At 47.2% G+C, this 144179-nt stretch overlaps 1 protein-coding gene across 1 annotated transcript; it reads right to left on the bottom strand.

The window, feature by feature from the left end:
• Positions 1–25203: 25203 nt before the first annotated feature.
• Positions 25204–140643, bottom strand: SMYD5 (SMYD family member 5). The gene is made up of 13 exons (XM_085642770.1): positions 140490–140643; positions 129470–129578; positions 121331–121470; positions 119851–119972; positions 118298–118367; positions 91806–91910; positions 88129–88191; positions 86037–86107; positions 48490–48596; positions 43394–43450; positions 42952–43046; positions 38418–38488; positions 25204–29882 (listed from the first exon to the last, which is right to left on the bottom strand). The coding sequence occupies exons 1-13, from the start codon at positions 140577–140579 to the stop codon at positions 29738–29740; spliced, it is 1245 nt and encodes a 414-aa protein (XP_085498896.1). The 5' UTR covers positions 140580–140643; the 3' UTR covers positions 25204–29737.
• Between the last annotated feature and the right edge of the window lie 3536 nt (positions 140644–144179).

Raw genomic sequence — 144179 nt, 5'->3', positions numbered from 1 at the left:
AGGAGGCAAGCTCTCTCTCAAGCGCTAGGAGATCCTTCACAAGTTGAATAAAAGTAGCACAAAGTCCTTTCTCCTTCCTTTGGCAGGCAACCACTGCAGGCCAATCCCCCAGACAGCCCTCAGCTTAGGGATAGTCTCTTCCTCAGTTCCTCTCCTCAGCAAAGGTTTCTTCTTGTTTCCCAAAGTGATCAAAAGCTCTGGGGTCTGGGTCCCCTTTTTTATACACAGTTTCTCTTTGTTCTCTGAAGGCAGAGAGCCCTTTCCCTAGTCCAAACCAGTTCTGGTCAGTCCTGGAGCACTCTGTTTACATGACTCCTTCTTTCCTTTCACAGTGCAGGGCAGGGACATCAGACGTACCACAGGAGGTGAAGCCAGCATTGTGGAGGAAGGCACAGCCCTATTCAGGTGCCAGGTGCAACTCCTCCCACCTATCTGCATGCAGATCGCTCTATTCAGCCTTGTGCTGACTCACCCTGTCTCCTGGAATCCCCCAGCCCCTGTCACTCAAACTCCAGACAAGGAATACACAACCTAGCAGAGGCAGGCTTGGATGGTTAGACAAGAAAATACCTACTTTCTAAAAGTGGTATTTTCAAACACAGAATGTTAAAACCAACTTAACTCAAAGATGTATTTTATCATTCTGAGTTCAGGCATACTAAACTCGAATTTCCACCTAGTTCCCTGAGTCAGTTAGGATTATAAGATGTGATAATCAAACTGCCCATTCTGGCCTATGGGGAACAGATCGCATTGCAATAGTGAAAAACGAAAATGGCTGTAATTCACTACTAGGACATACCACACACACACCAGGGCATGTACTACCTTATACTTACAATGCACCCTGCCCTTGGGCCTACCATAGGGGTGTCTGATATGAAGAAAAGGTTTAGGGACTGGCAAGTGGGTGTACTTGCCCAGTCAACATGCCAGTACCAGACAGAACATAGGCTCTGTAATGGCAGACCTGAGACACACTTTTACAGGCTGCTTCTGTGGGTGGCACAACCAGTGCTGCAAGCACACCAGCAGCATTTGGTTTACAAGCCCTGGGCACACTCAGTGCACTGAGCTAGGGTCTGACAAGTAAATTAAATAAGCCAATCATGGAGTCACTAATCCATACATCAATTTACCATTTACCATAGGGAGCACTTGCACTGTGGCACTGATTAGCAGTGGCACAGTGCCCAAAGCATCTAAAACCAGCAAAAACACATGAGGCAACAGCAAAAAATGTAAGGGAGACCCACGCCAATGGTGCCAGGTCTAACAGGGAGGCACTACATTATCAAGATCTCGAAAGATTATGCCTTGACTCTGTGCAACTGTTTGATAACCATTACCATGCAGGATGGCTCCTGGGCACTTACCATTAAAAAGCAATGAGCAGCCATGTAGGGCAGAACAGAAACACAAGACCACTGTGAGCAACAATAAGGGCAGGGAAGTGCAGGAGCCGGGATTGCTGTGAGCAGCAGTGAAGCACTCACAAGAAGGGCATAGAGCAGAAGCTATCAGATACAAACACATACTTCTATCTTTCAGAGGCTGCCCCTTCCTGATGTGGAAGGAGACAGTATGCAGGGCAAACTCAGCAAGTCAGACTACACAACAAGCTAAGCTCTAAATGGCTGTCCCGTGAGTGATCCAAAATGTGACTGACACCCTATAAGCCAATGGCTGAAGGCGGCTGACACAGTCTGCCACTCTATGTATGCTGTACTATGGCTGAAAGTGTGAATGACACCCCAACACACCAATGGCAGAGACAGGTTGGTACAAAGCCCCTTTCTGTATTTAATATCATAACAAATACGATGTATTCATTATCAAAATTACAGCCTGGGGGCTGTCTGTAAATTACTGGAAGAATGACGTAGCTGTGGCCGGAATGGAATTCTAGGTGGTGCACAGAAAGGGAATCTATAGCAGATTCACGCTGGAAAACCAGCTACACGCTACAAGATTTATCCCACAGAATCACCGGTCTGCCCTCTATGCCACGCTGATATTCTCCACATGCTTTGGAGAGCCAGGATTGGTGGAATGTGGTGCTGTATTAGAGTGTTAAACAATCAGACTTTGGCAAGCAAGTCATATTGTTGACAAGGGGCGAGAGGGATTATCATATTGTGGTGTACGATCATAATTACAGGGATAAATCAATCAAGCAGGATTTATAAAGCATGGGTAGTCACCCGTGACGGTATCCAGGCGCTGAGGGTCTTGCTGCTTTAGGTGGGATCAGTTAAACAGCCAGGTCTTGAATGCCTTCTGGAATTCTAGGACAGAGGTGGAGGTCCGGAGGTGTAGGGGAGGTTGTTCAAGGATTTAGCCACGAGGTAAGAGAAGAAGCATCCTCCACTGTTCCTTTGGCGAATGCGGCTTGTGTGCATGAGAGAGAGGGAGGCGGAGAGCAGGTGTCTGGAGGGTTGGTGGAAGTTCAGGCGGTGTTTGATGTAGGCAGGTCCTTGGTTGTGCAGGGCTTTGTAGGTGTGGATCAGCATCTTGAATTGCCATCTTTTCAGTATGGGGAGCCAGTGGAGCCTCTTGAGGTGTGGGGTGATGTGGGACCATATGGGAAGGTTGAGGATGAGTCTGGCCGCTGAGTTCTGTATGGTTTGCATTCTCTTCAAGAGGAGAGGGGTGATTCCTGCATAAAGTGCGTTGCCGTAGTCCAGGTGGCTTGTGACTAGGGCTTGAGTGACGGTTCGTCTGGTGTTGATGGGGGTGACATTTGAAGATTTTCTGAAGCATGCGAAGAGTGAGGAAGCAGGTGGAAGATACTGCGTTGATCTGGGTTGTCATGTTGAGTTTGCTGTCCAGGATAATGCAGAGGTTGCAGGCACGGTCTGTCAATGGGGGGTGAGGGTCCTAGTTCTGAGGGCAACCAGGAGACGTTCCACTGGAAGAAGCAGTTTTTCGTAGATCAGTTCTTCTTGACAAGGCAATATTACACTGGATATGGAAAACAAGGTTGCAATGCCCCCCCCATCTTTGCGGCATCAAAGTAACACATATCAAGTCCATGCCTCCATGTGTACCCATAACATGTCGGAGAGGTTAGTCACTTAGTTCAGGGTCAGAGGCTTCCGCTGGAGGGGAGCATATTTGCCTCGGAATGCGTTCCATCTGCCCCACACATGAGTCCATTTACGGGGACAACCCCTGTGAATAAATGCATTTTTTCCCACTACCATTGCCCCATCTAAGTTTTGACACCAGTGACGGTGTAGAGGGGCAGTGGACACCCCCCAGTGTTGTGCAATATTTCGTTTCGCCAGAGTAATCCCCAGGGTTGCCCATGGTCGTGCTGCGTGATTAAGATCAGTAGGTTCCCATATATTAAGAAGGCACCTCCGGAGTTCTGGGAGAACTTCTACACTGCCAACCTTGGTGATAGTAGCCATGACTTGTCCCCAGTATCTTGTAATGATGGGACAGTCCCATAGCGTATGAAAAAAAACGTACCCAGTTGTCCACAACCCCTTAGGCATAAAGGTGTCTCGGCCCGCCTGATCTTGTGAATCATTTTCCTAGTATAGTATGCTCTATGTAGTATTTTCAGTTGCACAAGTTGCAGTCGGGATGGGATCGCTACCTCACGGGGGGATGCCAGGGCCTCCTGCCAGTCCTGATCGTCCATTTCTCCCACGTCTATTCTCCACTTCTCTCTCAGGGCGCGTGTAGGATCTTTCTGGTTATTCACCAGTTTACGGCACGGGAGGGAGATCGCCTTTTTGGTAAGGTGGTCCGTTAGGAGGCGATCTTCTAGTGGGGATGATTCGGGGAGATCGTCATCTTGGGGAATGGCTTTGGTGAGTGTGTGTTTGATTTGCAGGTATCGGAACTGTTCCGAATCAGTCATCTGGTATGTTGTGCGTAGATGAGCAAATGTCACCACTTCCCCCTTTTCAGTTCTTCTGTTTTGTCTGTGTTGAGTTTCAGGTAGTCGCTTTGCATCCGTCATCAACGCTAGTTATGCACCTGAGCCAATTGGCTCTCATGGTGGTTGGGTCTTCTGGGAGCGAGAGGATGAGCTGGGTGTCGCCTGCATAGGATATGATGTTTAATCTATGGGCTCCAACGATGTTGGCCAATGGGGTCATGTAGGTGTTGAACAGCGTGGGGCTGAAGTACGAGCTTTGAGGAACACCACAGATGATGTTCTTGGGCTCTGAGGTGAACGGTAGTAGACAGACTCTCAGGGTTCTTCCGCTGAGGAAGGATGTGATCCACTTGAGCGAGTCTCCTTGGAGTCCAATGCGAAAACATCTTTTGATCAGGGTGTGGTGGGATACGGTGTTGAATGCTGCAGAGAGGTTGAGGAGGATTAATGCTGCCATTTCTCCCGTGCGAGGAGGGTTCTGATGGTTTCTGATGTCATTGGGGGCGGCGATCAGGGTGGTTTGGTTGCTCTGGTTGGTGCAGAATCCGGATTGGGAGGTGTCGAGAAGATGGTAGTTCTCCAGGTGTTCTGCGAGTTGTTGGTTGATGGTTTGTTTCGAGGACTTTGGTGGGGGAGGGGAGCAAAGGGATGTGCCTTGCATGAGGTCATGATAATAAAGATTCTAACATCTGACTGATATTAAGATTTGGTGAGCAGTCAGCTTCACTTAAGACAGTAGTACCGGCTAGTATCTGCTTTGGCATCCTAAATTTAGGCAATCAGTGGAAAATATGCTTAAAGATATAAAATGTGATGGTAATGTTAGCAAGACTCCTTTATCACTTTCCCAACCTGCCAATCAGCCATACCCTGTAAACCAAAGAGTGCCAGAGGGTCGCCGTGACCAAACTACAGCTCCCCATCGACTGGAGAGGTCTGGGAGTACATATCTTAGAACAATACTTCTTGGTGGCGCAGCTTCAACAGCTCACCCACTGGATAGCAGGTCGCCATCTGGGGGAAGTGTGTGAGGGGAAACAGACAAGGCACCCTCAACATCGCCCAGGAGCTGCTACTTCTAAAAGTGGTCTTACACAAGACTCCTAATAACTTACTACACATTACTCACAGCTGCTATCTCAGGGATCTGTTGCGTGATGACGTATGCACTGGAGCTCCCATTGATATCCATGTGCACTTTCCATGTGTCAGGGGGCCCGAGGGGAAATGGAGCATTGGTAAAGTGCAGGAGTAAACTCCACCAGAGACCTGTTTAAAGACAGTGCTCTGATTCCATGTGACCTCCTGTCGAACAGACAGGCCTCTTGGCGGGGTATTTTCTGATGCACAAGCGACTGGTCGCGAAACCTGAATGCCTTTGGGAAATCAGTCTCTGAACCCGCCTATTTACTCATTATCCCAAGTCTTGTCTACAGTGATGTCAGACAGGAAACTAATTTCCTGGATTACTAAAGCCATACCTAACACGCCAGCAGACACACTTACCACAGTATGACAGAAATGGGAGCAGACCTAGGATGCCCCTTGACTGATCAGGAGTGGGATAAAGCACTAGCATATCCACACAGAGTGTTTTTCAATGCACGTTTTCAGTACATGCAACACAACATTCTGCATAGACCTTTACTAACACCAGCTAAGCTCCACAAGGTTTATCCCACAGGACTGCCCTAGATGCTGCGCTCCACAGGCGGATATCCTCCAGATGGTTTGGAGTTCGCTGATAGCACAAATAATTTGGGGCCAATGTATGAATGATCCTTGCCCTGATCATGGGCCGCCCAGACCTAAACAGCATGCAGGGTTGTCTTTTAGGACTTTATAAGCGCCAGAAGACCGGAGGAATGGTCACTCATTTCATTGCTATGGCCCTCCTGAATGCCAAACGTACAATTATGATGAAGTGGAAAGCTCCATCCCTGCTGGGGGCCGCACAGTGGCAAACACGGTTGCTCAATGGGGCACAGCAGACACTGTGTCGAGAGGAGGCCAGGGTCTCTGGGTCCCATTGCGACTATCTGGGCTAACCTGCTCCTCACCTTTCAAAGTGATGTTAGGGATAACACTGGACTAATGTGGTCTGTCCTCGCACCACATTCCATAGCCACCATTAAAAACTCACTAAGCTCCCCACACCATGCATTTTTGGCCCGTTCCAGCAAGAACTGCTGCCTTAACCCAAATGCTTCAATGAATGAGTGCATTGCCAGGGGACCCTGCTGCAACATTTTCACATAGCACATATTAAATGTTCAGGCTTGTTGCTGTGTTCACAACGTTTAACAGAATTAAGCTTTATTGTCATTATTTGCAAAACAAATCACATATGCAATGATGCGTATATGTTATCTGGCACAGTACAATGGTCATGCCCTGTGTTGGAAAATGGATTACTGGCTGAGGGGTGGGTGCAACCCTACTCAAGCAGCAACCACAATCTCTGTCAGGGTGAAACGCAGGCAAACCCCAATTTAACCCGTGTTTAACCCTCTGGTAGCTTGGCACAACAGCAGTCAGGCTTAAATTAGAGCCAATTTATGCAGAACTTCTAACAGTAAGAAAGTGAAAACCGAACACAAGAGAAATCCCACACCAATTTAGAAAAATATTTTAAAATGTTATAAATTGGGTACGCTGCCACTAACGATACTGGGGAAAGCTGCCCTATTTAAAATGATGGCCCTGCCTCGATTCGTGTATGTATTGGAAAACACGCTATGTCGCATACCGCCAGAATACTTCAGCGCAATTGAGGCGCAGGTAACTAGCCTTATGTGGGGTGGCAGACCGCTGCGAATAGCGCAGTCCAAATTAACTCGCGGCTGGTATGATGGAGGGATAGCGCTTCCAAATATCCAACTCAATTACTGGGCGGTGTAGCTAAAAGTAGTTAATCAATGGCTTCATGCTCCGCGGACAGACCCTGCATTTAAGGAAGATAGGGACATACTAGGTGAGAGAGGTGTGCTGTCACCCCTGTATGACGGTAAACTAGCTCCAGCGCTCATCGGTCCACTTAGACAGACCGTCGCCATCTGGCACGCGGCACAAGCCAAGCTAGGGTGGCACGGGGTCTTGACCCAACTCACACCTCTGTGGGACACGAAGCAGCTCGAAAGCTTAGAAGCAGCAAGGGCTTTGATAATTGGGACAATATCGGGATTTCCACGATTGGCGACATGTGGCACAAGGGTGAAATAATAACATTCGCGCGTCTTCAACAGCAATACGAGCTGGTGTCCTCCAAGTGGTTCCGATATACACAAATCAAGCATGCCTTGCTATCAAGACTAGCACCTGGCACGACAGTACCGGAGGCATCGCCCTTGGAGGACAGATTATTGACGGATTACATGCCAAAAAGGGCCACATCGCTTACATACCGCAAACTGGTAAGCAACCTACCGGACCCAACGGGTCCTCTCCGGGAGAAATGGTCCCGTGATGTAGGCGAATTTGATGAACCAGAACGGCGGGAGGCGCTGGCTTCGCCACGAGAGGCAGGTATACCCTCGAGGCTCCGGCTAATACAGCTCCGTATTCTGCACCGCTCCTACTACACCAGGCACACTCTGCACAGCATAGGTAGCACAACGCATCCGTTCTGTTTGCGCGGCTGCGGGGAGGTGGGAAATTTTTACCACACCATATGGGAATGCCCCGTAATCCAAGTGTACTGGAAGCAGGTGATGCGGACACTGTCGCAGTCGGGGGGAGTGTCACTGGTGCCGGAACCTAGACGCTGCCTGCTGAATATATGGGAACCGAACGACCTCACGCGTCAGGCACAAAGTTGGGCTACGCTAGGAATTAGGATAGCCAAGCGCAACATAGCCCAAAAATGGGGAATATGGGAATCGCCAAAGTTAACCGCCTGGGGAAACTACTTGGACGAGGCCATGCTAGCTGAAAGATCGGCCTTTATTAGGCGGGGTTGCCCTCGTAAATGGAGTAAAGTATGGGGGCATGGAATAAATTCAGAGGTGACATCTGTGACCCACCATCAGATCAAAATGGCGATGCCTCGGACTCAGACTGATGGGGGGAGACCTCGAAGTGCGTGCGCGGGGGGTGGATATTGACGATGTATAGTTCTGGGAAAATGCTTCCTGAGGGATTGTCTCCAATAGTTGATACTGTATTGTTCTATATTGTGGAAAACTGCATATCCAACTGTTGTTCTGTACTGCTGCTATTTAAAAAAAAAATACATAAATTGAAACCAAAACGAAGAAAATTCAATCAGTAGAACCGGCGTTATGCACTTTTAAAGTTTTGAATAAAACTAGCATCCAGAAGCACAACAGCGCCAACTGTGATTATGCCATTGCACCAGACCAGGACAAAGTCACAAGTTCAGGCCAACCGCTAAGGAGTGTGGGCTTGATACAGGGTCTTAGGCCCACTGAACGAAGTACCTTAAACCCTGGTTGTGGATCATTGCAAGATCCCACATTGAGGATGCTTTGCACAGCGGTGGCTAGAGAGGAGTTCTGAAGCTACGATGAGGAATCCTGCGTCATCGTCGAGGATGCGGTCGACGAGTGACTTTTGATGTGAAGTTCTGCGAAGATGCGTCGCACACAGGTGGTTCCAAAGAAGCGGCGGGGGGTGAGATGTGGAGTCTTGCTTCATTGACGAGGTTGCTGTCGATGAGGAGCTTGCGATGCGAAGGCTTGCGTCGAGGATGTATTGCGTAGCTGAAGTTCTGAGGAGTCTGTGGGCTATGACGAGAGACCTGGCATGAGGGATGCATCGCACTGCAGCAATTCCGAAGTGGAGCTGCTAGGATATGCATTGTGCTGCACCAGTTCAGGTTCAGTTTGGCACTCAATTTGCACCACCAGTGGCACTAGGGCAGTCAGGTACAGAGTGCAAGGGTCCAATGTTAGCCAATGGGGCTAAGTGGGTCTTTGGTCAGGGGCTGCTTAGGAGCAGGCAATCAGGTGTGGGAGCAAAGCTCCTAGGGTTAGGATCTGCACTGCAGGGGTCAACAATCGGCACAGGAGCTGCACCACCAGCGACATGGAGGTGGCTGGAGGCAGAGTGCCAAGACAACGTCTGGAGCCCTGTGGTTTGCAATAGAGATATCTGGTTTGATGAAAAGGTTGCAGGCTCGGGCAAGGAGGTTTCCTGAAGGCGACCACCGGCAGGAGAGGTAAGTTGGACTCGAGGGATGCCTGGACACCGTCGGTTGGGCCACCCAAGGCAGTAAGAAGACATTTGAAGGGGTGTCTTAAGGTGCCGGATCTTCTTGCTGCATGGGTCCTTCCTTCTACTTCACCCCATGCTGAGGTCTCCAGATCATTTCCAAGCAGACAAGGGATTGGTAGCTGTGGAGAGACCACTACCTGGTTCAGGCAAACAGAACCCCCACCCCCAATCTAATGTTAACATAGCCAGGGGTGGACTACAGTGTCATTATCAGCATTGGATACCGGGAAAGGTTTCCCAGTTAAGAATTGTATTGGGGAAACCAGCGACTCTCTCAGCATAGTTACACTGGCACATGTATCTCTCAAGGCTTCTACACTTGACCCATTGATCTTGGGGTGCTGCAGATACTTAAATGTGTGGGCCATACATCTAGGGCTGCCATATCTATCCCACCCATGGAGACTAGTGGAGCTTCTATGTGCACTCTGAGTTGCTCAGGACACACTATTGATCCCATCTGGAGATTTGCCATTCCAGGGTTAGCTGGAGTGAGACTATGGGTTTGCTTGTTGGGACAGGCAGGAACTACAGTTCGGTGTCCCTTCTTGTTACAGTGGAAACACCAGGCCTTAGCAGGATCAACGTTTTTCGCTTTATAACCACCAGTGGGCTGGGAAGAGTTCTTGGGCCCACACCCCTGAGCAGGATTTTGGGGGCCTTTAGAATACTCTTGGTTTTTATCTTTGGGCTTCTTGTCCTCTTTCCCCTGGGGAGGCTTTGTAACCCCTTTCTTTTTGTCACCCCTAGTGGTTGTCTTGGTCACACTTGTCTTGACCCAGTGGTCTGCCTTCTTTCCCCATTCTCGTGGAGAAATTGGACCTAGGTCTACCACATACGGATGAAACTTTTCTTTGATGCAGTTACTTAAAATGTGTTCCTTCATAAACAAACTATAAAGTCCCTCATAATCCTGCACTTTACTTCCAGTCAACCAGCCACCTAGTGTTTTTACTGAGCAGTCTACCAATTTCCCTCAGGACGGACTCTAGTCATTTCTGAGCCCCCTGAATTTAATTCTGTACTACAAAGTAGGGATTACAAATCAATTAATCAGGGTACCCTTCATGAGTTCATAAGACTCAGCTTCTGCCCCAGTAAAGGTCAGTAGTCTCTCTGTGTCTTTCTTTCTTTAGAGCTAGGAGCGAGCCTAGTCTCTAGTTCTAGTCATTGGGCCATCCTTGCTAAAAGGTGGTCCTCCTCAGTGAAGTTGTAATCACTGTCTAGTATAGAGTCAGCCCTACTTCTGTTGGATCTAGAGCCTGTGCTCACTGGTTTGGAGGGGTAGGGCACAAAGTTCCCATGCTCCCTCAGTAGTTGAGCTGGTTGGTTTAGGACCTCATCATCCTCACTACTTTCCCCATCTGCCTGGGGATCTTTTCCTTCAGTGGTGGTGTGGTCCCTTGCATTCCCTGCCAGAAACTCCAGGAGTTGTGATCTGGTAGGGTTTGACCCAGTGTTTTTTTTAGCTTTAAAGAGAAGCCTAAACTCTCTAACCTCTTGGCTGGAGTAAGGGGTGAGGTCAAGCTCCTCAGCCATCTTCTTTGGATAGGCAGTGAGGTGTTGGGTGCAGGGGAGTCTTTAAGCATAGGATCTTACCAGCTCTGGTTGTAGTCAGGTGGCCTTCGGGCTGTGGCTGCAGGGGTTGGTCTGGAGCTCGAGGTAGGTCAGAGGATCACCAGTTCCCAGGTCAGGATCACTAGGTAGACCTCTTCATAGTGTTGGGTGCAGAACCGCAGAGCCGCCTGGATCTGGGTTCTGTGTTGCAGGCTTGGTTGAGCAAATCCAGAGGTCACTGGCGACAGTCTTGCAGATGAGTGCAGGGCCTCTGGGTTCTGGGGGGGTTACTGACACACCGGGGTTTCGCTCTAGGCAGGTCGGAGTGGGGAGAGGCCTGTAGGGATGGGGCCAAAGCAGTTGGTGTCCTTTTCTTCCTGGGTCAGCACAGCTCCTCAGTCCTTCTTTCTTCCTCGAATCTGAGGCGGCAAGGTTCAGGGTCGCCCCTAAATACTACATTTAGGGGTGGTTACAAGGGAGTGCAGGTCTGGACCAATATGTCCCTTCCTTGCGGTGAGTACACCCCCTATTTTGCCACACTCCAGTGGGAGGAGGGTATGATCGTCTCTCTAATTGGATGGGTCCCTTCATCTTCAAGATGGAGGGGACTGAGATGTGTGCTTAACCTCGCCTCTCCCACTTGAGGGATGGGGTTGGCAAAGGAGAGCACATCTCTCCTCCTAACTTGGTTTCCCCGCTGATTCTCCCGCCCAAGTTGGGGGTCAGAACCGGTGGAAGCAAGGTGCTGGGGGCAGAAAAAGGCAGCGACCCAGCCCATCTTGGAGGAGGATGCATGACACCTCTGCCCAGGATGGGCTTTGTTTCTGGACCCAGAGAGCGAAGTCCCTTTACCCAGGGGTCCAGAACCTGTCTGGTGGCGGCACATGGCGAGCAGCCATTCAGGAACCACACCAGGGCTAGTCGTTTTCAAGGGAGGATCTCTAAGATGCTCTCTGAGTGCATTTTACATTAAATCCCACACTGGTAACAGTGTGGGTTTAATGTGCTGGGAAGTGTGCTACCAAACTTCCCAGGTTTCAGTAAAGCGATTATGGAGCTATGGAGTTCGTAATGACCAACTCCCAGACCATACACTCTTTATGGCTTTAAAGCACTTACAATGTTTTAGAATGGACTTAGGACACTGTATGAGTACAGGGCTCAAGACACTGTACCCTCACCTGTGGGCTAAGGCACCCTGCAAGAGGGGCGACTTACCTAGGCCCCAGGCAGTGTGTTGCAGGCATGGCACACAGTGATGCGTGCCATGTCGACTTCTCTTTTCTCTGTACTAAAACACGCAGCCTGCAATGGCAGTGTGTGGGTGTTAAAGTGCAGGCCCCCTAAGGGTGGCACACTAGGTTATACAGCCCTTAGAGGCCTTCCCTGATCACAGTGCCCTTAATACCCATGGTACCTTTTACCTGTCGCCAGAGATGTGCCAATTGTGGGTACAAAGGAACAGTTTTGGGAAAGAACACAGGCCCAAAGGTACCTGATTGGTGGGGACCCAGGGCACATCAAGTCAAAGTGCATCAAATGCCAGGCAAAAAGTAGGGGGTAACCATGCAAAAAGGGGCCCTTTTCTACACTCTGCGCCTGCAACCACTGATGCGATAAGCATTCCTGCAGCAGATGCATGTGTTATCTTGCATGGGATAGTATGGCGATGCTGGAGGCCATCATGCTGCCTAGGAGACATAGGACATTCTGGACGATGCCCTGTTGATTTGGCTGAAAATGGGGGAGCAATGCAGGGATGGACAGGACTCTTGCTGGACTTGTATAGGCTTTGCCGACCTCTGCATTGAGGATGGCTCTCAAATAGGGTTGCATTTGGAGAGGTTAGAGACGGGACTTTACAGCATTGATGGTAAAGACCAGTTCATGAAGATCTACTGTGGATTGAGTGTTCTGGGAAGAGGACGTGTCTACGGGGTGGTATATTGGTCGGTGTCATTATGAGCTCTAGGCAGTAACCATGTTGAATGATGTCTAACACCCACTGGTCCGAAGTGACATGTTGCCAAGCTGGGAAGAACATTTGAAGCTGTCCCTGGATAGGTGTTGTGTGGTCGGGGAGGAGTGGCAATTCATTGCTTGGTTGGGGCAGTTTATTGTGGGAACTACCTTTGCCTCTTTTAGTGGTACTGTTTCCATGGTTGGAACCTCAGAAGTAGCCTATTGTGGGGGTTTATTGGACAGGCTGACTCTGGAAGGATGTGGAGGCTTCGTTGGAGATGGTCTTGGAGGCTCCGCGATATGCTGAGCGCCGAAAGGACCCACGTGCGATAGGTGTCTGCAGGGCGCCCATGGCTTTTGCTGTCTATGTCTTTCTTGACTTTCTCGAGCATCTAGTCAACCAGACTGAAATAAATGTTTCCTGTCAAAGGGCAGGTTGAGAAGATGCTGCTGAGCGTCTCGCTTGAAGCTGTAGACACGGAGCCAGGTGCTTCGGAGGAGGAGATGAAGGAGGGAATTTAGCCCTCGAGCAGCCGTATCCGCAGCATACAGGGCACACCGGATTGTTGTACTGGAAATCAGTTTTCCTTCTGTGACCAACTCACGTCCTTTCTTACGGTGCTCCTCTGGGAGATATTGGAGGAGTTCCTTCATTTTCATCCCAGTAGGCCCAGTCATAGCTAGAGAGCAGACCAATGGAATTGACAATGCGCCATTGGTTGGCAGACTGTGCTGCAACACTTTTACCAGGCGCGTCAATCCTTTTGCTCTTTGGCAGAGGTGCATCACCGGTGCCCTGAGCATTTGCTCACTTATAAGCAGTATGAACCACTAAGGAATCTGGTGGGAGTTGGCCCCTAACAGATGGGATTTGAAGGGGAGGTTTTTTATTTCTTGTCAACCCAGTGGGTAATAATCCAGTCCTTGACCTTCTCCTTGCAGATGTCAGGAGCGGGCTTGAGCATTCCCTTGGGTAGATACTGCACTGAGCAACTGGCCGAAGACAGAGTTTCAAAGAGGAAATCCTCTTTGACAGGTGGCTCTTTATGCAGCAGCCCTACCTAGAACCTCATGCTATGAGGTGGTGATGATTAGCAGGGAGGGCGGGGCAGGGTAAAGGTCAGGATCCATACCCCCCCGTGTATCCACATCGCAAGAGTCCCAGAGATGTCCCCCATCTCCCATGTTCACCCATGTCGGACTGTGGTGACCTCTGTGGAGTGTAGGATAGTGGGTCAGGCACAGAAGGAGGTGGGGAAGGTGATGGTGGGGGTCTAGGTGGGCTGAAAGAGGGTGGTGGCAGTCCAGGTTCAGGAAGAGTACTGGTGGCTTTGTACTGCTTCTTCCGAAGCTTTGGTGGAGGAGGGGGGCTCCAGAGCTTCTTCAAAGGTGAGCTGCCTCTTAGGAGGCCAAGTACCCGGCACCGGAGGTTCTGTGAGGATTTGGCCTATCTGGGGTGAATAACTATCTGCCTCTGGCAAGCGTCAAGTTTGTCCTGGAGCTTCTGGACGACTGGTTTGAGGGCTGATTTTCCAGTTGGCACCGAAAGCCGACCTAGGTTTGGATGGCTTTGGATTCAGCAGCCAGGTCTGTGCTGAACCAAGAGCGGACAGCGCAGCCAAAGCTGGACATAGTGTCCTAAGTTGGCAGCCGATGCTGACCATGATCCACTGGCAGTGGCAGCCCAGAAGCCTGCCTCTGTGGGTCCAGAGTGGCTGCTCAGTGCTTCCATCCCACAAGGCGTGTTCAATGTCGAGGGGGACCGGGAGCTGTACTCACGACCTGAGGCAGCGGGAGGTCTTCAATCTCGAGGTTTGAGCCGGAACTCTCTATGGGCGAGAAAGCCTCCTTGTCGGTGGCTGAAGATTCAGGACGATGTTTCCCCTAGAGGCCCGGGGTGCTGAAGAGGTCTGAAGTATCATTGCCTCTACTGTGCAACATCTCGAGTCGACGGGCCCGACAGTCTCGAAGAGTCTTTTCAACCAGAAGTACTGGCACACATAGCAAGAGGCCTCGTTGTGTTCTGGCGAGAGGCAAAGGTTACAGACCTGGTGGTGGTTGAGTATTTTGTATTTTGAGTATTATGAGTATTTTGCACAACACAGAGGGCGATATTAAAAAGTCGTCTGTTCCATCACAAGCGAGGCATGATGCACAAGTTACTACTTGTATAACGATATATCTGTAAGAGACATTAGTTAGTAATAGATTCCTTACCGTAGAATATCCCCAGGCGTCAGACTGGATCCGGAACGGTTTGCTAGCAGTACCCCTGCGCATCGGTAGGTGGCGTCGTCGCTGGCGTCATTAGCGCCGAGATGACGTCACGGAGACTACTTAGGCGCCACCCATGTGCACTGACGTCAGTCCTGTACACGACTTTCCACGCCAGGAACGCAGAGGGTATGCAAGAAACTGACCACCGCTGCCATGAAACTAGGGCCCTGAACGGGGTGACCTTAACCCTAGAATCAGTCCGCTGAACGAGGAGGATGGGTGGGGCGGTAAGGAATCTATCACTAACTAATGTCTCTTACAGATATATCGTTACACAAGTAGTAACTTGTGCATCTGAAAGAGACACGTTAGTGATAGATTCCTTACCTTAGAATAGATAACCCAGCAATACCAACCCCGGTGGTGGGACTGCGAATAGATTACACCAGAAAGTCACGGAGAACAGAACGGCCAAAGAAGCCGTCTCTCTGGACTTGACTGTCAAGGCAGTAATGCTTGGTAAACGTGTGCAGCGAGGCCAACGTAGCTGCCTGACAAATGTCCTGCAAGGGAACGCCGCGTCCCAAGGCAGTAGTGGCTGCAGTTGCCCTGGTAGAATGGGCATGCAACCCCACAGGAGGCTCCTTCTTAGCCAAGGAGTAACAGGCTTTGATGCACAGAACGACCCACCAAGAGATGGTCCATTTGTGCACGGCCCAACCTTTTTTGGCGCCCACGTAGCCAACAAAGAGCTGGTCATCCACCCGGAACTGTCGTGTACGCGTCAGTGAGAACCAGAGCGCACGTTTTGGGTCCAGACGGTGGAGCCTCTCTTCCTCCCTCGAAGGATGCGGGGCAGAAAGAAGGTGGGCAATGTGATGGTCTGCCTGATGTGGAAGGGCATGACAACCTTTGGCAAAAAAGAAGGACGGGTCCTTAACACCTCCTTGTCCGGATGAATAGAAAGGAAAGGAGGTTTAGAAGAAAGAGCCTAGATCTCACTCACTCTTCTGGCAGAGGTGATAGTTACCAGGAAAGCCGTCTTGAGAGTGAGAAGACGCAAAGGACAGTTATGAAGGGGCTCAAAAGGAGCGCACATCAGAAAGGTCAAGACAAGATTCAAGTCCCATTGAGGTATTATGAAAGGCACGGGAGGAAACATGTGCGTAATGCCTTTGAGGAAACGGTTAACAACCGGGGACTTAAAAAGTTAAGGCTGATCTGGAAGCCGTAGAAAGGCGGAGATAGCCGAAAGATGACCTTTGAGAGTGCCCAGAGCAGAGCCCTGCTGGGCCAAGGATAGTAGGAACAGAAGGACCTCAGAAAGAGGGGCAGAAAGGGGATCCACAGCCTTAGCTGTGCACCATGCCACAAACTTATTCCACCTGCAGGCATATACCGTTTTAGTGGAGGGACAACTGGCTGGATCGAAAGCTGTCAACTGTCGCAGCTCAATCTCCACGCATGGAGGTGGGGGCTGGACAGGTTCGGGTGGAGGACCGTCCCCTGCTGCTGCAACAGAAGATCCTGCCGAAGAGGCAGACGGATCGGGGGATCGATCGCCATGCTGAGTAGCTCGGGATACCAGCATCTTCGTGCCCAATCCGGAGCCAGAAGGATGACTTGGGCCCGGTCGTGCCGAATCTTCTCCAGCACTCTGGACAGAAGTGGTATAGGCGGAAAGGCGTACAACAGACCGCAACTCCACTCACGACGAAAAGCGTCGCCGAGCGAGTGCCGCCTTGGAAATTCCAACGTGCAGAACTGATGACATTGCATGTTCTCTTCGGTGGCGAATAGATCTAACCGAGGCTCTCCCCACTGCAGAAAGAGATCTTGCGCCATGTCCGAGTGCAGACGCCATTCGTGATGCATCAAGCACCAGCGGCTGAGTTCGTCCGCCCTGACGCTCAGAGAACCTGCAAGTTGTTGAACCACCAAGGTAATGCCTTGATGTTCCAGCCATGTCCAGAGGCGCAGAGCCTCCTGACATAGGGTCCACGACCCCACCCTGTCCTGTTTGTTGCAATACCACATGGCTGTGGTGTTGTCTGTGAACACCTGCACCACACTTCCCCGGACAACAGGAAGGAATACCTTCAGTGCCTGAAGCTCCAAAAGGTTGATATGGAGCCGGGACTCCGCCAGAGACCAGAGTCCTCTGATCTCCGCCTCTCCCAAGTGGCCTCCCCATCCCAGGAGGGACGCATCTGTCACCACTGTGTGCTCCGGTTGGGGAAGGGAGAGGGATTTGCCATTGACCCAATCACGATTCTTGAGCCACCACTGCAATCGTCATGCAGTGCCCTCCTAGATCTGTACATGATTGGACAGGTAGCCCTGATGCTGCACCCACTGGAACTTCAGGTCCCACTGCAGAGCCCGCATATGCCATCTGGCATGTTGCACTAGCAGGATGCAGGAGGCCAGCAGGCCCAGGAGCCGGAGGGTCATACTGACTGAAACCCGGGATAGAGGCTGAAAGATCGGAATCATAGCCTGAATATCCCGGACTCGCTGCTCGGGAGGATAAACCCGAAACCGCGTTGAATCCAGAACCGCTCCGAAGAAGGGGAGCTTCTGAGAGGGACTCAGGTGCGACTTCAGCACGTTGATGGAGAACCCCAGCAAATGCAGGAGGTCGGCCGAAGTATGGAGGTGGAAAACTACTGCCTGGGGCGAACCCGCCTTCAACAACCAGTCGTCGAGGTAGTGGAAGACTGACACCCCTGACCGGCGCAGATGAGCTGCGACCACCGCCATCACTTTCATGAACACCCGAGGGGCGCTGGTAAGGCCGAAGGGGAGCACGGCAACTGAAAATGCCCCGGGCCAACCGTGAACCGCAGGTAACGTCAGTGGGCCGGCAGGACGGGGATGTGAAAATAAGCGTCCCGCAAATCCAACGCTACCATCCAGTCTCCAGGGTCGAGGGTCGAGGGCAGCCAAGACCTGAGCCAGCATTTTGAACTTCTCCTTCCGGAGGAAGCGGTTGACGTTCCGGAGGTCCAAGATGGGACGCAGACCCCCTTTGTCCTTCTTGGGGACCAGGAAGTAGTGGGAATAACAACCACTCCCTACTTCCGGCCCAGGAACGCACTCGATAGCCCCCTTGGCCAAGAGGGTCGTAACTTCCTGCTGGAGAGTTGCCAAGTGGTCCCCCCGACATGCGGTGGTACTGAGGTGGCATGGCTGGAGGGGTGGACTGAAAGGGAAGGGAGTAACCCTTGCGGGTGATCTGCAACACCCACTTGTCCGATGTGATAGCGTGCCAGTGGGGGAGGTGAAGGCAGATCCTGCCACCCACCGGCGTGGGTGCTCCACAAAGCTCGGACTAGGAAGGTTTGAACATAGAAGCAGTGGAGGCAGAGGTGGACTGACCCCCACGCTGATTCCCAGACCCGCCCCTACGGAAGCCACGGCCACGCAGAGGCTGGCTCTGCACAGGCTTGCTGAAGGAACGTGCCTGGACGCCCCTGCCTTGGCCACGAAAGGAATGAAAACCAGGAGTGGCTGGGCTCTTCGTGGAAAGACCTAAGGACTTGGCCGTAGCTAGCGAGTTCTTAAAACGCTCCAGCGCACTGTCGGCCTTATCGCCAAACAGATGGGTGCCATCAAAGGGCATGTCCATGAGTGAGCTTTGAACATCTGGTGAGAACCCGGTAGATCGCAACCAGGCGTGGCATCGAAGCGCCACAGTCGTAGAGATGGCTCTACCTAGTGAGTCCGCGATGTACAAACCACTCCGAATAGCGAACTTAGCCGCATCCTTACCCTCTGCAACAGCCTGAGACAGCACAGCTTGGGCCTCCTCAGGACACTGAGGCAACACCTGTGCAACAGCATCCCACACCGTGTGGGAATAGCGACCCAAGAGGCAAGCAGTGTTCACCGACCGCAGCCCTAAGCTGGCCGAAGAGAACAGCAGCTTGCCGAACTGCTCCAGCTTCTTAGAGTCCTTATAAGGCTGAGCCGTGGGAAAGGCACTCTTGGACGTCGAAGCTTGAATGACCAGGCTCTCACGTGTAGGATGAGTGGTCAGAAAGAAAGGGTCACCCGGCACAGGGCGATGACGCCTGGCGACATTCTTATCCACCGGGGCCCCCGTGGCAGGCCGCAACCAAGTGCCCAGTAAGGGCGTCGTTAAATAGCAGCAGGGGCTCCGACAAAGTGGATGCCGTCTGGAGCACCTCAGTGAGGAGATTAGTCTTTAGGGCCACCGTAGGGAGATCAAGGTGGAGGACCTCAGCGGCCCGACGAAGCATCATCGTATACGAAGCGCCCTACTCCATGGTGGGCGGAAGAGAGGCAAACCCCGGGTCAGAGGAGAGATCGAGGCCGCCGGCCTCCTCTAACTCGTCCACCCAGTCCTGCTCGGAGTCACACTGATGAGCAAGAGGGTCCCCGGACCTCTCCCAGTCATCCTCCACCTCCGCCGTATGTGGGACAGGCTGCGGAGGCAGGGCAGGGACCGGGGAAGGATCAAACGGCGCCGGACGGAGTGGAACCGGTGCAGTGTCCCAGTGCAGATCCCAGGTAGGGACAAAATTGTCCGAGAACCAGGGCAGGGGTGGAACCAATGGCACCCACTGAAGTGCCGGAGGTAGAGCCGAGGGCGACGCTGGGGCCGGAGCCAGCATCGCGGGACCTTAGGGCGCTGTGGCCGGAGCCAGTGGCGCAGGATGCTGTGGCGCCGGAGCCGCCGGTGGCACCGATGGCCCAACAGGATCCTCACACTGGGCCTGAGGGCGCACCGGCGGGAGCCCGAGGTCCAAACAGGCGGTCCAACTTGACAAGAAATTCTCTCACTTGAGTCGCCGACGGACCCGGGTAAGGTGGGTAGGCCGCGGGTCTCCCGGGCTCCGAAGGAGCCGCAGGGGCAGAACCCCTGTCCCCCTCGTCCACATCCGGGGACCAATGGGAGGGGGGGAGGCGGGGAGGGGGGTTGGGGAGTGGGGGGACACGTCGGAGAGCGACAACACTTCTTCGACTTCTTTTTGTGTCGACTCTTACCCGAAGAAGAGACTAAAGACTTGGAGCCCGAGGAATGATGGTGATGATGGCCCCGCGAGTGTTCCCTGGAGCGGCCCCTGGACCGGGAGCGGCGCGGGGACGAGTGCCGGACTTCAAACAGCTTCCGGTGCCACTCTCGCAGGGCCTTCTGGGCCATGGTCAAACAGTCCAAACAGGCCTGGGAGTCGTGGTCGCTCCCGAGGCAGTAGAGACAGACGTCGTGGGGGTCCGCCACCGACATGTTGCAACGGCAGGCCCACAAGACTTAAAATCAGGCATCCCTACGTGCACCAGAGTAGACAACTGACAGGAGACAAAAAGTCTCAAAAGGATAGTCAAAAAGTGACTGAGGTATGTGCTCTAACCGGATCTGCGCTAACTGGCGCGGAAAAAGGAAGAACTGACGTCAGCGCGCATGGGTGGCACCTAAGTAGTCTCCGTGACATCATCTCGCCGCATACTATGCCAGTGACAGACACGGAGCCGCACTACGCCACCTACCGACGCGCAGGGGTACTGCTGACGAAAAAAACTTTCCGGATCCAGTCTGACGCCTGGGGATATTCTAAGGTAAGGAATCTATCACTAACGTGTCTCTTTCAGGTGAGAGCGGACCTATGGAAGGGAAAAAGGCCCCAACGGACGAAGTTCCAGGGGGGGCCAAAGTCGACCAGGGAATGCCTGGACAAAACTGTAGGCGTTGACCCAAAACGAAGGGGAAAACCCGATTGAATACAATACAATAATGACTGAGGGAGAGGAGCCATAAAGACCAAAAGAACACTGCAACGGTGTCGATCCAGAGCACGGGAGTACGAACCAGACAGCGGAAAGAAAATAATCTAACAATGGAGCTGATGACCATGCGCATTATAAGCAAGACATGGAGCCACTCTACCGCTTGACTCGAAAATAATTCTTCTAAGAAAAACAACTTGCACACATCCGGGCCCAACACTAGATGGCACGAGTATGCACAGCATGTGTATCTATAGCTACACATGCCTCTACCTTTAAGGTAAGGATTACCCTTAGGAAGGAATATGCTACTTACCAGTATGCATCTGTTCTTGGCATGTAGAGCTGCAGATCTATACACTGTGCATAGATCGCCATCTGGTGTTGGGCCCGGATGTTTGCAGTTTGTTTTTCCTCTTGGAAAGTCTTTGGAAGTCACGAGGTCGGTGACTCCTCCTTTGGTTCGTATTGCGCATGGGCTTCGGCTCCATCCTCAGATTGTTTTTCACCAGCAGGGAAAGATGGTACGTAGTAGTAACAGCTATCTGCAGCTCTACATGCCAAGAACAGATGCATACTGGTAAGTAGCATATTCCGTTCGAGGCATATGAGCTGCAGATTATACAGTGTAGATGAGTACAGCCTGGCCCACACTAGCTTGTTGCTTGGTTTGCACATCTACACAGTAATGTTTTGTGAAAGTGTGCGGTGTTGTCCTTGGTAGCAAATCTGTATGCATTTTACAATCCACCTAGCTATCCCTGATTTAGAATGGAGACATTAGTTCTGAAAAGTTGTGTTCTTTGGATGTAGTAAAGTAAGGCCCTTTTAACATCCAGTGTGTGTAAAGCCCTTTCCGCAACGGTTTGAGGTTGTGAGAAAAAGACTGGTTGGGAGACAACCTTGCATTTGGAGAAAAGGTTCCTCTATAGTGAGTGCTTGTATTTCACTAACCCTTCTGAGGGAAGTGATGGCACTAGAATTTTCCATGTGAGAAATTGCAGCTCACATTTATGTAATGGTTTGAAAGGTGGTCCCATTAACCTTGTGAGAACTATATTCAAGTTCCGAAAGTGATAGGTGCTGCCTGTTCTGTAAATAAGCAGCAATTGCTGCGAGGTGAAACCGAATGGAAGTATATGCTAGGTTACACCTTTGTAGATGGAGCAAGTAACATATAATGTGCTGTATGGACACATTTAAAGGATTGATTGTGTTGTTGTGGCAGTACACAACAGATTGTTTTTTAGATGGAATTGAGAAATGACTTTGGGTAGAAATTTTGGGTTGGTGCGGAGTACAACCTTGTTCTGATGCATTTGGAGAAAAGGTTCCTCTATAGTGAGTGCTTGTATTTCACTAACCCTTCTGAGGGAAGTGATGGCCACTAGAAAAGCTGTTTTCCATGTGAGAAATTGCAGCTCACATTTATGTAATGGTTTGAAAGGTGGTCCCATTAACCTTGTGAGAACTATATTCAAGTTCCAGACAGGTGAAGGTGGTACCCTGGGTGGAATTACTCTTTTGAGGCCTTCCATAAAGGCCTTGATAGCAGGCACCCTGAAAAGTGATAGGTGCTGCCTGTTCTGTAAATAAGCAGCAATTGCTGCGAGGTGAAACCGAATGGAAGTATATGCTAGGTTACACCTTTGTAGATGGAGCAAGTAACATATAATGTGCTGTATGGACACATTTAAAGGATTGATTGTGTTGTTGTGGCAGTACACAACAAATCTTTTCCACTGCGCAGCATAGCATGCCCTTTGGTTCGTATTGCGCATGGGCTTCGGCTCCATCCTCAGATTGTTTTTTTCCGCCATCGGGCTCGGATGTAATACTTCGCGCTCCGGTTCCGAACTTTTTCAGTTCAACGATCGACGCAAAATCCTCGCTCATCGAGCTCCTTCAGATAATAAATCATCTTAATCACCTTCTCTTCGGCACTTCTTCGATTCCGGTCGTCGACGGCGGCCTTCGGGCCTATTCCGGCTCCGGCCTCGGCTGATGGAAAGAACTCCCTTCAAGAAGTGCCCTCGATGTGGGTCCAAATTCCCCCACACCGATCTTCATGAGGTGTGCAACCTCTGCCTCTCCCCTGAACACGAGGCCCGAGACTGTCCCGCCTGCAAGTCTTTTCGCTCTAAAAAGACTATTCGAGATCGACGGGCTAGACGCAACATGGCACACTCCTCGACCTCCGCTCCAGTCGACATCTTCGGAGATGACGTCGAAGCTCCGGGACAGCAGAACATCGAAGAAGAGGACGACGACCTCGTCAGTGCTTCCGAGGCAGACGACTCCGATGTGGAGGACATCACCCCGGCGCAGAGGGTCGCGAGTACCAATCTACCCACACCCACGCCGACACCCAAAAAGGCTTCGGTCACACCTTCGCCTTCGGGCCTAGGCAAGACCAAGGATACTGCTTCTCACATCCCACCTTCGGGACCAGTAAAGAAGCCTATTAAGCCTTCCGGCTGGCTCGGGCTCGAGCCAGCCGACCAGCGGTACCGAAAAACACCCTTCGGCACCGAAGAAAAAATCGGCCTCCATCTCCACACCGAACCCAGTACCAAAGCCTTCGGTGTCGAAACCTGCCCTTCCGGTGCCGACCAAACATCACAAGGCTCTCTGCACCGACACTCCCGTGCCGAAGCCTTCTTCGACACCGACCAAAAAATCGGAGGTCCCAGGGTACCACCTTCACCTGTCTGGAACTTGAATATAGTTCTCACAAGGTTAATGGGACCACCTTTCAAACCATTACATAAATGTGAGCTGCAATTTCTCACATGGAAAACAGCTTTTCTAGTGGCCATCACTTCCCTCAGAAGGGTTAGTGAAATACAAGCACTCACTATAGAGGAACCTTTTCTCCAAATGCATCAGAACAAGGTTGTACTCCGCACCAACCCAAAATTTCTACCCAAAGTCATTTCTCAATTCCATCTAAACCAGTCCGTAGAATTACCAGTCTTTTTCTCACAACCTCAAACCGTTGCGGAAAGGGCTTTACACACACTGGATGTTAAAAGGGCCTTACTTTACTACATCCAAAGAACACAACTTTTCAGAAAAACCAAACCGCTAATTGTCTCTTTCTCTCCACCACATAAAGGCAACCCTATTTCTAAATCAGGGATAGCTAGGTGGATTGTAAAATGCATACAGATTTGCTACCACAAAGCAAAACGAACGCTATCTGTTCCCCCTAAAGCCCACTCTACAAGGAAGATAAGGGCTTCTATGGCTTTTCTAGGAAATCTACCACTAGATGACATCTGCAAAGCAGCGACATGGTCAACACCGCACACTTTCACAAAACATTACTGTGTAGATGTGCGTACTAAAAACACTGTTCCAAACAACTGCAACGGATGCCGATGATCGCCGCTAGGGTTGGGTACTGCTATATAATCTATGCACAGTGTATAATCTGCAGCTCATATGCCTCGAACGTAATATGCTACTTACCAGTATGCATCTGTTCTTGGCATGTAGAGCTGCAGATCTATACACGCCCACCCGCCTCCCCGGCTACCTGTATCCGTTCCAGTTTATCTTATTTAGATACAACACACATGGGTTTCTTTACTGTTACTACTACGCACCATCTTTCCCTGCTGGTGAAAAACAATCTGAGGATGGAGCCGAAGCCCATGCGCAATACGAACCAAAGGAGGAGTCACCGACCTCGTGACTTCCAAAGACTTTCCAAGAGGAAAAACAAACTGCAAACATCCGGGCCCAACACCAGATGGCGATCTATGCACAGTGTATAATCTGCAGCTCATATGCCTCGAACAGGGATATATACTGTGGAAACGCAAAATGGGAGCAATTCCCCTGGAGTGCAATTTCAGATGCCATGCTTGTTGTCCTTCCCTTAGTCTAACTCTCCAACATGGCACAGAACTGCCTCATGCTTGTCTCTTGGTCTGCATTCCCGGTCTCTCACCGACTAACCCAGTATTTGATTGGAAGCGGTCTAAGAAGCCTGGGTAATGGTGGTGGTTCGCACCCCCCTATTCTGGTCTAGACACTCTAATGACATTTCTCATGAAAGGAACTGATGTGGCCACTCCCGTAGAGGTAAAAACAGATAACACTATCTCTGCTGACTGGGTGGAGAGTTATAGAACATGAAGCTATTGAGAAAATAGCTTTGCAGAGACACCCAAGGACATAGACTACATATACACATGTTTGGCTGAAAGGTCAATGACTCCCTGAGTCTGAAGAAGCACCATTGTGAGACAGTCTCATTATCTGATCCACATCACCCACACTTACTGTGTCAGATGACAGGTGAAGGAGCGCATAAAGCCTCATGCAGACTCTTTACTGGTAAAACACAAAATCACAAGCATGAGTCTACTATATTCCACAGCAGGCCCAAGAAACTGGTACACAATGTACAACCTGCTGCAAACTGCTTTTGGATTATTTCAACAACTCACAAAACACACTAGGTTACACAATATGGACGAAGCGGTGTGTCTGATCTACAACACGTAGTGATGCTGTCGACTGGCATTCAGTAACAGCAGGAAAGAAGAGTTGAAATAATGAAACAAATACCCACAAAATGTATTGGTTATTTATTATTGCTGGACTAAAGCACTTCAGCCATTCAGGACACACACTCAACATGGTCTTTCATAGTTGCAAAGTATTCGTTCAGAGTGTAAATGTTTCCTGCCTTTGATAATGGGGAGGAGTCAACCAGGCGAAAACCTCTTCCTGCCTCTGATGATGGGAGGAGTCACCAGACTGTAAACCACTTTCTGCCTTCATGATGGGGAAGGAGGGACAGAGAGTAAACCAATGTTTTCCTCTGAGGATGAGTGAGGATTCACCAGAGTGTAAACCACATCTCGCTTCTGATGATGGAAAAGAGAAACCATAGTGTATGGTTGGATGAGGCACCAGGATGTAAACCACCATTGTGGAAACTACTTTCTGCCTCTTAAGATGAAGGTGGGAAGTAGACACCAACTTTTTGTTTTCACTCTTTCAGTCCGTTGCAGTCTATTGTGGAATGAACATACTATACAGGCTTTTTTGCTGCCCAGGATCAGATGCACTTTTCTGACAAGTACCAACGAGACTGATACACGCATGCCAATTAATTCTTACCGGGCATTGATATTAGCTTCACTTAGAGGACTGAGTGGGGCAGCGCCATGGCTGCACCTTTTCTGACAGACGCTTTAAATCCATATTTTGAGGGTAAAAAGAGATCTCTGCATTTTCCTGGAGTCACCAAAGAAAATAGTTTGTTATGTAAACATTAATGCTATGTGCATTTAAATGTTACAAATTATTTCCATGTTGTTTATCTGCACTAGACGGTAAAGCTGCAATATGTACATTCTCCAACATAGAACACGCTATTTTAGATAAACAGAACAATAAAAGATATGCACTTCCTTTTCTATGTGGCCATTTCTCATCATTACCACTCTCTAAGTGGTAAAAGTGGTGAAAATGTGAGATATTTCTAAATAACAGGTTTAATGATCAAAATTGTGCTTGGTGCATCTCATATCATGGCTTGTATACTAACTGGATTAAAAGGTAGGTCAATTTCACATACTGTTTGGCACTAAAAAAAAAACTATAAACGGTTTGGTTCTGCGTCGCTTCAGTGGGGAGAATGGATATTCAGCACTAATGGATAGGCAGTGATCTACATGGAAGAGAGAATGAGGAAGCAAGATTGTTTCTGATTGACTGTGACACACTTGCTTATATTTTGCAATGATGGCAAGTGATAACCTGTTAGGTTACAGGGCTTCAAAGTCATCAGGGCAGTTCTCCTGCGCTATCAAGCTGAATAGTAATAAAATGGCGAATAAACAGAGGACTGATAGAAGCTTGCATAGGTCTATACTCGGATAGAAACATGTGCTCCTGGCATATCTTAGTCTATCGTCTACAACCAACATCAACCAAGGATATATGGGAGACGCAGGGATTCAACGAATGACTTCAGCTGACAAAGTAAAAGCAGCCTTAAGGACGGCCTCAGCAGATTGTACATCTTGTAATATCTTCTGGAATACCAAAGGGATTTCATGCACAGCATTTAAATTCACCGAGGTATCTGGACCACTGAAGTGGAAGTTAACTTCCTGAAACTTGGAACTGAGCAGGCCTGAAGAGCTATGATGAACTAGATCCACTGTGTCGCTATTGCAGCAGCAACTTTTTAAGCCTGGCTTAGGAGATTATGTCTACACTATTAACACCAAGTTACCAAGGAGCAGAATACCAGAGAATACTTATCATGTTAACTTGCAAACTAGTAGTCCTAAACCTCCTCTTCCATTGACTGGTTTCAGGCATGTAACATAATACTAAATCCCCAGGATTCCTACAAATGTGCTTAGCCTTATCCCTTTTTCCAGATCTTTTTATGGTGGGGGAGAGGATTCCAGCTGCTTCTCTGTCTTCCCTAGTATATAAACCTGACGGAAGAGTGGGAAGACATTTGCATCCTTCTGTATGATCTACTACTTCTAAGCAGAGGTTAATCAATGTGGGCATCCTTTTAAGAAATGAGGTTCACAACACAATGTCCACAAAATGTGAGGAGCCGAAGCAGTGCCTTGCAGAAAACATTGATGTGGATGTGTCAAAGCTCACCGTGGGTGGCGGGTGGGAGGAAGGACTCGTCATGGCAAAACAGTACTATCTATATGTGATACAATTTAAAAGCCAAAACACTTTCCTTTCCTGGATGTAAGGCAATCATTATTAACAGTCTATCAAACAGAGTAAAACTGTTTTATGCCATCAAGGTGCAAAAAATTAAATAAAGTCCTAATATCAATATTATGGATAATCCTCTATCTCTTGGATGGAGTAAGAAAAACAGAAGATTGATGTAATGGATAAATGCACTGCAGTCAAATATGAGGTTGAAATGAATGAACGGATGGAATGTCTATGTGGAAGATCACAGAGGGCTCTGCAACTGAGAGAGCCCGAACTTGACGGACTCTTCTTGCCTATGTGATGACTAATAGGTTCAACAGTTTAATACACAACTGGTGAATACTGACTGCAACAGCTGCCAACACAATAGTCACATGCCATACTGGATAGGGATTCTTGATGGGTGGAAATATAAGCAACAGCCCATTACATTGAGTCTGAACTGTTCATTAATCAACAGGAGAACTCTGGTACAGTTATAGGACTACTTAAAAAGAAGAACTGGGAAATAAAGGAATAAGCAAATGAGCATTGTGAGAAGACGGATTAAGGCACAAACTTATTTTCCTACCACTGCTGAATGTCAACAACCACGCCCATTGTCCCAATCCTGATTTATAGTGAACTTATTTCATCTGCTCACTTCAAATGCAGAGTTTTTTCTGAGAGGCCGAGATGTTTAATGATTATAGGTTCAGTCATCTGTTCTTACGGCTCATAAATTAGGGATTGCAGATCAATCCTTCTTAAAATAAGCTGCAGCTTTCATTTGTGTTAATCATGGGATCAGAGAAGTAACATATTCTGGATAAACTATGAACCACCTGGGTCCTCGTCACAGTGTCAGATATTGTGTCAGATTTTGGGCATTAACAGAGACAGAGACTTCCTTGACCACTGCAGGAAATATTTCGATCACCAAGTGACACCAAAGTTGTGGAGTCAGTGACATACTGTCTGTCTTGTAAAACACTGCCTTCTGTACATACTGGTACCTTCTTCCTCCTCAAGAAATGAGGAAGGCATTTCAGTTGGGACAAACTGCTGTGAGTTGGCAATTGTTTACATAGAAAAACTAGTCTCCTTGCAATCGAAGGACGTGAACTACCAAGGACCTATTGTAGACCCCCTTCCAAGACTGCAGGGCATCAGCAGCAGAATTCTGTGGCGGGTATCACTTGCACAACACATTATCCAACATCAATGCCATCCCTAAATATGCTCCCACAGACTGCATGATGTGGAATGTTTTTTCAAATCCTGCCAAAAGAGCTAAAGACGTTGAATACATTTAAAATGAAGGATTAATGCTTAACAGATATTCACACGGAGGCAATGGCGCACAAGCCAGTGCATCTTCCATTTCATCTATCAAAGAGGATATCTCACTTATTAGTTTGGTAGGGTGAAATCGATGGGAAAATATGCCATTACTGTGAATAGTTTATCTTTTAAGTGGCAAAGTCAACACCTGCATTAGTGACAAACTCCCTTAAGAACAGCCGTTACGGAAAAGACAACCAGAGCAGTGGAACACTGCTAGTAATGGCAAAAAAGAAGAACAAAGCAAAATGAGACTGTTATATTCAGCCCTGGAATTGCCACCAGTACTCTCAGTAAACAAAGTACATTTTATGGTATTGTAGGAGAAGGGAATGTCAGAGAGATGAAAGGCCAGGAAGCATTGCTTGATAAAGTCTGGAACATACACCGGTCACAAGGTTTACCCTCAAGACCATGAAGTCATCAAGTCCAAAGATTACAAAATACACTACCTGTGTTGCATCAGCATGCCAACCGCAAAATAAATACAAAGAATGCCAGCCGTGCTTCAGACTGTTAAGGGCACTAGTGGCAGAGGAGAAATGCACAGATTCTCCACCAACACACAGGTTACACAAGAGAGCTAATGATTATTTGAATATTTGCACGCATTCTCTTTAACTCAGTATACTGAAACGTCATGCCTACAATTAGCTACTATTCTCTTTGTCTTTTTTTTGTGTATTCTATTTTTGTCAGTGCTTGCTTTGCATTTTAAATCTACTTTTGGGAGGAAGGTTTATGCTGAGGTAGTGCCCAGGAATACTCTGAATACTCGTGCCACGTGTGTGCAAGACCTAAAAAGTGGCTCTGTGGCAATCGAGGCAGATGTTACCATCCTTGTTCAGACCAGGCTGACAAGATGGAGCTGCTACCTAACAACACAAGCACAGAGGAGTCCGGGACAAGCCCCTCCCCCCCCACTCCACAAGGGATATATAGGGCCAGGTGTTAAAGCCTGAATGCTTCTCCCTCTCCTCACTTGACCCCACTTAGAGATTGCCTGTGAGCTTGTAGGAGTCTCTCACAGCCGTGTTTTCAATGTTTCTAGGAGGCCCGTGTATATCCCAGAAATCAAACGTCAGTCATTTCATCTTCCAGCTCTGCATCATCTGTCTCTCCTTCGCCTTCTATTTCCTCTTCTTCTTCAGATGTCACACTGGTGTCATCGGCTTGATCAAGGCACTTTGGACAAGAGCAGACAAACAGGTAGTTCTCCCTTCAAAGAATAAAACACATTAATGAATCAGACAAATGAAATATGACACCGGCATGAAAATACATACAATATTGCAGATGTGTGACTACCTTCACACATACAAACACATCTAACTATGTTTATGTTGGTTAATTCATGGGAAAAGCTGTATATACTTGGCTAATAACTCTAGCTCTGTTCGACAAATTTCTATGAAACATTTCAGAAAATAGTGAAATCCGCTTAAAGAGGATTTTGGAAGGGTTTATGACTATTAGTCTTCGTTGAGTGGAAGTTTTACCCAAGAATGGAATGCGGACTAGATCGCCAACACAACAGGCCTGTATACATGTCTTCTGCCTGCCCCTCTGATTTGGTGTGAACCCATTGAGCCACTTTTAAAATAGCCCCAAAATTCTAACGTGAATACATAAAGAGCCCCATAGACAAGTAGGACCTAGGATGGTTGAATGAACCACAACATCAAGTCTGAACACAAAATCGGATTTGCCATGAAAAACGAAAAACAGAATATTTTTTTACTGTGTCAGTATTTTAATATATGTAGGTTAGGGCAGTAATTCTGGTGCCACATTTGGCAAAATAATAATTTTCTGAATCGCTTACGGCTTTGGCCCAGTTTCAAGAATGTGCAAGGATAGTGAGCCCTACCGCTACATTCCGGAAAGAAAAGGAAAGATTACAGAAACACAGGATATCAACAACGAAGACAGACTATCCTAGCAGAGACAACGAGGACACACTATTCCAGCAGATCGCCGAACGCTCAATTACCGGAGAAGAAAAAAAAAAAAAATCGGGAGCTCAGGACGGCAGGAGATGGACCCAGAAGCAGCGGCGCCCATCGCTCACTCACCGGAGCAGACCGAGACTCCCTTGGAGACAGCCACGATTTGAATAACAAAAGGAGCACCTGGCCCGCACCCGAAGAAGAGAGGGACGACTCCCCACTGGCCCGGGAGAGAGATCCGAGAGCCGACACTACGCCCAAGCGCAGGAGCGCCTTGCCCGCACCTGGAGCAGACTCGTCTGAGTGAGAGTCGAGAGAGCTGGGTCTCCCCCCCCCCCCCCCCCTGAGAGCCGGCACTATGCACAAGCGCAGAAGCGCCTTGCCCGCACCTGGAGCTGAGAAGGAAGACACCCTCCCCACTGACCCGTGAAAGAGCTGCGAAATCTTTACGCGACATCCCCCGCACATCAAGAGACAGTACATCGGACCTTCGCTGGATCGGCAACACAGGTCCTCAATCAGGTACCGTCCCTCCCTCCATCCCACCCCCCAGCCGCAAGCCTATTTGAAAACTCTGAAAGCTAAGCTTGTGCTCAATGCGCCCACTGGCTCCCCTGGCAGCAGAAACGTGGGTTTCGCGCTGGTCGTCTACTCGCGCACCCGGAGCAGTGTGCTTCTGCCACATTCAATCAGGCAAGCTACACACGCAATAATCTTGGCCATAAACGCTCTGATTTCGCCTGAGAAACGGTGACAAGGAATTGCCTTTTTAAACAAGCAGCTCCACGCTCGGCACTCACACATATAGACTCTTTTTGATATTGCTGTGGCTACCCATGAGAACTAAGCCCTCATGTTTGGCCCCCTAACTCAGTGGTGATCAGGGAGGATGCACTTCGATTGATCACTACAAGTCCCACCATTTTGTGCCTGAACAGATTAAATTCAAAATGGCAATCTTTATGAGCTAATTAAATGAAGGTCCACTCACCTCACCCCTCCACATGAACAAAGACAGAGGACTAACAGACACAGCACGCAACCAAACAGATTCAAAGGACTGAGCTCGATCTACCCCCTACAGAAAGAGGACTAGATCAAGGTAGTTTTAATGCATGGACAGAGGACTTTGCCTAGATAGTTTGGATGCATGGAAAGAGTGATGGGACTAATCACTCCTTCACTAGACAAGCAAGCGGCCATCTTGGAATGACTGATACATCAGGCAATCACCCCTGAGCATAATCACTGATCAGTCAGTCCCCAGAACCACTATTCCCTTAATGCAGTGATGTAATAAATACTGAGGCCTATTATTTCTCATACTCGCCAAATAGATCCCCTCCCACTTTAACTCGCTAACTATCGGACCTTCTCACCCCCCCCCCCTTGCAATCCGAACACACACTATGGAGCCCAAGGGCCAACACACCTACTCCATCAAATACCCTCCTACCCTCTCAAAAAAGGCGGCCAAAGGCTTCAAACATAACCTCCTAAAAGCACACCTACAAACTCCAATCTCTGACCCTTACTTCTCAAATATCACAGGACACATAACGAATGACATTATATTCTACACCAAAAGGAGAGCACAATGGCGGAAAGCCTTTCTTACCCTATTCTCAGCTGCATCCACTAAGAAAACTGCACACGGTATTACGCTATCTATTATTCCCTCTCTGTTCTACAAGGCAACTGCCACAATTACCATTTATCATAATGGGATCATCCTCATGCAGGCATCAGACCATAACCTTAATATACTGGACAATATCTTTCCAATCATCAAAGCGAAGGTTACAAGTCCCTATCCCACCTCTCCTAACCCTCTGAGTGTCTCCCTACTTGATACCCCCCTCTAGACATTCTCCCTCGGTATCCCATTGCACAAATACACCCACCACAGGTCCAACTGTCACCCCACTGAATAACATACATCTGCATTATACCTACTCCCCCCCCAGCTCCACCACTATTTCTACTACACCCACCTCGCCTCACACCCGTTTCACCTCATCCATAGCCTTCCCACACACACCCTTGCCCCCCCACTACCACTCCGCATCTCCACAACCACATCTTCGTCACCTCTTTGGATAGCTCACCCCTTCCCACCCTCCCCATTATCTCTATTCCAGATTTTACTCCAATCTCTCCGTACACAGCTACTGCCGTCAAGTCCGCAGTCCCACCCGCTCCCTGCAATACGAATCTCACCATCCTTCCTCTTACAGCCCACACCAATACACCCTCGCTCCACTCTCCCCCTTCCCAGTGACTTCCACTCCACAACAATGCCACACAGCGAATCAGATACCCCTAAAGCACTCTCCACCCCTTCCTTCCCCATGGGACCCCCCACTGAAAATCCCACACCCTTCGAACCAACACACGTCATACCCCGAGACACCACACAAGCTACAACACCTCCTCCCTTAACCACAGTCCAGGCCATCAACATGACAACCCCTACACCTGAACCCAGACTAGACGAGATACTACTATCCCTACAACAAATAAAAGATGACATACAAACTCTTCATGACCTGATCCGGCAACAACCCAAGCGAAACCCATTCAGCAGCCTTGCTCTAGCCCCTCGCTTCAGGTGCCCCCAAATGGAAAACAGTACCTTACCCCAATGCATCATCCCGGCCGAAAAGGGAAAAGAAAACCCTATCACCTAATGATCTTACTTCCCTACTTCACTCCTACGAACCTCCATCCCTACCATGTGGACCTGTGCACTTAAGAGAATACACACAAATGGACCTTAATCCAACCCATCCATCCCAATGCCTCAAGATTGACAAGACACACTCCCAGAGGTATTGATGAAAACAAACTCACAAGAGTACCCATCTCCCACAACCAGAACACCACCCCGACCAAGACCCAGATAAAATGTATCCTACTAAACTGTAGATCGGCAGCACGTCATGGCACTGATATAGCTGACCTCATTATAACCAATGAACCCGACCTTATAATTTTAACTGAAACTTGGCTAACAATCATCCAAGCCCATTTTAGACATACTAGTTCCCCCAAACTACTAAATCACAAGACTAGATAGACCCCGATAGGTGGTGGTATTGCCTGCATTCATAGGAACAACCTCTCTGTGAGCCGCTCAAACACCCCGGTGTTATCTTCCTGTGAATACCTCTGCCTACACATTACAAACAATAACAAGCCAATATGCTCACTACACTCTGTCTACCATCCTCCTGGTAACAACCTCACCTTCATCGAACACATGATGGATATTCTAGCGACAAATGTCGGACAACAGAATACACAGATCTTCCTGGGGGACTTCAACCACTACTGGAATTATCCTGACGACCCAGAGGTCAATAGCCTCAAAGTTTTCCTATCCGACCTCAACTTGTCCCAAATCTGTGACAGCCCCACCCATGTAAAAGGCTCAATCCTTGATCTAGTAATTTCCAATGCAGACTATCCAGCTAGAATCGATTCTGCCTTGCGATTGGTCTGACCATTACATTATCACTTTTCACATCAAGGAAGTAGTTAAACTACTCTCTGTCCAACCCACGAGAACGAAAATCTGGAAGAGGAACCTAGAAAACATAAATCCGGTTGACCTCGCATCCGCTAGTCACATCCTCACGCCCCCACCGGATGGATCAAAGGATGTACAGGATATGACCAATCACTACTTCCACTCTATGAACAAGGTACTTGACACCTTAACCCCCCTACAATTAAAAAGTCACCACAAAGAACTCAAACCCCATGTATGATGGTAGACTAAATGAAGACAGAAGATCATTGAGAGCAATTGAAAGACAATGGAGAGCCGCCCCATCCACAGCCCACCTCAAATTACTAAGAAGCACCAGAAATGCCTACTACAGAAGGATTAGACGCTCAAAAGCTGATTTCATGTGTGTACAACTAGACCAAGCGAAGAATCGCCCCCAAAAATTGTTCGAAATAATCAAAACTCAGTCTAAGGGTGTCCCCCACTCCCCCAAGCCAATCCGGATACACTCCCCAATTGTGAGGATCTTGCCTCCTTTTTCACAACAAAGACTGATATATTAAAGACAGACCTACTTAACGATCTATTATCCCTTACTGATACACACACAATCTCCTCACGGACCACACCAGGGACCCCGCTTAACTGCTCCACAATACTCGGCCTCAAAAACAATGCCTCCTGGACTACCTTCAACCTCTACAGCAAAGAAACTATCCTAAACACGCTCACTACTCTGAATCCTTCCAATCATTTCACAGACCCCCTGCCAGCATCCCACTTAAAGACCTTCATGCCACTGCCCCTATGGACTAGGATCATAAATTCCTCTCATATGCAAGGAACCATCCCTGACATCCTCAAAGCTGGTCAGGTATCTCCCATCCTTAAGAAAGTATCAGCGGACCCATCAGACCTGAATAACTATCACCCAATAGCCAACATCTCAACCCTGGCCAAACTACTCGAAAAGTGTGTCCACATGCAGCTTAGTAATCACATAGACCACTTCAACCTGCTCGACCAATTCCAATCAGGCTTTCGATCAGGGCACAGTACCGAATCAGCCATGACCAACATAATTGATGACGCATTACAAATACTGGATCAAAACAAAGCCTGCTTGCTAATCCTACTTGACCTTTCTTCATCCTTCGATACAGTCAAACACGACAACCTACTTGACCTCCTGAAGCATAGAATGGGGCTATCTGGAACAGTGTTAAACTGGTTCACTCCCTTCCTCCAAAACAGAACACAAAGATTCAATATCAACCAATCTTTATCCAACCCCACCCCAGTCACTTTGGGAGTACCCCAGGGTTCTTCCCTCTCCCCAACACTCTTCAATCTGTTTATGGAACCACTCACAGAGCTTCTCAACTTCGTAAATATCCAATATCACATGTACGCAGACAACACAGAACTCTACATTAAGGTCCAATCTCTTGAAGACATCAAGTCCCTTACCTCAACGCTCCAAAAAACACAGACCTGGCTAGCTAAGAACCATTTAAAACTAAACACACTAAAAACAGAATTCCTCTTAATCGCTCCCCCCAACCAAACAACTATCATCCGCGAGTGGATGAAGCACCTAACTGCACTCGACGGTCAACCTCTCCTCATTGATTCCGCTAAATCTCTAGGAATAACCCTGGATAATAAGCTAAACATGCAGAAGCATATCAGCGCTGCAACAAAAGGAGCAAATTTTCAGATAAACACACTGAGAAAATTGAAACCCTTCATACCCGCAAATGACTTCAAACAGGCAGTTCAAACTCTAGTAATTCCCAGAGTTGACTATGGGAGTGTCGCTCTCTGTGGTCTTCCCAAATCAACGACCGCTCCTCTCAGAACCTCAATCAATACAGCTGCCAGACTCGTTACAGGCACCAAAAGAAACGGTCACATTTCCCCTGACCTTCATGCCCTCAACTGGCTACCTTTTCAGGCCAGAATCTAGTTAAAAATCGCCTGTATGGCACATAAGGCATTACATCACAAAACCCTGAGGTACCTAGCAGAGAAACTAGTACTATCAGGTGGTAACAGGTCTACCAGGAGTTCCAACAACCTTCGACTTAAACCACAATGTATCTTCTCAGGAATGGCCCCCAGTATATGGAACGCCTTACCCCCAGAAACGAGACTCAATCCATCTGCGATTTTTTTAAAAAAAGAAGTGAAATCAATTCTCATGTCCAAATTCACTTGAACTCATCCTATACACTCCTGTAGTTATGTGCTAATCTATAACTGTTACCAGTACTGTATTCACACAATTCATTGCATTTATATGTATATGCCTGTTTCCTATATTTGCTCTGTAAAGCGCTCCGATACCCGCAAGAATCTTGTTCGCGCTATACAAAACCGTCAAAATAAATAAAAATAAATAAAATATAAAATAGTCAAAAGGCAACCTTATCGGGATGGCCGGATATGAACTGGATCTTGGATGGGGTTGGTGGTTTCCTGAAATTACATTTTCCAAATTCCCCTGTAGAAATGTGTGTCAGGAGTACTAACAATTTGAACCAAAGGAAATGTGTTGAGGGTAGTGATGGCATGGACGCTTTGCACAGGGCATTGCTAAAGGCCATGGCTTGTAGGCTGTGAGTGCAGGCTCAAATGGCATTGATCAGAGTGGATTAAAGAAGACCTCTTCCTGTGGTCAGATGGTACTGTTGGAAGAGGCTTTGAGAATGGCCTTGCTCTGTGCCCAGAAGGGCCTGTAGACATGGATACTTGGCACACGGTTTTGCTAAAAGCCATGGCCTGTAGGGTGTGACTGCATGCTCAAATGGTACAGAGGACAGGGTACTGATCGGAGTTGATTGAAGAATACCCATGTCTGTGCTCAGCTGAGACTGTTGGAAGAGTTTCTGAGAATGGTCTTGCTCTGTGCTCACGAGGGACCGGGATCACTGTGCCACTGGAATCAAGCTATCCTGGCTATTGAATTGAGGGCTGAATGCCCGGAACCGGTCCTAGGATGCTTGTTTCCGGTCCAGGGAGGACCTGGCTTGGCAGTTCGGGCTGGACTGTTCCCATGAGACACAGGGTCAAGACTGATTTGCATATGGCCAGACTAAACTGGGGGGGCATGGTGAGCAAAAGAATGATGGAATTAACCCAGATCTCTTGACTGGGGGTTAATGTTTGGATTTGTTCAGCATTCCGTCCATCAATTGTGTGTCTTTTGCAATTGTGTGTCTTTTGCTTTCTCACCGTAGATATGCATACCAGGCACAGGGCATTTTTGAAGGCCATAACAAAGTAAACTGAAGAAGCCCCTCCTCCCCGTTAAGCTGATACTGTTAAGAGAGCTTCCTGAGACTAGCCTTGCTCTGTGCTTGTGGCTCTTTGTATCAGCACGGTATGAGCCCTTGGAGATAAACACATTCTGCTAATTTTTAGGTAGTCTCCCCTATATCAAATATAGCAGAGTTGTGGTAAGTCTTGCTGTCATACTTTTGAGGTTTGTAGTGCCTTTGCTTTTCCTAGTCTCTGCTCCATTTTTGTCTCCCATCACTAGGGTCTAGCTTATTCCGACTCAGTTATGTCTTCAGCCGTATCAGTAAGTGCCATGCTCATACAGACGGCACAAGCAAGTCAAAAATACATTCTTCTCTGGTGCAGAAGCACAACCTATAAGAACTAGTTACTTTTGATTATGTTCTTTCTGACAGATATAGATCAGTCTGTAGATTCCTATCAACTCCACCAACTGGCTGAATACCAAAGAAAAGACTGTTTGCTTCTGTGCTCTAGCAAACCAAACCCTCTAGCTGCACACAAAGAACAACATTCATACATACAAAGACTGCTCCCTCTCACTGCACATCCACACTCCGAGAAGCGAGCCACAAGTGCACAGCTGTAACAGCACACTCACATACAGTGCTTGGACTGAAAGTGCACACCCCCGCCACCCCATCACCGTTCCCCTTCATGCCTGAGCTCTTTTTAAGACTGAACTTGGGCTGTGTTGCACGAGTGCAAAGTGATCTATTTTTGCTGCCACTCATCAGTACTACTAATGTGAATTGCCCACCCATAAACAGCATTTCCTTCCTTCACCCACATTAAAGCACAGCTACGATTAGGTGCTCCCAATTTCCTCTAAAGCCAGCAGCTCCTTACCACGTGCCTGGAGTTGTGCAGTGGCAGAAGTGTCAAACCACATAAAAGCTGTAACTGCGCAACGTTGCTCTCCAAGGACATGTTATCAGGCTGAAACTTTTTCATACTGATTCTTAAAACCCCTGTTGCCTTCGCTCACCTGAGTGTCTTGTGCCGGCTGTGCCTGCTCCGGTCCCTCTGACAGCAGTCTAAGTAGCTAATGCAGATTTCCTGAAAGATGACATCAGACATTAACAGTAGAGTGGAGGTTTTTAGTTTTGAAAAAAGCGATCAACATTGCACAAACTACATGTCAATGTACAAACTACGACATCCATACCAGATGTTAATGTGTACTGCGTTTATGGTGCATGCTGGATGTCAAACTACAAGCTAGAATCAAGAAGCAAGGTAGACATTCAGATGCAAGGTAGAAGCTAGGGTGCAACCAGACATCAGGGTGTATGCTGAACATCAGGATGCACGCTAAACCTCTGGGTGCACGCCAAACATGAAGATGAAAGGACAACGTGGTGGGGGAAGGTAAACATTGGCTGCAGAATACATAGTTAAAGCTCTTTAACAAAGATATTTATATTTGAGAATCTGTAAAGTACTGTTGCTTCTGTAAGCACCAAATGCATAGAACAGTCTTGTAAAAGAGATGTAATGCAAAAGCTCTGCAAAAGGTGGAGATTTCACGATTGAGTGCCCTATAGACCGTAGGAGAGCTTGGATGCCATGACTGATGCACACTCACACAACAACAAAAAATATATTTAAAAAAGCCTCTGCACATATAAAAAGAAGGTACTAACTACATACTCTTCATATGACAACTACATATAAAGAGATTCACCAGCATGGGCAAAGTAGTCTCTTTAGGCAGAGGGATGAGTTGGATACACCAGTGAATATAAACATATTGTAAACTCATTGTTCTACCTTGTCTTATCAAACATACACAATATCGGCAAAACGAAACATAGCACAGGCATGGGGGGCCTCCACGCCGCCCAAACTGAAGAAGTGGAAGGAGGACATGGACTGGTGCATGATGAGGGAGAAAACGGTCTATGTTGCTCGGGGGTGCCCAAAAAAATGGATTGAAATATTGACTAAATGGAATGTGTACCGGGGAGGACTGTGTGAGCCCCCGGAGGTCCCCACGCCCGAAGACCACTGTATGATATAAATAACGTGACATGGACGGAGGGAGACTCCGGGAAAAGCCAAGGAAATGTGTGCTAGCCTCCTAACCCTGTGTAATGGTATCTAATTTGAAGCAGAATTATGTAAGCATGACAAAGTTGTTTAATTTCAATAAACAGAAGTTTAAAAAAAAAAACATACACAATATCGAATGGAGGATAAAATGCCAATAAATGTATAAAATTGCTAGAACAAGTTCAAATTTTAATCTTCGTTTAATCTTCAAAGCTTTAATTTCTTCCGTAAAATCATATCTGTCACGATAACGGTCACATTAACGGCCAACACGTGTTCCTTGGGCTGCATGCCATTTCTCAAGGCACAGTGTCTTATTAATTGATTTTCTCTGCAGAAATAAGTATTTAATTTGTGGTCCCTTAATGTGAGTGGATTATTGTGGATTTTACCCATTGCAATGGCTTGTCACTATTTTTCATACTTCTCTCTTGTTTTTAAAGGGCACCTTTGAACACGGATTCTTCACTGAGTCATGTCGGGGGACATGGGTGTAACATTATTAGATCTCACAGTGACACGTCTGCTGAGTGCGGTCAAGGGAAGAAACTGAACTACTGTATAACATGTTGACTTGTTGCTGTGTGAACACAGTAAACTTCTAAAGAAAAACACTTATCACATTACTGAAACACATTGGTGCGACCCCACACTAGTTGTCTAATTGCAGAACAACTTGGCTCAACACATCATTCTACTCCGGGATCTGCGGCAACCAAGTCAATTACAAGATGGCAAAGACTAGCTTCAAGCGCTGCTTCTGGAGCTCCCGCACTCTAGTCTTTTTTGTCCCTACTCCAGTAGTGTTTAGCAAATGAAGTTCCTTATGCCCTGGAGTGTTATTGGTTTCTCCAGAGAGCTACTTTAGCACTTAGGCCATCAAGAGGGTTTATAGAGGTACCGGCTCACCATCGACCTCTGCTGTGGCATTAGGGACACAATGGGTGATGGCATTTTGTTTGCATCTTGGCAAATAAGAATTTTCATTCTAAAGCTGGTCTTTGAACTGGTAAAGCTACATTGCTTTTCTTTTTCTCTCACTAGTATAAGAAATACTTTACACATGTGCAACAAGCCACAATGTTTTAGTTGTCCTAAGCCTTAGCTTGCTGACAAATTGTGCTGTAATCTTTTTGAGTCTTGGGCAAGGACAACACTGCTTTATATCCTTCTGAGGTCAGGATACTGAATTCTAATAAAGAGGGTAATAGTAAGGATGCAAGCTTCCACAGCTTTGAATCTTCCCTTGTCTCTTGTAATTCTGCCGCCTTGAACTGGGAATGTTATCCTACGTCTCATTATCTTCGTTCTAATGGGGAGAGAGAAATGCAGGGCAGCTTTTCAGGACATGTGGTCGTGTGACATTCTAATGGGGGAAGGGGAGTAAAATAGGATGACACCTTTTTCAGTGCACGCGGTTGTCACTGTGTGTCATTGTGATTACAACAATTGTTACTTCTGGGCCATACCCATCGGTTTGATGACAACACATTTCTAAATTATTTTGCACTGTGGATTGGGGCGAAAAGAGACACTATTTTTTATTTTTGCAGTTTTTTTTATATATTGTGCGAACTCGACCTGAAGGTATTGGTGCGCTTTACATGAGCACCAGTTGCATTACAGACGGACATGTTCATTTTTGGTAGGCACAGAAAGATTACGCGATTTGCCCAGAATCAGAGGATGTTGAGCCGACGCGGACACTCAAACCTGGTTTCCCAGCTCCAAAGTCAGCAGCCGTAAGGCCACATCATCGCAAAAATGGTCAACTGTACTCTTTTCACGTCGCCACGTGTCTTACAATGGCCTCCCTGTTTACATAATGATTTTAATGTGGATAGACTTGCACTCACACATTTGTATTCTGTGAGATGAGGTATCTAAACACACACAATTTTGGAAGAAAATACCTCCTTAGTCTAGTTTTCAAGTCACTACCATGCATTTCAACTTCAAGCTCACCTTTTCATCAATGTTACATAACTCCCATACACCTGGCTGCTGCCAGCCTGTGATCCAGGGATGCCACTTTCCCTACACTGGTCCTTGGAGACCCCTCACTGTGCAATGCTTTAAAGTATGCCAGCTTATTATGATCACTGTGTGACCTTCCTATTCAGGGCTAAATCTGAACCTAAGGGACTTTTAAAGTGGATGGCTACCAGGAGACTGGTTAAACCCTATCCTCCAAGGCGCTTGCAGCATGAGGAGTTGGGATTTATTAAACTGCCTTTAAAGTGGCATTATACAGCACTCCTCAAACTGCTTCCTTAAAATGTTCAGCTATCACCATTAGGATGTCTTGCATACACACAGGGTCTTGTAGGCAATATACAAGATGCAAATCAGATGCAAGTAGAGTCCAGGACAAATTTGTGTTGAGATTTCCATTGTAGCCCCTCTTTTCATTAAAAACTGTAACTACAAAATAACCTGTGGATGCAGAAGTATAAGACAGTTTATACTTGTTTAACAGCAGGCTCCAGGTTCGAAAACATTACAGGATGCTTAGAAGGCAACTGAATGGTGGAAAACAATCACTTAACTGACTTTGGCTGTCAATTACGCAAACTGAATAATTCACCATTTTTTGTCTTTAGACTTATTTCTTATCTTAAAACACAAGTTTACGCTTCTGCAATTCCAAACAGTAAAAGTGTTTGATGAGATTACTTTGAATTTATCAGTTTTGCCCGAAGCTCAAATGCTTTGAATGTAAAAGGTTTGAACATGCCCTTTTGTACTAAAAGTACTTTAATGTGAATTCTTTTTTTAATAAACTAAAAATAAACTCTAATCTTCATGCAGTCTTTTATGTTTCTTGCTCATTCTACTCTTCCCAATGAGTCCCCTTCTCTTTATGTCCATTTTCATCTTCTTGTGCAATAGAAACAGTGGTAGCGCTGCCTCTATCACACGTTTGCACCTCATGCCCACCCCTGCTCCTTTCAGTACTTTTCTCTTATTGTTCCAGCTTCATCTCCCGTTTGCCCCGTCTCCCTTCTGGTGCTTCCTTGTTCTATCTCCTTTTTATTTCCCGAACCTATTTCCATTTTGATTAACTTCCACACCAATTGCAATCTCAAACCATTTATTTAGACCTAAATAGAATTCTAACCAAATGATAGAAACTAGTCACTGGGCTCCCCCTTGGTTCTGGGGTATATATTTTCACTTACTCAGCAAATCTGGAATGGATTCCCTCCTAAATGCCCTAAGGTCCAGTTTACACTTAATACACTTCCGAAGCTAACTGAACTCAATAGATTATTTTTGGTAATACCTCTTAGAAACTTTATCAACCACCTGTCTGGAGTGGTATTTGTTTGTCATATATTTTCCATTTATTTATTAAAGGGAGTCACTGCTCTATTACTCTTCATACTGCCCTGCATAAATGCATACACAACATACAAATAAAAGCATGGAAATATGTGCAGCCCCATTGCAAAGTACAAACTCACCTCCCCTTTCTGTATGTCATCCAGAGCAGTGAGGTGCAAGAGAAAGTTATTGTCCGGGAATGACGTCTCTGCGTTGGGGATACAGCTGTGGTTACCTGTGTTTGGGGGGACAAAACACCCCTTTAAAAGTTAATCTGCGAGTTCAAGACGACATCTTCCCATTTTCAAAGTGAGCAGGACATGACTAGGCACTTAGCTAGGAACTGTAGGGAGTCCGGCACTACAGGAAGGTGCCGGAGTATGGATCCCATTTAATGTGGTGGCCTTGGTTGGGACGGATTCCTATCAGGGCACCTGAGCCCCTCTAGGTGCAGAGCCTGAGAAGGAGACACTTGTGGTGCACCAGGACAGCCCCAGGCTTGGTTTGCACTCTAGCCGCAAGACCATAACCTCATCATACACCAAGAACTGGGGAAAGAACAGATGTGTCCTTAATACTTACAGCAACTCTGCAGCATGTAAAGGCCAGAACCCTCGCAGTTCAGAAATTCGCCTGTCACTGCAACAGAAACAAAGGCATATTTAGACACTGCTCCTTTATTACTTGGTGAGAACCAAAACAATATTATTACAAAAAGAAAATATTTTCAACAAAATGACATTTGAATTTGAATTTAAAATCATTTATTAAGCGCACTTTTACCATGCGGTTTCATGGCGCTTTGTGTGATGCAGTGGTCGTCAGCAGCGGAAGGCTAGGCAGTGTAAGCTCGCACGAATAGGAAGGTTTTAAGGTCCTTCCGAAACTGCACATAGGAGAGGGATGTGCGAAGGGCAGCAGGGAGGGAATTCCAAAAAGCTGGAGCAAGAACAGCGAACTTCGCTCCACCAGACTTCTGTTTCTTGAAGCGGGGGGTGGCCAAGAGAGCCATATGGGTGGAGCGGAGTTCTCGGCAAGGGAGATAGGGCTTAATAGCGGAGCATATGTACTCAGGGGCGGTGCCCGACCTAGCCTGAAAGGTGAGGCAGCCAAGTTTAAAGAGGGCGCGCTCTCTCACCGGAAGCCAGTGCAGTGCTTTAAGCAGTGGAGTGGCCCGATGATATCTAGGTAGGCCGTGAATCAGGCGGGCAGCCTGATTCTGTATCAACTGTAAGCGGTGAATCGCATAAGCAGGAGCCCCATTGTAGATAATGTTGCCATAGTCAATGCGCGATAGTACCATGGCCAACACAATGATCTTTAAAGCAGAAAAAGACAAGAAACGAGAAACTTTCCTGATTATCCTGAGGGAAAAAAAGCAAGAGGAAACCACTGAGCCAACTTGTGAGTGGACAGAAAGTTGTGAGTTCAGGAGAATCCCAAGAGTTTTGACTTTAGGTACGGGAAGAGGGGGGACACCAAGTGACAGAGGCCAACAGGAAGGAGACCACGGACTGCAACCACCTCCGGTCAAGACCAACTCGGTCTTGTCCGGGTTGAGTTTGAGGTGGTTGCAGTTCATCCAATCCTGAATAAATGTCATAACTGTCTGGACGTTAAGAACAGATGAGGGAGAATGGGAAAGGTTGAAAATTAGCTGGAGGTCATCGGCGTAATTAAACACCGTGACCTCCAGCTTTTGTTACGAAAAAATGAGGGGGTGAATGTATAAATTAAATAAGAGAGGGGAGAGTGATGAGCCCTGAGGAACCCCGCACTCCACCTTACAGGGGGCCGCGGTGAAATCGGCCAAGTGGACCGCTTGAGCCCTCCCTGCTAGGAAGGATTCAATCCATGAGAAGGCCAAGCCTTCTATGCCCGCCGCCCTGACACGGCTAAGGAGGATGGAGTGGTCCACCGTGTCAAAGGCGGCGGACAGGTCCAATAGGATCAGGGCTTGCGGAAGGTTGACGTCAATACCCTCACGCAGCTCGTCCATTACCGAGATCACCACCTTCTCCGTGGAGTGCAGGGGGCGAAAGCCAGCTTGACAAGGGGAGAGGCAATGATTAGTCTCTACATGGGTGCTTAAGGTAGTCGTGACGTGGGTTTCAAGGACTTTTTCTAGATAAGGCAGAAGGGAGATGGGGCGGTAGTTGGAAGGGGAGGACGAATCGGCGTCAGGTTTTTTAATGATGGGTATGACAACCGCTGATTTGTGTGGACTGGGGACAATTCCTTTCCTTAGCGAATCATTGAGAAGAGTCAAAGGTGGGGTGGGGCAAGCTAGGTAGATTTCCCTAAGAATATGGGCTGGGGCAAAATCCAGGGGGGAGCCCGATTTAACCCGATGAAGCAGCGGGGGAAGTGTGTCATTGGTTAACAGTGGAATGAAATTTAGTTTAGAGACCGTGGGGGGCGGGGAGGGATTGACAAATGAAGGGGGAGGCGGGGAGATGTTAAATTTGATTTTGGCAACTTTGTCAATAAAATACTCATTGAGCGAGTCACAGAGGGACTTAGAGGGGGGAATAATAGCCGTAGCTCTGCTGGATAATGCCAGTTCATGGACCGTGGAAAAGATTTCCTTCGAGTGGGACTCTGCTGCCATTATCCTGCTCGTATAGAACTCGGTTTTGGCCTCAAGAATGCCCTTTTTATAGATTTTTAGGACAGACAGATAGGTTGTCTTTAACGCAGGACTATAGGTTCTTCTCCAAGCTCGCTCGGCTCTCCTTGCAGCTTATTTCTTTACTTTTAGGTCTGGAGTAAACCATCGATTGGCTGCATGGGCCCGCTTGACTGTAAGCCGCCTCAGGGGGGGGGACATCAAGCAAAAAGCCGGTCAGCATCAAACTGAAGTGATTTGTGTAAATTATCTCCAGCGATGCATCCAAAATGTTCAATGCTCAACGTTCTGCGACATGCTGACTGACCCAATACATGTCTTTTTACAACATGCTGATCCCACGGCCCAAGCAATATATTCCAACACGCCATTTAGGGATTCAAGAAACCAAATGATTGCTAAACTTATCCGCATCACCCGATACCCTCAGAAGGTTCATTCAAACACTGTATGCAAATTCTCTTGTTAAAAAAAAAAAAGGCACTCATGAAATACAGAAGAACATATACTACAGGGATCTCACGCCCCTTCGCCATGTCATCAGGATAGTAATGGGATTTAGAACCATTCAGTATGATTTTTTTTTATCGCAAATGCATTTTAGAAGGCCCAAAAATCATAAGGAAATCTGGGACTATGTCTACACACACTAGCCTACATTACTGCTACATCTTGTGCATAGGACTGGATAGGAGGGAAATGTGATTAGCTTTCCAACACAGTGAAGTGGAAGCCATCATCGTTATGCTTGTAGATGGAGTAAAATAAAGGATCTCCACGCCTGGGATGGTCCTTTCCAGTTGTTGTTCTGAGAAACTTTAGAAGAGTCATGGAAAGCAGGAAGGGCTATGTGCTACACCAGTGTCCTCAGGGGAGACCCTCGCACTGCACGAAATCGCAAAGCCAGAGCTCACGGATACACTCCTCGAGAACACCACACTCCAACAACATATTGTGGTTCTCTCAAACACCAGTATTAAAATGTTTCCCATAGATCCATCAAACTAAATCAGAATCTTTTTAGGTAGATGTCACAATCTCGGCCAGGGCAGATTCAGCTGGTTCGGACAAGATAAGTGTTAAGTAATTCTTTTTTCAATGTGCTGGACTGCCTCAGTTCTGCCTGAACTAAAATGACCACAGCATGGGTTGGAGTCTGTCGAACTCCTGAATGGACACTGACTTGGAGATTCAGAATGGACTTCACATCTCGGACCTTTTTAACTAGTTAAGTGTGAGTGAAAGATTCTCACCTTACAAAAAATTTTTTTTAAAAGGGTTACATGATTGTACAGAGAAGTGTGCTTTTCCTAGAAAACTTATAGCAGGGCGAGTAGCAGTGAACCTTTCACTGTGGCCTAGGTACCTTGTATGCCTGTGCGACCTGTTTTACAGAGGGTGGGAAGAAAGGTGAAATTACATGGAAGATGTCATAGTCAACCAAGGCTCAAGGCTCGTTCAACTATAGAGGTGGGAGGTTGTGGCATGGGACACTCGAGTGATGCATCTAAAGCCCAGACATTGGCTGTAAATCAACCCTGTAAACAAAGCTCATGACTGTACAATGAAAGCCATCAGTATTAGGACCAGGGGAACTCGAGCTTACTTTAACTATATAATTCTCCTGTTCCTACAGACAAATAACCAAGGCCACGTCCAGTTTTTCAAACCTATGAGTACTCTTTTCCAGGTTGTGCCCACTGTTGGCAGCTCTTGAGACTTAAACTACTGTCTACTTTGTATAACAGCATGCTTACAAATAACAGCGTAGCAGGAGATAAAGGTGCAATGACCAGCTTACAATAGGTGGTTGGTGAGAAAATTCTATCACACTGAACGCATTACTCCTTTCATAGAAAAGCAACAGAAAAACATTGCTCCCATCAAAAGAAAGTCTCAAAAGGAGCAATGTTTTCACTAAAAAATGTACATGAAGGATTATAAATCCAATAAACAACAGTTCTTGCCATTTCAACCCATTGGTCTTACAAAAATCATGCAGATTGCTTTGCTACGTATTACAGCAGTAGTTTGGGACTTTATCCTGTTTTTGGGTGCACTGTATACCTTACAAACATGTTAAATCAAAGCAAAAAGACCAGCTAATGGCTTCCAGTGGTTTCATTTTGTCATGTTAAAATAGGTGTGTTATATACAACTGTTCAGTCAGTGAAATATCATGTAAACAGAGCTTTCAGTCTTCAGATAATGGATTCTTGAGATGATGGTTAACAACCATGCAACACAACTACCTGGGCTACAAATATGAGATCTTTGTGTTTAACACAATTAGGCACTCGGAAGAGACGAAGCTGTACTCATAGCCACAGACTAGCTGCATAATACCAACCTCCCTTGGAAAACAAAAAAAGTAATACCGATTACAAATATATAGTGAACTAAAGACACTCAAGTAGATCCACCAGACACGCGGACGGACAGGGACATTGTTGCATGCCCATGGGACTGCCCTAGGTTGCGGCCATACTGGATACATGTGGGCCAATGTATTTCAGAGGTCACAGAAGCGAGCCATTTTGGGATATGGTTCAGCATTGGTTCAGCTGATGGTCGCTACGCGAGACAGTGCACGGCACTGGGGGGCCAGGTGAGGTACAGAACTTGGAACTCTTGATAAATGGAATGGTCTGGCATTTGCTAGTTGAATGCTCAGTGTACAAGGCCCATGGGTGCCAAGGAAATTCGTCAAAGTATGGGGCCAGTGGAGAGAATTTCTGAATATAGCTTGATGTCTTGGAAGAAATGTGGGAGTCCGAGAGATCAACGCAATGGTGAGATCCTGTCCTAAAGATCTGATATGAACAGGCAGGTTGCAGCAGAGGACCCACAAGTGGGGATGAGTTTGAGTAGCTCTGGGGTGTCTCGGCATAAGCCTGGCATAGGAATACTGATAATACGAACTGGCTTGTGCAGGACGGAAATGTGTTAAAATGTTAAAGGACATTATGGAGGTTTCTACTAAACATGCTGTAAACGTACACTAAAAAAGAATTCTATAAATCCACCAAACATATCATCGTCGGCTTACCTTTCTCAATGTCTTTATAGAGCTGGTCAATGAAGGAGTCCAGCTGTTCCCTCTCTGGCGCCTGCAGATCAAGGGCATCGCAGCCATGCACCCACTGACTCAAGGAGCTGCAGAGAAATCAAAAGAAGCATTGACAGGTTATGAAATAAAGACCTATGTAACGTTCAGTCCTCCTACGTGATATTGCTGTATTTAAGTGAGGAGTGTGGATATTGAATCAGGAAACAAAAAACCTTTAACTTCACAACAACATGAATAATACTTTGGGGGCAAGTTACAGAGGTAAAGAATAAGTTACTTACCTTTGCTGACAATGTGTCAGATAGAGACTATCAAGCCGTAGATTCCTTACTTTAGAATATTCCCCAGACATCAGGCTGGATCTGGAAATGTTTCGAGCAGTACCCCTGCGCGCTGGTACATGGCATTGTTTGGCTCCACGACGGTGTTGCCCGTGCCTGAATTAACGTGGGTGGTGCCTATATAGGGGCCATCAGAGGGATCTGATGTCAGTTTCTTATCACTATTTTCCATGCCAGAAGTGCAGAGCCACAAAGGATGCAGACACACTGGTGTGCATTTCTAAGGCACTCAGAAGGGCGACTCTAAAATTCAAATCAATTCACAGAGTGGGGAGGATGAGAGGGGCAGTAAAAAATATGTGCTTAGACAGAGTCTTTACTAGATATGGCATTACCAAACGTAATCAACTGGTTCATGTGATAGAGACTTCTAGTCGCAGATACCTTACCTTCGAATAGATACTCAAGCAATACCTCCCAGGAAGTGGGACTGAGAAATAGATTAGACCATAACGTCCTGCAGAACCGAACCGGCAAAATGCACATCACAATGGACCTGGGCATCCAGACAGTAATGTTTTCTGAACGTATGCAAGGACACCCCCAACTTGATGCCAAACAGACGTCCAAGACAAGCACTCTGCGTCCTGACGCAGTTGTTGCAACCTTGGCTCTGGTGGAATGAGCACGCAAATCCTCAGGGACTTTCTTTTCCCCCCCAATACGTACCAGCTCTTAATGCAGAGCATTATCCATCATGAGATGGTCTGTTTCTGCACAGCACTTCCTATCTTTGCCCGGACATACCTTACGAAGTGTTGGTCGTCCACTTGGAACTCTTGCAATCAAGGTAGAGCAACAACACTCTTTAAGGGTCCAGGCGGTGGAATCCCTCCTCTTCTTCAAAAGGATGAGGCAGAGCAAAAAAGGTAGGCAAGGTGATATTTTGGACTACAAGAAGGAGTCACAACCTTCAGGAGGAAGCATTGGTTCTTAGAACTGGTTTGTCTGGGTGAAATTCTGTATCAGCCCGGTACACAGATAGTGCCTGCAATTTGCTGACCCTCCTGCCCGATGTTATGGCCACTAGAAAAGTCTTCATGTAAACAAACACGGTGGTCAGTTGTATAGCGGCTCTGACAAAGATATAAGGCCCAACTCCATTTTAAGTAGGCCGCGACTTAATTTTCTGTATTTCTGAAGAATCATCAACATGTCTGCCTTTTACGCAGATGTGGTCTGTCCTTATCTTTCCAAGAACTGTGAAAGTGTCAAGTCAATTAGATATAAAGACATTAACAAAACACCTGATGCGACATCAGTCTGGGACAAGTACATTGTTATCTCAATTTCAAGGTCAAACAAAGAACAATAGACAAAATAGCATAGTCTGAGTTGTTGAACTTTGAACTTGTATGTTTAAAGGAATGCATCTTAGACTAGCATCTTGAAGCTTATTGGTTAAATCAAACACCACTACGGTGAAATTGCAAATTCCATCTCAGATAAGATACAGTACACAATTGCCACTTGACCACCTGTCAGGAGAGGTCCTTCACCTCAGATCATCGAGAGCAAGATACTGCCAGACCAGAAGACGATCCTACCTGCCAGAGATGCTGCTGCTGTATTGCACTTTCTACTGAAATCGGATACCGAGCCTGGGAGGAGTGGATGCTTAACGCGTGTTAGCCCTTCACAGGGAACACGGTCTCCTTGAATCCCGATAATTATGGCATACAGGTATGCAGTGTTCATTTTTATTTCATTGTTCACAACGTGCATTTGTGCTGTTTTAATCGTATTCTGTGTGGTTATTTTAGATGTGTTGCACATCAGGGTGCACCTGTTGAAATAAATGAGCTTTTTAGTTAAAGTGCCCTTTTCGTAGCTCATCCTGCATGTGTTTGAGATTGAAGAGAATGAAAAAGGTTGGTTCCTGATAACCACGGTGCCCCTAGATCCCCGTTTAGGGACTGTTAGTAACCTACAAGCATTGACGCCACTTTAACTCTGTAATGGGTGGGGTACTCCAGGACTACAAAAACCTGTCTCTCACATTCAAGCGTGGTGTACTGAACTACGTTTAATCGTGTCACCCATGGGATTGAAAGCAAACCTTGTAGAGCTGAGCCAGAGACTCAGTTTATGCAACAGCTCGAAAGGGGTGAGCATAGGCAAGGTCAGGACCAGGTTGAGATCCCATTGGGGCACGATGAATGGCCTGGGAGGGAACATATGCTGAAGTCCTTTGAGGAGCCTAGTCACAACCGGAGACCTCAACAAAGAAGGCTGTTTGCTGAAATGGCAGACAGGTAACCTTTAACAGTGTCCAGAGAAGAGCCCAGTTGGGACGAAGAACAATCAAACAATAGAACTAGGGATAAGGGAGAAGAAAGAGGGTCACTATCCTGGGATGCACACCATGCCACGAACTTGTCCCAATAGAGAGCTTATACCATCTTGGTGAAAGGACGCATATCTGCCAGAATAACATCACAGACTTCAGGAGGGAGGAAGAAGGCTGTCAACTGTCGCCACTCAAACTCCCAAGCATGAAGGCGGAGCTTGTGCAGGTGTGGGTGCAGTACCCTGCCCTGTTGCAACAAAAGATCCACCCAAAGGGACAGCTTGACTGGAGGACCGATGCTCATTCTCAGGAGTTCTGGATACCAGACTCTCCATGCCCAATCCAAAGCCACAAGAAAGTCTTGGGCCCGGTCATTCTTGAGAACTCTGGGCAGGTGTGGTATCGGCAGAAAGGATCCAGGAGCCCAGAGCGCCATTCGAGACGAAAAGCATCTCAGAGCGAGAGCCTCCTTGGAAAAACTACTGCGCTGAACTGCTGACATTGCATGTTCTCTGCGGTGGTAAACAGATCTCACCAAGATTCTCCCAACTCTTGAAATAAACCTTGGACCACCTCCAGATGGAAACGCAGTGTGTGATCCTCTAGGCATCGACGGCTGAGTTTGTCTGCCCTTGCGTTCTGAGAGCCCACCAGGTGTTGAACCACCAGGGAAAGGAATGACTTTCCAATCATGTCCAGAGGCCCAGGGCCTCCTAACAATGGGTTCACAACTCCAACCTGCCCGGTTTGTTGCAGTACCACATGATGGTGGTGTCAGCCATGAACACCAGCACCAGCCTTTCACCGATCAAAGGAAGAAAGGCGTTCAATGCCTATTGGATTGCCTGAAGCTCCAATAAGTTGATGTGGAGCCCGAACTCTGTCGGAGACCAGAGTGCTCTGATCTCCACCTCACCCAAATGGATACCCCATCCCAGAAGAGACGCATCGGTCAATATAGTACACTTCGATTTGGGAAGGGAGAGAGGCACGCCACTGAACCAATCGAGGTTTGTCAGCTACTTCTGCAGTGCTTTTGTAGTTCCCTCTGAGATCCAGACCAGTTCAGAAAGTTTCTTGATACTGTGCCCACTGGAACATCAGGTCCCACTACAGAGCCCGCATATACCAATGTGCCACGAGCTGGGTGTAGGTGACCATGAGCCCCAACAGCCAGTGTCCAGTAATAAATATCACAACTAAAGTGGTGGCCAGCTCAGAATGCCCTATATGGCATGGTATCTACTTTTGGAGACCACATGTGGGGCTTGGTGCCCCGCTCCAGAGGTTTCATTTGGGGTACAGGGCTCAGTTCTGGGGTTAAAAACTGGAGCATGGTGACCAGCACTGATGCTGTCATCTAGGATACAGAGCTCGGTTCTGGAGGCAAAATCTGTAGCGTGTTGACCAGCAGTGATGCTTTCATCTAGGATACAGGGGCTCATTTCTGTGAGCAAAATCTGGAGCATGGTGACCAGAACTGAAGGTCAATAGGTTCTTTACTAGTTCTCTCTACCAGAAACCAGAAGGTGCATTACTTAAACTCGAGGTCGAGTGAAGAGAGGCTCAGGCTTTACAACAGGATGGGGCAGTGGGGCAAACTACCCAAGGTAAATGAATACACTAGTATTAGAAGCAAGCCTGTTTTGGTTAAGGTCATATTCCTAGAACTAATGGTCATGTTCTGCAGAAACCTTTTAGGATGGTCAGAAATGAGTTGTTTCATGGGACAGGTAGTAACTGGGCTGAACGTCCTCCCAGCGGAAGTGATGCAGACGAAAAGAGAAACCGGACTAAAATGGAGCCGAGACTTGTGCAGAGGAGCTATTGGGGGAAGGAACCAACGGCAAACCTGACGACTTAGGAGAGTCTGCGTGCCGAAAATAAGCAAGAAAGGACAAGGCTAGGAGTTAAGGTCAGTCCTTGGAAAATGGCGAAAACAATACCGGTGATTGGAAACTGCACATGTATAACTTGGAACAAGCGTTCACATGGAACTCATTTTGTAACAACAAAAAATGACAGTACAGTATAGATTTAATCTTATGAACAACAATATTTTTACAGAAAATGAATTCTGTTTCGGTTTGATCTTAATGAAAACCCAGCAAGCATTTAAAATGATTTGATTCAGCCTAATCGAAGTTTATTCTTTCATATAAATTAACAAATCATGAGTCATAAAGTTAACAGGTGAGCGATGAAGAGATGTTAAGCAGGAACCCCAAGTGTTAACAACTAGAAGCATCAAAGGTACCATGAGGCTTTGTTGTTAGGAAACGGGTTGCATGCGCACGCTTGTTCCAAGTTATACACGTGATACCCATGTTCACATAGATATCTGGGTCGCGCTCTTTTTCATATGAGATGGACATGCCACGAACGTCTGTCCCCGGTCCTACAGAGAAGTGTCACACCCTGCAGTACTCAGCCAGCACAACTTTCAACCCACAGGTCTTGGGTGGGGGATTGGTGATAGTGACTGGTAAATGTGCTGCTTCCGGGTCTGTAAATTCTAAAGTGACCTCTATTAATTCTGCATTTTAAACAGCAAAACTGACAGGAGGGCTTCGAGTAATCGGACCGAGCTCTCAAGCTTCAGGTTTCATCCGAGAGTAGCTCATCTAGGCCAGGTTTATCTTTGCATTCTGGACTGGTACGTGTACCACTGTTTACAGGAAGGACCGAGCTCTCAAGCTTCAGGTTTCATCCGAGAGTAGCTCATTTAGGCCAGGTGTATCTTTGCATTCTGAACTGGTACGTGTACCACTGTTTACAGGAAGGACAGAGCTCTCAAGCTTCAGGTTTCATCCGAGAGTAGCTCATCTAGGCCAGGTGTATCTTTGCATTCTGGACTGGCACGTGTACCACTGTTTACAGGAAGGACCGAGCTCTCAAGCCTCAGGTTTCATCCGAGAGTAGTTCATCTAGGCCAGGTGTATCTTTGCATTCTGGACTGGTACGTGTACCACTGTTTACAGGAAGGACAGAGCTCTCAAGCTTCAGGTTTCATCCGAGAGTAGCTTATCTAGGCCAGGTGTATCTTTGCATTCTGGACTGGTACGTGTACCACTGTTTACAGGAAGGACAGAGCTCTGAAGCTTCAGGTTTCATCCGAGAGTAGCTCATCTAGGCCAGGTGTATCTTTGCATTCTGGACTGGTACGTGTAGCACTGTTTACAGGAAGGACAGAGCTCTCAACCTTCAGGTTTCATCCGAGAGTAGCTCATCTAGGCCAGGTGCATCTTTGCATTCTGAACTGGTACGTGTACCACTGTTTACAGGAAGGACCGAGCTCTCAAGCTTCAGGTTTCATCCGAGAATAGCTCATCTAGGCCAGGTGCATCTTTGCATTCTGGACTGGTACGTGTAGCACTGTTTACAGGAAGGACCGAGCTCTCAAGCTTCAGGTTTCATCCGAGAGTAGCTCATCTAGGCCAGGTTTATCTTTGCATTCTGGACTGGCACGTGTACCACTGTTTACAGGAAGGACCGAGCTCTCAAGCTTCAGGTTTCATCCGAGAGTAGCTCATCTAGGCCAGGTGTATCTTTGCATTCTGGACTGGCACGTGTACCACTGTTTACAGGAAGGACCGAGCTCTCAAGCTTCAGGTTTCATCCGAGAATAGCTCATCTAGGCAAGGTGTATCTTTGCATGCTGGACTGGCACGTGTACCACTGTTTACAGGAAGGACCGAGCTCTCAAGCTTCAGGTTTCATCCGAGAGTAGCTCATCTAGGCCAGGTGTATCTTTGCATTCTGGACTGGTACGTGTACCACTGTTTACAGGAAGGACCTAGCTCTCAAGCTTCAGGTTTCACCCGAGAGTAGCTCATCTAGGCCAGGTGTATCTGTGCATACTGGACTGGCACGTGTACCACTGTTTACAGGAAGGACCGAGCTCTCAATCTTCAGGTTTCATCCGAGAGTAGCTCATCTAGGCCAGGTGTATCTTTGCATTCTGGACTGGTACGTGTACCACTGTTTACAGGAAGGACCAAGCTCTCAAGCTTCAGGTTTCATCCGAGAGTAGCTCATCTCGGCCAGGTGTATCTTTGCATTCTGGACTGGTACGTGTACCACTGTTTACAGGAAGGACCGAGCTCTCAAGCTTCAGGTTTCATCCGAGAGTAGCTCATCTAGGCCAGGTTTATCTTTGCATTCTGGACTGGCACGTGTACCACTGTTTACAGGAAGGACCGAGCTCTCAAGCTTCAGGTTTCATCCGAGAGTAGCTCATCTAGGCCAGGTGTATCTTTGCATTCTGGACTGGCACGTGTACCACTGTTTACAGGAAGGACCGAGCTCTCAAGCTTCAGGTTTCATCCAAGAGTAGCTCATCTAGGCCGGTGTATCTTTGCATTCTGGACTGGTACGTGTACCACTGTTTACAGGAAGGACCGAGCTCTCAAGCTTCAGGTTTCATCCGAGAGTAGCTCATCTAGGGCAGGTGTATCTGTGCATTCTGGACTGGCACGTGTACCACTGTTTACAGGAAGGACCGAGCTCTCAAGCTTCAGGTTTCATCCGAGAGTAGCTCATCTAGGCCAGGTGTATCCTTGCATTCTGGACTGGTATGTGTACCACTGTTTACAGGAAGGACATAGCTCTCAAGCCTCAGGTTTCATCCGAGAGTAGCTCATCTAGGCCAGGTGTATCTTTGCATTCTGGACTGGTACGTGTACCACTGTTTACAGGAAGGACCGAGCTCTCAAGCTTCAGGTTTCATCCGAGAATAGCTCATCTAGGCCAGGTGTATCTTTGCATTCTGGACTGGCACGTGTACCACTGTTTACAGGAAGGACCAAGCTCTCAAGCCTCGTGTTTCATCCGAGAGTAGCTCATCTAGGCCAGGTGTATCTGTGCATTCTGGACTGGCACGTGTACCACTGTTTACAGGAAGGACCGAGCTCTCAAGCTTCAGGTTTCATCCGCGAGTAGCTCATCTAGGCCAGGTGTATCTTTGCATTCTGAACTGGTACGTGTACCACTGTTTACAGGAAGGACCGAGCTCTCAAGCTTCAGGTTTCATCCGAGAGTAGCTCATCTAGGCCAGGTGTATCTTTGCATTCTGGACTGGCACGTGTACCACTGTTTACAGGAAGGACCGAGCTCTCAAGCTTCAGGTTTCATCCGAGAATAGCTCATCTAGGCCAGGTGTATCTTTGCATTCTGGACTGGCACGTGTACCACTGTTTACAGGAAGGACCGAGCTCTCAAGCTTCAGGTTTCATCCGAGAATAGCTCATCTAGGCCAGGTGTATCTTTGCATTCTGGACTGGTACATGTACCACTGTTTACAGGAAGGACCGAGCTCTCAAGCTTTAGGTTTCATCCGAGAGTAGCTCATCTAGGTCAGGTGTATCTTTGCATTCTGGACTGGCACGTGTACCACTGTTTACAGGAAGGACCGAGCTCTCAAGCTTCAGGTTTCATCCGAGAGTAGCTCATCTAGGCCAGGTGTATCTTTGCATTCTGGACTGGTACGTGTACCACTGTTTACAGGAAGGACCGAGCTCTCAAGCTTCAGGTTTCATCCGAGAGTAGCTCATCTAGGCCAGGTTTATCTTTGCATTCTGGACTGGCACGTGTACCACTGTTTACAGGAAGGACCGAGCTCTCAAGCTTCAGGTTTCATCCGAGAGTAGCTCATCTAGACCAGGTGTATCTTTGCATTCTGGACTGGTACGTGTACCACTGTTTACAGGAAGGACCGAGCTCTCAAGCTTCAGGTTTCATCCGAGAGTAGCTCATCTAGGCCAGGTTTATCTTTGCATTCTGGACTGGCATGTGTACCACTGTTTACAGGAAGGACCGAGCTCTCAAGCTTCAGGTTTCATCCGAGAGTAGCTCATCTAGGCCAGGTGTATCTTTGCATTCTGGACTGGCACGTGTACCACTGTTTACAGGAAGGACCGAGCTCTCAAGCTTCAGGTTTCATCCGAGAATAGCTCATCTAGGCCAGGTGTATCTGTGCATTCTGGACTGGTACATGTACCACTGTTTACAGGAAGGACCGAGCTCTCAAGCTTTAGGTTTCATCCGAGAGTAGCTCATCTAGGTTAGGTGTATCTTTGCATTCTGGACTGGCACGTGTACCACTGTTTACAGGAAGGACCGAGCTCTCAAGCTTCAGGTTTCATCCGAGAGTAGCTCATCTAGGCCAGGTGTATCTTTGCATTCTGGACTGGCACGTGTACCACTGTTTACAGGAAGGACCGAGCTCTCAAGCTTCAGGTTTCATCCGAGAGTAGCTCATCTAGGCCAGGTGTATCTTTGCATTCTGGACTGGTACGTGTACCACTGTTTACAGGAAGGACCGAGCTCTCAAGCTTCAGGTTTCATCCGAGAGTAGCTCATCTCGGCCAGGTGTATCTTTGCATTCTGGACTGGTACGTGTACCACTGTTTACAGGAAGGACCGAGCTCTCAAGCTTCAGGTTTCATCCGAGAGTAGCTCATGTAGGCCAGGTGTATCTTTGCATTCTGGACTGGCACGTGTACCACTGTTTACAGGAAGGACCGAGCTCTCAAGCCTCAGGTTTCATCCGAGAGTAGCTCATCTAGGCCAGGTGTATCTGTGCATTCTGGACTGGTACGTGTACCACTGTTTACAGGAAGGACCGAGCTCTCAAGCTTCAGGTTTCATCCGCTAGTAGCTCATCTAGGCCAGGTGTATCTTTGCATTCTGGACTGGTACGTGTACCTCTGTTTACAGGAAGGACCGAGCTCTCAAGCTTCAGGTTTCATCCGAGAGTAGCTCATCTAGGCCAGGTGTATCTTTGCATTCTGGACTGGTACGTGCACCACTGTTTACAGGAAGGACCGAGCTCTCAAGCTTCAGGGTTCATCCGAGAGTAGCTCATCTAGGCCAGGTGTATCTTTGCATTCTGGACTGGTACGTGTAGCACTGTTTACAGGAAGGACCGAGCTCTCAAGCTTCAGGGTTCATCCGAGAGTAGCTCATCTAGGCCAGGTGTATCTTTGCATTCTGGACTGGTACGTGTAGCACTGTTTACAGGAAGGACCGAGCTCTCAAGCTTCAGGTTTCATCCGAGAATAGCTCATCTAGGCCAGGTGTATCTTTGCATTCTGGACTGGTACGTGTACCACTGTTTACAGGAAGGACCGAGCTCTCAAGCTTCAGGTTTCATCCGAGAGTAGCTCATCTAGGCCAGGTGTATCTTTGCATTCTGGACTGGTACGTGTACCACTGTTTACAGGAAGGACCGACCTCTCAAGCTTCAGGTTTCATCCGAGAATAGCTCATCTAGGCCAGGTGTATCTTTGCATTCTGGACTGGTACGTGTACCACTGTTTACAGGAAGGACCGAGCTCTCAAGCTTCAGGTTTCATCCGAGTGAAGCAGATACAAGGTTCAGGGCACTTCACGGTTTTACACATTCAGATTTCGGGGTGCACCCCGCCGTCTTCCGTTCATGTGACTTGATTCTCTTAAGAAAGCATGTCTTGGGGTCAGTTCAGAAAATATGGTCTTTTTACTATCAAATAGGGGTGTCCTACCACCCCGACTCCTCCAACGGGCCTGTGTATCCGACCCAGACAGCCAATACACATCCGGCCTGGGAGCGCGGCCCTTCCAGACACTCTGCGGGGTGACCAGGTCCAGCAGCGATTGACTTGCTAACGAGTGCCATTGTTATTAATTAGCCAATCACCTGCTGTGCCGAACATTATCAATAACAAAGGGAGCTGGGGCTCCCACACCTCAAGGTCCCCAGGGTTGGGGCAGCCTGCACACGGGTGGTAAGTACCGCGGCCATTATGCAATATTCCGCCAGATTACGCCTTAATTGCGAAAACTAATGAAGCCCCCCAGCTTTCAGGGAGGGAGACCCGCCCCCTCTCTTTTAATGGAATGTTTGTGCTCTCAAATGGGTGTTAATGGGGTTGAGAATGGGAAACTTCAGAGCTGGGTTTCAGAGTAATAAAGGCCGTGCACCTCAAATGGAAACTTTCATCATAGTATCGACGGCGCAGGGAGAAATGTCTGTTCATTTTCATTACAATTTTAGTCTCCTGCCCGAGACCACTTCATCTGTATTTTTAATTGAGTTGTAAAGAATATAGCTTTAAAAACAGTTGTTGTTTGCTATCTTGCATTTCTTACGTGACGTCATCGAAAAAGAATTTGATTGCAAAAACTCTGAGGTACACCCTCCCCTTGGCTACAGGCTTGCATTTAAGAATGCATTGCATTCTGGAAATTGTAGTCTTTCTAGGGCCATTTCAAGTACACCAAAAAGACAAATATATAATTAAAATAACCGTAGCAAAAGTAAGGGCACCAGGGCGGGGCCAGCCCACTGCATCTCACCTGGACACAACATGACAAATCTTATGTGTGGCACTCGTCCTAAGTGAGTTTATGTGAGTCCATCCCGCCGCATGTCACCTGGACACAACATGACAAATCTTACCTGTGTCACTCGTTCGAAGTGTGTTTATGCCAGTGGGGCCTTTGGAACCGACCAAGACTGACACCTGCACCCTGCACGCCCATGCATAAGACGCATTGTGGCACAGGGTCGGACTTTGTCTATACGGCAGTCATTCTGTGCCCGATGGGCTGATCTGAAAAGTGTGTGGCAGTTTGAGGGCTTGTTTAAGGGTCAGGTGGGTCGGCTTGCACTGTTGATTTCCTTGATATCACCCAAAAATGACCTGCAATAAGCACAATGCATGCGATCTTCCGCAGCTTATACAGCGCGGCTTTCCAAGTCCAAAACTGGCCGATTTGCAAATGTGGCCACTTTTATTTCGGTGCCCGGGGCCTATTTTTTGCCCAGTCCCACCCTGTAATGGCATACGGTCCTGTTGTACGCCTGTTCAGGCCGTACCAAGGCGCTGCTAGGAGGGGGTGTGTGCACTTTCACACTCCTGTAAGAGCAAAGGGGTCAGGGGTTCGCACCCTCTACCAGGGTTCGTTTAATATTACAACTCGCATGCGCTTTATTTTGTATTCCCTCTACTTCTGCGGGAAGTGTCATTCTCCGCAGTCATTAACACTGTGCACCGTGATTTACACTTACGTTCCCTTAAGGAATGTGCCAGCACGTGGGTCCAAATACTCTACACAAACCACGCAGATGACAGTCCGCATCCACTTTTTTCCCCAAGCCTGTTTTTATTTCCAAAACGGATTACACATAGAGGCATTTAGCAGATTAGTTACGTTTCGGATCAAAACGTGTCCATCCCCAGAGGCACCGATCGTGCCCTCTGGAGTGGTATCTATCCCGATCTCGTTTTCACTCCCTTGGGAGCAAATATCTGAGCTGGGTGCCCGTGGACACAGAGCTCGGATGGTCTATTACAATGCCAAGCCTGGTCCTCTCACACACCGTCGGGTGCCGGCTCTTGAGATCTGTGATGCCACATGACGCTACTATGCCCAAGCCAGGCGAGTGCCTGGGCGGCTGGTGTACATTTATAGGCACAGTTGGACTGGGCTGACCTGCATCCGACATAAGGTTAATATGAATAGCACCTCTGGTCACTGGCACAGGATAAAGGCTCTAGAATGTGAGCTCTGCGATGATTTCATCCCAAGCCTTGTAAGTATTACTTCACCTACAGCAGTACCAGTTCCCCTGAATCCCTTCTCCCTGCTCCTTGGCAGAAAACCAGACAGTCAATACACAAACCGGGGTATGATGATGAACTTCCAGACAGGCCCCATTACCGCCGCAGTAGCAGCTGAATGGGCCGGGAGGGGCCTGTGCGGCAGGCCCCCACCCTGAGCTGTGATTGTGAATGGCCTGGCAGGCCGCTCGGCGGGAGGCCCATCACGTACACAATCCTCAACTGGAAGCCTCCATCAGGCCCCAGGGACATGTCCTGGCGACGAGGCTTGCATGCAGAACTTTCCTGCCCACAGCTGTCTAAAGTGAAGAACTCTAAGTGGGCCATGGAAGGAACCGCACGTGGGCGCCACGGATCACTCGGGAATCCAGAAAACCCAGTTCACCAACAACAGCCCCCCAAAGGACTGTCTGGTTGTGAAAACCCACAGCCACGATGCGCAGGAAGGTTTCTCTCTACATGTGGGGGGAAGGGGGGGGGGGGGGGGGTCGCTGTCTTTCCACTGCCATGCCACCTCCCATAGGGAAGATCTAGAAAACGTGGGCAGAACTGTTTAAACCTTACACCGAATACCCACTGTCTACACTTCAGCAGCGGCGCCGGAGTATCTAGGACAGGCCCCCAACAAGAGCGGGGGCATCTGCTGGGGCTGCAGCTTGTCACGCTCTCTCCTTCCCCTCTCGCTCCATCTTGAAACATCTCTCTCTTCTGTCTGCCTTTGGCCTGTCCTCCTCCACTGTTATTCTCTGTAATTGTTGGCCTCTCTCCCCCACTGCCTTACTCTCTTCTCCCTTCCCCCATCTTTCTGTAGGGTATCTGTCCTTTCTTTCACCCCACCCTGAATTTTTTCTCCCGCCACTTATGATTTTTTTCTCTCTTTACACCTCCAGATCTCACCACTGTGTTATTCTCTGTTTGAATGACCCCGCCTCCGCTCTACTCTTCCCCACTCCCCTCGTGTCTTACTCCTGCTTTGTCTTCCTCTTCCTCTCATCTTGTCTTCATCCTTTCCCTCGCCTATCACCCCTCTTCCCGTTCTTACTCCCCTCTACCTCTCCACCCTCTCTGAGAGAGAGAGAGAGAGAGAGAACAGGACTGTGGCTGAGGGGAGGTGGAGAGAGAGAGAGAGAGAGAATACAAATACCCCTGAGCCAAGGGAGAGAGAAACAGAGAGAGAAAGAGATCAAGTACAGGGCTGAGCGGAGGTGGAGAGAGAGTGAGAGAACAAATACCCCTGAGCCAAGAGAGAGAGAGAGAACAGGACTGTGGCTGAGAGGAGGTGGAGAGAGAGAAAGAACAAATACCCATGAGCCAAGAGAGAGAGAGAGAACAGGACTGTGGCTGAGGGGAGGTGGAGAGAGAGAGAGAGAGAGAATACAAATACCCCTGAGCCAAGGGAGAGAGAAACAGAGAGAGAAAGAGATCAAGTACAGGGCTGAGCGGAGGTGGAGAGAGAGTGAGAGAACAAATACCCCTGAGCCAAGAGAGAGAGAGAGAACAGGACTGTGGCTGAGAGGAGGTGGAGAGAGAGAAAGAACAAATACCCATGAGCCAAGAGAGAGAGAGAGAACAGGACTGTGGCTGAGGGGAGGTGGAGAGAGAGAGAGAGAGAGAATACAAATACCCCTGAGCCAAGGGAGAGAGAAACAGAGAGAGAAAGAGATCAAGTACAGGGCTGAGCGGAGGTGGAGAGAGAGTGAGAGAACAAATACCCCTGAGCCAAGAGAGAGAGAGAGAACAGGACTGTGGCTGAGAGGAGGTGGAGAGAGAGAAAGAACAAATACCCATGAGCCAAGGGGGAGGGAGAGAGAGAGAGAGAGAGAGAGCGTAAGTTGCCTAAAACTACAGCAACAGATTACTTAGCATCAAGAGGGCGTTACATGGGTTATATGTGGGTGGTCTCTTCCAACTACCCATGCTTTTTCGCGCAAAACCCCGCATACAAACATTAGTAGACACAGTTTTGCGCCAATAAACACTGACTTGAAGCATGCGTTAAGAAATAGAAATGCCTTTATCTCTCCTAACGCTTCCCCCTTTGCATGTGTGCTACACTGTTCACCACACATCCGAAGTGGGGAAAGCTTTAAAGTTAGTCTATACATTCTATTTTGTACTGGTATGGTATCCTTCCAGAACAAAACCTGTGCTAGACTGACGCACACACCCTTGCACTATGGCGCAAAGGTGTCTACATGGCGCTCAGCAGCCTGATTCTGCACCAGCACTAGACAGAGGGGAGGAGGGTGCCATATCCCTGTAGAGATGGTGCGGTCAGAGACACAGACAGCGCTGGTGCAGGTCTTAAAACAGCCCGCCTGGGCAGACGGACGCTCTTATTAACTTGGGACGTCTTATCCCGAACAGACCAAATGAGACTCTGAACGCAGGGCCTAACTGTAAAACCCCTGCTCCAATGGGCATGTCCCGGCCCCACTAAACTGTGAGTTGACCAAACATTGCATCCCTCCTCCATCCACAACAAATTCAAACATGAACAGGCCAGTCGTGTCTAGTAGCATCTTTAAGTTGCAACATCCTTCAATCAGCAAGACAGCGCTAGGTTTCTCCTCAGGCTTTAGCATCCACCTAATTCTCGGGTATCCCTGGAGAGTGCTCCATCGGGTTTTGGGGGCTTTAGATGCGGATAAGTCCTCCCTCTTAGACGAGCAGTCCCACACCCATGTAAAGGGGCTTCCCTATCCTTGGCACCTGTGTCAGATTCGAGGTCTTCCCGGTTGCTGAAAGTGCCACAGTTTTGATCATTCACAGCTCCCTGGTGTGTAGGGACATGGTGCTCCATGAAAAATGGGTTGTTTCTCATGCTGTCCTCCCCTCTGCGACCAGCTGTGACCATAGTTCCTTTGCGCCAAGTTACCTTCCAGGGTTCAGGTTCCAATGGCAACCGAAACTTGCTGACTGGACATCGGTTCTTGACTAGTACCTTATCCCCAATTCGAATGTTTGACTGTTGTGCCCCTCACCGGAAGGTGCAGTGGTGATTAGCTGTCCTTTTCCCGTTGAGAAATGTGTGATCCTTCATTGTTTCTGGTTCGAAACTGGGCTGGTGGGGAAGAATTTCACGAACCGCCCTCCTCATGCAGACGCTGGTAGGGGCTACCCCGATAATGGTGTGGGGAGTCTGGTTGATATTCCTGCAGGAAGGAGTATATGGCTCGCTCTAGTGGGGCCATTTCAAGATGTGCGATCCTGGTGACTTTGCTCATTGTGCACGTAAATTGCTCTACCTCCCCACTGGTTTGAGGTCAAAGGGGTGTGATCTTCCGATGGCGTATGCCCCATGACTGTAGATATTCTGCAAGCTCTTGGCCTTGGAACTGTGGCCCATTATCCGTCTTCAGCTCCTTGATGATGGCATGGGTGGCCATTATCTTTTCATTTTGGGGATCACCCCACTTGCAGCGGTGGTCGAGATGGTTTCAATTTCTGGAAATGTGGATTAGTCACCTACCATGACCAGGATATGCTGCCCATCCGCTAGGCTTCTGAAATCTAGGTTGGCATGCTCCCATGGTTGAGTGGGTCCCTTTTTAGTGATGATGGGCGCCGGCGTGTCTGCTCTGCATGGTACACAGTTTCATATGACTATCTCAACTTTTACATCCAAGATTGGAAACCATACTTTTTGCTATAGGCGCCCCTTCATTTACACCATGATTTGGTGACCTGCGTGGGCTAATTCTATGGTTTGAGCGATCAGACTCTTTGGCACAACTATTCGGTGACCTCTCAGCACACATCCGCTCTCATCGTGCTCATGCTGTGTGTTGTATATTGCTTCCAGAACTTTTCGGGCCTCCGCAGATCTCTCTCCCCAATGTGACCCGAGTGTGTCCCATCGCCCAGATTCCAGGGCGTTGACAATTAGCTGCTGGCAGTCATCCTGCCTGGTGGCCTCTATGATCTCGTCCATGGTCATCGAACTCGGTCGAGACTGTTCCACTACGCAGCAAACATATTTCTCAGTTTATTGGGCCTTGCTTTCCTCCTGCTGTGTTGCCGGTTTGGGGTGCCTGGACAAGTAGTCGGCTAAGTTGTTGAAGCCTGGCTTGTACTCTACCTTAAAAGAATATCCTTGAAGTTGAAGAGCCCATTTCTCGATGCGGCCAGAGGCTTTGACAATGACCCCCTGGAAGAGTGGTATTAATGGCTTGTGGTCAGTGTGAACTACAAAGTTGTTGGCGTAGACATACATATGGAAGTGCCATCACCCCCAGTGAATGATAATGGCCTCACATGCTATTTGGGAGTATCTTTGCTCCATCGGGATCAGTGCCCGACTAGCATATGTATCCAGAGCCTATTCACCACACACTTGCTCTAAGGTCAAAACTGCTCTGAGGCCTGTGGAACGGCGATTCATGTGGCACTTGCCGGGTCGAAGTTGTCGAGTGTTGTGCCTGCTGAGAGGGCATCTTTTCTTTTTTGTTGCGATTCCCACATCCAGGTGGTGTTGGCACTGATGACCTTGTGTAGGGGCATACCTAGGAAGCTTCTGACTTGCGATGCAATGGATGAGGGGGGAGCTCACATACACACTGGGGCACCGCTTTTTGACATCTCGCACCAGTCAGCTTCATGGGCGACACACTCAGCTGAAGAGACGTATCCAAAGAAGCTTAGGGTGGTCCAGAGGAATTCACATTTCTCCTGGTATAAGGTCAGACTACAGTCACGCAGTTGTTGCAGCACTTGCCTCAGTCTCTTGTTATGTTCGCCCTGCGAGGCTGCATAGATCAATATGTTGTTGCTCACGTTGATGGCTTTGGAAACACCTTCGAGATTTTTAAGCTCTGCCCCCTCTTTAGGGCAAAGGTGGAAAGGTGCCCTGCGGTGACAGTGCAACCGGCTGTACAGTGCGTTCTATGTGTAAGGAGATTAACTTGTTCTTGAGGCAGCCAATGCCCTCAAAAACATCCTGGAATTCGCAGAGAATGTCCTTCAGCTGCCCGGTATGTACTTGGAGGGCGAAAGGGACCAACTGGAGGCTTTCGGCTGTGCCACAATTGATGAGCATGCCCCATTTTTCAGAGGATACGTAAATAGGGGCAGCGACCAATTGCTGGTAGTGGGTCATCATAGTTGTGATTTGCCCTTTCATTTTGAGCGGTCTTCTTTGGCTATATGTGTACACTTTCAGACTGGTAGGAAGAAGCACCGGCTTAGGAGCAAGGTTTTTGTAGGCCTCACTGGCTATGACCTTAATTGACTCACCAGTGTCGATCACTGCCAAAAACATCATCAGCCCAACTTTGATAGTGCAGGAGGGCAGGGCCAGTCCTTTTAACAGTAACGAGTGGACAGCTGCTGCTACATAGGCATCGTCCATGTCTATCAGTTAATCGTGGTCTGATCTGGCCTCTGGTTCGGAAATGGTGTTCACCGATCTTCAGGTTGGTGTCTTTCTGCTTGCTGGAGCAACACACCTTGGAAAAGTGGTTCACCTTCTTGAAAGTCATGCACGTTTTTCCTTTCACTGGACAGTTAGCCGGGCGATGAGCGGACCCATCAACCAGGTGATGAGTGGCCCACCCGCAGTTGCCACAGGGCCCATGCAACAAAGGCTTCATCTTGGTGGATGACGTGGCAGCTGTCATCAAGCTGACCAGCTCAGTCTTGACTTGCTTGAGTAGCGCTGCCTCCATCTGGGAGGCTCTCACTTTTGAAAGTTCTTTGGTACACTTAGTGTAAGAACGTACATCAAAGGCATCCAAGGAACTTGCAGGATATGTCCTCCGAGTTTGGAGGAGGCACAGCCCTGGATGACCTGTTTTCGAATTTCCTCAGCTTCGCTGGTGAATGCACAGGTTGCCTGGAGGCCCATCAAGTGTGCAAGGAATGTGTTGAGCAATTCTTTGGGCACTTGTCTGGCTTGTCGGAATATAAACCGCTCATAATAAGGATATTTCATTGGCATTGAGGGCTGCGACCATCATTTGTAAGTGTGAGGGGGTCCAGCATCTTCTAGAGTGCGTAATAGTTTATAGATTACAGCCCTGCAAGTTGAAGGAGGAATGCATGCTTTCTTTCTGTCACTACACCAGTGGAGGTGATGTTTAAGGCGTTCTACTCACACTTTCCACCGAGGGCTCTTAGTGGAGGGGGGCCCTTGAGCAGGAAAGGTTTAATTGCCAGGATACCTGCCACAGCGGACAGGATGTCCTCCCAGGATCAGCAGTGTGAGCTTGGATGAATGAGCTGCAAAGGCGAAGCACAAAATGGGGATAGCCGCTCACCCAACAGAGCAGGAGATGCAGCCCCAAGAGGGGGCACGTGGGCACTGTGGATGGGGCCTCCGTTGTGAGGAAACGCTGTAGAGGGCTGCCACCAGGAGATGAGGGCTGTGAGAAAAGGCCTGCAGGAGAGGGACCCTTCCCTGAAGGGCTGGGCAGCAGGAACTTCAAAGAACAGCCACAAAAGAACGGTGACCGCAAGTCGCAGAAAGAGCAGGCCTTCGCATTGCCTCTGGGAGCAGAAACCAGGAAGAGGACGGAAAGAGTAAGCGGGTCAAGTCGCAGAGTGACTAGCTAGTGTGTAGCTGGAGGCAAGAGGATTCGAAAGGCAGGCGGCATAGGACGTAGGCCATGTAACTGTTGGTGCAGGTCTTAAAAGTGCCCGCCCAGAGGATGGACACTCTTAATAACTTGGTTCGTCGTATCCTGAACAGACCAAATGAGACCCTGAAAGCAGGGTCTAACTGTAAATCCCCTCAGCTCCAATGGGTGCACCCCATCCCCACTATACTGGGAGCCCCCCAAACATTACAGTGGTGCTTCCTGAACAGGTACATCACATCACAGGGCCCTTCTGGAGCCTCCCCGTACCACAGCAATCCTCCACCCCTGGGATGGACAGTAAAACACAGTTCATGTATTTTCCAAAAATGGACAGTGGTCCATGCTTGCACGGCTGGGAAGGTCAGGGAGGTATAGATATCTCTGTACTTTATTTTAACACCTAAGATACCCCCCTTCTGCCCGGGCTCTGCACCGATAAGAAGCAGCACCCTCCTCCCTCCAAGGATACATCGAGATACCAATAAATTGTGCCTAGGAGTGAGAGGGGCAACTAACTTCATACTACCAGCCAGCATGAGCTCTATGCACGTCATATGATGGGGATCCACGCAGTAGGTGTGAGGGATTGAAAGCTCACATTACCCAGGTATTATCCTTGTGGTGCCATGTGTTCAGACTACCAGTCTGCATGAGTTCTGTACAGGTACATGAAGATCTCTGCTGTGAGCACGAGAGTGGAGTTCACATAGGCTAGATATGATCATGGTAGTATCATGTATGCACATCACCATCCTGCATGATCTCTGTACACGTCACATGAAGAGGAGGCCTGCTGTGGGTGGGTGGAGATCACACAGGCCAGTATGATACAGGCAGCACTATATGTTCTACTGAATTTTCTCATGGGCATCACATATAGGTCATTCATGGGAATAGACTCAGACGGTAAAAGTGATTTAAGATTACTTACTTTGTTCCTTGGCTTTCTGCCTGCGGGGTGACAGCGAGCTTCCGTTTGATCATTGTGTATAACTGAGGTCTTATGCGGTGATCACATTTTTTAATTGTTTAGATATAATTAGGTTTGAAAGGAAGTTTTTCTTACGTTTGTTTCAGGGCCATCAATGGTCCTCGCCTACATGGGATTGAAAACTCTTCAGACTTTACTAAAAAGGAAAAAGAAGTTTCTGGACCTCACAGGAGTGTTCTGACCATATAAATAGTTTCCGTTGCGACACGTTGACTACAGGGGAAACATCATTTGGCGGTCTTGTTTAACGTGCATCTCCAGCAATGGTCCCATCAGTACTTATAACTTCCATTTGAATATGAATGTTGTTCTGAAATCCCTATGTTACAGGATCGTCAATAAGGTACACTAATACAGAAATTACTGCCGTACATACAGCAAGCCTGGGAGAAAGACCTAATACCATTCCGAATTCTAAAGCATTTTCTTTCTTTCACGACTGAGAAGATTTCACCTGGACCACAACATCACATAGAAGACACAAGAACAAAGGTACATTTTAATTGGGTGACTTTGATAACTAACCCAAGATAAACAAAAGGTTCATATTATCCTGAATCCATATAAACACTTCATGTAGATAAAAATTGCCCATATGTAGGTAATGAATTGTTCCCCCAAGGTTATATTACTTTATCAACCGCACTAACGATTAAGGACAGGTTATAGCCAATAACCGATAGAGAGATAATTTCATGGTCATTGGTTTTATGCCAACTTAGTGTGCTAAATATAAATGAATAATCATGAAAGTAATGCACAGTGAATGGCTAAGGCAACATAAGAGAAGAAGTTTTAAAATGAAAAATTATGAATAAAGAAATCAACTTTAAGGAAAAGGTTATGGGAGTCTGTGCATTTTGTAATTCAATTACGATTCAACTTCAAATCTTTCATTGACCTAAACGTTACTAGAAATGCGCCTATTGGGTGGGTGCCGAGTCATATTCTTTTCAGAGGTTGCAAACTGCATGTTGATCTGCCCACAAGTATGTGTACTGGCACTGTGTGTGGTGGCGAAAGGGCATCTATTCCATTATGGTACTCGCATTCTCAAGCACAAGACTTGATGAAAGACGCTTGAATGGGGCAAAGCCCCAAATGGGGCATTGGCGAGCCCAAAGATGCGGATCCGAAGGAGGGGCCACTATAGAATAGAAAACTTTGAGCACCAAAGGATTGTTCGAAGTCTACCTGGAACAGAGAACTGGAGAGGCCCGACAAAGATTGCCACACTGCATCGAATTAGAGCCCCGACAAAGCATGTCCAACACCGACTGCGGAAGAAATCAATCCAACTAAGGAGTTGATGTCCATGCTCATTATCAGTCATAGGAGGAGTCACTATACCTCGTAACGCGAAAAACTTCTTTGAAGAAAAACAAGTTGCACACGTCCGAGCCCAACACTAGATTGCAGGAGTGTGAAGAGCAAATATATATATATATATATATATATATATATATATATATATATATATATGCAACAAACAAATAATTATAAACACAGCCCAAAATATATCTTGCTAGAATTAAACTTTAAAATGGTCCACAGCAACGCTCATCTTGCATTCAGGCAATGCTAGTCTTTAACTACATTACCTTCCAAATTAGTTTTCAAATTCATCGCGGGTAAATGTAGCACAGGCAATAATTTTGCATGCAAAATAGGTCGTACTACAGGGCAAATACCTTTACTGAGGCTATGGGCGAGCTCTGATGCCTTGGCTTCAGGGTCCGAGCTGCAGAGGCTTGATCTTGCTTGATCTCACTTACTGTGGGATGGGATTGCAATCATGAAAAGATACAGAACAATGGAGTGCTGTATAAAAGGGGGGCATTGACAGGAGGTGGTTGGACAGCAGATACGAGCAGGAATGTGGTGGAGAACTAGTGGGCGAGGAATGGCAGCGAGAGGAATAAAAGTCTTGGCGAATTGGGTTGCAAGGTTGGAGGCCAGGATTCGTATAGCATGTATGGAGTAGCAATATCCACCGTCAGACTAATCAACACCCCCTGCCCGATTAGAGCAGAACAGGAACTAAAAGACCTTCTGCCCAAAAATCTCACAAGAAGGCAAAACTGCACTAGCCTGTCATATCAACAGAGCAGGCAGATGTGCTATCGGTGATAGGATTTCGGTGTTACTACAGACCAACTGATGCTTACTGAGCAAGTGCCAACCTTAAAACAAATAAAGTTTCAGATTGAAAAAAAGTTTTGCTATTCTGCCAAGACTATGCATAGACCTCCACAGAGCTAGTGCAGAACATCCCTGCCTGCATTACATTGGCCAAAGATGTATGCTTCGATTAAATATTAGATGCATATGTACTAGCATGAGCAAAGTATAGTGCAGTGGACACTAGGGCACAGTCATCTATAGGCCAGTGGGTAGATTTTGTGCTTTCACATTAACACTGCTGCTTGGTTTGGCTTTGCTGTGATGGGTGTTCTGGCTGCATGCACCAACACAATATCTGTGTACCCAAGGACAGCAACTGTTGATTACATGTTTCAGATTAAAAACCACCGCAGTCTTTCATACTTTGGAATTAGAATTTGTGGGTGAAAGGAAGGGTTATGAAGGTGCCTAGAAGTGAGGATACTATGAAACAGGGAAGTGGTACATATGACTAACTATAACCGGACCTCTTGAACGAAGGTGCAAGGCAGGAAGACGCAGTGTTTCTAGTCTTCCATTTAACAACAGCGTGCATGCTGGGGGTTGACAACTATTCTAAAAGGCAATGCAAGGCTCAAGAACAGAAAAACAGCTACTTTTATTTAACTGCAGTTATTTAGGATTGGTAGAGGACTGACTGTGTCTTCCATACTTGAAGTACAACTGTACATACTGGTAAAAACCTGGCCTGTACGAATAAAAATTTGCGTTTTTTGCAATTGCCTTTTTGTTGCTAGTACTGCTTCTGGTATTGGTAAGGTTGACGATTCTGTAATGCACCCAGAGACCAGCCTGAATCGGAGAATATTTTTAGCAGACTTGCAGAGTCTCATCTACATGACTGCCAAAGTGGTGTTGGCTATAAAAGGGCATGTACAAAACCCTCGATTGGACTTCTGCCCGGAGAGTTGTGCTGCACAGTCATCCACTTCACCTTAGCAAAGCTCATATAGATATCTGGCAAAAGGCATTGTTAGAAGCATCTAGCAAAGCTTCAATAAGTGCCGATGATGTAGGTTCTTCTTCCAAAATAGACCTGGAATGAACAAAGCTTTCTTCTGGTAGTTAAACCACAAAAAGATGATATTTAATGTGAGAGCTGCCTATTATACTGGGACAGTATAACAGAGGTGTTGACAAGTTTCTCTGATGTTACTGCAAATAGACTCAAATACGCCTATCCGTGTGCAATTGTATCCGAATGACTATACCCTTTGTTAGGTGGTGCAATATAAGGATCTGAAGGGTTTCGTGAGCAGCGTTGTGCCGCTGCAAAAATTACTGAATCAGTTTTTACCTTATTCAACAAAAAAACTACGGTAGAAGCAGGGGATTTATAATTTTTCTCTAGATAGGCCACCATTATGGAGTGTGGCCAGATTTTTCTTGAATTAGACCTGCCTTCCACAAACAGTCCAAAATTGGCATAGCTCCAGTAGATTTCCTTGCTTTATCTCTAAAGACAAACTAGAAATTAGTTTACACTTCTCTGTATTGTATGTTACATTTCTGGGCAGCTCAATCAATGTAATCGGGAGGAGAGTTTTGGGATATGGGATTTACAGTGGCATCCTCAGAAGGAACATTCCTATCCTATCCCAGCATGTGCTCGTCTGTAGGCACCGAGTCATCTTCTTGATCGCCATTTGCATCATTATCAGTCTACTCTGGACTATGGTCATCATCAGAACCAAAAGACCCATCATCTGCATCTTGTAGCTTTTCTTAAGATGGACTATGAAGAACTGGGTAAGGTGCAATCGGTTGAGAAGAAACTGTGACCGGCGCATACTGAGGAGGTGGTGGTAGAGGAGTAGAGTCCACCGATTGTGATGGCACTGTTGGAACATTTGGGTGATGGAGGTAGGGCAGTTATAGCCTAAGGTCCAATTTCTTAGATGCTTCTTGTTAGAAGGTGGTTCTGACACAATGGGCCGCCTGGATTTTTCGCTTTTTGAGCACCTAATTGTTGAGCTTTTACTGTTGGGGAGCCTCATAAGTTGGGACTCACCCACAGTGAACTCAGGATGTACGAGACTGCATAGGGATTTTACTGGTGTTCCCCTGGCTTGACCAGGCCACTGCGCAGCAGCTGGAGTAAGGGACAGCGGGCGGGTTACATGCAGACACATGTGTACCTGCGTGTGCACACGTGTAGGGGCTGCGGAGGGTAGATTCCTAGCGTACGCAGGCAAGGAGCAGGTGCAGATAGACTGGTGTGGCAGGACTGATGCAGAATAGGGTGGACAACATCAGAGCCCTGACCGACAAGGGAGTGACCGTGGCCCTCATACTCCTGGACCTCTCTGCAGCCTTCGACACGGTCTGCCACCGCACCCTGATACGCCGCCTCAGCAACGGGGAGTGCCGTCGCGCTCCCCGTGAAAATGCCCCCACGGGGTGCCAAGAGCCCACCCTGCCCCCGACGAAAATGGTGATGGGGCGTGCCGTCGCACAACCCCGTCAAGAGGAGGAGGGGTTTAGGAGCCCTTCTCCGGGCCCCGAAGTGCAGAGTGGGGACAGGGGAATGCCGTCGCTCTCCCCTGCAGTCAGCGTGAGCCTCGGTGTCTGCTTGCCGGAGCGGGCAGACCAGACCTATAGCGCCGGCTCTCGCGGCAGCACGTGAGGGTGCTGGCCGGCGGGGGAGCCGCCGGGGGCAGCCGGGGGTGGGCTCCCCAGGCTGCCCTCCAATGGGAAGGCCTGTGGGGGTCCCGGTGAGACCAGGACCCTGAGAAGACCCAGAACAGGTGCCAGGGGCCTGGGTTGGACCGGGCCCCCGAAAACAGGCAGAGCGGCCGGGGGAGGGCTCCCCGCGCCGCACACACTTACCTGGGGGTCCTGGTGGGACCGGGCCCCCCAACAAAGTCTGACAAAGCGGCGAAGTGCCAGCACCACCAGCGCGGCTCTCCCCGGCACAGCGGGAGAGCCGCTCATCTATTATTTACGAAGAGGAGCACGAAGCGCCCCATAATGCCTTGCCAGGCATTTGGAAGCCTGCCGTTTTGGTGCTCGGTATTTAGAATTTTTATGTACTCGATGGCCTAAAAAGGCCAGAGCAAGAATAGGAACTCACTATAGAAAGCACGTCATTTCAAAAACACCCAAACGATATCATTGGGGGAAAGAGTGTTTTAAACAGTCGTATTTGTTAAAAGAGGAAGGCTTACTAATGGCTACGAGCAGCCTCACATCATGAATCCAGGAGGCAGTGGGGAGCGCGCTTGTAGTCACACACTAGAATTTAAAATCGAGAATTTAGTTTTTTCGTTGTCAGCCGTTACCAGTAGCGATAATGCCAAAGGAAAAGAAGACAGGCAAAAAAACCACTTACTTTGTCAAAGCGCTGCTCCCGTACTCTTTCCCCCAATGATATAGTTTGGGTGTTTTTGAAATGACGTGCTTTCTATAGTGAGTTCCTATTCTTGCTCTGGCCTTTTTAGGCCATCGAGTACATAAAAATTCTAAATATGAAATTAATGGGACAGTATCCAGGTTTCGATATTGATACGAAAGCTATATGCTCTGTCCAAAAAACATAAGAATATACGGTATTTTGGGTATAATGGTGCCTGATTTGGAAAAATAATTTCCTGACAGATTGATCTTTTCACTTACCATGGCCATATGGGACAAGATATATTCCGCAGTGGTCTCTTAACCCATCAGTGGTATCATTTGGTGAAGGGTTATAATTGTTATTATTATTATTTTTTTCATATACGCAAATTTTGTCTGTATCTCTGTTTACTTTTACAGATACGTTACTTCAGAAATTCTGAATTTCTTCTCCGGTAAAAGGAACCGTGAGTTTTTATATCAATAGTGCTGCCAACGGTAGGGTGCACCTTAGTGTGTGTATACCACCGGGGCAGTTGGGTCCTGATGAATGCCTGGTGAACTATCCAATTAGGCAGAAACATGTCGACCAAATTTTAACTTTTCACTACGAGGGTTGACTAAGCCAGATCTGGTAGTTAGTTATTATAACCCATTTTAATTTGAGTGCCGGGTTTACCACAATAAAAGATTTTGGTTAAAACCTAGACATTTTTTAACATATTCACTTCACGCTGCACATCACTTTGCACTACACACATCACTGCCAACTACCAGCTCCGCTGTAAACAGGCGTTTAATGATGAAGCATGTCACCAACCAGGTTGGTGAGTGAGGACCCTTTTAAAACACCCTGAGTGCCCTTGGTTTGGTAATTTCCCTTCCCCTCTGTAAAATTAGCTGCTCATACTCTTTTGTTGTTTAGTATCATTACTTTAGGGGGACGAAGAGTGTGCCTTTTGACCCTCTCTCTCTTGTTGTTTGATTATAATGTGAAGTACAGTCACATGTGTAATGTGAAGTACTGGTGTAAGGTGATGTCATAAGCAAAGTGGGGTTATGTGACCAGACATTCCTGCTAGGGTGTCTGGCTGTATAGGCGTAATCCTGTGATTTCATCCGTGATGCCTTTAGGGGCTGTAATTGCAATGCATTCTAAAGATCCACAAATGTGCTGAGTACTGTCATTCTAAAGTGGGCGTAAACATGGATTCTTGCTGTTGCGCTTAGGTGAAGACCCCAGACTGGTAGCCCTTAAGATATAGAGGTGCATACTTTATGGTCAGTAGGAGATACTCAGTCAGGGTTATATGTCACCATGGCAGGTGTACCCATTTTTAATGCTTGTTGAGGTAATGGGGTGGGTCCCTACTGGGACGGTGCCAGTGCGCAGGGCCCACGCCCCCGGTTATGTTCAACTAATTGCATTGGGAGCAAGATGATGTGCATACAGAGGAGTGGTGGTACTAGACCCCGACCCCCCTGTGGGAGGGGTGGAGATGTTATGCAATGTCACAAAGTTATTCCAACAGCTTATGTATATTTGTAAATTGGTGCATAGTGTTGAGTAGTTGGTGTGTTTAATAAATGTACTCTTACTTTTATAAAGCAAAGTACAGACAGGACAATCAATGATTGAGTGTTATTTCTGCGCACTTGCAAATGGAGATTACTAGCCCACACCACGTTCCTTGAGTAAGCCTCAGACTGCTCTGCAACGCTACCCTCTGAGAGTCAGGCGCTACAATTGGGTGTTTGGTTCCCCGTGAAGGACAAATGTGTCATGTTATTTGTGCAGGCTTCACAGATGCTGCCTCGTTTTCCAGCACTTCTGTTAAGTGGCCAACCGTGCACGGGTAACGGACAGAAACCTTTGGGAAACCCCAAAGGGGCTACCCTTTGGAGCAGAAAGTATAGAGCAAATGTTCTAATTTTTTGGATGACTCTCAATGATTGCATACTAGTTGGACTTGTCTCGTTCCGCTTCCAGAGTGTGAGACAAGAGTTCAGCCTGTCTGCAATGACCTATGGGGCTAGTGCTGGCCCTGTACCCAGTACGTAATCATTTATGATCGTCGTTTGTATACAATTTCTTTATTCAGTTGGGAGTATGTTGGTTGCAGGAAGGTCCACCCGAGTAACAATGGTCTATATAGCATGTGAAGTTAAATTTACTAGCTCAGATTGTAGGAAAGTGCACTTTTTGACATGGTCACCCCCACTTTTTGCCTGGTATTCAATGACATTTTGACAGAAAGTGCACTGGGTTCCTGCTAACTATGTCCCCACTGCCAGATCTCTTTCCCTAAACTGTACAACTGTTTCACCAATTGGCAAAACCTTTAGTACCCCCTGGAGTCCCTAGTGAATGGTATCGCTGGTACCTAGGGCATGGGATATTAAAGAAGGCCCCCAAGGGCTGCAGCATGCATTGTGTAACCCTAAGGGACTCCTCAACAAACCCATGCAGACTGCGATTAGAGGCTGCGTGTCTTGGTGCAGGCAAAAGTGAAAACACAATATGACACACAGCCCTCTGTGCCATGCCTGCAGACACTGCATGCAGTATAGGTAAGTCTCCCCTACTGCAGGCTTTAAAGACTTAAGGCAGGGTGCACTATAATACAAGTGTGGGCATAACTGCAGGAGTAGATATGCCCCTGTCTGGCCTGATCAATTACTGCCAGTACAAGTGACCAGGGAAGCCATTTTAAGAACATGTGCTGGACACAGGTCAAAAACGAGTTCGCCAGGTACATGATGGCTTCATTGAAACTAAAGATGTTTAGTATCAAACATCTTGTATTAATAAACTCACACTGATTCCAGTGATGGATTTATTAACACGTGCACACTGATTCCAGTGATGGATTTATTAATACGTGCACCAAGAGGGCACCTTGGAGGTGCTCCTGAAAACCTACCAACTACTACTGCGCTGGCTGACTGGTTCTGACCAGACTGGCACCACAGATGCGTTTCTGACCCCCAGGGGTGAGAGTCATGCTCTCGGGAGGTTAAGAACAAAGCCTAATCTGGCAGGAGGTCTTTACAGCCCTTTCAACAGGATGACATGTAAATTATCATTCCAAGGCAGGGAGCTTCAAAGAGCCCACCATATTTGGTATGCAAATCTGGCTTCCTTCAGAGGTGAGGGGATGCCAACCCCATTTGGCACCTGGACAGGCGGGAAAATTAGTAGTCAGAAAGGCGTGTCCACCCTCAGGCTAGTTCCAACCCTAAGGTGGGCTACCCAATGTGGATGAAAAATTAAACAATCTGCCATCTTGGTGATTGCAGAATTAGGAACTCTGGGACAGGGTTATGCCCACTCCCACAGGAAATGCTCACATGGGGGCGTGGGGACCCCAGGGGTAAGTAGCCCATTGGCTACTATCCTACACTCCCCCAACGCCCCTAAATCTAGTGTTTAGGGGAACCCCTTACACCAGGAAATCAGATTCCTGCCAACCTAAGAAGGAGGACATAGAGGAGCCGCGATAAGCAAGGACTTTGGTAAAGCAACTGACTTGGCGCCAACCTTGCCGGCCTGTCTGCTGCTCCTGACAAATTGCCAGGTCAAAACCTTCCTTTTTAGGTCTCGCCTGACCCAGCACATGCGCTGGTCTGGCGTGACTTTTTGTGAGGGCTCAAAAAATGCTACCATGGCCAGCCTAGAGCTACAGTGCATGTGCGCGGGCGCGCGCTTACGAGCAGAGGCTGGCAATCCTCGTCATGCTCATTAAGTGCCCGCGGTCACTTTCGCCCGCGATCACTTTCGCAGCGCCCCATTGATGTTCTCATTCAAAGAACATCAAACATCAAAGAACATGTTGTTGTGTTAATGCTTTACTGCGCCCGTTTGATTTACAATGTCCTTTCTCTTTCCACAAACTCAATGTTTGTGTTCCTTTATTTTGAGATGCTTTGGGGATTGTGCCACTTTTGGCCGCCATCTTGGTTAGCGCTCTAGCGCTCTGACAGTTGGGGCTTCTTAGGCAGGCTCATGCAAGCGCGCAGCGCAACAGATGACACCTTTGGCGCGATTGATGTTTGTTGAAGGCTGTACACTGTAGCTGCTCGTTTGTGTGCCCTTAGCAATACTCCGACCCCCTCCCCTCTCCTAATACGAGGAAAGGTATTTGCTGGCAGTATCTGTTTGTGCACCATTGTATTTTTTCTATGTTCTGCAACTGCTTTTAAAACTAAACCGAACCTATCTTCCGCTTGCGCTTGCATGAGCCTGCCTAAGAAGCCCCAACTGTCAGAGCACTAGAGCGCTAACCAAGATGGCGGCCAAAAGTGGCACAATCCCCAAAGCGAGCCCAGGAAAACTCGCTAAATAGCGAGGTATGTAGCCAGTTTTATGTGCAGGTGTGTGTGTGTGGTTGTGTGTATGGTTGTCGTGTGTGTGTGTGGTTGTGTGTGGTTGTTTGTGTGTGTGTTGTGTGGGTGTGGTTGTGGTGGTGTGTGTGGGTGTGGTTGTGTGGGTGTGGTTATGTGGTTGGTTGTGTGGTTGGGGTTGTGTGTGGGGTTGTGTGTGCGCGCGTGGTGTGTGTGGGGTGGTGTGTGTGGGGTTGGGTGTGGCCCGTCTGCGCCCGTCCGCGCCAGTCTGTCGCCAGCAGCCAGGCTTTCTGCTAGTTCATTACTACCTATAACATCTATCAATAACTCATTGTGCAGATACTCGCGTGAGTACTTGATGGACCTCAAACCTGTTTGCTGTAAAGCTCTGCCTCATTCCTATCGAATATTGGAGGGTCCTTTCTCATGTTGGGTTTGTAAATTTCAGAGTATGAATTGCCCTTGCCCCTCCTTGCTTACTGTACCACAGTTTGATTGTAAAACTTTATCTGAATCCATAAAGTCTAAGCCTCCTAATCTTTCATCTCCCATAGGGAATATTCGTGAGTGGAGCTGTTTTCTGGCTAATGTTAGATCGCTGTCAAAACATGCCACTGACATATGGGATGTTTTGACTGACTTGAAGCCTGATATAGGTTTTGTTACTGAGACCTGGCTTAAACCTGCCTCCACTCCTGCGATCGCTTTAGCTATCCCGGAGGGTTATCGGATACTGAGACGGGACAGAATAGGCAAAATGGGAGGGGGTATAGCCTTAATTTATAAAGAGGAGTTAACAGTTACCATACTGGATCAGACAGGGACAGAAGCATTCGAATGTCTTGTCTTTAGACTAGATCTCTCTGCTGTAGCTGGAAAGGCGCCTTGGTCTATAGACCGCCTGGTTCAGTATTAGTCTTCACCAGTCAGCTGCTAGATTTTATTTCTCCTTATATAATTGCCTCACGTAAATTTCTTTTGCTTGGAGATTTTAATATCCATAGCGAAGATGTTTCCAATCAAGATGCAAGACTATGCCTGCAAGATCTAGCGGCTTGTGGTTTGGTTAAAATTAACTTTGCTCCTACCCATATTGCAGGTCATACCTTGGATCTTATCTTCGCTAATTCACAGGACATTAAATGTGGTGAGACTTATCCGCTTATATGGTCCGATCACTCTCTAATAAATTTTCAATTTTCTGGTCCTATCGACCATGTCCCTGCTGCAACTAATAACCCAGCCACTCGACAGTATAGACCTTGGCATAAACTGACGACCAATCATCTTTCCTTGCTCTTCTCGAGGTGGGACTGGGATAGTATGCATTGTGATGTCAATCAGCTACTCGATCTTTTTGATTCTAGTGTGATCAAATTACTTGACAAAGTAGTTCCTTTGAAACCTCTCACTCACCCACCTAAAAACTCCGCCACCGGCTGGTACTCGTCTGTCCTACGTGAGGAGAAAAGCTCTTGCAAGAAGCTAGAGCGTGTTTGGCGACGCTCGCATAATGAGCAAGCTAAATCTATCTATAAGGCGGCTATAGCTATCTATCACAATAATGTTAAAACGGCTCGTAAGATGCATATTGCATCTAAACTGGAGCATGCAGGTAATAACTCTAGAATGCTTTTCCAAATTGTACGTGATTTTACTAATCCTAAATCCTGCGAAACTAGGGATATCTCTTCTCAATTATTATGTGATAGTATCTCCTCCTTTTTTATACAAAAAGTTGAAGATTTATCAAAAAATCACTCTTTCTAATACCTCCATCCCGGTCTCTGTTGCAGCTCCATCTGATCTCGCAAGTGTAAATTCTCAATTGCTTACTTTTCCCAATATTACCATCACCGAAGTACAATTACTTCTGGAATGCACCAGATCTGGATCCCCCCCCCCTTTTTTTGTTTACATTTTTTTATTAGGGTTTGGCGTACAAATTAACACAATGTATGTCAACCATATTACATACGAATCAGTTTTGTGCATCAGTGTGACTTAACATTGCTTTTTTCAAGGGTGGTTACACTGGTTGCTTTGTCTGTGGGACTTTCTGTTATTACTAAATCCACATGTCTCCCACCAGTACGTTCCAGTAGATCGTCACTTATGTCATCCCGGTGGTGCTAATGTGTCACGTGATCTCTACCGTCCACTCGGTTTCCCTCTTACTGTCTGTGTAGCTCCTCCCTGGTGACGAATGTATTCAACTGTTTCAGTAACTAGGACATCGGTGTTTGAACTGCCGATAGGTACAACGGTTAACTGTGGGGAGGAGGGGAAAACGCCGTGAGAAAAGAAGGGGAAACATAAGGGGGGGGGGGGGGGGGGGTAGAGGGGAAACTAATGAAAGGGGGGGGCGGGTTGGGAAGGGCTGCCGCGGTGGTCTGTGCGCTGATTAAGAGTAGGTGTGTCAGACTCGTTCTAGGGTAAGACAGGGGGGAAAACGGGTCGGTGCGCGGGTGCGCGAGAGGGGACGGGGCCTCCGCTCGCCTTTCCTAACGAAGCTCTCTACTTGCCTATTGTACCTCTGCTATTATCCCTGGGTCTCGAGTGGTAGGGGGAGCGGGAGCGGGAGGAGTGCAGGGATTAGGCTGTGTCGTGTTCTGTGCTTCTCCTTCTGTACATTGTTGTTTGAACTGTATGAAGAGTTGGGCCCACTCCATAGATATTGGGTGTTTACGGATGCCCCTCGCCTCTTCCTCTCTGATTGTCTCCGCCTCCGCCGCGCCCCATTTGAGTAACGCTCCCGTCCAGGCTGCTTCCGAGGGTCCCGCTGGGGCCCTCCAGTGCATAGCTATGTTCCTTTTCGCTAAGAGGAGAGCCAGAGAAGCAAATCTCCATTGCACTTTTGCGGTTTTCTTTTTCGGGGATATCCCCAGAGCACATGCCTCCCACGTAGAGGCGACCGGGAGATCAGTCGTTGCTTGGAGCGTGTGGTGCACTGTGCCCCAGTATCGTTGTATGGATGGGCAGGCCCAAAATATGTGTTTGAAGTCTGCGTCCAACAATTGGCAGCGGGGACAGCGAAATTGCGTATCGGGGTAGAATCGGTGGAGCTTGTCCGGTGTCAGGTACGCACGGTGCAGGATGTTGAACTGTATATTTTTGAACCGAGCGTTCCTGGACACCTTTTTTGGGAATTCCAGTGCTTTGCGCCACTCTGAGTCGTGAAACGCTCGGCCCGCATCCTCCTCCCATGCGCCCCGGAGCCCGTCCAAGGAAACATCCGTCAATTCCCGGATCGCTTTGTAGTGCCACGTGATTAGATGGCTACCGGACCCCATGCGCAACAGTGTGTGCAGCACCGGATGTGTCGGGGGCTCCCCCTCCCGTAGGTTCCAGAGTTGACCACCACTTTCTAACACTTGTCTGTGACGTAGGAATTGTCCAGGAGGGAGATCATACCATTCGATCATTTGGGCAAATGTCTTCAGTTGCCCCTCCTGGAACAACGCCCCCACCTCTATGATGTCGTAGTCGGCCCACACTCGAAGGGCTCCCGCGGTGTAGTATCCGCCGTTCCGGGGGAGTCCCACCAGGGGAAGCAAAGGGGGGGGGGGGGGGGGGGGGAGTATAATGGTTGACCCTTGGACATGCGGTGTATTCGCATCATGCATCTGTGAGCTATGGCCACCTGTAGCGGGTGCTTGCGCACTGGTGTAGTACCTGGCAGTAGCAGTCGCCGGATCGCCGGGAGGGGTATTCTGCCTCTCTCCGTGATTGTCTCTCCTGTTTGCCTCTCCGCTGTCCAGTGGGACAGCCATTGGAGCTGCGCCGCGAGGAAGTATGATTCGAAGGACGGAGCTCCCAGGCCTCCACCCGTCGTGGGTGGGTACAGTGTGCGCAATGCCACTCTATGACGGCCCCCTTCCCAGATCAGGGTTGTTAATAACGTATCTAATTCCCGGAAGAAGGAGCGCGGCGGGACTATAGGAAGGTTCGCAAAGTAATAGAGCATCCTCGGTACCATGATCATTTTTGCTATGGCGACACGACCAATGGGTGCCAACGGCAGCGTCTTCCAGAATCCCACCGCCGATCTCAAGCTTGCCAGCGCCCTCCGGTGGTTACCCTCAGAGATCTTTGGGGGAGTGGTATAGTCGCACTCCCAAGTATCTGGGGGCCGATTCGTCCCACGACAGCCTATGCGGACCCAGCGTTATCTCCACACGCTCCGTTTGAGCACCCAGAGGGAAGATCGACGATTTCTCCCAGTTTACTCTGAGTCCAGAGGTCTCTCCAAATTCCCGCAACACGGTCCATATTGGTGTGAGATCATCCAAGATGTCTCTAACATATATTAAAAGGTCGTCTGCGTATAGTGACACGCAATGGGTCGCGATCTGGATCCCCCCTTGATATCATTCCAGCCAAAATTGCTTCTAAATTTGCTGTTCAGCTTGCTTCTCCCTTATGTTCTATTATTAATAGTTCTTTGAAATCTGGCAGTCTCCCACAAAGTTGGAAACATGCTCAAATTATTCCCATCCGTAAAAATCTAAAAATTTCCCCAGATGAATTGACCAACTATCGTCCGATTTCTTTGCTTCCTCTACAGAGTAAGATTACGGAAAAGCACATTAATAAGCATCTATCTGCATTTATTGAGTCCACTTGCGCACTCGATATTTCCCAATCAGGTTTTCGTGCTAAACATAGCACAGAGACTGCTTTAGTGGAAGTAACGGACAACATCAGGATGGCTCTGGATCAAGGTCAAGCGGCACTTTTGGTGCTACTTGACCTTTCAGCAGCATTCGATACTATTTCTCATCGAGTTCTTCTGTCCAGATTACAGGGGCTTGGGATTAAAGGACTTGCACTGAAGTGGCTGTCAGATTTTCTGACTAACAGAACTCAGGCAGTGACACTAGGTTCTTTTTCTTCTGCTCCCTCACAAGTTACCAGGGGTGTCCCCCAGGGCTCATGCTTGAGCCCTACTTTGTTTAACATCTATGTGACCCCCCTGGCCAAACTTATGAGGGATCTGGGGTTTAACCCTATCTCTTATGCAGATGATACCCAACTCCTCCTCACCTTCGACAAAAAAAGATCTGATATACAACACATTTTCTCCCAGGGTATGATGGCAATTGCCTCCTGGATGAAAATAAACTATCTCCAGCTAAACTCTGAAAAATCTGAGATTATGTTGTTTGGGGGTGCTGCTATCAGCTGGTCGCCTAGTTGGTGGCCTGAGGAGTTGGGTAAAGCTCCTACTCCTAAGGAGGAGGTTAAAAATCTGGGTGTCAAACTCGATCTTAAACTCACTCTTGAGACCCACATTAATACAACTGTTGGCACCTGCTACCACATTCTGAGTCTGCTTAAGAGAATTTTTCCTCTGCTCCCCATTTCCACCAGAAAGACTCTGATTCAGGCACTGATTATGAGCAGGATTGAATATTGTAATGCCCTGCTACTTTCCACGCATGCAGCCTCACTGGGTAAATTGCCAGTCATACAAAACACGGCAGCCCGCTTGGTAACCGGCTCACCATCTAGGACTCCTTCCTTGCCTTTGTTATCTAAACTGCACTGGTTACCAGTTAAAAAAAGAGTGGAATTCAAAATGGGCTGTATGATATTTAAGGCTTTGAATAAGCTCAGTCCCTCCTATCTTGACAGGAAACTGAACATCTATACTCCTGGATGCTCACTCAGATCGGGTGCTAAAAGACTTCTCTCGATTCCGAGAATTAACAAGGCCCGCACGGGAGGCAAAGCCTTCTCTTAACTGGCTCCGAGTTTTTGGAATAGTCTTCCTCAACACCTTCGCGCTGAAATGTCCCTCTTTCAGTTTAGAAAGCTGATGAAAACTTATCTTTTCTAATTATAGTGCTAGGATAGTCATCTGTTTCAAGCGCAGAGATACCCCTTGGGGTGATTCAGCGCTATATAAAATCATAAAATAAATAAATAGAGATATTACTCAAAGGTATCTTATAGGATGTTTCTTACTTATTGAGCGTTGTGATACTTCTAAATGCTTAACACTTGTTCCTTTGACTAAGCCGGACTGCTCTGTGCTACAGCTAACCAGGATTTTGTTAAAGAACCTACCTGGTAAGAGATTGTGACATTGTTATATGGTGAGGCCTTGCAATCACATCTGATAATAATCCCCTTTCCCACTCTGTTCAAGCCCTAGAACTCTCACATCCAGATGGTGAGAATGCCCTGCTCCATAGCACCCCAGACTCCAGTGGCACCCATTAAGGGCACCATGCACACCACAGCACAATTCATCCACGGCCCGAGTAAATATGATCACATCACCCCCCATCCTGATGGAACTCCATTGGCTCCCCTTGCGGGTACACACCATCTTCAAAACATCAAGACCAGCACACCCTCTTATTTTGCAGGCAAGATCATCGTATCTGGTGGCTCTCGGCACACCAGCAGACAGGACACCATAAGACTGTAAACTAAGAAGAAAAAGGCAGCAGGCCTTGTCCTTTTATGTACCCAGGATCTGGAAAAACATCCTCGTATGCATCAGGACCACCCCAACAATGCTCCAATTTAGGAAAGAGTTGAACATTACATCACAATGCATCCAGATACCTCTCCTATTACTCATTGACTTTATGCTCGTCTTTGACCCTATACTGCACTCCACTGCCGTTTGGCCAGAATTGAGCTATAGAAATATCATGTACATACATACAAAACTAATGTGTTAGCAGAAACCCCACAAAGCATTTAGGAATGGTGGAATGTCAGGACTCAAACAAGTCGGCTCCATTCTAAATGTAAAAGTGTGATTTCCAAGTAAAAGCCAAGCACTTATGGCCTCTTTTCGATTTATTTCACTGTTGGTATTATGGTAGAAGTCGTCTTTCAATTTTTCATCCATACACTCTCATCATTGCCATTTCTTCAAGCTCTTCAGAGGAACGAAGTTGTTAAATACATTCACTTGTATGTTGTTCCATTATTAAAAATGGCAAGAGTCAGAATTATCCATGAAACGGGGTTTGGTGGATGCAGCCCGGGAGGGCATGCTACCAGGCCTTGGACACTCTTGAGATAGGTTTAAACATGGTGGTGTCACTACAGATAAATCAGTTTGCTTCTTAATTTTAAAGTGTGTGCATCAAAGGAGGTCACACAGATGTGACCCATTTCCAAATCATTTCACGCTAGCCAATATGGTACTCACTTGGCATCTATTTTCATCCTTGCAGTTCCTGACTTAAGTTTCACCTTTCTTTAGGCACTTCAGAGAATGTTAGCAGTTCAATATGCCGACATGCCCATGGCAAGTAGCAGAAGTGCCTGAGGTATGGCGCACGCCACCCTGCTGCTGTACTGTTTTAATGAGCACAACATGTCTGCCGCTTAAAGCCCAAAAAATGCGGAGTTAAGTGCTAAGGCAGAGGGCATCCATGTTATAGGAACCTAACACAATGAGACCAATGTGAAAATCCTGTCCCTGAAGTCTCCAACAGTATTACATACTCATGCACCACTACGTGTTCTCATTCAAGTCTAAACTTTAGAGGACCAGCTCAGAGTAAGAATAAATATTAAACTAATAAACAATGATGTTCCAGGTTCAGCCATCATGTATGGAAGTGTCAGACTGTGTTCAAATTCTACAAAAAGATCCATCAACCGAGCACCAATCTGTTCTTGCTAAGACATCCATACCATCTTTGTTCGAGCCAGCTGTGGCTGAAAAGAATAGTAGGGTTTATACAATCCCATCAAAAGTAAAGACCACAAGATACAGTTACATATATATAATAGTACAAACAATTTATAGTGCACAGAAGAACAGGACAGAGGTCACTCCAGGTCAAAGAAGTACATGAACAGAAAATGGGCAAGTAAGATTACCTTGTTCCTATCCCCTGACCATTAGTTCCAACAAGAGCAAAGAGAGACTTGAATCCTTCAGGTGTGAACCACTGTAAGGAGAAAACAACAGACCTTAAAGACCGTAAACAAGACGAATAGGCAGTGAGGAAGGAAAGACAAATAGTGTAGAGATAAAGGAAAAAATAATAAAGAAAGGTAGTTTAAACACTATACATGCCACTATTCGGACCTCACCTGGATTACAGAGTCCGTTCCGGGTAGCTGCTTTGGATTATTATCAGTATATAAAACTGTAGAAGGTAACTGAAAATATTGTGGGTGTTTTTTCACTGAGAGTTTGAGTGACTTGAAATAGACAAGAGAGTGAAGCTCTAGCTGTTTATCATTTTACTCAGTATCTCAAGGTGAGAAACATCCCTTTTATTCAGTGGTCTACAACAATTTTATGTTGTAGAAGGTTGCTAAATATGTCCACTATCTTAAACATGCTTTTCGAATTTGGTATTCTAAACACACAAATAAATCTTGACTGAAAGAGACAAGCTCCTGATTCTGAACTAAGCATTTGTTACACAACATGCCTCGACCTGTATCTGTCACCCTCTCCCTACAAAGTTAATAAATCTGGTGTCCTGCCACCCATCCCAACCACCCAGTGGCTATTCCTCTTCTCTACCACCTAAAATGTACATCAATTTCTGGCCACCTGCCACCATCCTTGACATTTTCATCCTACCTCCCCACAATTTAAATTAAAAAAAGAAAACGAAAACACACTGGTGTTTGTCACCCATCCACACAACTCTCTCCAATCCTCCAGCCGTTTGCATAAATATTTTTTTAAAGATACCTGGCTTCCTGACACCCATCCCCACCACCCTCTGTGCCTTCTTACCCCACTCTTCAGACAAGCAGTGCTCTCTGATTTCCATGTAGCAGACTTTAACACAGGTGTTGCACTGACTGACAGAGCCATGCCGTGAATCTTTGAAGCTCCCCTATGTGCGAAGGTTTGCAGAGACAAAGGCTGACAGGAGAACATGGCATTTAATGGACAGAAAGTGAATCTCTCCCCATGAGATGCAACAACCTTTGTTTCCAATGTTGTTACGTCAGTGCAGTGAATTACCAATTTCGATCAAGCAATTTAAAACGGAGACTTCCATTGGAAACTATATATAACATTTACTTTTATTGTGAAAAAGCACAAGTTAACTATGTTTTACCAGACGCCACATATCAATATAAAAGAAGACCACCATATATCCCAAAAGCAATTACACAGTCAAATTCTCAGTGCCCTGATTGCGGTCTGTGAGCACCGTTTCATCTGTGTCAAGTTTTTGGGCCAACTCTGGCACAGTGTGTCCAATTTAGAAGGACACCTATGGCATAGTCCCATTATTTGAATATATCTATCCCATATCTATGCCTTATCTAGAGTACAGTGTCCAATTCTAGAAGATTTTAGAAGCCACCCACTTCTGGAGACAATGACAGCAGCACTGATAATCACAGGTACATAGAGCATGGGTGTTAAGCAGGAAGAGATTATAAACATTAACAGGCATGAAATAGGCAGACACGATGAGGTGGTAAATATGAGACACAAAGAGATATACTGTGGGTGGGGGGAGGCAAGGATGGGATGAAGTTGAGGTGATGTTGACCAGAGGGAGAGGATGAAATGAGACAGAGAAGAAGAGGAAAGGTTAGGCTGAGGGTGAGATTAAAGTGAGGGTGGTGTGATGCTGAGAGGAGAGTGAGGTTAACTTGAGAAGATAATACGGTAAGGAGGAAGACAAGTTGAGCAAAGCGGAGCAGCAAGTCTGAATGCCCAGAACTGGGTAGCAGCCCAGGAGAGGGGTGCACAGAGGACCGAATTACAGTGTTGCAGGGTAAAAAATACTCTAAAAATTCCCCATCTTGGGGAAGAAGTGGTAAGGGGGTTTAGAAGTGCAACTCCATCTTTGACCTGGGAAAACATGTGGTGGTGTTCTATGCAGGGATAAAAGGCGTCCATGGTAGAAAGCCAATTGGCTTCCTAGTCCATCATGCAGTATCATTTAGACAGCCGCTCATCTGCAGTTTGCAAAGGCTTACCACTCACCCTGCTGAGACGTTCGTCATACAGGGCTTCCACAAAGAGTCCACGCAGAAGATCCAGCTGGCCCTAGAGAAAGAAAACATCACAGGAAAATGGGCATCTGTCTTTTATAATGGAATCCCAACACATTTAGCTGAAACTAGGGAGGTGGCAAGTGTAGATTCAGGCTATATAAGGAAGAACAAACCTTCTCACTCAGTAGAGGGCAAGGTAGTCACATTAAACTGCAAAAAAGATGTTCCCTTCCTTGACAATGAAACTGTAGGGGCTTTACCCTTCACAAATTGTGATGGAAATAATGGCCTTTTCTCATCCAAAGACTGAATAGCCTTAAAACATTCTGTTCCAGGTGATGCCATTGAGTTCCACTTTAGTCTGGGGGTAGAATGCCTCTCTCTCATATGGAGATACATTAGCTGGTCTACTCCTCCTCCGTCTCCCTTAAATGGAGATGGCATGACCTCAACTCCTAGCTAGTGACAACACCGCCCCATTCATCCAGAAAGAGAGTAGAGGGACATCTCCCATCTGGATCGGGGTGGCAGTCTGTTTACTTACCAGGACAAGATGGCAGATGTATCTACTACCTTCAAGTAATGCAGCCGCTCTCTTATCTCAGAACAGCGTTCACCTTTACTCTCTCACAAAAGTCTCCTGTGTGTCTAAGGAAGACATAACAGCCCAACCCCAGCCTTGACCAGAGAAAACACGCGATACTCTTTTCCAGGCAAGACCAGGCCCACACATCCACAAAGCTAACCAGTCTCACCCTAACCTAATCAAACCTGGAACACAGCCCATCCTCCTCATTTGATCAAGGCATACAACCCTTATTGGAGGAACATATACACTCCTCAACCACTTCACCAAGATAGAAAGTTTCACACACTAGTGGGTTAGGAACAATATGACTTTCCCTCTTTGCCCCAGAAAACCAACTGACCCTCCGTGACATACCACATCGATTTCCAAGAAACACACCGCCTGTTTCAAGTTTGGGGAAAATCATAGCAACTCTCACTTTCTTCAGGGAAAGCGTAGCCACAACCTTGTTGAAAGAGCCATTTATCACCAACGATCTCCAGAAACCACATACTTTAACATCAATACGGAGACCACACACATCTTCTCCTTTTGTTCAAGGAAAACATCCCCAGCTATAATGCATGCATCCCTTGATACAACACATGCATCTCTCAAATCCAGGGAGGCTGAAGTAAACCCCAGGTCTGGAGAAGATGCAGCCTCCCTCCCCTGTGTCTGGGTAAAAAGCATCCTTGTCAAGGGAAGACGCACCCTCCCTTAGATCTAGGGAACACGCAGCCTACCCCAGGTCCAGGGTACCTCAACTACGGAGAAAGACGCAGTCTCCCTCAACTACGGGTAAAGACGCAGTCTCCCTCAACTACGGGTAAAGACGCAGTCTCCCTCAACTACGGGTAAAGACGCAGTCTCCCTCAACTACGGGTAAAGACGCAGTCTCCCTCAACTACGGGTAAAGACGCAGTCTCCCTCAACTACGGGGAAAGACGCAGTCTCCCTCAACTACGGGGAAAGACGCAGTCTCCCTCAACTACGGGGAAAGACGCAGTCTCCCTCAACTACGGGGAAAGACGCAGCCTCCCTCAGGTACGGGGAAAGACGCAGTCTCCCTCAACTACGGGGAAAGACGCAGCCTCCCTCAGGTACGGGGAAAGACGCAGCCTCCCTCAGGTACGGGGAAAGACGCAGCCTCCCTCAGGTACGGGGAAAGACGCAGCCTCCCTCAGGTACGGGGAAAGACGCAGCCTCCCTCAGGTACGGGGAAAGACGCAGCCTCCCTCAGGTACGGGGAAAGACGCAGCCTCCCTCAGGTACGGGGAAAGACGCAGCCTCCCTCAGGTACGGGGAAAGACGCAGCCTCCCTCAGGTACGGGGAAAGACGCAGCCTCCCTCAGGTACGGGGAAAGACGCAGCCTCCCTCAGGTACGGGGAAAGACGCAGATCCAGGGAAGGCGCAGCCTCTGCCCGGGGGCAGGGAAGGCGCAGTCTCCACCCGGCGGCAGGGAAGACGCAGCCTCCACCCGGCGGCAGGGAAGACGCAGCCTCCACCCGGCGGCAGGGAAGACGCAGCCTCCACCCGGCGGCAGGGAAGACGCAGCCTCCACCCGGCGGCAGGGAAGACGCAGCCTCCACCCGGCGGCAGGGAAGACGCAGCCTCCACCCGGCGGCAGGGAAGACGCAGCCTCCACCCGGCGGCAGGGAAGACGCAGCCTCCACCCGGCGGCAGGGAAGACGCAGCCTCCACCCGGCGGCAGGGAAGACGCAGCCTCCACCCGGCGGCAGGGAAGACGCAGCCTCCACCCGGCGGCAAGGAAGACGCAGCCTCCACCCGGCGGCAAGGAAGACGCAGCCTCCACCCGGCGGCAAGGAAGACGCAGCCTCCACCCGGCGGCAAGGAAGACGCAGCCTCCACCCGGCGGCAAGGAAGACGCAGCCTCCACCCGGCGGCAAGGAAGACGCAGTCTCCATCCAGGTGCAGGGAAAACGCAGCCTCCACCCAGGTGCAGGGAAAACGCAGCCTCCACCCAGGTGCAGGGAAAACGCAGCCTCCACCCAGGTGCAGGGAAAACGCAGCCTCCACCCAGGTGCGGGGAAAACGCAGCCACCACCCTGGTGCGGGGAATACGCAGCCACCACCCTGGTGCGGGGAATACGCAGCCTCCACCCAGGTGCCAGGAAAAAACAGCCTTCCATAGTCCTGAAATTAATCAGCCTCTCCAAAGTTCACAGGGTCAGAAACGTGTCCAAGGAGTGACACAGCCAAGTCCAAAGAGGGCATGGCCTTCGCCTAGTTCAGGCAGCGGCATAAGACAGGCCACCTTCGGTGCAGAGGATCCCTCCACACTCACTCAATAGTCCAGGAAAGTCGTGGTATCTGATCATCCAGAGAAGAAGTTGCTTTCATACTCAAAGGATACATGTCAGATGGTCATATTTTACACAAAATAATGGAGGCCAGTGGAAAGAGAAACTTACAGGTGCAAAACAGATGGCTGGAGAGCACTGTAAGGATGGTGATAGATTAATTGAATGATTGGGTCTATTAACATCAATGCTGAATCTAATTTTCCCACTGCATGGAACTTGACGTTTCAGGGTACATCAAATAGTCCAAAATCACTCACACATTTGATGAAGCTAGGAATAAGCAATACACCACAATGTCTTCCTATTTTGGTGCTCTTATCTTACATTTCAGAAATGTCAGAAACATGTCACTGGTGGAAAATGAAATAAAAGATGTTTGATACTCTAGAAACTGAAAAGCAAAGCGATGAAAGATTTAGAATTAAAATCCAAGTGAAATAAAAGATGTATGATACTCGAGAAACTGAAAAGCAAAGCGATTAAAGATTTAGAATTAAAATCCAAGATTTTTTTGGGGAATATTTGTCTGGAGTACCAGGAAATATGGCAATCGCGCATATTATTTATGTTGCCTAGAAAGGGCTACATGGAAATATGAAGAGCTATGCAAAAAGTAGCTATCATAATTGGAATGAACTAAAAGAATGCAAGTGGGTGAAGATGCGCATGGATTGATGGCAGCGGTGGGACAGCAAATCAGAGAGAACCTAATTAGAGGAAACACAAAAACCTATGTGAAGCACACTTTCTGGTAATTTGTGTAGCCATACCTTAAACTTGTCCCCCAGAAGCTTGTGGACAATCTCCTCCTCCTCATTGGCAGTCTTACTGCAGAACTGTGAAAAGAGATTCACCCACCGATCCTTGTCCTTTGCCTGAAAAGGTAAACCCCAGAAGTGAGGTGAGAACCAGTTGTGTGGTCAACATGTCCAGGTGTGATGTGTACAACAGCCACGAAAGACCGCAAACTAGAATTAAAAAAACAAACATTAAAATGACAACTCGTGTACAAAATACAGAACCACTTGTACAGACCTAAAAAATGAATCACAATTCCATTTATGCTCTTATCACATAGAAACCTACTTACTTAATAAAACAAAAACTAACTACTGAGCCCCACAAATCCAAAAGAGCACAGAATACAAGACCTACCATCATTAAGAAAAGAGAACTAAGAAGCAGGCCAGTCCCCTTGCAAGTCAAATCGAAATTTGATTTGGACTGGAATCAGAAAGGGTATCTGGAAATGTCAGATCCACCCACTGTATTGGAGCTGAATTTTGAATAAATGTCTCACTTGCAAGTGTTTCACCAAGAACCACAATGGAAAAAAATTGAGCCTGAGCTGAGTTTTCCTATAGTGCACCTGAGCGCTGAAAGAGGGATATGGGGATACGGTGCCCAGTGTTGACCTGGACGCCTATGAAGTGGACATTTATTGACCACGCTCAACCCCTACCCTCGGACCACATGGAACCTGGGTCTACCAGGTTGCAACCTATGGGGCCCGCTCTCCCTGCCTGTCTGACCACGCCCCCACAGGGGACAATCTCCCCACCAGACTCCGAGGCTGAGCATGAGCTGGGATCACAGCTCCCCCAAAACGCCCAAGATGTGCTGGCGGACAAGAATTCCCCAGCCTACCTCTGACATGCTAGACCTGGAGAGTTTGGTACACCCACAGACCTCTGAATGGGCCGCCGCAGAAAAAGTTGCAACATTTTTCATAGGACAGCTTCGCAAGCTGCTGGATAAAGAGGTGTGCAACTGCTTGCAGGCAGAGTGTCCAAATCCATCCCTGGGGGACAGAGTAGTGGTCACACCCGCCATTGATGAATGTATGGCTACTTTCACGGGGAAGATAGGTCCTGGCGGGCTTGCCAGGACAAACTTCTAGACATCTCAGGTCCCCTGACATGTATACTGGATATGGCAGAGGACGCCAAGGTGTTGGGCACTTTGATCTCCCCCAGGATCCTGTAAGGCTGGGCCTAAGGGGCCATTATCTTTTTAGGGAATGCAAACCGCTCCATCTCCATGGAGAGGCACCGTTCGCTCCTCATCAAGATTGACCCCAAGCTGGGGCACCTCGCGACGTCTGCGGCCAGCCTGTCTGCTGGGGGCTGGGGTGGGAGAGGGGGTACCTGTTTGGCGACATTTGTCAGGGAGCTAGGGAAATTTGTCCAAACTTTGAACTCGCTGGGCAAGGCCCAGGTCAGTGAAACGCATTTTCACGACCTGGGTTTTCCGAGGGGCTGGCCAAAGTAGGGGGCGTTCACCCGGCCGCACACCTCACCCAGCCTCCGGCAGAAGATACTGCGCTAAGAGGGGGTAATACTAGGATACTTCAAAGTTTGGCAACTTTTACCCCATTAGAGGATACCCCCGCCACTGAGGTGTGAGCGGAGGACACCGCAGCAGTGGCAACCACGGAGCTAACCAAGGCACTCTTTTCCCTACCAGGGCTTGGGGGACAGGCTCAAATCTTTTGCCTAAAATTGGGAGGCCCTTACTTCGGACGCTTGGGTCCTTCAGACAGGGGATCTCAAACAGAGTTCTATGGCTCCCCTATCCAGAAATGGTTCCCTAGTCCCCATGTCTTATCCCACCCAAGTCAAGATGGTCGATGCATGAAATGAAATGTAAATTTATATAGCGCGGTTGCTGCCCAGAGGCGTCCAAGCGCTAGAGGCCAGAGTGAGTTGCTTGCCAGAGGAAAAAAAACGGGAAGTTAATGAAGGGCATTAAACAAAAAAGTCTTCAGCTGTTTTCGAAAAGAGGAGAGGTTGGAATTGGACCGAAGAGGAAGTGAATTCCATGTCTTGGCGGCATTGTAGGTGAACGTCCTGCCGCCAGCTCTTACCTTTTTTATTCTGGGGACTATGGCCATACATGCCTGGCTAGAGCGGAGGTTTCTGCTGGGTTGGTACTGTTTTACTAGGTCCCGGACAATCATCAGTCCTGTGTCCCAAAAGGCCTGGTGAGAAATACACATGGCCTTAAAGGTGATTCTTTGTCGCACTGGTAGCCAATGCAGCCTGCTCAGTCCAGGTTTGGCTTACTGTCTGCGCGGCAGCTGGAGCAGTGTGCGAGCCGCACAATTCTGAACTATTTGTAGTTTGCACAAGGTGTATTCCGGGGCACCGAGATAAAGGACATTGTTGAAGTCCAAACGGGACTGAATCAAGCCTTGAATGGCCACCTGCTTTGCCTCTACAGGTAGAGGAGGGAGGACTTTCTTCAACATCCTAAGCAGTCCGAAGCAGGTAGTCGAGAGTTTAGTAGCCTGGGCATAGGTGTAGGAATTGCTCTGCAAACAGCTATCTCTGTGCTAGACAGTGATCAAACTTAAAAGGAGTTCAATGAGCGGTTGGTGTACCACAACTTCAAGATGGAGGGAATCTATCTGTGGTGAGCCCTCTTGCTAGCCAACGACTGGATGGAGCACTTTGACCTCAACCATCCCGATCTTCCCTCCTCAACGCTGCTTACTCCAGTTTCAGATGCAGGGGCATATTCAAGTTCCGCACTCTTCCCTTAGGTCCGTCATCCACCCCAGTAGTGTTTTGCCAAAGTAATGCGCCCAGTAGTAGAGTCCCTCAGAGCCAGGGGAATTAGCCACATCACATACCTAGACGACATCCTCCTTATGGATCAATGTCCCAGAGCCCTCTCGCAACATCTGCAGATTACAGTGTCTCTCCAGGAGTCCATCGAATTCATTATCTACCAATAGGGGTTCGTGGGCACCCTCATCTTTCCCTCCATGAAGATGTACAGATCAAGCAGGAGCTGCGTCGTCCGGCAGCCAGATCCACCACCTCCCTAAGACAGATAGAGAGGATGGTAGGGCTTCTGTTGTCCTCCATCCAGGTGATTTTTCTGGGACCTCTGCCCTATCCTGCCCTCCAGCAGCTAAAAGCTTTTCATCTCAGGAGAGGTCTCATGTACTCCTAAATGGTTCCCCTGTTGGTAGAAGCTCAAGAGGAAATCCAGTAGTGGCTGGCTTCCATGGAAGCCTAGAACGGCCGCGTGATTTTCAGCTCCCTTTCGAATCTGGTGATAGAGTCTGATGCCAGCGGCATGGGTTGGGGGGCCAGATGTGGGGATTTATCCAACAGAGGTCTACAATCTTCTCAAATACGATCCATGCACATCAATTGCCTGGAACTGGTGGCGGGATCGTTCGCGGTCTGGTGTTGGACCAAGGATCATGCTCAATGTGTGTCCTCCTCAAAATGGACAATGTAGCAGCAGTCCTCTACATAAACCATCTTGGGGGAACGTGATCCACAAATCTGTTGGATCTGGCCCGAACCCTTTGGGACTATTGCCTAGAACATCAGATCTCAGTGTCAGCAGAACACCCACTGGGAGAGATCAATCAGATAGCCGATTGGCAGTGCTGGCACATTTAGGATGCAAGTCTCAGGCACTTACCCCATCAGTGTTCCAAGCACCTTGAGAAAGATGGGGCCAGTTCATGGGGGACCTGTTTGCATCTCGCCTGTACTCCTAAGTCCCGAAGTACTTCTGCTGGTGGCCGGCGGCCACAGACGCTTTCCTTCAGGAGTGGCAGCAGGAACAGGTATATACCTTCCATCAGTTCGCAACGATCATGCGCCTCTCAACTCAGGTCAGTCGACATGTGGCGGACATCGCCCTAGTGACCCCCACCTGGAGATCGCAAGTCTGGAATCCAGTTCTTCTTGACTGATTTACAAAATGAATACATCATTGGTCCATCTGACCTTTCTGGTCGCAGAGATGTATAGTATATGTTGAACATGTGATGCTCAGAGCCAACAACTGAGCAGCAGCTTGCAATGCTTTTTCACTGTATACTGATCACACATCAATTCACAAAGTAAAATCAAATGAATGAAAAATGGGTATGAAAGAAACCTATGCATTTTTTTAAAGGTACCCAAGATATTAAGTTTAGGAATAGTGGTCATTTATACGAGTCTAAATTTGGGAGTTACACAGAGTAGCATGTGATTCTGAGGGCATTTTGCAAAATGTGTTCTTTCTTGCACACTGGCTTACGTTTAGAAGCAAAAAAATGGGGAGAGATTCAATTGATAATAAAAATGTTCTATTATTCTGTATCCTCATAATTTCCAGATAAAAATGGTACCCCACTTATGTGGATAGGCCTAGCACTTGAGACAAGAAAGGCACCAAAATGCTATGTGGATACAAAGTTTTTGCCTGGAAAATGTACGCATTTTGGCGTTGTGGATAGCTGCTGTCTTTTGTCCAAGGTCGGCTACCACCCAGGGAAGCCTACTAACCGATAACATTTCTGAAAACCCGACACCAAGGGGAGTCCAGGGTAGCGTGACTGACATGGACTTCACCACTTGTGTCAATGGGCAGATTACGCGAGAAAAAAATGAGCCAAACTAGGGACCATGTGAAGACCACATTGGCTCCCTATGGTCCCAGTTTTCATCCTTTTCGGTCGCGGGTGATGGGCCTACCCACACAAGTGTGGTATCGATAGTATTGGGAGAAGTGTGGAAAAGCTTGATGGTAGGAATTTTCACGATCACTGCAGGTTCTGGATCTTTCCTTTGCAGAAATTTGTGAAAAAGGCATGATTTTAGCCCAAAAAATGGAATGGTGTATAGGGCATTCTCGGTAAGAAAACGCTGTAGGATTCACACAGCAAAACCACCCTGTATTCTCATGAATCTCTAGATTTCAGAAATGTCAAGGGTTGGTAGGGTTTCCTGGTCACCAGCCGACTCAGAACCTTAAAAGTGCAGCCACTCATCATAGCAAGTGAGAAGAAATTGGAATTTGCTCACTCGGTGTCGGCCCATATGTCAAAACTATGCTCAAAAGAACACAGATTTCCTCTTGGTTGCCATGGTGATGGAGAGCTATAGGCTTTGGGGAGCAGAAAGACTGGGGCTTTAGAAGTGGAGTTGCAGCCCTATATTAGGATGGGCCGGCCACCACCATTTTTTTTTATATCCCTGGCATTCAGTTTTGCTTTACACCTCTCTGGGAGTAGAGTAATTACCTGCAATCATCCCCTCTGGGAAGGGAGGGCAGAAAGACTGTTGGGATTTAGAGGTGGGGATAAGGTCTGATGTGGGGCAGCTGCCCCCAACACGTTTGCTTCTAAATATAAAGTGTAGTGGGCCCCAAGCATGGATCCACTTGGGAGAGGCGCTGCTGGAGAGCGGACATTGCCCCCCTTCCAGCAGTACATCTCCCACTTGGATCAGTGTTTGGAGGGGCGGAGTTACAGCCTCAAGCACCGATCAAAGTGAAAGTAGTCTGAGCTAGTTGCGGGTACAAGGGGAGCTCTTCCCTATTGCCCCAAAATAATTTTTCAAGAAAAAAATCCTTTTAGTACCTGCACCGAAAGGATTTTGTCCTTTATGTGATGGACAAGTCACTGACATTCACCACACTAATAAGGTAATGCGTTTGACGTGAACGGTTCATCTACTGTATAAAAACACATTCTGCTGCAGACAAACAATGAAATTAAACAAAAATTCTGAATAAATCGTCCACGTCAACTAATCTATTGTGTGCTCCTGTGGAGTATGAGCTCTCTACTTGGACAGAACCTTTTCAATGGCGGGTTTAATCTTCTCCAATTATCAGCTCTAAATAAGTCAATATGGCACTTCCTTCAGATTTGCGGGTAGTTGAGAGATTTCAATTTGGCAGCCCTGGGACAAAAAACCCTCTCAAATGCATCTGAAGGTCATGCTGGACCTGCTCTGATATGCTTTCCTGAACAGGCTTGTATTTTTTGTTCCAGTGAGCGCCACAAGCATGCAAGCCCACTGGAGGTGGCTTAGTGTTTCCGTCATCAGAGGAGCAGTACGCTGATGTCTGGGGCCTCCAAGTGTACCCCACTCTTAGCGTGAGAGGTGACCACCGTCTCACCTAGTGTCTGACTATGGCAAGAGAGTGATTACAGTACAAGGGCATAGCCCTTTTGGTTAAACTGCCTAGCAGCTCTTCTCAGAAAAGATCAGTTTAACCCACATAACAGGGATTTTTTTTGTAACTTGACCATGTCTGGAGCATTAATGAACAAGTTACTTACCTTCGGTAACGATATATCTGTAAGAAACGTTAGTTAGTGTTAGATTCCTTACCTTAGAATATCCCCAGGCGTCAGACTGGATCCGGAAAGCTTTCGCTAGCAGTACCTCTGCGCGTCAGTAGGTGGCGTTGTGCGGCTCCGCGTCCGTCGCTGGCGTCGTATGCGCCGAGATGACGTCACAGAGACTACTTAGGCACCACCCATGCGCACTGGTGTCCGTTCTATACATGACTTTCCGCACCAGGAACGCAGAGCCATGCAAGACACTGACCACTGGTGGATAAAACTAGGGCCCTAAAAAGGGATGACCTTAACCCTAGAAATCAGTTTGCAGAACGGGGAGGATGGGTGGGGCGGTAAGGAATCTAACACTAACTAATGTTTCTTACAGATATATCGTTACCAAAGGTAAGTAACTTGTTCATCTGAAAGAAACACGTTAGTGTTAGATTCCTTACCTTAGAATAGATACCCCATCCTGGAGAACAGAACGGCCAAAGAAGCCGTCTCTCCGGACCGTAGCTGCCTGACAGATATCCTGCAAAGGGACTCCCCCGTCCCAGAGCGGTAGTGGCTGCTGTCGCCCGAGTAGAATGGGCACGCAGCCCCACAGGAAGCTCCTTTTTAGCCAAGGAGTAACCGGCTTTAATACACAGAACGACCCACCGAGAGATGGTTCGTTTGTGCACAGCCTGACCTTTCTTGGCGCCCACGTAGCCAACAAAGAGTTTATCATCCACCCGGAACTGTTGTGTGCGCTTCAGATAGAATGAGAGCGCCCGTTTTGGGTCCAGACGGTGGAGCCTCTCTTCCTCTTTCGAAGGATGCGGAGGAGGAAAGAAGGTGGGCAAAGTGATGGTCTGCCCGATGTGGAAGGGCGTGACAACCTTGGGCAGAAAAGAAGGACGGATAAACAGAAAGGAAAGGAGGTTTAGAAGAAAGAGCCTGGAGCTCACTCACTCTTCTGGCAGAGGTGATAGCAACCAGGAAAGCAGTCTTTAAGGTGAGAAGACGTAAAGGACAGTTGTGAAGCGGCTGAAAGGGAGCGCACATCAAATAAGTCAACACAAGTCCCACTGAGGCATTATAAAGGGGACCAGAGGGAACGTGTGTGTAATGCCTTTCAAGAAACGACTTACAGGAAACTTGAAAAGAGAAGGCTGATCTGGAAGCCTTAAAAAGGTAGAAATGGCCGAGAGATAGCCCTTGATAGTGCCCAGAGCACAGTCCTGCTGGGCCAAAGAGAGGAGGAACAGAACAACTTCTGAAAGAGGGGCAGAAAGGGGATCCACAGCCTTCACTGTGCACCATGCCACAAATCTATTACACCTGCAGGCGTATACCGTTTTAGTGGAGGGACGCCTGGCTGCCAAAATAACATCACAGACTTCAGCAGGAAGGGCAAAAGCTGTCAACTGTCGCCGCTCAATCTCCAAGCATGGAGGTGGAGGCTGGACAGGTTTGGGTGAAGGACCGTCCCCTGCTGCTGCGACAGAAGATCCTCCCAAAGAGGCAGTCGGATCGGAGGACAGATTGCCAGACTGAGTAGCTCGGGATACCATACTCTTCTTGCCCAATCCGGAGCCACAAGAATGACTTGGGCCCGGTCGCGCCGGATCTTCAGCACTCTGGGCAGAAGTGGTATAGGCGGAAAGGCGTACAACAGACCGCAACTCCACTCGCGACGAAAATAGTCTCCGAGCGAGTGCCGCCTTGGAAATTCCAACGCGCAGAATTGATGACATTGCGCGTTCTCTTCGGTGGTGAATAGATCTAACCAAGGCTCCCCCCACTGCAGAAAGAGACCGTGCACCACATCCGAGGTCAGATGCCATTCGTGATCCAACATGCATCTGCAGCCGAGTTTGTCCGCCCTGGCGTTCAGGGAGCCTGCCAAGTGTTGAACCACCAGAGACATGCCCCGATGCTCCAGCCATGTCCAGAGGCACAGAGCCTCCTGACATAGGGTCCACGACCCCACGCCGCCCTATTTGATGCAATACCACATAGCGGTGGTGTTGTCTGTGAACACCTGCACTACCTGTCCCCGGACAGAGGGAAGGAAGGCTTTCAGAGCAAGTCGGATCGCCCGCAGCTCCAGAAGGTTGATATGGAGCCGGGATTCCACCGAAGACCAGAGGCCCCTGATCTCCTCCTCTCCCACGTGGCCACCCCATCCCAGGAGGGCCACATCCGCCACCACTGTGAACTCCGGTTGGGGATTGCCATTGACCCAATCGTGATTTGTGAGCCTCCACTGCAAGTGACGTGCAGTGCCCTCCAAGATCTGGACGTGATCGGATAGGATGCCCTGATGCTGTGCCCACTGAAACTTCAGGTCCCACTGCAGAGCCCGCATATGTCATCTGGCATGTTGCACTAGCAGGATGCAGGAGGCCATCAGGCCCAGGAGCCGAAGGGTCATCCTGACTGAAACCCGGGATAGAGGCTGAAAGATCAGAATCATAGCCTGAATATCCCGGATCTGCTGTTCGGGAGGATAGACCCGAAACTGCGCCGAATCCAGAACCGCTCCGATGAATTGGAGCTTCTGAGAGGGATTCAGGTGCGACTTTGGCACATTGATGGAAAACCCCAGCAAATGCAGGTGGTTGGCCGTAATCTGGAGGTGGGAGACGACCGTTTGGGGCGAGCCCGCCTTCAACAACCAGTCGTCTAGATAGGGGAAGACTGAGACCCCTGATCTGCGCAGGTGAGCTGCGACCACCGCCATCACTTTCGTGAACACCCGAGGGGCGCTGGTAAGGCCAAAGGGGAGCACGGAAACTGAAAGTGCTCGTGGTCTACCATGAACCACAGGTAACGCCGGTGGGCCGGCAGGACGGGAACATGAAAATAGGAGTCCAACGCTACCATCCAATCCCCTGGATCGGGAGCAGACAAGACCTGAGCCAACATCTTGAACTTCTCCTTCCGGAAGAAGCGGTTGACGTTCCGGGAGGTCCAAGACGGGACACAGACCCCTTTGTCCTTCTTGGGGACCAGAAAGTAGTGGGAATAACAACCACTCCCTACTTTCGGCCCAGGAATGCACTCGATGGCCCCCTTGGCCAAGAGGGCCGTGACTTCCTGCTGGAGAAGTGCCAAGTGTTCCTCCGACATGAGGTGGCATGGCTGGAGGGGTGGACTGAAAGGGAAGGGAGTAACCCTTGGGGATGATCTGCAACACCCATTTGTCCGACGTGATAGTGTGCCAGCAGGGGAGGTGATAGTGGATCCTGCCACCCACTGGTGTGGGATGCCCACCAGAGTTCGGATTAGGAAGGTTTGGAGGTAGAGGCAGCGGGGGTGGAGGTGGACTGACCCCCACGCGAATTCCCAGACCCGCCCCTGCAGAAACTGTCTGCGGCCACGCTGAGGCTGGGTCTGCACAGGCTTGCTGAAGTAACGTGCCCGGGCGCCCCTTCCGTGGCCACGAAAGGAACGAAAACCAGGAGTGGCTTGGCTTTTCGTGGAAAGATCTAAGGACTTGGCCGTGGCCCGCGAGTCCTTAAAACGCTCCTGCGCACTGTCGGTTTTATCGCCAAACAGGCGAGTGCCATCGAAGGGCATGTCCATGAGTGATCTTTGGACATCTAGCGAGAACCCGGTAGATCTCAACCAGGCGTGGCGAGGAAGCGCCACAGTCATAGCAATTGCTCTACCTACTGAGTCCGCGGTATCCAAACCACACCGAATGGCGAACTTAGCTGCATCTTTACCCTCGGCAACAGCTTGGGACAGCACAGTTTGGGTCTCTTCAGGACACTGAGGCAACACCTGTGCAACTGTATCCCATACCGCGTGGGAAAAGCGGCCCATGAGGCAGGCGGTGTTCACCGTCCGCAGCCCTAAGCTGGCCCAAGAGAACAACCGCTTGCCGAACTGCTCCAGCTCCTTAGAGTCCTTATCCGGTGGAGCCGTGGAAAAGGCACTCTGGGATGTCGAAGCTTGGATGACCCGGCTTTCGGGCGTAGGATGAGTGGTCAGAAACGCAGGGTCGCCCGGCGCCGGGCGATGACACTGGGCGACGTTCTTATCCACAGGGGCCCCTGTGGCTGGCCGCGACCAAGTGCCCAGTAAGATTTCAGTGAGGGCGTCATTAAAAATGGCAGCAGGGGCTCCAACGAAGTGGATGCCGTCTGGAGCACCTCAGTGAGGAGATTAGTTTTTAGGGCCACCGTAGGGAGATCAAGGTTGAGGACCTCAGCTGCCCGACGGAGCACCACTGTGTAAGAAGCACCCTCCTCCATGGTAGGGGGAGTAGAGGCAAACCCCGGGTCAGTGGAGACATCAAGGCCACCGGCCTCCTCTAACTCGTCCGCCCAGTCCTGCTCAGAGTCACACTGACGGGCAAGAGGGTCCTCGGACCCCTCCCAGTCGTCCTCCACCTCTGCCGTATGTGATACAGACTGCGGCGGCAGGGCAGGGACCGGGGGAAGGAACAAACGGCGCCGGGAACGGCGCCGGACGGGACCCGAACTGGCGCAGTGTCCCAATGTGGAACCCAGGTAGGGACAAAAGTGTCCTGGAACCTGGGCAGGGGCGGAACAAATGGCATCCACTGCGGCGCCGAAGGCGGAGCCAAGGGTGGCGCTGGGGTCAGAGCGGTACAAAAGGGGCTGGTGATGGACGGAGCATCAGAACCAATCAAACACTCACACCCAGTCAACAGATCTGGGTTTGATCCATCACCGTTCTTTAGCCCACTCTGCCACCCCAGTTCAGACATGGCCATATGCAAATCAGTCTGACCCTGTGCCTCATGGGAACAGTCCAGCCCAAACTGCCAAGCCATGCCTTCCCTGGACCGGAAACAAGCTTCCTAAGACCGGTTTCTGGCATTTCAGCCGTCTTCAGCCAGTCTTGCTTGAATCCAGTGGCAAAGTGAGCAAGGGACTCACGTCTGAGCATACCCTGCCAACTTATGGCGAACAAAGCGGTACAAAAGGGGGCCCCCCTTTTGTACCGCTGGGGTCAGAGCTGGCAGCGTGGGACCTTGTGGCGCCGTGGCTGGAGCCAGCGGCACAGGATCCTGCGGTGCCGGGCACGGAGCCGACGGGCCAACAGGATCCTGACATGGGACCGCAGGGCCCAAGGGCGCGCCGGCGGGACCCTGAGGCCTAAACAGGGGGTCCATGGAAGCAAGAAATTCTTGCACCTGTGCAGGAGTTGCCGACGGACCCGGATAAGGTGGGTAGGCCGCGGGACTCCCGGGCTCTAAAGGAGCCGCAGGGGCAGAACCCCTGTCCCCCTCGTCCGCATCCGGGGACCGACATGGGGACGTCTGAGAGCGACAACGCTTCTTTGACTTCTCTTTGTGTCGTCTCTTACCCAAATCCGAGGGCGAAGACTTGGAGTGATGATGGTGGCCCCGCGAGTGTTCTCTGGAGCGGCCCCTGGACCGTGAGCGGCGGGGGACGAGTGCCAGACCTCAAGCAGCTTCCGGCACCGCTCCCTCAAAGCCTTCAGGGCCATGGCCAGACAGTCCATACAGGACCGGGAGTCGTCGTCGCTCTCCAGGCAGTGGAGACAGACATCGTGGGCATCCCTACGTGCACCAGAGTAGAGTCAAACTTACAGGAGACAAAAGTCTCAAAAAGATAGTCAAAAAGTGACTAAGGTACGTGCTATAACCGGATCTGCGCTTACTGGAGCAGAAAAAGAAAGAAAGGACGCCAGCGCGCATGGGTGGCGCCGAAGTAGTCTCCGTGACGTTATCTTGGCGCATAAGACGCCAGCGATGGACGCGGAGCCGCACAACGCCACCTACTGACGCGCAGAGGTACTGCTAGCAAAAAGTTTCCGGATCCAATCTGAAGCCTGGGGATATTCTAAGGTAAGGAATCTAACACTAACGTGTTTCTTTCAGATGTAGAATGCATGTTACGTGCATGTGTAACGTGGTTCACAGGTGGACTGGCGAATGCTGCATAAGAAGAAGTTACTTATCTGGAACTACAGTTCTTCAGCAATAGTATCTTTCTTAGATGCACATGCTTGCATTGTTCACCAATGATAGCCTGGAAACCTGTGGCAGTCAATGTTAAACTAGCAGTATTTCAAAGCAGCAAACAACAATGAAAACAAATGAAAAACATTCTTAGATCATAACTACCCTATCCACCTTGGTTCGTGACCTCAAGTCTAGCCAATCAGGTAGTGGGTCCAGGGATCCAACACTCACCGGAGGCTCCAAGCGTCAGATTTTCTGAACTTGTTCTCTGTAGTCTCATGAAAAGGGAGGAGAACATTCCATGTGGATCTACAGAAGAAAGCAATGCTGGAGAACTGTACTTAAAGGTGAGTAACGTTTTCTTCTCCAGCACTGGATCTTTCATAGATTCCCATGCTAAAACTATAATTAGCCATTGAGGTATTGGTAGGTTGAAAGAATCATTTTATAGATCTATTTATGCCAAATAGTCTTCTTGATTGATGGATTGGAGGACATCTACCAATAAGACCATCTTTAAAGTTTCTTTATAAACTTGTTAAATATTTTCAAGTCTAAAATGGGGCACTACTCTTCAGTTTTCTTATGCCAGCTCTATTGCCACTTGTTTCAGTAGTTTGAGGATTTCTCGTAACGAGGCCTTTATTGCTTGGCGATACTCCCTTTTCAGAGGCATTGGTGGTGGTTCTGACCTAACTTCTATTGTATGCCCTGGCTCTACTACGTCCCACACCCATTGATATGGTGCAATTGTTCACTAGATAGAATGATATGTCTGTACCACCTTCCCTCTTCTCCTCCTTCCCCAAAAAAGACATGGAACGGGAAGGGGATGGACTGTCCGCATAGTCAAGTATGTTGGCTCTTCTTTTGGCCATTAGTGTTGGGCCTCTTTGTTTGCGCTGCTTCCTTTGTCCTGAATGCAGTTTCCCATATTGTGCACCAGGTTGACATTGGGGACAGCCTTCCTGTCTGCAAGGATAAACTGTGACATCCGTTTGCCACACACCTGCAGGCCACTGAATGACATGTCTAGCACCCTTGACTGGACTTCTGGACGAAAGCTGGTGCTACAACGCTAATCGTGTTTCCTCAAGATGGCACCTGCAGCCATCTGAAAGAAGCTGCTATTAGGAACAGTCAGTGATGCATCTATGTGGGCAGGTGGAGTTGTGCTTCCTCCTTTTACATATTTTATTTTGCTTTATCTTAGCAGTCATATAGGAACTTTTTTATTATATGATCTTAATTGAGGTTCCACAGGATACAATATGCAGCTGTAATATACGACAGATTATGATTTCTGATGCAATCCTCAATACAATCAGGTAAACAAACCCCCAACAGTCTCCACTCATCCCACTGATCTTGTGCCAGTCCCTAAATACATACTATGGGGTATCTTCTAACTTAGGGATTGGTAATCTTCATGGACAACCTTGCCAGCACCCTCCCCTCTGCCATGGTGACAGTGTGGCTTCCGTGTGTATCATACAGTACTCCCCCTTCCCCCCCCCCCCGAGGGGGCATCCTCCGGGACTCTCTTAAATCAGACAGCATTGCTGCCCATACCATCCAATCGTCTTCCAATTTTTCATCCCTGCAGACATGCTTCATACGTATCTTCTCAGCAATTGCCCAGTCAGAAACATCTCTAAGTCAGTCTGACTATCTCGGGGATCCACCCCCAACCATTATATAGCTATGCTGTGTTTTGCTAACAGTAGGCTAAGTAGAACAAACTTTTTTGTAAGTTTCTTATTAGTAGGAGAAGGGAACAGTCACAACAGTACCTGCCTCACCCAGTGGCTCTGTTATGTTTTCCAGCACTGTCTGCCAGTTGGATGTCAGGGATAGACATGACCACACCATGTGTATAAAGTCTGCCCCTAGCCCCCACACCGCGGACAACTGTTGCTGCGAGCATCATATAGGCTATGCAGTGTTTTGGGGGAAAGATAAGTTTGCCGTACATAATTGTATCAATTTAAATCTGGCATTGCTACTGACCACCCTCACCCCTTCATGTACCTGCAGTCAATCTTCTGCGGTCACGGGGTCCTCTAGCATTCCCTCCCACTTGGCTTGAACGCGGCGTGTCGCTCCTCGAAAGTCCTTTCATAGGGCCTGTATATATGAGGTATCAGTTTGCGCCCTCCTGCCATGTCCAACAATGTCACAAGGGTACTAGACGGTGGTAATGCTTCTGGAAGTCGGCCAAAGGTCACGTGCTGTTGCCGAGGTCTTTGCATATCGCAAATGCTGTCGTATTCCTAGTGCAAAGGATTCTGCAGCATCTTTCCTTGTGATAGATCATCAAGCAGGGTACAGATTTTCAAGTGTGTTGCGGCCACCGTCTCTCCATCTCTGTACTGACATGGATTTCGCTATTGTAAGGAAGGCTGTAGGGACCATAGCGGCATGTCTGGGGTATATGGTGCTCTCCAAAGCACTCTTGCAAACACCCTGTTCCACAACTCACACACCTGGCGTCCGGGGGCACCCTTGCCGCTCCCATTATCAAGACGGGCAGTGATCTCCCTTAATGAGAGCCACGCAGGATTTCCTCTCCCAGTTATCATACAGGTCCAACCAATGGATCGTATGCTGCAAATGGGCAGCCATACAGTAGAGCTCCATATTAGGGACCACTAGTCCCCTAGGTCCTTTTAAGCATAGACAGTCCAACACACTTTCGCTTGTTTGCTCACAACAGCTCAACCACAAGGCTGTCAATGGTTTTAAAATATTTTCTGGGAATCATATATAGAGTGCAGCCATCTAGGGGGCATAATCATTTTAACAATGGCAACCCTGCCCATCAAAGACAGGGGGAGTTCCTTCCAAAAACGTACTGATGCTTGTAACCGGGTGATCACCCTCTGAATTTTCAGGGCCAAAAATATTTGTTCTGCATGTGCCAATCTGATTCATAAGTACTACACCCCGTCCGACTCCCAGGGAAGCCCCCCCCCCCCCCAATGGAAATAGCTTGGACTTCGCTGGGCTGATGAGAAGACCTGGTATTTTACTGAACTCCTGCATCACATTCAGGAGTATCGGTACAGAACTTTCCGGCTGCCTCAGATATATCAGAGCATCGTCTGAGTAGACGATGACCACACATGTTCTCCTCTGCTGTGATTCCTCGGGGATTCTGAGTCTTGCTGATGTATGGGCAATGTCATTACCCAGCTGCCTGTCATAAGACAAAATGGCATTAGTGTTTGCTATTTTGATTGTCTAAGAAGTAAAACATTTTACTTCTCCTCCTAAACAGTCACACGGTTCTTGGAGCACTTTTCCACTGCTGCTGAGATAATCGATTTTGCAGGCACATTAGAGCCTTGTATTCTTCTCTAGTCTAGAGATTACAGTGGAATCGGAGACCAGCGCGCATACATGACAGACCCTCCTTCCAGATATAATCAAGGACCAGGATAGTCCTTATGGATGACCTATTTTTATCTCTAAATCAAAGAGAAAGTATGTTTCTCTGCTGTGGCTATAGGCAAGTGGAATTTGTATGCAACCCTATCAACCATAGAGGGATATTGACAGTACTGTGGCCCTGGGATGCCAGTGTTAAAAGAAGGATCCACATGGGTTACTGCCCAGTCAACTCGGACTGCACAAGGAGCCCAAGAAAAAGCGTCACAGACAGGACACTACTTTCTTTTCTAAAGCCGGTCTTATGTTTGTGACTATATTGGTGAAGAACGGAGATAAATCACCACACAACTCACAGTAGTAGGGTAGATGATGTGCTAGTAAGCAATGACTGTACTGAATTAATTGATAACCTTAGATAGTTCCTTAGAGACATTGGTGGCCTTGCTAATATGGCTGGTTAAACAGATATTCTTGAGCTACAAAAAACAATGGATTATACAATCTATGGATCCCAAATGGCATTAGTCAGATCTCTCAGCTGGCAAAATGGATCTGTAACATCAGTGGGGACACATACTTTTTCCAACTTGGAAAAGTAAAATTAACAGAGATGCAGACATGATCAGTCCACCTCAAATGAAGAGAAGTGGATCTAACAGGTATATTTGCTTGGGCTCACACTGAGTAGGGGAGCCTGTAAAACAGACCTCTCATTGACAAAAGTATGCATGGCGCTATAGGGGGACTGAAGCCAGAGAATTTAAGTCACCTAACAGCACTACATGCTTCATTCTGAGTGACTTTTGTCAGTCAGTCAAATTCCCCGACTCTGGATACTGAGTAGCTAGGAGAGCAATAAACTAACACAAAGTGTAAAAAATCGTTTTTTACTTTATTAAAAAAAAAAAAATGCAAGGACTTCCCAGGCTGCTACAAGGGACGCTACTTCCTCCACCACACGAAGGTAACAGCTGCACCCTACAGCAAGATTTTAAAATCATCCACACAAATGCGGTCTCAAAAAGTTGGTGATCACTGCTCCGTTTTTTTTTACTTCCTCCCTACGTTTGAAGAACATGGCCTAACTACTGAATCTTGCTTTCGTGAGAGCAAGAGTAGGAGGCAATTTGGTGTCAATCTAACTCCAGCTCTATTAGAAGAAATAAAGTAGGAATTCAAGGGCAAAACACTGCTGCTACTTAAAAGCAACAAGTACCTGCAGCTATTCTAGGAGACTGTGACTAGCAGGTACAGCTCTCACAGGGCCTAGAGCACCAAACAGCCCGAGGAAAAAGCAGCAAAGAAATCTGCACTGGACTAAAATCATGCAGGTTGACAAGGTGACATCTTGAAAACTGAACGAATGCCATTTATCAAACGCCTTGGTCCTGTCCCCATGCCACCCCTAGGCTCCAACCTAGTGGACCACTTTCTTATTCTTAGCAAGTTGGCAAAGATCAGAAGGGCTGGGGAAGATTATCTTGAAGTTTTAGAATTCTTTAACAGCCAGACAGCAATAAGGGAAAATAGTTTATTCCTTCCGCCAGCCAGAAGGTATTTATTTTTACTGAGCATTGCAGTGATCTTGTTTCTCCCATGTCATCATCAATTTTACTTAACAACTAAGTTTCAGCATTTTAAATGATTTCTTTGGCAAGCTTCAAAATGTTGATGACACAACCATGTTCCGCTTTTGTGACAACTGGTGGTTTGGCAGAGGGATGCTTAGCAAATTATACTTGTTCAGTCTGAGCATGATAAACTGACAGCCATCTTTACAGCTTGCCATGCATGCCAGGGGGTTAAAGCCCTTGGTCAAGAAGTCTAATAACAGATTTCTGCATTCAACAAAGCACACCCCTTTGACTCAGTCTTCCTCCTGTTCTTATTCCTCAACCAAAGGTGGTCATACACTTTAACTTTAGCAGTCCCTCTGGAATGTGCAAGTCCTAGCAGGATATATTTGAATTATTCAATAACCTCTGCTAACCATCAAAATGGGCTGTGCTAAGTAAGGTGGTGCTTTACTTTACAAGGACAGAGGGGTATTTTTGACAGTACTGGAAGAAGAAACCAATCATCATACAAAGGATTTCAGGGCATAGTCGTATGACTAGTCTTGTAACAATTAATTATTTAGATGACCAGATGCAATATTGTACCATGTTCATTTACTGTGATTTCTGTTCTGCTGGCAAACAGACTGCAAAACACTCAGGAGACCAAGCGAGTCTAAGTGTCAGAAGTCACACATTTGTCATGCAATTTACAATGATTAACTTGCAATGGGTGACTGTTCGAGAGGGCTTTTTTTGGGATGGGAAATACTATCATTTTTAAAAAGTTGGTGCGACCCTCTCACCCCAGCACCCTTTCTGCTTTCCCTCTACATTACGCCTCTCCGTGACACTACCTCCTTGTTAAGCTTTTCCTCTTACTTCTTTCTCATGAACCAAATAGTTTTTTTTTCCATTAGCCAGTGTCACTTTGTTTTGAACCATTCAGAACTGAATAGCCAGGTGCTGCCTAATGGCTAATGCCTCAAAGACAAAGCCATCTCTTTCACCCTCACCTATTTTAACAAAAACAATTTCACTCTCCAGCCTCCATTGTCCTATGACCCTCTCCCAAAAACCGAAGCGACATCGAGAGTTTCCTAATTTATCGGGGATCTATGCAACGGCTCCTCATGAAGGTGTCTTCTGAATAAATACAGCATCAGTCGTATCCTACAGATGAGCTATATAGGTAACGACACTTAGTTCAAAGTAAGTGTTAAGCACATTTTCTTTTGGCTCGATGTGAGAAAGTGGCTCTGTATATACTGTTCCCTAATAGGCACAGGGTGTACAGAATCCACAGTCCCCCAGAGGCTGATAGAGGTCAAAGTTAGGTATGACCTTACTCTCAAAAGTGGTAGCTTGGTCGAGCAGTAAGGCAGTACCAGAGGACAGTGTAAAGCATTTATTGTACACACTCAGTCAGCAAATGGTTTCACACACTCAATAACTGAACTCTAGGCCAATGGTTTATATATATATAAAATATATGCTGGTTTTATATTTAGAACCACAAAGGGGGTAAAAATATACTTTCTCAGAATGAGAGGTTGAATATAAATACTTTTGTCTTAACCCCTTGCATGCCCGCCCCTTTCCCCGCCCAGTGCCGCGCCTTCCATTAGCGGGCGGAGTTCATGACGAGCTGGACTCGTCATGGGCACAGCGCCACCGCAGCCCATGACGAGTCCAGCTCGTCATGGGCACTGAAGGGGTTAAGCAATAAATTTGTGTAAACAGTCACAGTTGGTTGCAATAAACAATCCTATTTCCTAAACATAACAATGCATTGAGCTCAATGGTAAATTCAGGTTATTTGTAATAAATTACTTTTTAGATTACTTTTGGAATTCCAGGTCTGGCTCCTAGATCCAGCCTTGGGTCAGTATTCAGAATCAAGTGATGAAAGTCGACTTAATAACTGTAATGATTTTTAAATAATATTTATCTATTTCAAAAGTTAGCACTTAGAAAATATTTCAAAGAAAACATTCAATGGATCTCTATGGCAAGAAATTCAAATTGCAGGTAGAGTACTTTATCGTTACTTTAGTAATCCAGGACTGGGTACCTAGACCCAGGACTGGGGTCCTTATCAAAAACAGGTAAGTAATTTCGTTTGCAGAAATGGTACGATTTTAAAAGAATATTTCAAATTTGCAAAAATAGACACTTAGAAGAAATTTCACAGAAAAGCAGACAATGGTTTCAACCCAGTGGTTGTCTTGGTCACCCTAGTCTTGACCCAGTGGTCTGCCTTTTTTCCCAATTCTTGGGGAGAAATTAGACCTAGGTCTACCAAATGCTGATGCAACTTTTCATTTGTGCAGTTACTCAAAATATGTTCCTTCATGAATAAATTGTACAATCCAGTAAAATCCTGCACACCATGTCCAGCTAACCAACCATCCAGTGTCTTCACTGAGAAATCTACAAAATCAATCCAGGACTGGGTCTGGGTTTTGTGAGCCCCCCTGAATCTAATTCTATACTCCTCAGTGGTGAATCCAAATCCCTCAATCAGAGCTTTCTTCATGAGGTCATAGGATCCTGCTTCTGGCCCAGAGAGAGTCAGAAGCCTGTCCCTGCAGTTACCAGAGAACAGTTCCCACAGGAGTGCCCCCCAGAGAGGTTTCTTTACTTTCCTGATATCACAAGCCCTCTCAAAGGCTGTGAACCATTTGGTGATATCATCACCTTCCTCAAATTTAGGGACAATCCCTTTGGGGATTTTAGGGTCAGAAGTTTCCTCCCTATCCTTGTTTTTATTATTGCTGCCACCATTTATGGGTGCTAAACCCATCTCTCTCCTTTCCTTTTCTAGAGCCAGGAGCCTGGACTCTAGATCTATTCTTTTGGCCAGCCTCACAAGGCTGTCCTCTTCACTGGGGGGTCCCCCAGTGTTGTCTCTGGGACCAGAGCCACCTGTGTGGTCTCTAGGTGCCCAGATGCTATGTCTTGAGTTGGAGGGTATGGGTGCCATCTCCTCCCTAGGGAATAGTATGGGGAGGTTGTTGTCCACCTCTCCTGTTTCCCTTTCCTCATCTGACTGGCCATCACCATGTTCAGATGGGTGGTCTTTAGCATACTCAGCCAGGAGCTCCTGGAGCCCTTGTTTGGTTGGATGCAGACCCATTTGTAAATTTTTGAGTTTACATAAGGACCTCAATTCCTTGAAAGACAAGTGTAAGTAAGGTGTGAGGTCGAGCTCCTCCACCAGGTCCAGGTCATTATTATCACTAATAGCTGGGTTTGTTTGAGACATTCTAACCTGACAGTTCTAACCCTCTACCCTGACTATAGTGACTTTTATTTTTCTAAAATTCTAATGGGACTTAAGCAAGGCCCTAGCAAGACTTTTAGTAATTTTGGAAAAACCAATCAGAATTCTAAAGGCAATTTTTAAGAGTTCTGTCGTGTGATCAGATGGTAACCAAGTAGTCCAACAAATGCAAGTTTGTATCCCACTGCTGATCCACCAATGTGAGAAAGTGGCTCTGTATATACTGTTGCCTAATAGGCACAGGGTGTACAGAATCCACAGTCCTCCAGAGGCTGATAGAGGTCAAAGTTAGGTATGACCTTACTCTCAAAAGTGGTAGCTTGGTCGAGCAGTAAGGCAGTACCAAAGGACAGTTTAAAGCATTTATTGTACACACTCAGTCAGCAAATGGTTTCACACACTCAATAACTGAACTCTAGGCCAATGGTTTATATATATAAAATATATGCTTGTTTTATTTTTAGAACCACAAAGGGGGTAAAAATATACTTTCTCAGAATGAGAGGTTGAATATAAATACTTTTGTCTTAAGCAATAAATTTGTGTAACAGTCACAGTTGGTTGCAATAAACAATCCTATTTCCTAAACATAACAATGCATTGAGCTCAATGGTAAATTCAGGTTATTTGTAATAAATTGCATTTCAGATTACTTTTGGAATTCCAGGTCTGGCTCCTAGATCCAGCCTTGGGTCAGTATTCAGAATCAAGTGATGAAAGTCGACTTAATAACTGTAATGATTTTTAAATAATATTTAGCTATTTCAAAAGTTAGCACTTAGAAAATATTTCAAAGAAAACATTCAATGGATCTCTATGGCAAGAAATTCAAATTGCAGGTAGAGTACTTTATCGTTACTTTAGTAATCCAGGACTGGGTACCTAGACCCAGGACTGGGGTCCTTATCAAAAACAGGCAAGTAATTTCGTTTGCAGAAATGGTACGATTTTAAAAGAATATTTCAAATTTGCAAAAATAGACACTTAGAAGAAATTTCACAGAAAAGCAGACAATGGTTTCCTATGGGAGAAAAATGAGTTAGAGGTAAGTATAGTTGTGAGCACTTTTCAGGGTCAGGGCTGGGCACCAAGATCCAGCACTGGGAGCTCACCTAGGAGCAGGTGAGTAAATTCGTTTTTGTCACTTGGCTGATTTTTGGTGAATTTTTGCAGTTTTGAAAAGTTCACACTTAGAAGATTTTTGAAGAAAAAGCCAGTCAATGCTACCCTATGAGGAAAATGAAGTTAGCGGTTTAAGGGTAAGTACTTGACTGGCAGAGTTGAAATTCCGGGCATAGACTCAGGGGTCCCCCAGTGTCAGGTAGGTACAGTTGGTTCACCCTCAGCGGTTTCAGGACGGCCGGGTGCAGAGAGTTAGGCCCAATGTTATCCTATGAGGGATAGGGGGGCCTTGGTTGGTGGCTGCTGTCTGGCAAGCCACGCGGCTGTGGGAGCTGGGCTCCTGGTCACTTACTCAGGGCAAGTGGGGAAGTAAGTTAGTGTAGAGAGTGCACTGCCAGGGCCACTCGGGCGGCTGGGTGCAGGGTGCTTTTGAGCCTTCGGGCGCTCAATGGAAATCAATGGGAATGTTCCGGTTTGGAAAAAGGCTGCAGGCTCGGGGACGAGGATGTTTCCTTTGCCACCACCACTTCGAGGGGTAAGTTGGGTAGTTGTAGGTTAGGTGGGTACCCCGGGATTGGGCACAGGGGGCCGCAGGGCGCCGGGTGTAGGGGTGCCTTTTGACGTCGGGAATCTTACCCACTGGTTGATCGCGGTTGGGGTGGCACTCGGTTCTGAGGCTGCAGGCTTCGTCCGGGATGTCGAGGGGGGTCCTTGGGTGCCGGACTCGGGGTCACAGTCGCCGTGGGATCGTCCTCAGGGTCTTTGTCCACTCCGGCACTGGCCAGGCTTGGCTGGTGCAGAGTGTGTTGGGTCCGCGGTTCCGGGCTGCTGCCAGGGGTTAAGAATAGGTTTCTTGAGTAGAGCCTCTACTCATGGGAGTCCCAGGGGGCTTAGAGCCAAAAGGTAGCCAGGTCCTCCGGGGTTGGTGAGGTTGCTGGCCACGGGAGATGCCGCGCTGGTGCAGGTTCGAGAGTCGACAGGCCGGTAGGGCTGGGGCCAAAGCAGTTGGTGTCTTCTCTTTTTAGCAGCTGCAGGGCAGGTCCTTGTTCTTCTTGCTCTTCTTGTAGTTTTCTATCTGGAATCTGAGGAAGGAAGGTTCAGAGTGCCCCTAAATACTAGATTTAGGGGCGTTACAGGTAGGTGAAGGCCAGGGACCAATGGGTCCTTGTCCTGGGGTGGGTACACCCCCTATCCTGCCTCTCTCCTGTGGGAGGGGGGCAGTAGCCTAGTCCTGATAGGGTAGGGCTCCCCATCTTCAAGATGGCGAGAGCCCGGAGAAGTGCTTCACCTCGCCTCCCCCACCTGAGGGGTGGGGTGGGCAGGCTAGCACATCCCCTGTCCTTGTATGGGGTTTCTGGCCAAGCTTCCCGCCAGAATGGGGGGTTGCAGTGGCCTGGGGAAACTCCAAATGGCGGCCTGCCTTTGAAGCTTCCCTTTGCTCATCCTGGGGGAGGAGATTTCTCACCTCACCCAGGATGTGCATTGTTGCAGGCCCGGGAGAGCAGGGGCTCTCCCACCCAGGGGTCCAGCAACGTGTCTGCTGTGTGGCAGCCTGGGCAGCCTCAGAGCAGAAGTGGATTTTAAGTTAGCTGTAAGGGGGCATCTCTAAGATGCCCTCTGGGGTGCTTAGTACATTAAATCCTACACTGGCATCAGTGTGGGTTCAATGTGCTGAGAAGTTTGATACCAAACTTCCCAGGCTTCAGTGTTGCCAATTTGGTGCTGTGGAGCTCGTGTTTGACAAGCTCCCAGCACCATGTACTCTTCAATGACAGCACTGCACTTACAGTGCCCAGGAATGGACCCGAGTACTGTAGGGGCACAGGGCTCCTGCTCCTGTGCCCACACCATAGGCGTAATGCACCAAGCTAGAGGGGTGGCTGACATATGCCTTGGCAGTGTAGGTGATGGGCATGGTACACAGGGATGTGTGCCATGTCGACTCTTTGTTTTGTCCTGCTCCCAGACACTCAGCCTGCAAGGGCAGTGTGTGTGTAAGGGTACAGGGCCTCTGAGGGTGGCACAATGAGTGCTGCAGCCCTTAGAGGCCTTCCCTGGCCACAAGGCCCTGGGTACCTAGGGTACCATTTACTAGGGGCTGACATGTGGCTAGGGTTTGCCAATTGGGAGTTTGTGTGGTTTAAGGAAGGAACATAGGCCCTGGGCACCTGATTGGCAGGAACCCAGGGTACACTCAATCGAAGTACATTCAGCAATTTAGCAAAAAGTGGGGGCATACCATGCAAGAAAGATGGCACTTTCTCACACTATATAGACCTGCTCATATACCTTCGGAACCCGAATGGTATCAAACAGTAAGATTACACTATAAATACTATAGCTGGAAAGGAAAGGTTCTAAATTCTACAAATACTTCTATCCCTTCAGAATAAAAGGCCTCATGTTCCCGTTGAACTCAGCGTATTCCGCTTGATAACTAAAAAGCAAGAAGTCTACTAGTACCTACCTCTTGGATGTATTAGTCAACTTATAAGGTAACAACAACCTTTATCAAATTGAGTTTAGTTTCCTCTAAATATATCTAAGAGAAGAAGTATGTGAGTATGGTATGATTCGAATAGGTGCTTTAAAGAATGGCTGAGCATGGTTGTTATGTATGTTCAATCACCAGGAGAACTACACTGTTTGTTTATCTAAAGGTTTTTGTGGGAACTCTACTATTTCTGGGGGGGAACCATTTGCCTTAGATAGCATTTGTTCTTTTACCCAAGATTGTTGTGAGCAGTTGCAAATAACGATACTAAAAGTCATGACATGTATATAGAATGCTTGCATTTTAAATGGTTTCAATGTTATAAATTTTTATTATTCATGTAGATTGTCTGTACCGTGGGAGATTAGAATAATATTGTCCTGAAGAAGGTGGTCCTATATCACTAGCCTTCCACCGAAACGCGTCGACGCAAGTCCAAAAAGGCAGACTGTAGACTGGATTGACATCTGTTCTCGAAAAAAATGATTAACAGGAACCACACTGTGGAGAATAGTTGATTTGGGTCTTTTGTCTTCCTTTATAATTGGGATTAGAAAATATTTTTTCTTACCTGTGTTCTCCCTATGTTCTGAATCGTTTTTTATTGTAACTTGTATTGTCTGCTTATTGCACAATAAGCTTAATGTTAAACACTGATTTTATTGGTTTGTAACTGTCTTACAATTTTTATTATGTGATGTTTTTAATAAAATAGAGTATTTTGCACATACAACAATTTGTGACTAGGGTTCAGAATTTGGTGTCTTGTTCTGGTGATTGATTTAGTTTGATACTTGTATGTTTTGTGAGGTTATTTGTACATGTGCCAAAAAGGGGCATATTTCTTTTGACTATTGTCTTTTGGCGCTCTACCCATTTTTGTGGCATAGAGCCCCTCTCTTCTATTTTACACTAACTGACATTTATACCACAGAGACCGAAACGTCGACCAGTCTATCTATTTCAACAGTTATTCAGTTTCCTTGGAATTGTTTTCTGTTGTTTCAGATTCATTTTCCGTTACAAAAACATTTTGGAATAGATGTTCACATATTTGACCCTGAGGTCTCAACTTTTGAATTACACTGATTTACCTCGGTCATTGGGTGTTGTTGTTTTGCCTTGTACCCTTTCTGTTTGCTCACATTAAATAGTCTAATTTGTTGAAAAATGCACACCCGTGTTCACATTGTTCATTGGAGATTTATCACGATTTAAAAAAGTCAATTTGAGTTTTGATTGTTCATTAGTCAGTCACCTCTAGGGGCTTGACAATAGATTTATTTTGGCAATTGACGCTTATTCAGTTCGAATGAATTAAATCCCTTGTAGGCATTCTTACCCGTTAATCCTTTTTGCTGCAGCAGCAATTTGCTTCAGGATGCTGATAATAAAAAGCAAAGGAATCATAGGAAATTGGCCCTTGATAGAGACATGGGATGAACCATAATGTTTGACGCCACACCGGCCCTGCCCACATTTTATTAAATTAGCACCAAGGGGAAGGATGAATGAGTACAAGGTAAAAAGAAGATCTGAGGACTGATATCCATGAAAAACAGGCAAGTCCCCATCTCCAACAGACACCTTGTGTAGGGATTTGGAAAGTGGAGTGATATCAGAAGCTCCTGTTCAATCCTATAGATTGGATGCAGCCTAATGAAAGCAGTAAACTTTTGGTAAGTAAACAGAGGTTTTGCCCTGAATAATCCATAGGATTTAATATTTAGGCATGCAACAACCCTCTTTCTGGTAACAGATATACTTTCTAATCTATTTCATTCATTGCATTCCTGATACCCCATCAACCTGCAGGATAGTCTCTGGAACAGAACACGAGAACCTGGACATTCAGGGCATATCAAGTTAAAAATATGCCACATAAGTTGGAAAACATGTGGTGGAAATGTACAGTGGGTCTCCAACCAGTAGCCTGTGAGCTACTGTAGCTCTCCAGCGACCTCCGAGTAGCTCACCTGTGTGCAGCACAGACTATATGGGATGGTAGGATGGCCTGGGGGGTGTTGTGCATTTTTAACGGCAGGTGCACTATTCCAGCATTTCCTGCATTAGTCTTGCAGTCCAAGTAGAGACATCAAACTGGCCCCCAAATTCTTATGCCTCATCAGCTCGGTTTGTACTCTTGTCTTCTAAACGTCTCTACCGTGCATTTAGTACACTGAGAAGTGTTTTGCTGCCCTTGAATAGGATGTGGAAGTTTAAAAGAAACTTCCTATTTACAGAGTGCTGCACTTGCGACTTTGAGGAGCGCTGTGTTTGCTCAATATGCCTGAGAAGTACTGAAATCACCTTGCATGCTCTGAGCTGGACACACGCATTCGCCACCTCCCCTAGAAACGCGTCCGCCTACCTGCTTCACAGTGGCAACCATTCGCGCCATCAGCATGATGCTTGCCGTTTCGGGAGGGAAGTGAATATTTCTGTCAGGGAATTAATAAGAGAAAAAAAAGAAAATATAGCTGCACAACTGGGAAAGCAAAACAGTTACCCACTTTTATTTTCTGAGCAGCAAAAACAGTAGAATAACAGCCTTCCATTTTCTTTCGGCAGTAAAGAGTTGCTGGAGAACAAACCCAGTATGACTACAATATTTTTGTTTTTGTTTGTTTTTTTAAAATAAAACCCCAATTGAGATACTCCACATTAAAGACTGCCAGGCAGTAATTCAACACCAAATTATCAATTCCTCTGATAACAAACAGTGCTTTTGTTAATAGAGACAGAATACAAAAAATAGATTGCCTTAACATGTCTGTCGTTATCACAATGAAGGCTGTTTATCTGAAGACTTGGATCAAAAGATCGAATTGGAAATCATCTGTGAAGAGGTTCACTAAAGCGGTTGAGACAACAGAGAATGGCCACAATGCCCGACCAGGCCCGTGCTACTCAGGCAGAAGCTAGGGAGATTACTTTAGTAATAAAAATGCATATCCATGTGGACCTCAACTGTAAAATGGGTTCAGATAAATATCTGGTTGTTTAGTGACATCCGCCAAGGAAAGTAAGAGAGGAAACCTGCAGGTATGTTGGGCATCAGAATAAAGATCAGGAATGGTTACTGACTCAGGCAATGTAATGGACAACTAATGCGGAAGCAAGCTGCAGGCTCTTGAGGGAAATAGCTGATTTCTTAAAGCACACGATGGACCATATACTAGCAGGCTGTTCCCAGGGTCTCTCTAGTTACAAGACATCAGGGCTGAAGTCGGGTGGCAGGGGCTAGGGAAGAAAGTAAATCGATTTCCACAACATACTTTAACACCACCTCGCTTTTAGGTTCAATGACAAAATGCAGTAATGCATAATTTCTACATGGTCAACTATGAAAAGCAAATAAATAAAAAGAACAGCCATGAATCAACTGTGTTACTGAACATTCATTTTAACGAGGTAAGTGGGTTGCGATGTATTGGTAAGCACTTTTCACCAAACATTGGCACAAAAGGAGATCTTTGATGCCCTGCTACACACTGGCAAGAGGTGGTAATGAGGATCCTAGATGCTGGAGAGGAAAGGTCTGGGATGTAAGGAGCCTTAATTCTGAAAGGGTATCAGCAGTGAAGACATGGGATTTTCTCATGTCTGAAAGATGTAGGCGCTGGTGCCGCAAATGTGTGGGTGGGAACAAGGACAGGGGTAAAATCAAGGACTGGTCAAAAGGGTAAAATCAATGGCTGATGAAAAGGGGCAGAGTTAAATCACGTGTCTGAAATACAACTAACTATAATCCTGCTAGAAAGAAAATAGAGAGCATTTTATCTGAACTAAAATGCAAAAGAGTAGAAAAATTCATTTCCTAGGAAGCAGAAAATCGATCTATTTTGTTAGTCCCCCTGGTGTCTCTGCCGCTGTCGCAGCCATGCAAGGACCATGGGGGGGGAACAAGGGAAATTCACCTACCTCCAGGCCTCCTGAAGTTTGTTCAGAGGGTGTTTTGGGTCTTCACGGGAAGCTCCAAGGCAGAGTGCTTTGTGGTACTGGTCATAGGCAGATGTCTGGCAGGAGGCACTGCAGTATACCACCTGAATAAGACAAAAATGTGCACAGTTTATGGTCACCCCCATAGGACTGCATTCAGGAGAAGCTAGAAAACTCCACTACCCCAAATGTCAGCAGCTGGAGCACAGCAGCATGTAGGTCACCCTTGTGTAGCGCTGGGTACGTTGAGTCGTATAGAAAAAGCTATTTCTCTTTATACAGTGTCTGTGAAGGAGGACAGGATTCAAGGAAAAGGCTGTGCATCCACGTTTGAAATAGTAGTGCATCCACTAGTTGCAGGAGTGCCACAGGGAAACAGCAGATGCGTACAAAACTCTTAACGGCATTAAGACAATGTACATTTGGAATCGCTTCTGTGCGCCTACAAGCGACTGACAGGTTACGAATGCAAAAAACGATTTTAATGAACTTGACAACTTCAATAAACAAATTTGAAGTCTGTAATCTCTACTGATGACGGTTAAAGAACCAGAAACATGTGTCTAGAGATCAGTACTATCTACGTCAACTCTGGCGAAACACTCGGAAATATTTTAGCAAAGCAAGCAACATGAGACTGCATTTACCATAATGCCAGGTGCGAACATTGATGGGAGGTGAAGCGGTGTGCTCCCACCCCTGTTCCTACCCTTCATACTTACATAGTCACCTCTCCTCTTTTTCTCTCACCCCAATCCTCCCCTTCACTACTCTTACCACTCACTGCCATGCTCTCTTTTTCCTTCCTCAACTCCTAGGAGTCCCCCATAGGCTCATGGGAAAATATATAGTGAACGCAAAACTAGGAAAAGGGAGAACTCTCACCCAAACTTGTAAAAATATGTAATCAAAATTCCAGACATATCTAATCCGAGCATTCTACAGTGCTGCAGCTGTAGGAATTAAAGCAGCAGAGTTATTTCAAACCACTTTGTGTCCACTGCTGAGCTCCCACTGTCAGCCAACCTCAGCAGTGATGTTTATTTAGGTCTATATTGCAACATAAAATTTAGTAATTGTTTTATCAGCATAATGCATTGATCATATCGTCTAATTAATAACAGTGAAAATAAAGCCTTTATATCTATGCACAATATGATCTTAATGACTGGCAGAAACCCACAACAATTCAGTCAACCTTATTCTTACTCTTCCCTTCTGATGCTTACATAGTACTTCCTACCCTTCAAATCTAAAACAATGGCTACCTGGACTTAGAGGTGATTCTTGCAGAAAAACTGCAAAAAAAAACTTTTTCACTCAAGAGCTGCAAGGCAAGAAACTAATATGCAACTTAAGGCTGCTCTTCCTCCAGATACCAAAATTGCACTGACATCAGCCTCAACCCTTGCTTTAAGAAGCTTAGATCTACCAAACACAATTAACTTAAGACATCACTTACCTGACAGTTAGGACAAACTTGGTGCAAGTCTCTTCTGATTTGGCACTGCTCTGGGTGAGGTAGGACAAGAAAAGCATTTCCGGACAACCGACGTGCATTCTCTTCTGCTGTCTCCAGTGCTCGCAAGCAGTGATCACAGGCTGCAAATTAATAAGGTAAGCACATGTTGAGACAGAGCAGACACAATAACGTGGCCACACCACACCACCAAGCTGGTACTTGATTTAGACCAACCGTCTTCGTTTTCAGGATGCAGCGTCATGGCTAGAAACACTCAATATTCTGTACAAATGGGTAATCCAGATCGCAAAGGTATAAATGGAAAATCAGGACCATCTATTCTCCTCATTTCACTGCAAATGTTAACCAGAAATACAATGTTATCCTATTGGAGGCACGGGATGTTAAACTGCAAACAAGCTCACTATCTCTGGGGGTTCTCAGGACCCCTGAAGACAGGATACCATCTAAAATCTATTTTAAAAAAATTAAAAAAAACAAGACAGCAAGCCTTTCCATCTATGCACCCAGGATCTGGAACACCACCACCAAATCCAGCATGACTACCCCAATTTAGAAAAGAGCTGAATTGGTAACACTTCAAAGAACATCACAATGTACAAACATTTCACAACCCAGCTACCTTTCTTATCGCTGCTTGACACTGAGGCCAGTCTTGAGCAAGTACTGAGCTGCGCTGCCCCTTGGATAGGTCTGTGCTACCGAACCACCACATACATAAATGTAAAATAATTAACTAAGAGCCAGCACATTTCAGAAAAAAATTCTAAGAACAAATCACATGACCAATTGACGGTCTTAGTACACAAAACAGATACAGAAAGATCAAAGGTCTATATCAGCCCATCTTTCCTGTTCTGAACATTTTAAAATTTGTTTGATTCATGCTATTTTTTTTACAACTTTGATTCAGTACAATAGTTAATACCAGAAGGTTTTACATACTGTAAATAGTAACTGCTGCTACTACCAAATTATTAATGCTTAATCTTTCAGAGATGAAACAATATTTGTTTGTTTATAATTAAATGTCACATCTTAAAAATCAATTTGAAACAAAAGCCTGCACACCTAAATATCCATTATAAACAGTTTATTATAAATTTGGCTGTGCTCCCTGGGGTGTCCTCCAACCAACTGAAACAACTAATACAGAAATAATCGCTGTATACCTTTTCAAGTGGAGTTTCTAGGAGCACAAGCTAATGTTGCCAGAAATAGGCACTTTAAACCAAATAAACAGTCTTGTGTCCCATATAATCAGTCATAAGTTTTAGTTTATTTCATACTATTCTTCGATCAATTGATTATAAACCATTAAAACCCTCTTTTTGGTCATACATCCACAATTGATTAGTCCATAGTGTTGATTTACACTAGATTTGTATGGCTATACGTCCACGATTAATAAACACCAATGCATTCCGGACCTATATGGTGATTGATTTGAAGGATATACAACCATGCTCTACAGAGAAAAGGAATTGAACAATCATTTGACATCATACGATAGTCAAAATTTATTAGAAGGTGATCAGAAAATACAAATGTTAATATTGCCTCAATGTAAGGCTAACGTAAAAAAAAAATCATAATCTCGTCTACTTGAATATATACCACAAACAACACATTGATTCTAGGCAAATCCCAATTTATCATAAATCTGTCAATATCAAAAAATGTAATCTCTGTGGAAAAGCAAATCACTCAAAATCACGTGTAGTAGGACACCCATTCTTGTATTCGCTCCCATACACACATTTACTCAAAGTATCTGCATCTCTTTATTTTCGAGTGTTAGAATATTTGATGTGATTAAATAAAACCTAATTTTGTTACTAGATCATAAATGAGCATTCCTCCAGCGGCAAGCAGTGTATGGGGCCATGCCCTTCTGTGGGTTTCTGGCACAATTCTGGACTCTGAATTGCTCTAACATTCTGTGTTAGATCGCGTTCTTCTGTTTTATTATTATTAATAATTTTATAAAGCGCACAGCTACCCAAAAAGGTTTTTCTGGCACTGAGCAAAGGAGAAGATGACTTACACCTTAGAACAGCCAGGTCTTTGGCCCTTTACGGAATGCAAGTAATGAAATGCAATTTCTCAGGGACTATGAGAAGGTGTTCCACAGTTTCTGGCCCAAAACAGAGAAGGAATCCCCTCCCATGCCAGCCAAACAAAACCTCGGCACTGTGCACAGGACCAGGTTCCGAGATTTAAGTGTACGTGTGGGCTGACAAGGCACCACCAGATCATGTATGTAGCATGGGCCTGCTCCGGCTCTGGTTTTGAAGATGTAGCACAGAACTTTGAATTGAATACACTTTGAAACAGTGAGCCAATGTAGCTCTTGGAAAAGGTGAGAGACAGAGGCGTGCTTCGGGAGCCAATACAGAAGTCTCGCCAATGAGTTCTGAACTATCTTAGGCGTAAGATGGAAGCTTGATCGATTCCTAAGTACAGGATATTACCATAGACTAATCTAGACAAAATTAAGGCTTGGACCACAGTCCTTTGGGCTGATTCAGAAATCATTCAGATGATCATTTTGAACTACTTGACCACAGCGAAACAAGTGGCGGTAACCTTGATCACTTGAGGCTTCATAGAAAGATTCTCATCCAATACAAAGCCCAGACACTTAACCGTATGGGACAAATTAGGAAGAGTCCCTAGGCCAATGTTGTTGGCCCCAGAGTTGATTCTTGCCCAGGATTATGACCTCTGTCTTATCTCCATTTAGATTGAGAGAGTTGTTGTTCATCCAGGAAGTGTTATGACTCAAGCCAAGGTTAAGATTGGACAGTCCAGGACCCTGTGCAGATGACAAGGAGATGATGACTTGTGTGTCCTCAGCAAAGGAGAATAAAGTCAAACTGCAACTCTCTACTACATCTGCCAGTGGGGAGACATAAATATTGAACAACATTGGACTTAACAAAGAGCTTTGAGGGACTCCAGAAGTTAAAACTAGCGTCTCCGATCAAGCACTGGCCAAAAGACTTGAAATGCCCAATCCTTTTGGAATGATGTTAACCAGGCTAGTGCTGGTTCTTCAAGACCCAGTATTGCCAATCTTTCGATCAGGATGGAGTGGGACACAGTATCAAAGGCTTCGCTAAGATTAAATAAAATAAGCACAGGTATTCCACCCTCGTCCAGTAGTCGTCGAAGATGATCAGTGACTCCCCAGAGGGAGGATTCAGAGCTGTGCCCAACCCTGAAGCCCGACTGCGAAGCATGTAAAACAACTATTGTGAGCCTCCACGTAAGTTGTAAGCAGTCCGTTCACGTTTCTCCGAAATTTTGGAGAAACCATGCAGCAGGGAAATTGGACGAAAGTTCAACCAATTGGTCGGATAAGGATTGTTGTTTCTTTTTTAAAGATCGGAATAGAACCCTCATGTAGAGAGGTGTTAAGGGGATTCACTACCTCCTGTAGCAATTCCTGATCCAAAAAGCAGAGTTTGGAAGGTTTAAGGGGGTACAGCAGAAAGCCCAATTTAAATAACTGTAAGACAGCTGAAAATGTAGAGGAGATCAAAAGGGGGCCACGGCTTCAGATTGGCAGTTAAACCCGGCATGTACATGCTATTATACTCATTTTGGGTGTGGTTCGGTGTACTGCTGGACACAACGCAGTCCGTAGATTGCACTCCACCCTTAAGATGCTTAGACAAATTAATATGAATATCTGCCATCTTTTTGTTGAAAAAAGGGCCAGTTCCTCACACTGAGTCTGAGAAAGTGAGAGTGATGCAGACGTTTTGTAGAGGTCTGAAAGTTCTTTGAGCAAAATTGAAGAGTGCCTTAGGACAGTTTTGAGCATTAGTGATTTTGTCAGAATAAAAAAGTGCTTGTGCTTTCCTACAGAGTCCATGGTACTTTTTTCCCGCTGTTCTATATTTAGCTTTACAATCTTCATAAAAAGCCCTCCTCCAAAGTCTTTCCAGGCCCTTATATCGTTTTTTCTCTAGCTGAGACGTTTCAGCAAACCCGGGAACTTGCAGCTATAATCTGGCAGAGTGTTTAGAAGTAGTCAGTAGAACTACCTCCGGGGAATTTAAGATCCAATTATCTATCAGCCCCTGATCAGTCAGCCATTTGCTTAAGAGCAGGTTTGGTGCACAGCAGTTGCCGGTTCAAGACCAGCACATCCAGTTTTGACCAATTCCTGGACTTAGTAATATGTTTGGGTAGCCCTATCAAATAGCAGTGATCGTAAGAGCAAATGATACTGCTAAATGGTCTGACGAGGGTAACGGTATGGGGGGGGATCTGTAAATAAGCCCTTCAAGTTGGAAAAGATTGGATCCAAGAGGCGGCCGGCCGCAGGAGCAGAGTAACAAAGGGCCAGATTCAAGACACCCAAATCCTTAATAACAGAATTGCCCTGGCTGCATTTGAGATCTTACAAATGGATGTTAAGATATGCGGGCAACATAAAATTGGCAGATTTCAGAATATTTGGGGCCAAAAGGCCCGGGGTAGTGGCACACCAATTCCCAGCATAACCTGGAATCCAACAGATCAAGCCCCTTGATATACTCAATTTGTGTGTAAGGGAGTGAGAAAAGAGCAAGGCCTCGCAAGCGGGTAAGGGTTGTTATTCTGTTTTACAATTACATACATTCTTAAAATAATAATAAAATAAATATACCCTTTCTGTTTCTCTTAACAATAGTCGTTGGGGTGGGGGGGAGGGGGGGGGATGTGAGTGTAGCAATCACATCAGGTGATGATCCATCGTCAAGCCATGTCTCTGTTAGAAACAGGGCATCAGGCTTATGTTCCCATAACAAATTAAGTAGGTGTTGTTGATGCCCAGGAACAGAGCAGCAGTTAATACTAAGAAAGTTTTTTTTTTTAAATCGTGGAACTTCTGCCTAAATGCGTAGTTGTGTCACGATGACCTGCATTACTTGTCACCGAATTGAGACTGTTGTCCAGTGGTTGAAAGGAAAAGTAGCAGCAGTTGCATATTAACGGACTCACCCATAGGTCATAGATCTGGCAGCTCCCAGGACGAGCAGGCCGGAGTACCATACATTGACCAGAAGTATACATAAGCCTATTTGACTGAAAGGGACCAGGTGATGGGCTTGCCTTAGACGGGCCTTTGGCATGCCAGCGGCATGTCTGCACTGCAGGCAGCATTTCAAGGGCTCAGAACTCTAACTGACTCTGCCCCCTGCCTCCCGATTGGCTTACCCTCTACCAATGTGTTTTTCAGAATAGCGCGTCCACAGCTGAAGCAACCATCACAGGAAGAGATATTAAATAAGAGGCAATTTCTCACTTAATAAAGTAAAAAGTGCAAGATTAAAAGCAGTGCAGATTTAAAAACGAAATGGCTGTTCTTATCTCTATTGCAAGCGCGTCCGCATTTTAACATTTGTGACGTGTGACAAAACGACGCAAGATGTACATTAACTAATATGAAGGATTCTACCTGCAAACAGTGTTGCCATTTTGGAAACGTGTTATACACCTATCTCCGAGATATCATGGCTCTGTGTTCTTAGTACAGAATATAGTAATTTTAATAATTAACAACTGGCGTAAGTTGGCATATTAATGTAGGTTGTGGATCTAAATGCTTTATACATGTCATAATGAATAATGCTGACAACACAGAGCTGTGAGTTTTTGAGGATGGTGGTTTCCACCCTTGTAAGATGGCAACAGTGTTTAGCGGTATAGTTTACAAAATTAGTTAGTAGACGTCATGCGTCATTTTGACACACGTCACAAGTGCTTACTTTATAAAAACATAAGTGCCAGAGTCCTCGTCAGAATGCTACTGCAGTTTGCACCACCCATTGCCCCGGACAGTGATGCCAATGACGCTACAAACACACCATCACACTCCTACAAGTGTAACAGTTCAAATTATTCCAGGCCCCCAAAGCTATAAGAATGACTTGGGTGGCAGGTATTAGTTATTTTTAAAGTATATTGAATTAATCAACAACTGTTGCTATGCTCATCTATAAATAAAACAAACAGCGCCACTATATGGCAATCAGTCGAAATTACCAGTGTTTGCATTTAACTGCCGGTGCTGATCAGCGGAAAACACCAGCTCAAATTAAGCACTGTTTGTTGCACACATTAAAATAATACATATGCAGAATGCGATACAAAAGAGAATTCCAGCTTGAGTTGGCACATAACGATGGGTTGTGGGTCTAGATGTATGATACCGATTATAAGAAATCATGTTAGGAACATACAGCCTTCATATCTCAACCGTTTAGAGATAGAATCCTTCACATTAGTTAGTATACGCCACGTTGTTTTGACGCATGTCGAACGCGTTAAAACAATGCATTTGAAGAATGCGATATAACAGAATTTTCTAGCAATTCAGAATGCAGAGTTGTGCCAGAAAACCACGGAAGGGTGCGGTCCCATACACGGCTGGCTGGTGGAGGAACACTTGTTTATGATCTGGTAACAAAATTAAGTTTTCTTTCATCAGATCAGATAGTCTAACACTTGGAGAAAAAAAGATGCAGATAATATGAGAGCATGTGTCTGTATGGGAGTAAATACAAGCAAGTACGTTCAATTACACATGTTTTTGAGTGATTTGCCTTTTGCACAGATATTAGATTTTTTTTAATTGGCAGATTTATGTCAACTGTATAATGATGATAATAAATTGGGAGTTACCTAGAATCAATGCATTTGCTTGAGGTACATATGCAAGAAAACAAGGCGATGATTACATTGAGGCAATATCAACATTTAGGTTTTTCTGATCAGTTTATAGCATATGTTGAATATCGTATGATGTTAAATGATTGTTATATTCCATCTCTTTGTAGAACATGGCTGTATGTCCCGCAGACAAAGGACCATATAGGTCTGAAATGCAATGGGGTTTATGACTCACTGACATATAGATATAAGAATTGAGTGTGACTCAACATTATGGGCAAATCAATTGTGTATGTAGGACCAAAAAGATAAATTGGAAGATGGAAGAATAGTATGAAATAAAGAAAAAACAATGACTGATTATATGGGACACAAAAAAATTGTTAATTTGGTTCAAAGTGCCCATTTCAGGCAACAGTAGTTTGGGCATCTGGCGACTGCACTTGAAAAAGTATACAGCGATTATTTTAAGAAACTTTACATCTTGCCACTTGAAAGCATTTCACAGCTCCTTTAGCAATAGTCTAACAATTTCTTTGTCTCAGATTTCATAAATATTATTTGGATGGAGACTAATTTTTTCTGCTCTCTTACTTTCAGTTCCAACTAATTTGGAATCATAACTTTAGTTGCACAGCTTATTCAGTGACATTAGGAAGAGGTACATAACACGTTAGTGTTATCCTTCCAGGTGAGAATCACAAACCTAATTGCTAGAAAACCAAAAATCTATGAGGAACTGAAATTGGGAGAACATTTTTTTATGTTGAACACATTTTGCAGTTACTAAAAAACTTAAATAACTTAAGGAGTGTTTTTTATTTGTGGCAGTTTACATTTTTTAATTTTTAGAAAAAGGAAACAATGAAGCAAGTCTTGAAGGTTCAGTCTTGGCCTACATTGACATCAAGCTCGCCCTCTGCTACTGTTGTATCATAGGTCTCAACTAGCATGTAATATTTAGCCTCTTTAAATAATGTGTTAAGTACATACCATTAAACAAAGTAACAGTTGCAAGTTATCTAGATGCGCATGTATTCCTGTAGTGTTGTTTGGGTGAGACGGTGTGCCTTTCGTTATATTGCCTGTGTGTTCATGAGCGCATTTAAGTGTTTCTAATATCGGTCTGCAATTGTCTGCAGGTGACTTGCATGTGCTAAAGGTAAAATAAAGAAATGGTCATATGATTGTACCTTTTCTTCTAATCTGACACTGCTCCCTCTCCTGCTGTATCTTCCCTTGCTCTTCTTAGCCCCCCCAAAATCGCATTAGGAGGATACCTCACCACAGTGACATTTTGTTTTTACAAAAACTATTCCTTTCCAGCAATAGTCATTAAACAACAGCTTTCAATCTGAATGCTGAAAGATTCTGCACATAGTATGAATATTTTGTGAGATGACAAGGGATGCGGGTCAAAATGCGTTGAAGAAGGAGATTAATTCACACCTCTGTATCTGTACAGTGCATTCCACAGGAACTGGGCGGACACAAGAGGCTTTTCTTTGAAGATGATTTCTCCCTTCCGTATGTTTCTTGTGGCAAAAAGTCCTTTACCCTGTAAGATAAAAAGGTAAGCCATGAGTGTGAGAGGGCATGCAACACAGTTGCAACAAACCAGGTAAGGGATGCTTATGATATAGAAGAAAGCGGTACAAAAGGGGGTGGTGATGGACGGAGCATCAGAACCAATCAAACACTCACACCCAGTCAACAGATCTGGGTTTGATCCATCACCGTTCTTTAGCCCACCCCCTTTTGTACCGCTTTGTTCGCCATAAGTTGGCAGGGTATGCTCAGACGTGAGTCCCTTGCTCACTTTGCCACTGGATTCAAGCAAGCCTGGCTGAAGACGGCTGAAATGGCAGAAACCGGTCCTAGGAAGCCTGTTTCCGGTCCAGGGAAGGCATGGCGTGGCAGTTCGGGCTGCACTGTTCCCATGAGGTACAGGGTCAGACTGATTTGCATATGGCCATGTCTGAACTGGGGTGGCAGAGTGGGCTAAAGAACGGTGATGGATCAAACCCAGATCTGTTGACTGGGTGTGAGTGTTTGATTCGTTCTGATGCTCCGTCCATCACCACCCCCTTTTGTACCGCTATGATATAGAAGAGGCAGATGCTCCTATTAAGTTGCATTCTAATGAAGTCATAAAGGCAGGATTTAATTAGAAACCTGCTGAAAAGTTAAACAGCCTTTCATCTCCACACCACTGTTTTTATCTTTGCAGACTGCTGTATAGCCGTGCCTAGTAGCATCTGTGGATTCAGGCCAACTGCCAGCACGAAGTGGCCAATTCACACAAACACATTTGGAAGCCTCTGAACTGGTGCTATAGTCTGAACTTGCCACTCATCCCCCAAAAAAGATAGATTACTAGCAAGCTCTATCCTCCAGCTTCCATTTCGTGCCCTTCCTAGAATTCAAATTTACAATGTTCATAAATCCGGCAGTAACCGTCCACAATGCACTCAAAATAGGGTTTTAGTCATGAACCCTGAATTAGACTTCGAATTCCTCAATAAGAAGGTAACTTAAGGCCCTATAAGATTTCGTCTCAGTTCTTCACTACACATTTAAATTATACAACTCATGCAATTGCTAGCTTTATACACTATTTATCACTGAAAATTACTTTAATTGTTAACAACTCACTGCAACCGTAAACACTTTTAAACGTTAAAGTAATGCCATAATTTATATTATGAAGAAATCCTAATTAGAAAGCTCCCAATCCTCAATCTCCCAAAGTAAAGAACATGTGCTTGGGGAGTAGTAATAAGGGGTGAAAACTGATACAACTAGAACATAAAGCATACTATTATAGATTTATAGAGCACGAAGCTACCCAAACAGGGTTTCCCAGCGCTCAGCCCTTCATGGTATACCGACCAGGACTAACACACAAAATTAAAAACGCCAGGTCTTTAGAAGCTTTTGGAAAGCCGAAAATTAACAGCACAACCCCATAGAACCAGGCACGGTGTTCCACAGCTTAGGACCCAAATAGGAGAAGGAGCGGCCCCCATGATAAGTTCTCTTCACTCTGGGAACTGTGAAGAGGTTAGTATTGCACGATTGCAGAAGACAATTCGAATTTGTCTTGTAAGGAGTCACCATAGATCTACAGTAATGGGGACCTGAGTTTGACATAATTTTATGCATGCAGCACCGAGCCTTAAAGTGAATTCACTTCTCGACTGGAAGCCAATGGAGATCTTTAAGAAGCCTGAAGATAGAAGTATAATTAGGAGGGTAAATTAGTATTTGCTGGCCGCATTCTAAACTATCTGGACACATTTAAGTATAGCCTTAAGGATCCCCAAATGAAGAATGTTGCCGTAATCCAGCCTAGAGATAATCAATGCCTGTATATACAACACAGAAAACATATTGGTCGCAAATGTAGGTTAACAACAAGTAACACAGAGTAAGTAATTACAGTGGAAGTGAATGTCAAAGCATCAGAACCAACAGACCACTGATAACTGGGATTCAGAGGAGTAGTCTCTGACAACAGCAGAGACAGTAGCAGCAGGCTTATGTCAAAGTGGCAATAACACTGAAACAGGAGGTATTCCAAATATACTTTGATTTGGGGGTTGGTTCTGACAGATGGCGGAAGGAGTTCTATACCGACGGTGTACTCTGTGAGAAAGCTTGTTTTAGAGCGATTCGTTTCTTGACTGTGAGGGTTTTGAAAAGTAGGTGGTCAGAGTTTTGTAGACTTCTGGATTCTCTCTAAATGATTAGTTATGGGCTAATTAATGTGGCGTTCTGGTAGCAGTTTGTTATGCACTATGCAGGTTAATATTCAAAGGCATTGAGGAGCTATCCTTAGGATGATCAAAACTGGCGTCATTAATTTAATTGGGAGGGGAGGAATTTAAATAAACAAAGGCATTAACCTATATCAATATGAGTTAAAGTCAAAGCTAAGTTGAAGAGTTAGCAACTGTCAAGCTCAGTGGGTTTCATTATGTACTCTACCAGTTCCGAGTGTAATTGTGCAGTGAATATGGTGTTGCTGGGATTCTGCACATATACAGAACTATGTGCAGGAAACCAGGACCTCGGTAGATAGTGGTGTACCAACCTATCCCCTCAAGACCCAAAATCCCCAAAACCAACTGGCAATAGTGTCTCATTCATTCTCAGACTAACAGCGAAGCTACCGATGATTAGACAACCCAGAACATAACACTCCTGACTCTCCCAGGAATCGCGGGAACAAGACAACTCATTCGCTCACTCACTCACTCATACTTGTCCACAATGTGAGTAATCTGAGACGCGGTATCGCCTAAAATGTTTATTTTAACAAACGCGCTCTATGGTACAGTACACGTGCCAATACTAGCAGCAAAATGCATAAACACAATATAGTAAGCATTGTCACAATTCCATAGAATCCAAAGGGGAAATCATTTTATAAAGATATTGGAAAAGGACTACAGTGCCTGACCCCCCTCCCATGGTAAAAAGGAATTTATTATAAAAAGGAATACCTCATACATCAAGGCCTAGATGTGAGGTTTACATCTCAGGACAAGCATAGCTCTTCTCTCAGGAAAGGTGTCTCTCCAAGTGCCTGAACAACATGCTTAGTTTGCAATATTAAAGCATACGATTTTCAGTAGTGCAGCTGCGCATCATGCTATGTCTAGGTGGCGGGACTGACCAGAACAGAATAACAAGGGGCATTGTTGATCGACCTTGTACATCGTGTGCAGACTAAACCTCAGAGCACAGTAGAGAACGCGAAAGGTAGACCGTTATCATCTGAAAGGAGCACAAACACAGCCTTTCAAAATAAATGTGTGCAGTGTTGTGCACAAAAGCAGCCTCATGGCAGAGAAGCTCACACTAACTTAGCAGCCTCATGGCAGAGAAGCTCACGCTAACTTAGCAGCCTCATGGCAGAGAAGCTCACGCTAACTTAGCAATGTTGACAATGAACCCACCATCTATACTACAATGGAGCTACGGTGACTACCTACTTCAGGTCTCTACAGACAATATTTCCAGTCCTGAACATTTGTATAATAGCCTATTGCATTGTGTGAGTTGTACTTTGGGTTGCTTCTATTGAACTTATTAGACTAACACACTTGAAATCAATGATTTTTAGGTGAAATTTTCAGGAGTGGAAACCAGCGGTGGCTTCTTCGCTATGGCAGAGGAGCGTCGCCCCCTCTGCCAGCAGCAGCTGCAAAACTTGAAATAAAACGATAATAAAGCTAGTTTATTATTGTTTTATTATTCGCCATGCCATGGAGTCCTGGGAGCGGGCCCAGGGAATGATAGACAGGGGGAGTGGTAGGTGCTCTGTTCTCAGTGTGCATGATGGTTTGGCCGGCCGTCTCAGGCCGGCCAAAAACTGTCATACGCACTGAAGCTCTCTCAAACCCAGCTCCATTGCCGGGTTAGTGAGAGCAGGCACAGGCTCACAGTCTCTCTGGGAGCGCAAATTGAGGGAGCTCAGGCCAACCCTGACGCTTCTCTCATGCTGTAAGAGCAGCGTCAGGATTGGCGGCCGCAGAGGAGTCTGGGTACCCGTGCCTGCAGTGCAGCCTGAAGCGCGGCGATGCGGAGGGATTCAGGTAAAAAAAAAAATATTATGCTGTTTGACCAACCTCCCTTCCCTACCCCCGCCACTTTGCCCGGACACCAGCCGCGACTGCCTGATAGGGTGTCCGCAATGACCTGGAGTTATGTGGTCACTCTACATGCATGTGAACAGTTCTAGCTGCATCACCTTCCCTTTCCCACTTACTATTTCAGAATCAATTGGAGAATAATGTGCATAATCATCACTCATTTTGGAAACTAAACATTTCCATGTGTATTCGTATATACAATAAAAGATTAAGAAGTTCAAGACACCCTAGAATTTCATCTTAATTCATTATCAAAAATGCTTGCTCTAAAGGAATGAATAACATATTGCTGCATAAAAAACATGGTACAGTTTATCTTCAGGTCTTAAATCACACCAAACAACGACGTTGGCTTTATACAGAGCTGATCATAAAGTCCTCAATTCATGCACAGCAATCTTCCCTCATACTACAAGAAGTTACATATAGAATATGCACTACAAATATGTAAAAACTCTGGGGGGGGTTTTTTAAACACAGAAAGGCCCCTTTCTTGTCTTACATTCACTAATTTCAAAATGATGGGCTATAACCACACGATTCGTAGCTTTGCTGTAACAGACAGGTAAAAGGAACAAGCATTTACAATGCAGTGGTCTCGGCATTGTTAAAGTTAGAGCTATTGGCATTGCTCATGACATTATTTTTGTTTATGTTTTTAAAACATTTAAAGAAACGGCATTGTTATTTACAATGTCAATAGCTTAATCACTCTCAAATGCAAGATCTATTGCATTTGCACCCACACACAGAGCCACAGACCCAAAGCCACCCACACACCCAAAGCCACCCACACACCCAAAGCCACCCACATAGAGCAACCCACACACAAATAGAGCCACCCATAGAGCCACCCACAGAGCCACCTACACACACACACACAGAGTTACCCACACACAGACAGACCCACCACGCATAGAGCCACCTACAAAAAAAACCACCCACCCACACAGAGCCACCCACACAGAGCCACCCACACACACACAGAGCCACCCACACACACAACCACCCACACACACACACACAGAGCCACCCCCACACAGAGCTACATGGTGTGAGGTGAGGGTAGGAGGGGGGCTGGGGGATCGGTGGGTCGGGGGAGGGGGGCCGTTTAGCAGGGTGGCATAAAGGTGCGGACAGCTGCAGGGCCACGGTGGTGCATAAGAGCCGGGAGGGCGAGGGTGAAGCGCTCTCTGGGAAGGGATGAGGGTCGCGGTACAGGGAGCAATGCTGGAGAGGGCGGGGGTGGTTGCACTTGGTGATAGCTGAGCTGCAGACTGCTGCTGCACCCCGGCTTTGCCCATTGCATAGGGGACCCATGCGGCCTTTAGCGGGGGGGGGTCGGTCGCGGTGGTGCTCAGGAGCAACAGGGGGAAGACCTGGGGGTAGGCAGGAGTTGCGTGGTATTGATCCCGAAGCCTTTCGTCCTTCAGAGGCCGGTTGGGTGGGTCACAGTTCAGCGGGGCGCCCGGGAGCCATTGGGCGGGGGGGGGGGGGGGGGGGGGGGTTGGTGATGGCTGGGAGGGGCCAAGGAGTGTATGGTAATGGAGGAGGCGGGAAGGGCCGAAGGAGACCAGTGCAAGTGGCGCCGATCAGACTGTCACCCAATGCCAGCCAAATGGGAAATGATTTAGCATTTTGTGGATGTAAAATGCATCACTTTGGAGAGCTATTGAGTGTCGTCGAAATGCACAGCCAAAACAAATGTAAAGAGATGTTGGGTTTACTACTCGGTCTTCTTCCATGTGCACCTACATTATTTTTGTACCACACGGTTTCTCACGAAAAGAATGAACATAAAGAGATGTAATATGTCCGAAGTTGGTGATAGCCTGATCAGCCCCAAAGCCCTTGATGACGTGTACCTAGCACCTAACACAACCCCATCGGTGAGCGCACTGTGTAAGGACTCCACACATAAAATTACGTGCACATCAGCCACCTCGTTTCTGATCACCACAAGCCTCAAGAGTGTGAAGCCTCTACAGTCACTGCATCCTAAACCCTCCACCCATGCATTACCTAGACCAACATACTTCCTCTCCCATTCATCTGTCTGTGTGCTCTATCACAGTCACCAAGTATCCCGGGAAACTGTCTCACGGCCACTAAGTCCCTTTGTAACATCAAAACAAGCCCCCCCCTTGCTCCAGACCACTGTTTGCTGACGTGTCGTTTTAAGCCATGCTAGCGTCGCTCCCAACTCCAGGGTAGGGTATTTGTGGAGCCAGGGTAGGGAAAGGGGCATCTGTGGAGCCAGGGTAGGGTATTTGTGGAGCCAGGGTAGGGAAAGGGGCCTCTGTGCAGTCAGTTCTCTGTTGGACCGGTCAGAGGGATGGTGCCTCCTAGAGATAGAGGCATGGCACAGGTCACTCACAGAGACAGAGGCAGGCTGTGCCGGAGTCCATTCATTGAATGGTATCCGGCAGCACCAGGACCCCTCCCATCCTCCCCGCACTCACTTGTCCTTCTCGGTGCCGAAGATGGAGGCCAGGTACTCCGCCATCTTCCTCCGCCCGCCCGGACAACTAGAGCACTCCAGGCGGCGCCGCGCGATCAGCGTGTCATCAACGGCGGCCCGTGCGCAGGGTCAGCGCGAATCGTGTACGTCACAAAGGGCAGCGGGTGAGTACGTCAGAGGAGCGCACCCGGGAGCCGGCGATGTCACGAGGGGGCGGGAGCAGCTACGCATTGCCAGGAGCAAGAGTCTTGCCGAGGTAAGTTCAGCGACACAGAAGACCGACAAGGCACCAAGGAGGAAGCTGCCCACGCCTCACTTACTTATCAATGCGCTTTTATAGCGCCCACGCGGACCTTACCCAGAGGTGCTATGGCGCTTTAAAAAAGAAATGTGTTACATTGTATTACTCAAGTATATATCGGGGCAGTTACGATACATAAAGAGTATTGAAGCACACCAGCCATGGTTTCAGTGTATGAGTTCCACTTCCTCCTGAGTAAATCAAAGCAATGATTAGTATGTGCGTGCCTGTGGGTTTTCATTTTATCGATCTGTCAGTGTGGAGGTCTATCTCAGATTGTCACCCATATAGAACATGCCAGGGCTCAAGCCCTAAACAAGCATTAACAAGCACACCACTGCCTAAGCACACCACTGCCTTTCTCCGAGGCGAAGCAGAAATGCCTCGGAGAAAGGCAGCGGCGGTTTCGCATTCGGGGGCGTGCTTTTCTTTTCTCTCCTCTTGCCATTGGCTGGAGGAGATAATTCGAAAAGTAGCAAAAAACACGCCCCCGAATCCGAAAAGGACGGGGCCTGTTCGGAGAGACAAACCTCTTCTCCAATGGCTGGCCAGCATTCAAGAGGCCAGCCAATGGAGAAGAGGGGCGGGTTCAAGCCCCTCTTCTCCAAGTCATTAAATCTCGCGAGCGAGACTGCGCAAGCGCAGCCTTTGCTAGCCGAGACCTAAAAAGCATCTCATCTTCACTCTGACCCCAGCTGTACAAACAATACTTAGAATTTGCTCAAGACTGTCTCAAAGTAAAACTGACCACAGGAAGGACCTAAGCGAAATTTAATTTAAAGGTTTTCCATCGCTAAGGATTTCACTTTACACAACTATTCCTCTTTTCCTAGAAAGTTTTTGTAACAAAGAGCCAAGAGAGGATTTTTACATTACATGTAATACTTCTATCATCATTCTTAATTGCCATAATGCTTTCCATGGTTGTCAAGGTTGAAGCAGCCGTCAACTCATTAAGTACTGTGTGTATTAATATTTTACATATATGGTTAACTCATGCGAGCCTTAACACACCATCCAAGCTGAGAAGGCCTTCAAAGGATCGTCAATAAAGAGAGACATGTGGTTTGTCCAAAATTTTTGACAAACGCCGAAGAATGTTAAACTAATTTTCACTGTCTCTTTGAGCCGCTGTTGTGTGCCTTAAATAACAACCAGCTTAAGATTTTCAGTGAACGCAGGACCACGTATTACTGTGCAAGTTTTTATTGTGAACACTGTTCACAGATTACTATATTTTTACAATCTTTAAGTATTCGGTTACAATCGATGTCCACATTCTCTTTTGAACAATGCTCCATACGTTACTATGTGGACCACAGTTTTTGACACACAGTTTTCAAGAGGTAACTGTACACTTCCCTTATATAAGTGTGTATTGCCCTATGCATTATTATGAACTGCAATTATTTTCCAATATTTCTGTGCATCTGTTCGAAACTTCTGGTGTATTTCAAAGGCACAAACCACAGAAGTAGTGACCAGGAGCTGTGAAAAAAAGGGCAAACAAGCGTCTACAACTGCAATAGATTTCACAATTTCCAATTCCATCACCAAAACTCAAGACATTTGTCTTGAGTTTTGGAAAGGTTAGCTAAGGATTCAAACTAATAGGTCCTCTTGGACTGGCTCTTTTCTGCATTGTCTGAACTTTAATGTTTTCAAAATGATTTACATTTGTTCCTTGGCTTCCTCTTACTATGGCTGGTCACAATAAATCTGGGATTACCTCTACTGTGCCTGGGCCAGCATATTTCCAGACATTACCATCATTGAAGCTGGGATAACATTTTACCAGAATGTATTTGGGGAGTGGTGGGACAAGGGCATCAAGGAGGGACGTGTACAAAATGAGAGACGGGTCAGGGGTGAATCAGCAGCCATCAGGTGCTGTGGGGAGGTGAGAGGAGAGGTTCACTGTAGAGAGACAGTGCTGTACAAGTACTCCTTGCTATGCCAGTCAAAGGATACACTTTTTACCTTGCATAGCAATGGGTAGTGCAGTATGCCAAGCGAAGTACTGAATGTCCATTTTTCCATTCCTCAACAACAGTTTCCTCTTCAGTTCGCTGCTGCGTAGTTAAATTTAATCGAAACCTAAAAAGGTTACCTCAAGGGCATACTTGTAATGCTTGTTTAGGGGAATGTAGTTATGCTTTGAGCGCCAGGACACCCTTCCGGGGGATAGTGTGCTCTACAAATTTGCATAATATTACATGAGTAAAATTAGAATAATGTGCCAATTGGCCTTCTTTTGCCTAGCCACAGATGAGCAAAAAGACAAAAGTGATCCTGTTGTTATAGTATAATTACCTATAAAGGTGCTTGTCTGGAAATCACTTCAGTCTTCTCTTTATTCTGTCATAAGATAACATGTCTATAAAATGCATGTTCACCCCTTGGGGCATATTGGAACTCAATAGCAAATGTTTATTGTTACCAAGCCCAATGGTAATTATTCTATCGACCTGGGAAGACTGAAAGGCTGAGCTGCCCCACCAGAATTTGAACATATGACCCTGAGATCAAACACATGTCGCTGGAATGGATGCATTTGTCCACCGACCCACCAGAGCCGGCATCACTAAGATGAAGTTCAACAATACGAAAACAGCTCCATAGACTGCCTTTATTGCTAGGAACCATGTCTGCGCATGAATTCTTGCATGCAACACAACGTTTAAATTAAGATAGTCTATTGCAACTTTCTTTCTACAATTTCCAAAGGGATAACAAAAAAATCCTTAGCAATTTGATTAACGTTTTTAGTTAGCCAAGTCAAGACCTATTTTTAAATGAATAGGTGGTTAGGTTGTAGGTGATCGCTCTAGTTCAAGACATTTAGAAATGATTCATAGACTTGTTTTTAAAAGTTTCATGTAGGGTAAACTCGAACAGAGCGCCAATTACATTACACAAGGACACAGTATTTTGTTTTTTTCAGGCACGGTGAGATTAAGTAATTTGCCCACATCACCGGATGCTGAGCTGACGCCGAGACTCGAACCTGGTTACTAAGTTCCAAAGTCAGCACCTCTGACCGTTACGCCACAGACATGACTTTGAAAGTCAAAAATAGACTATTAGTAAATGTCCGTGTATGTGGAGTCGATGTCTTGCTTCATGATATTTGTGATAATCAAAATTCCGTACTTCAAGCACACATTGTGTAGGTGGTGCAGTCACAATCCTATCGTGAGTGCATGTTGATTCAATGTTTTTGCATTTTCTTACGCATTGGTTTCTACACAGCAGTCTCTTTAGCATGGTATTTTGTGCAGCACAATTTATCTATGTGAAAGATTGTAAAGATATGTCAATTCCCCATGCGACATTTTAAAATACATTCAACACTGAAGAGTGAATTACCAAGTAGAAAATTATATAAATTGCTCAAAACAGCACACTGTTATCCATTCTTTTGAAATGCATAGAGGTGCAGGCAGGGTACAGCACACAGCCCTTGTAAGAATAGTGACAAGCCCTCACCTTGGCGATATCAGCTTAAAGCTTGATGATGCCCAGTCAGTGGAAAGCTGAGAAGACTAAATCGCTTTCCAATTATGTGTGGATAGTTAAGTGAGACTCTTAAAATGACAGTAAAGGGGGTAAATCTGTGCACCAGACAACAATATTTACAAAAGATTGATCTAACACGTCTTAAAGAACCCTGAGTCGTGGCTTTCTGTCTCCTTTCGGTTATCAGGGAACTCGTTTAGAGCTGCGAGTACTACAGAGAAGCCGTATAGGAGGTGGGTGGCAGTCAGTCATCAGCATTTCCCTTGAAAGTAGGGGAAGCTCAACGTGCACCCAATCTTACGAACAAACGTCACGGAGACTTATTTGATGTGGCGCGGGTCTTATCTGCTGCCTAAGCAACATAAAGTCTTATGCGGCGAGCACCACTGAGCCCATTATTGAGGAACGAGAACAGCAGCATAAATGACACCGGCACTGGAGAAGGAAGACAAGAGAGCCTCTTTCCCACTAACGGGTTAGCAGCACTAAACTCTCAGCCACGGAGACCTCCGCCTCTTCAACCTTTACCTTGACGCTGTTGATGAACCGCACCTCTACAGCGCCACCACCCGCCGGGGGCACAGACAGCCAGAACATGTCAGTCGTGGAGGCCGCCATCTTGGTATGACCTCTGACCTTCCAACCCTTCCCGGCGAAAGCACGTGGAGCGGCGAGGAAGAGAAAGGACTACACCAGGGCTGACTATTAGTGACCTCGCGGCCATCTTCAAATAGCATAACTGAGGTTTACAGCTGAACAGGTTGCTCAAAAAAAAGATCATTTGTTTCGACAAAGCAAAGAAATGGACATATAAGACGTGCGGCATAATTTAGCTAAGCATGTTAAGAACTCTTTTGTAAGTTTTGATTATAACTAAATAGTTGTTTACATTTCCTGAGATTACTCCTTTTCCTCTCAGAAAACACGTGAGCACCTAAAATGCGAAGCGTTTCAATAAACCGGCCTATTAACTGGCTTTGTCCAATTCGCCAATATTGGACGATGTCCATCAAGACTTTCCGCCAGCGGCAGGACGCCTCTAGATATTAGCTGAAATTAGCTGTTTCAGCACCAGAAGACACGTCCACTAACGCGTCACAGCAATGTCTCGTGTGTGTTTGTCTGCGTGGCGCCAGAGTTGAATGTTCTGCAGCAGCCGCCGTTGTAGGCACACTGCCCATTGTCACGCGATCCCTTTGTCAGTGTCAGAACCTTGTAGTATTACACTTGTGCAAGTACATGGTTTGTCAAACTGTCCTGCCTAATACCACGCTTCAGGGGTTAGCGTTGGACTATCGCATTTTCAATCGATCAGGGGTTTATAGAGCGCGCTACTCACCCGTGAGGGTCTCGGAGCGCGGAGGGGGGGGGGGGGGGGCAGCTCCAGATCATTCCAAGCGCCAGGTCTTGAGGTTCTTCCTGAACGTGTGCAGGGTCGGGGAGCGTCTGATGTCAACATGGAGCTCGTTCTAGATCTTGGCCGGGATGTAGGGGAAGGCTCTCCCGCCTGCTCTGTTTCTGCGGATGCGGGGGGCCTGTGTGGATAATCTCTCATTGAGGTATTTGGGTCCGGAGTTGTTGAGGGATTTGTAGGCGTGGGTGAGGAGTTTGAAGGTGATCCTCTTCTCGACGGGGAGCCAGATGTTGGGTCATGTGTTCGTGGCACGGTGTCCCGAGGACGAGTCTGGCTGCGGCGTTCTGGATGGTTGGAGTTTGTGTAGGAGGGTTCTGTTGATTCCGGCGTATAGGGCGTTGCCGTAATCCAGTCTGCTGGTTATAAGAGCGTGGGTGACGGTCTTTCTGCAGTCAGGGGGGATCCATTTGAAGGTCTTACGGAGGGTGCGCAGGCAGTTTTAACTGGTGGAGGCGACGGCGTTGATCTAGTGGTTCATGGAGAGGGAGGAGTCGAGGATGATACCGAGGTTTCGTGCGTGGTCTATAGGAGTGGGTGGATTCCCAAGGGCGGTGAGCCCACCAGGTTTTGTGCCAGGCGGAGGTGCAGGGTCTGAGGATGAGGACCTTGGTTTTCTCTGAGTTGAGCTTCAAGCAGCTGTTTTTCATCCAGGTTAGCACGTTCTTCATTCCTTCCTGGAAACTGAGTCTGGTGCCTTCGGGATTTTTCGTGAGTGAGAGGATGAGCTGGGTGTCGGCGTAGGATACGATGCTGAGCCCATGCTGTCTGACAACGGCGGCGAGGGGGGCCATGTAGATGTTGAAGAGCATGGGGCTGAGTGATGATCCCTGGGGTACTCCGCAGTTGGTATCTGTGGGTTCAGAGAGGAAGGGAGGGAGTCTGATCCTCTGGGTTTGGCCGGAGAGAAAGGATTGGATCCAGTCCAGGGCGGCTCCATGTATTCCTGCGTTTTGGAGTCTGGCTGCGAGCGTGCAATGTGAAACGGTGTCGAAGGCTGCGGAGAGGTCAAGAAGCATGAGGGCCGCGGTGTGTCCTAGGTCGAGTAGCATGCGGATGTCGTCAGTGGTGGCGAGGAGGGCGGTCTCGGTGCTGTGGTTGCTGTGGATTTCATACTGGGAGGCGTCCAGGATGGCGTTCTCTTCTATGAAGGCGGTCAGTTGGGCGTTAGCGAGTCTCTCGGTGACTTTGGCCGCGAAGGGGAGGAGAGAGATGGGCCGGTAGTTTTTCAGGTCTGTAGGGTCGGCCGTGGGCTTCTTGAGGAGGGGTTTAACCTCCGCCCGCTTCCAGACGTCTATGAAGATGCCGGACCTGAAGGAGGCATTGATGGTTCGTTGTAGTTCGGGTGCGATGGCTGCGGCTGCCCTGTGGAATATGTGCGGTGGACAATCAATCAATCATAACATTTGTAAAGCGCACTACCTACCCGTGAGGGTCTCAAGGCGCTGGGGGGGGGGCTGCTACTGGTCGAAGAGTCAGGTCTTGAGGAGTCTTCTGAAGGCCAGCAGGTCCTGGGTCTGCCGGAGCGTGTTCCAGGTTTTGGCGGCGAGGTAGGAGAAGGATCTGCCGCCGGCGGTGGTTTTCCGAATGCGTGGTACTGTGGCGAGGGCGAGGCTGGCAGGGCGGAGGCTGCGGGCGGGGGTGTAGAAGCTGAGTCGGTTGTTTAGGTATGCTGGACCGGCGTTGTGTATGGCCTTGTGTGCGCGGATGAGGAGTTTGAAGGTGATCCTCGTGTCGACAGGGAGCCAGTGTAGGCCTCTTAGGTGGGGTGCCATGTGGCTGCGTCGGGGGACGTCGAGGATCAGTCGTGCTGAGGCGTTCTGGATGCGTTGCAGCCGTCTTAGGAGCATGGTTGTTGTTCCTGCGTAGAGGGCGTTCCCGTAGTCCAGTCTGCTGGTGACGAGGGCCTGGGTGACGGTTTTCCTTGTGTCGGAGGGGATCCATTTGAAGATCCTGCGGAGCATTCGGAGGGTGTTGAAGTAGGACGCGGAGACGGCGTTGACTTGCTTGGTCATGGAGAGGGCGGAGTCGAGGATGATCCCCAGCTTGCGTACGTGGTCGGTGGGTTCTGGGGCTGTTCCTAGCGATGTAGGCCACCAGGAGTCGTCCCAGGCTGATGGGGTGGGGCCGAGGATGAGGACCTCTGTTTTGTCTGAGTTCAGCTTCAGCCTGCTGTCCTTCATCCATTCAGCGACGGCCTTCATGCCTCTGTGGAGGTTGTCTTTGGCGGTGTGGGGGTCTTCGTGAGGGATATGATCAGCTGGGTGTTGTCGGCGTAGGAGATGATGTTGAGGCTGTGTTGTCGTGCGACGTGGGTGAGTGGAGCCATGTAGATATTGAACAGCGTCAGGCTGAGGGAGGATCCCTGTGGAACGCCGCAGATGATCTCGGTGGTCTTGGAGCGGAAGGGTGGGAGGAGGACGCTCTGGGTTATGCCGGAGAGGAAGGATGTGGTCCAGGCCAGGGCCTTCTCTTGGATTCCGGCGTTGTGGAGGCGTGCAGTTAGGGTGCGGTGGCAGACCGTGTCGAAGGCTGCTGATAGGTCCAGGAGGATGAGGGCGGCTGTCTCTCCTTTGTCCATGAGGATCCTGATGTCGTCGGTGGCGGCGATGAGGGCGGTCTCAGTGTTGTGGTTGCTGCGGAACCCGGATTGGGATGGGTCCAGGATGTTGTTGTCTTCGAGGTAGCGGGTCAGCTGTCTGTTGACGATTTTCTCCGTGACTTTTGTCGGGAAGGGGAGCAGGGAGATGGGCCGGAAGTTCTTAAGGTCTTTGGGGTCCGCCTTGGGTTTCTTCAGTAGGGCGTTG

This window comes from Triturus cristatus, chromosome 2_2, assembly GCF_964204655.1.
Source record: "Triturus cristatus chromosome 2_2, aTriCri1.1, whole genome shotgun sequence".
NCBI lineage: Eukaryota > Metazoa > Chordata > Amphibia > Caudata > Salamandridae > Triturus > Triturus cristatus.
Note: the sequence above shows the minus strand (reverse complement) of the source record. Positions and strands in the feature narration are given on the sequence as shown.

Bases quoted from the DNA above. Each gene is read 5' to 3' on its own strand.
- SMYD5 (XM_085642770.1), bottom strand. From the start codon at position 140,579: ATGGCGGCCTCCACGACTGACATGTTCTGGCTGTCTGTGCCCCCGGCG. The intron at 121,471-129,469 runs GTGTGAATTAAT...ATTAATTTGCAG, and splicing joins TGCACTGTACAGATACAGAG to CCTGTGATCACTGCTTGCGA. The intron at 119,973-121,330 runs GTAAGTGATGTC...TGTCTTATTCAG, and splicing joins AAGTTTGTCCTAACTGTCAG to GTGGTATACTGCAGTGCCTC.